We start from the raw sequence: 144,179 nt of genomic DNA, 5'->3' as shown, positions 1-144,179 counted from the left end.
CCTATCCTTTAATTATATTTGAAGTTTTTTTAAAATGTGCTCTTGTACATTGTCTTTAGGCTGCAGTGTACATGCTAAGCTCTTCAATAGTTCCCTGCTGTTATTTAATCAATTTTACATATTCTCTTATCTGATTCTGCAATCTTTTTGTTTGTCTCAGGATGCTGAATATTGAACTGGGCTTGTCACTAATCTATAAAATGTTGTTCCCTCCAGCTGCTTCAAATAACTTTTATGCATGAACTCTGTGTTCTCTTTTATTCCATGTGCTTGTTTGTTTGGGGTTATTTCCCAAAAGCATTGGTCACTTACATGACTTCATAAAAAACGTAAAGGTAACTGCCAATGGTAATTCCCCCCTTTCATATTTTTTAATTTCATCATGGAATATTTATAGGAATGTTGATATTATAACCCAAATAGTAAAACTTGGGGGGTTATTTACTAAACCTCAGTTTTTTCTGTTCAAGGTTTTCTGGGAAAAAAACCCGACTTTTCAGAGGTTAAAAAAAACTTTTTTTTTGAGATTTATTATAACGAAGCTGCTTAAAGTCTGAATCCGAAAATCCGCCATCTCAAACCTGCCGAGGTCATGTAGAGGTCAGTGGCAGATGTCCCTTTTAAAATTTGAAGATATCGTGATCTGTGCTGGATATTGTCCGATAATCCGAAACATTTCTGGGTTTTCAGGAGATGACCCAATCAAATTGATTGATTCGGGCATCATATATAAAAAATTTGTGCAATTCGAGTTTTCCCTTGATTTTATCAAGTCTTTTCCCAATCCAACTTTTTGAGTTATTTTATTGATAAATAAGATAAACTCATCAATGGGAGTTTGGTCGAGATTGGTTTAATAAAAGGATGAGTTAAATTTGAGTTTTAGTAAATAACCCCCTTGATGTCTGATATACATGGCCCTAGGGGATTGCAGTGTGCTTTCTGCTCTCTAGGAGGCAAATTTACTAACCTCCGAAAATTCGCCAGCGACAGCTTCGCTCACATTGCAACACTTCCCCAGGTATAGATACGCCAGGGCATCGCTAATTCACTAAAATCCAAAGTTGCGTCCGGGCGCCGAATGCTGGTGAAGTTGCACTAGCATTACTGTGCCACACGAATCGAAGTTGCGCTAGCGTTGCCTAATTTGCATACGTCGGGAAGTTAAAGTTCAATGGGCGTATATGTAGCAGCAAATACATTACATTACACAAGCCCGGGAACCTAATAAAATAAAATAAAGTTGTTACCGTATATTGCCCTACACATGAGCCCAGTGTATAGTTTATGTGCCATATGTGAAATGTAGGGGGGAAGCCGGGTACTCCAGAAAAAATTTACGATCTTTTGCAGCTTATCACCCTGAAAAAAGGAAAAGACGCCAAGTTTTCAAGTATTTTTTTAGGTACTCCTATCTACTCTGTTTCACTTTGCCTGGTCTGAGGTGGTGAAGGCAAGTCTGGTGCAAGAGGTAACGTTCAGTAAAATCTGCATCTTTGTGAATTTGCGTAGTTACATCCATTCGCCAGAGCAAATTCGCCTAGTGAAGTACCCCTAGAGTCTATCTCCTTCGCTACCGAAGTTACGCCAGCGACCGTTAGTAAACCGGCGAAGTTCCGAAATGACGTCACGGTGGCGAATTTTCTTTTTTAACCACGAATATTCAGCACATATTAAGATAAAAATTGCTGAAAAAACATGAGAGACATGCACTCACTATATAAAATGGTGAAAGCGAAGGTGTCTTCTGCTCATACATGTGCAATAAGCTAGTAAATATTTTTGTTTTGTTGTTTATTTACTACCATGTGCTACTGCCAATTACATATATTAAAACCTAAATCAGCAAAGGTTATGACACATGTATAAAGATGTAATTTGTGTAAACATATTGCTTGCAGATTGTGGCAAACAAGTTGATTTTTGATGCAATTATATTCACAGTAAATTATCTCAGATACTGTATGATGCGGCAGAGGAAATGCGTCTTGCCAACAGGAAAGCACATGAATGTGTCGTTGGTAAAAATAGCATAGGCTAAGAATATATGGGTCACAGATTGTTAATTCACTGGATGGTTTAAAAATAGCAATAAAGGCCTTAAAACCAGGCTTAATTGAATATGGTGTTTAAATTCAATATGGAATTTTTTGTTTCTCTGCATCAGTTCTTCTGATGCAGTCTATACATAATGTACCCAGTAGTTTAAACCCATCAGAAATGAAATATCAAATACAATTCAGTAACTTATTTTTGGCAACTAAAAATGTATTGTTTTTAACATCTACTGTCCCTTTCCTGTTCCACCTTCTCAGTAAAACCAATTTTTAAATTAAATCAAAAAACATTCACAAAAATATTTACAAAAGGTAAATTAAAAACAACCCATAATCCACCAACTACCATGTAATTAAATGTAACTGGTCCTTAAAGAGTCTGCCGAAATATTTAAGCATTTAAATATGTAAGTTGAACTGCTTTCTCTAAGATCAACAACATGTTACTCTTCTGGAAAAGTGATAATTGAAAGGTAGCTAATCCTGTCTAACGCCAATGATTTTCTCACGTAATGTCTTGTCATGAGTATTTAGCTCCATTTTCCCCTTGACCTCCAAGCTAAATAATCACCTGTCAGTCTTAATGTTGGTACAGTTGCAAATAATCTCCTAAACCATTCTTCATTGTTATTTTTCACTCTCATTTAGCAAATTCAATCAACAAAAAAATGACACATTTCCTTTAAATATTGTACAGCTCTTCTCACCCCAAACAACCCAATGATGTCTTCTCACTAAATTTTAATCCAGAGCAGAATTTCTAAACAGCAGACATATGTTAATTTTTCTCTCTATACAAATTATCTTGGAATTTTAGCCAACCAAATTTAAAAAAAAATAAGAATCAGATTGTGTTTATTAGTTTATAGGATTTTATAGTTTAATTGCTAAATTGTATTGTCCTTAAAATATCCCTGCAGTTGGTGAATGTAGAGAACAGATTTTACATTGTTATTTAATAGTTTTATGTTCAGCTCTTTAACTGGTATTTAGGTCACAGATTTCTCTCGAGGCTCTGCAAAACTATTGTAAGTGTGTTTATATTATATTATTGACATTCTTCCAGTGTATTAACTTTTAACCTTATTTCTTTATTTGTGAAATAAATTTCCAGTAATCCGTATACTGCAGCTTGGTGGTTCTCAATAGCAAAGTCTGCATCTAAGTGCATTAGTCTTAAGACCGACCACAGAGGCCCCTGAAAAGTAAAAAACTGAATAAATAAAGTACTAATAAATAAGCGTTAAAAACCCGAGTGGCTTAGATCAGAGTTTGTAGCAGCCAATATTGAGATAAATTCGGACCTTGATAAATAACCCCCTAAAAGTTACTTACATGTCAGGTTGATAGATAGATTCCTTAACCTAACTGTTTTGCCAACCTGACTGTCCCTTCTCAGACTGTCAGTTTCTAAAGCCAATGGACTACTGCTGCACAAATATGACAGCCCCCTCATAGAGGAACATGGGGGTAAGAAAGGTAATGTAAAAGCATCTGGCAAATACTTTTGTGGCAAAATTATAAATCGTATGCAAAGACAATATTATGATATTTTTCTGGTGTCAGTATCTCTTGAAAACATCTCTGTCTGCATTTCATGGCTAGTTTTGTAGTGAACACATGTGACGTGGAGACAGATGAGCCTCTGTGCAAACATTTTGCCTACCATCCAGTAGAAAACAATAGAGGGCTCATTTATTATTCACTGAAATGTTAGGTTCTTTGCACAAAAACTCTAATCAGAGTTTAAAAATGTAAAAAAAAAAAAATCATCATCTAGAAGCTGGCAAATTCATGTAAAAGTCAATAGGAGGTGACTTAAAGGAGAAGAAAAGGTGTTTTTAATTGGGGGTGCCAAAAGTTAGGCACCCCCCAGTGATCGTATCTACAGTACTTACCTGACACCCCAGGCCAGTGCTCCTGTAAGTAGGAAACTGCACTAGGACGGGTTTATTCCATCGAGCACCATGGAGCGATCGCCTTCCTGCTTCTTCGTTCTTCAAATTTCCCAGACGCATGTGCAGAAAAAGAAATAGACTGCTTTTTATTAATGTGCGACTTTCCGCTCTACTGTGCATGCTCAGCCGTGAGAAGAAAGAAGGAGCCAGAGGACAATTGCTCCGTGGTGTTCGCTGAAATAAACCCGGGCTGGTGCAGTTTTCTGCTGACAGGAGCACTGGCCTGGGGTGTCAGGTAAGTAAATACAATCACTTGGTGCCTAATTTTGGCACCCCCAAGTTGAAAATGCCTTTCCTTCTCCTTTAAGCAAACTTAAGTGGTTTTTTTTTTTTTTAAATTCCCATTGTGGTTTGCATTCTCTGCTGCTCGCTATCTTGCACATCTAAATGACATGCCTCCAGCCCCTCTTGTAAACAGCTGCCAAACACAGGCAGTGCTATATTCAAGGGGGATAGCAGCAGGTTTCTGCACTATTAAACAGTGCACAGTGGTCTACAACAAATCTAATCAAGGAAGGGAGTTTGCAAATTGCAGGCATTTGAGCCTATTTTTTGGAAATCAGACACTGCCTTTAAAAGAGTAAACTACCTCTAATCAGTGTCTAACTGGGATGCCAGGGGCCCACCAGGAAACTATTACTACAGAAGTCTATGGGCCCACTTTCCAAACTATTATTCTTCCTTTCCTTAACCTCTTTATTCTCCTAGTCTTTTATATATACTTACTGTATTCTTCTTGTATCTACTTATAGTCTTCTTATATCTACTTCCTTTATTCTTCCATTATTAAGCATTTTCCACATAAAGAAATAGGTAATGACCATGAAATAGGCTAAATGGTTAAAAGCAAGAGATCCACTGACACCTGGGCCCACCGGGAGTTTTCCTGGTATTCCGGTGGGCCAGTCGGACACTTGCTCTAATATGATCTAATATGAAATTTTATCCATTTGCATTCTGCCCTTCTTATTTTATTTCCAAACTGTCATTGCAGAATTTGTTTGCCACTTTGTATCTCACCTTATATCTTGTCTCCATATGGTTTCCATTATTCTATTCTCTGGCATTTTTTCCCCCACCACTTCTTTTATATGCTTCTCTGCTCATTTGTATTTCTCTCCTTTACTGCTGTATTGCTTTTTGTTTTGTTTAACATTCTTGAGTGCAAGGTTTCCCTTCTCTGTAAAATAATGTGGCTTTGTCAATGTTTCTATTTTATCAAACTGTGAAGGATCACTTTTCAGAGTAGTGAAGACTTCTCTAAAAAGGTCAGTTTTTTGACTCCCTCTCAAGTCCACTACATCATGTCAAATTGCTCCTCAGTTACTTTATTTTTAGACTTTTTAACTGGTATGCTCCTTCCAAGCCATGTATTTTAAAGGGGCATATATATACATTATATACCAGGCTGCTTGGGAATTGAATAACCTTTCTGCTCATGCAATAAAGCTTTTTTCAAGGCTAAAGAAATTGGAGTACATAATCAGTGGGAAAGGAGTATTTCTACAGTTCATTATAATCATATAGAAATGAAATTGACAAGTAGGATTATGGGGAGTGTGTTCATCTATTGAAATGGTCAATGGATTTAATTTATGACTTGAATGTAGGTATGAGGGAGGAATTATGAATGAGTGTCCTGTCAGGGTTGCTACATGAAAACATAATCATGATGGAACGAAGTGACAGGAAGGATGTGGGTGGTAGTTGAGTGTGCCTGGCATTAAGTACTTTGATCATATTTATTGATTTTTTTTTAAATAGAGATTTACATTAAACAGAAATGAGAATCCTTCATAAAATGCATTAACAACATGCAGATAAATGAAACTCATTTTGTATTTAACAAATGCATTTGCTAACATCTTAATTGTTTTCTCTTTTTTTTCTCCTAACATGCTCTTATTTAAAATATTCAATTTCAATTATTTTATTGAGCATTCTTCAATATACAATTATCATTAAAATTGGTTTCCTGTCCTTCCGTGCATGAAAATCTAATCTTTGATTACATATTATACATTTAATTATATATTATTATTTTATCTTGGAACATTAAAAAGGATTGCTGCAATTAGTGACCGAATCCATTTTATCAAGAGATAATTTACTTCTGCTGGAAACGGCAGGGTAAATATTCAAAGTGCTTTATGTACACTAACTTATTTGCAAATGAGTAGACACAAATGTTCTGTTTTAGAATCCTGAGACCAATCATGGATCATTTGACACGTAAGCTAGCACAGACTTAATACCACATCATGGTTTAAAAAAAGAAATGGAACTATTGAAAAATGGCACTGTAGGCATCATTGTTTGGTTTCTTAACTTTTCACTGGATGTTCTACGTTGACTTTGATTTTTATATCCAGTAAGAAAGTTCATGTTGATGTACATGTCCTGTCAAGGTCCTGTATAAGTCAATGGGAGAGTTACCTATCCCTATTTGAAGTTATCATGGTCTGTGTTGGGTATAGCCTGAAAATCTGACCTTTTTGTGGTTTTCAGACAAAGACTCGAAAAAAAATCAAGTGATTCAGAAAATAGCCAGAAAAATGTGTACAATTTGGGTTTTCGCTTGATTTTATTTAGTTTTTTCACGTTCTGATTAAATTGAGTTTTTTATTAATAAATAATCTAAAATCGGGCATGGAAGTTTGGTCGAACTTTTTTTATTAAAATTATGAGATAAATTCGGAGTTTAGTAAATAACCCCCTTAGTGTGTTCGTATTTCTGCTCTGCTTCAAGCTGCTTTCCTTCGTTCCTGATTGAATCTTTGTTTTGCTTTGTCTAGTTGTTTGGTGAAGCTTCAATCTAAAAACTATTGAGTAAGTTCTCCACTTGCTTGTAAATAGTTGGGACCACAGTTTTGAGTTTACATTGGCGTAGTATGGTGGCAATTTTTTGCTCATAACAGAAAAACCCTATTTTATGTACTGTATGCAGAATATACTACAGGCATGGGACTTATTTTCCAGAATGCGCAAGACCTGGGGCTTTCTGTAAATTGGATCTCTTTTCGTTAAGTCTGTGAAGCATTAAATAAACCCAGTATGATTGTTTTACCTTCATTAAGCTTTGATTGTATCTTAGTTGGTATCAAGAACAATGTACTGTTTTATTATTACAGAGAAAAAGGAACTAATTTTTTAAAAAAATGTGAAATATTTTAAAAAATTTAAATATTATAATGGAGACTATGGGAGATGGCCTTCCCATAATTCAGAGCTTGTTGGATAAAGAGCTTTCAGATAATGAATCCCTTAACTGTACTAATGAAACATGGAGTCACTGAAAGTACTTTTTTTTAACCCCCTCATTTTTTATGTTTATAGTGAATCTGGCCAGATCAGTTGAATTTCCATTATACATTTATTTATTTATTATTATTATTATTTTGTACTTTTAGAAAGAGAAACAGTGCTATTAGACCAATGTTCTACACATATATAAAGAATACAAACGATTTGAAATATTTTGTAAAAAAAAATAGTTTTTAAAACTTCACCGTTCGCTAATTAAGTGTTAATTATACAAATCTCGTAAATAATATGAGAGACGATACATTTAGACAATGGCTAATTGTTTTGATCTTTTGTATCCTCTTAGGAAGAACCACAGAAATCAATACAGCCTTACCTGCTAGCAGGCACTTCCTAATCTCATGAATGCTAAATGCACAAATCTTATATCAAAGTGACAAAGTGAAAAGGCTGTGGTGTTGAATACTGCTGAGTGGACTTACTGATAGGCTCAGCTGTGGTACTAGGGTTTCACTTTTTAAAGAGACATAGTGGAGAAGGTTGGTTGCAGGTTGAAACCTGAAAGGGAGTGATCAAGAGTTATTAACTTGACAGTTAGGTGTAGCTGTGTGATACTTAGCAATTTCTTCTAAAGGGATTAAATAATGGAGGATCTGGTGAGGGGTGGGGGTTGAAACAAAAATACAGTAATTTATTTTAGACTTAGACAATCTCTAGAAATACTGTACTTTTTGTTTGTGTCAACATACCCGAAATTCCCCACCCTCTTCGCCACATTATTCATAATTAATATGATATATACTGAAGACTGCGTTGGGTCTTTATAAAACCATAAGACAAGTACTGTAGCTGAACTAATTAGCAATCGGCCATGCAGCATGTGAATTTTATCAATGTCTAGTTTTTTTTTTTTAAGAAATGATAAACCTTTTCCTTTTAAAACCCCACATGCTTATTAATTCATAAACTGATGAATGGGAAAGTAGCAGGAGAGGATATCTCCTGCTTGATCTATCTTGCAGATTAAAATGCTGAGCCATAGTGCTTGATAAGTTTATTATTAGGGTTAAGATCTGAATTATGAAACTGATGTAACATTTCTTTATGTGCCTTTGGATATCCTTTTTTTATTTCGCTAATCATGGCAACTCAGTACCACTAATTGTGTTCAAGATAGATGGCTTTCCAAGAAAACAAAGATGGGGAGCCCATTTGACAAGTTGGATAGATATTTTTTATGGTTAAAGTACATGATTTAAGCTATAGACAAATCAAAAGTAATGTCTAAAGTAATAAGCTAAAAGCAGGTTTTTAAACTGACACAAATGCAGCCACTAGAAGCTTATTAACAGCTGCTACAGGGGCATAACTGAATGAATTCAATGCTTGTAAACCATCAACTTAACAGACAAGAGTCTATTTCAAGCCTTCAGACTATCAATATAAATATAGGCATACAAATGATATCCACCTACTTGCAGAAAATGAAATGCATCCTTGTCAGTTGTCATTAGAAAGGTAGCAGAATTATGAATGACATTTGGAATCGAATGTGAATTCTCCCAACAGATCCTCGAGCAAAGTATAAAGTCTTTTATTTTTCAAACTTTTCAGTACATACATCTGTATTAAAAAAGGCTCCAACAGTAAAACACTGAATTCGTTAGAAGCAAGACAAAAAAAAAAGCACATCTGTGTTTAATGTTCAGACGTCACCATCAGTTTTGATAAAGTTTGGATGTTCAGTTCTTGGCATTCATAACCAAATGCTTCTATTCTGTCTCCCCGAAAATAATCTTCCGGTGCTTGAAGCTGTGAGACAGTAGCTCTGAAAGGAAATTTTGTTTTTATCTTACAATATACAATTCTTGTCTCTGCAATTTCCTTCCAGTAGTCTTACAGCTCTACAGTACTTGATTTTTTTTTTTTACGCATTAAAATTTTAAATGTATTAGGATGCTTTATTTTTAGCAAGTTCCATCTACAACCATAGTAAAACATTTGTTATCTGTGTTAGACTATGTATATATATACATATATATATGTATATATATATATATATATGAAATATCCTTGGTAGTCCGCAATCCACTGGAATCAGCAAGGCACCTAGGTGCCACTCATATATCATTTTGTTGCCGTTCTAATATATCAACTAAAATTGAGACTTTGTTAGAAATGCTTCCTGATGTTATCTGTTTCTATAGTCCATTAACTATTTAAGTTGCAATGTGTTTTTAAATCTATTCTTATGTTTTCCTTTTTTGCAGTTTTTAATTTGCACTAAATGGTTAACATCGCACATGCTGGTGATTGCTTTTCCTTTTCTTTGTACACATGACTCTAATCGGGGTTTGCGATTGGGTGAGTGGGTAAATGTTACATTGTAAAACATTCAGTGTCTTGATAATGGTCCTAGAGGTGGACCGAAACGTTGACCAGTTTTAATGTAATTTAATAAATTTTTGATTTTTAATTAAAATCTCAGTGTGCACTCATGCTTCCAGGAATAGTTATATATATATATATATATATATATATATATATATATATATATATATATATATAATATCAAAACACTAAAGGCTTTAAAGTATATATATAAGTATAATAAATGCTATTGCATATGTACCCAAGACAGGGGTTATTTTGTTACAAAGTTATGATCATAAAATTGATAAGCCACCATACCACGTCAAGGTAAACCCCGAATGGCGGTCCCTAACTTGTTTTATATTTTATGTGCATTTTAGCATTACCTGTAATCAATGTCCGTTGGGCGTTTGTTTTGGGAATATCTCTCCTTTAAAAGCCTGATTGCTGGCTGGGGAGGATTTAGCCCTTAGTGAAAAAACAGCGTTCAACGGACATTGATTACAGGTAATGCTAAAATGCACATAAAATATAAAACAAGTTAGGGACCGCCATTCGGGGTTTACCTTGACGTGGTATGGTGGCTTATCAATTTTATGATCATAACTTTGTAACAAAATAACCCCTGTTTTGGGTACATATGCAATAGCATTTATTATACTTATATATACTTTAAAGCCTTTAGAGTGCTCCCACAACCCCCCTGTTTTGATATTATATATATATATATATATATATATATATATATATACTGTATATATATATATATATTTATTACAATTATGGATATTTGTGAAGTTTACAGAAACATGTGACACTGATTCTAATTTTTTTATACTGATCTATACAGGAAAATGTAAATGTTCATGTGCCTGTAGTTGATTATGAAGCATCAAATATATAACCATGTTCACATTTCAAATAAATGGCCACTGGCATTGTTAGCTGTAAATACAGTATCATTTAGTGAATGGTGTTTATTCTCTTTGCAGACAGCCAAGGATAGTTGTTTTACAGATAAACCAAAATACATTTTTTTTTAAAAAAAGTCCTCAACAGGTATAATGAATTGATAATAAGCACCCCCTATATTTTATGTCAGGCTAAGAAAGATGAAGCTTAATTATGGGCTGGGGAAGGATAGGATTTTGAAACAGCAGTCATAGAAGGAATTGCATCTTTTATCCAGTGCAAGGTCTTAAGCTGCATTCTTGAAGACAGAGTGACATCTAAAGGGATTCTGGAACAGCATCCAACAAAATGACAAAGTCAAGGACATGTCACGTTTCTAAAAAACTGATGAGTTTCAGGTTTGTTGTGCTTGACTGTCTCAAATAACCATGAAAAGAGGATCAAATTCCAATTTTAATGATATGCCTCTGGGTGCCCTCAGGACAAATGGTATTTTTATCTGATATTCTGCAGATCCAGTGCGAGGGAAAAGGAGAAATCAACTTTGAATAGTTTCCTTGCGCTGTTGTCAAAAGTAATCCGGAGAACATATCTATATCATAACACAGTGTCATGCAAGCCAAGTCTAAAACATTAACAGATTAATACAGCAGTCCTGTTGCAGAATGGGGTTTCACTTATCGATTCTCTAATTAGATCTGCATTCCCTGGTTGAAGTGCAGTGTGCCGTTTCTCCTCTTTGTTACATATTCTTTTCCATGATTTGTGATGCTCAAGCTTTGATCGTTTTAAGAATCAATACAAGCCATTACATCTTGGTTGTGGTGAAAAATAATATCAAGCATAATAATCAGAGCCTTTTTTTTTAATATGTTCAGTTCTTCATATCGCAGTTTCTAGTTTCAGGGACCTGGAGCTAGTGCCGAGCAAAATCACTTGCGCTAAAAAGTCAAACTTCAGAATTAATCTTAATGATTCTGCTCACACTAGGCATGAATGTGCTTTCTCATTAACCTCATACAGATGTTACAAATGAACTAATTACTTTCTCTGTACCACACACCTACTGCGGCATTATTTCTTTTGTATATGCATTCCCACTTAGTAGTTATTATCCTATGGTAGTTCAAAAAGAATCTTATTTTCCAAGGGGGCAAAATTATCATTAAATCTCACATGTTAACAACTAATTTAGCTATTTTTATATTACACTCCTTAGGAAAGGGAATTAAAAGACCATGTGATATACATTTATGTGTATGCATATAGCTTCTGCAATTATTATGCCTTTCCTCACTTAAAATATTCTGTTGCAATACAGATGATTAGTATCACTTTGTGTTGCAAAGGGAACTCCTGTTTTTAATTTTTATGGTGCATTTTTATTCTCAATCCCCGTCTGGTTATAAAATTCTTGTAAACATCTCAGTCTGAAAACTGGGGAATTACTTTCTATTGTATTTAATACACAAGGCATCTAACTGCAAGCTCTACAGGACAGACAGATCTTAAGCCACATTAGCGCTATTTAGGGAAATAATTATTGTATTATAATTCACTCTGATCATGCCATCAAGCCTTCCCGTATCAGCATGCTGCATGCTATTGAGAAGTTCTTAAAGTTAGCTCTTTAACGTATATATATATTTCTGCTGCACAAAAAAAAGTGGTAAAATAGACTTTATGGCATAGTTTTTTTTTGTTGTGGGCTACTATTAGCTTCTCCATATAATGTTTTTGTCTTAGAGTAAAGTATATAAAAATGAGTGCTCTGCCAGTTTACAGAATAAAAAGCTTGCCCCTTTTTTTTTTTATTTTATTGTAAAAAACAGTGAATTTGGAAAAATATATGCTCTTTAAAAAAAAAAATCAGGAAAAATCCAAAAGCAATTGACTGCAGAAAAAGACAAGCCAGTTCAGTAAATCTGCATTTGTTTTGCTTGAGTGCAATCATCAGATAATCAAAAAATGCCCCTTAATTACATACACTGCACACATGAAAACATTGCCGCACTTAACTATGAGCATAGGAAAAATTCACACAGAGAATTGGGCTTATGATTTCAGGCAGTTATTTCAGGCAGGGAAATCATGTGGGGATTGTATTGGTGCACTGATGTTGTCCTTTCCCCATGGATCTACATAGGCACCAATTATGATCATCTGTACAGATCTGCTTGTTTAGTGACCTTGGCAAAAGAGTGGACATTAAAATGTATGACCAGCTTTTATCAACAGTCTGTGTTATAAATCTCATCCCTTAACTGCAGTGCATGGGGTGGAAAAAAATATTCTTCCTCAAACAGACCTGCTTAAACTCTTCTAAATGGTTTGTTAATCCTGAACTTGAGTGTTACACAAGCAGAATTTTATACAGTACCTCCAATTTGGAGTGCCCCAGTATGGAGATGAAAAATTGCTTTGCACTTTATGTGACTGGGTATCTATAATTTTTCTGGGTGGAGCTGTTTTTCATTTCCTGGCAGTTCCATAGTTGGCATGGAGTGTAAGGGATCTTTTAGTCTTTAGAAAAGGAGGTCATCATGTACTTTGTTTCATAGGAGAAGCCATTGTGAAGACAAGTAATAACTCCCTTTAGGAGTTAGATTTAGAATCAGAGTAGTTAATAGATCAGCCAGAGACTCCAATGAGGAGATTTAGTACACCAAGGTGCCATCCACTAGAATAGGGAATCAATATAGTATTGGGTACTAGTTCATCTATACATACAATAAGTACTAAGCCTGAGTAACATCATCGAGTGGATGATATTGTCTGAAGTGATTGTGAACTGATTGATTATTGTATCAATTAGAGTAAAGAGATAAGTAATAACTTAGAGGGTTATTTACTAAACTCGGAATGCAAAAATCACAAAAAATTCATGATTTATTTTTTATAAAATCTGACTTTTAAAAAATCACGAATTTTTCGGAATTTATTAAAGCCAGAAGATGGAAAAGTCTGAATCAGAAAATCCGGCATCTCAGACCTGTCTAGGTGGCATATAAGTCAATGGAAGAAGTCCCAACGATTTTTTAAAGTGCGCTGGGTTTTGTGCAATACCCTGAAGTTTTCAGGGTTCAGGCAAAAAAAAATCCGAAAAAAACGGGAAAATCTGATGAAAAATCTGAAAAAAACATTTAAAATTTAATAATAAATAAGTGTAAAAACCTGAGCAGATTTGATCAGTTTGTAGCAAAAAATATTGAGATAAATTCGACCTTTGATAAATAACCCCCTTAATGCACCTGGATCTACCTGGTTACTTCAGGAAAAAAAACTGAAAAAATTGCTCTCTCCAAATGGGTTTCATGGCACTTTAACATGCAAGTGGAAACACAGGTATCCCAAGTGATATATTAAGCTATCCCAGCTAGCATTCTCTAGAGTCATTTGTTCAGCTGGATTCCAACTGATTGATGGCTCTTTCTGCATGTGTATGTTGTACACCAATGTAGATCAATATTAATCCAAGCAATCTAAAAATACAAGTGCACTGAGCTGTATATAATGTTGTGATCAGCTTCAAGCAGCTGTAGGCCAGGGAGTTCAGATTAAATTTAGGTGCATTAAAATTATTCAGCATTAGCTGTATTTAGCTGAAGTTAAGTACACACAGTATGCTTCCATGCTGTTCTGATCACTAACTCTAGAGCCTCTATCTCTCACTATTACAGTGCCCACTAAAAGGCACAGGGAACAAAATAAAAAGTTAACAACACATTTTACTCATTTAAAGTAGTTTAGCTCTAGACAGAAAACTATGGTTGTATGGGTGCTCACAAGAGGCAAGTTCGTTAACACCTCGAGTGTCACATATAGTATAATCTAATCATGAGGTGGGGGGAAAGGAGATCAAAGAACACCATGGCACTGATAAGGTATTCTATTCTCAGAACAGTATATAATATTAATAGCATCATAGAATAGAAAATCTTCTGTTTGCCTTTCTCCTGTGTGATTTCCAATGAAAATATCTTCCTTGGAAAAACGAATTTAATGCAGTGAACAATATAGTCTACTGTTATATAGGACAGCATTTGTCCAAAGTAGTTAAATATTTTCACCCTATTGGAATAAGCCATTTTGCATTGCCGTAGAAACCCAGAAAAACTGTAAAAATCCTTTAGTTTTATTTTTCTCTTTCCATGACTCCAGTCATGCAGTACAGTGGGAGTAAAAGAACATTTCTGATTTAGGGTAGAAATGAAAGAAATGAAAAGCGGCTGTTTTGTACAGTATAGAGAGGTAAAGAACCATTGTTACAGGAACAGACAGCAGAAATTGCTCGATCTCAGAGCCATGATAATGACAATGTCTGACACTGAGTAAGCCAGGGTCATTTATTACACTAACAGAATACAGAAATTGCATTCTGCCTCTTTATAGCAAGTGAAAATGTTTCTTTTCTCTGATAAGAACGTTAAAATCCAACTTGTGCTTTACAATGTAAAGTGCTCTGTGCAAAGGATGGTCAAATGAATCATATGATGGCTCAACCTATAGTACACACATTAGATTGAGCCCAGCTGTAATGATTTCAGGGTCTACTGGAAAAATTATTTTCTATCAGTTGTTTTATTCTTATATCTTGTATGTTTTATAATAATCCAGTCAATCCATGTTTTGTATATCCAAGCTGAGTGGGTTGTTAATCTCTTGTTATGCTTTGCAAAGTTGATTCAGTCTGGTAATGCCATTTAGTAATACTAATACATACATAATATTTAGGCCACTTTTGCTGTAAATTCTAATTGCTTCATATTAGCATGCCATAGCTAGATCCAATTTACAACCTATTGACACGTCAAGCAACACAGTTCCATCTAAGGTACTAGTAAAATAGTTATACTAGCTTTCTACTAAAACACATATTCTGCTGGGTGCCATGATAATGAAACCTTTCCTGTAGCAATCCACTAATGAATAGGAGATGTGTGAGTCTTTGAAGCTTTTCAGGGTATAACAAAAGTTTTAAGAACAGCAGGTCCCTTTATAAGTTAACCTTATAGGTTAGACATTATGCATACTGCAGGATTGACAGCCCAGACCTTTAAAATCACATAATTAGCACTTTATCTGACTGTCCAGATCAACCCTTTAACCAAGGACAATTACACAAATGTAGGGCAACTATGAGATGAATACAACCCCACAAACTTTGATTTTAATTAGGGGCCAGTTAAGAGCCCGTCTATAGATGCATGTTACAGACTGCCTCAGTTACTACGCAGTAATGTGATAAGTGTTTACATAAACACCTAATTAGCCTTGCTACACGTGGATAGGTCTTTTCACCTTGTCTCTTTTATACTAACCATGTATGAAATTCATTGCAGCATAACTAATTTATCAGATCAGTTGCTAGATGGCTGCCTAGAAACTAGTGCTGTACAAAGCTTGGATCTTTGCTGATTAGTAACTATCCCTGCAGCATTTTGAGACAGCATCCACAGGAACTACTGATCAACATAAAAGCAGCTAGCAAAGATCTACATAGTAGTGAAAATATGTTTAAAGCTATCAATGTCCCTTGTATATAATTATCAATGATCTTTTACAAGTGTTTATTTGTTGGATCTTTATATGGTTTGGAGGGGGAGACCCAGGAAGCAGCTTGTATGTAAAGGGTGAGATTGGAAGGGATGTATTTGTCCTTGTCTTTCTTTTCTCTCCATTTTTCTTTATCTTTATCTATTACTTTATAAATGGTAGGTGCAGAAAATAAATCCTGTTGGTACCAGAGCAATTCATGTGATTATTCATTGCTGCTTATATTCTGACTCTGCCTACAAACCTAGAGAGAGAGATATAGAAAAGTGTTCTTGATGAATGGTATAGAGTAGGCAGAGATATGGAAACATACAGTTTCCTGCCAACATAATATGCCCAGGATCTATTTCCCCATTTTATCAGTATAATATGCAGAAGGTCATGTTTAGTATCCAACTAGTATAATGTTCTGAGGGTCACTTCCACTTTTTATTTTACAAAACCCCTCACCAATGGATTCCATGTAAAAAATGTCATAAGTATCAACTTTACAAGATATACATGTTCAGTACTTGCTCTGCTTTGAGTGTTTAAAGAGGGCAGAGATAGAAAAATCATGTTTACAGTCTAGCGTGCACTAATGTAGAACAGAGGAAAGGAAACCAAAGCTGTAAATTATGAGAAGAACAAAATCTGGACCAGCAAATAATATTGTTGTTTGACATTAATACTCCCAATTAAAGAAGTTAAAAGTGTTTAAAATATAAAATGTTGTCATGGTATGCAAATACCCTTAACATCAGATTGGGTGGCAGTTATCTGGAAACCATAATATTAAGTGGTTGTATGAGAAAAAAGCGTGTTACCTCTACAAAATGTGTGGGGGGGGCTAAGAAATAAACAGAAAGTATATTTGATGGAGCACACCACTTTCAGTTAGTCTACTACAGAAACAAGAGTGTTAGCCATGTGCTTCTAATGCAGTTTATTTGTAGCTCGTACTGGAAAATATATCTTCATAACTTTGGCATTAAAATAAATGGAATAAAAGATAACATTATTTATAGGTATACACCCCAATTCAAAACACTAATGAAATCCAGAGAAATACAAAAAGTAACACATGACTACTAGTGATGTGCGGGCCGACCCGATACCCGTGGGTTTACCCGTGGGTCGGGCGGGTTCGGGTCGGCCTCACACTGCTCCTCGCGGGTGGCGGGCATCCGACTTCCGGGTTCCGGTTTTATAGTCTTGTGTCTGCTTGCCCCGCCACATTGTGACGTTATTGGCGAGCCAGTCGGCACTGGACTATAAAAGGACCCCGGAAGCGCGGGTGCAGCAGGGCGGGTTAGGGTCGGGTGCGAGTCAGGAAAACCCTGACCCGCATATCACTAACGACTACCACAGCATTGTCCTTTGGCTGTAGTTATTGACAAATGCTTAGGGGACTACTTAGTATAGTATTGTCTCAGAACAAATTTTATACAGTTTTAGGCTCAGAGAGTAGAAGTCTATGCATGATTTATTTTTAGATATAAAAAAGGGAGCTAAGAGCTCAACTGAAATCTACATTTGTTTCTTGTTTGTTTCTGTCTCTAAAGTAGCTGGTATTTTGGTTTTATCTTTCAATAGTTTCTATAAAACAATCAAATTAGAAAACCCCCATACAAATCTAAAGTATTAGACTTTTTGGTTCTGATTCCTACCTTTTGAATACCTCTCAGTGAAAAAAGCTCACCCACTGTTTAGCAGAAACAAGCTGTTTTAGGCGAAATTGCATGCATTGGACGTAACATTGCTGTATAGATCTGAACCTAATTCTTTAAGGTTTTTTGACGTATTGTTCTATTATTTAAGCAAAAACTTGTCTTTTACCTTGAAGTTTTACGTTTGCAGCTAACATTTTAAATAAATCATTAGCAATATGACTTCATTGACACTGGAGGCATTTAAATCAAGCGCAGAAGTGACAGTAAAATTAAATGATAAGTAAGGTGCATAGGTCCTTTTCATAAGTTAATTGAATCTGTGTGTATATCAAAGGTTAGAGAGGATCTGGTTCACGAATCTGCTGCAGGTGATGATTTTGAAAAGAAATGTATGCTCTGCATTATTATACTTTTCCCTTTTTAGTAGTGCAGAAATGTTATACAGCTTATTGTTCTCTCAACTGCAATACTTGATAATATAGTGGAAAACACTTAACTTTTTTGAGGCATGAACAAAACATGCTCTCAGGCACCTCACAAGTAAGATAATTATTGAGAATATTTTTATTATTTGACACAAAAGTGGATGATGCATGCAACCCATTTATGTTATGTCCAAAATACTATTAAGTGAGTTTCCATTCAATTAGGGCTGACAGTCTACCTTGAATATACTAAAAATTTCATTATATCCATTCAGTAAGTGTACATTGTTCCGAGTTTAAATAATGCCACATTTTACTGAAATAATCTGTGAATAACAATGATATACTATGGCCCAGTTGTATATGTATTAATCGGTGGGCCCATAAAGTATGACCCACATAAATAAGGCAATAAGCCATTATCCTTCAGCAGTTAAAGGCGATATATTCCATAATACATGGGTTTATACATTGAATATACAGAATTACATAATACACAATAGCACAATAACCAATTACACAATAGCCAATAACCAAGGTGAAGAAGGCCCAGTCCAAAAGAGTTTACAGTCTAATAGAATATCACAATCTAAAGAGATAAATTTAAATATATGGGTGATAGATCATAGAGCCAGGGGCGCGCCGCCAATGAGGCGAGCTGAGACGCTCGCCTCAGGCGGCAACGCCGGAGAGGTTTCCAGGGGCGGCAAAAAGCCGCTCCTGGTACCTTTAAGAGCCGAATTTCAGTTTTTTAAACCGGAAATTCGGCTTTACTAATGCGAGAGAGCACAATTGCGCTCTCTCGCATTAGTGTTCCTGCCTCCCCTCCCGACAGGTAAGTCGGCGAGGGGGGGCGGCATTGCAGGAGCCGCCTCAGGCGGCCCTTATGCAAGAATCGGCACTGCATAGAGCCACATAAAAACTAACCAAGATTTTAAAAAGTTTATAAAATTAAAACCAATATAAATTCTCCTGGACTTTTTCTGTTATAGAGAATTGCTGGTTTAAGTTGTAAAAATCTTTCATAGAAAGATTTGAGTCTCAATTTTTTTAAAACTATACAGTGGAGTGCTAAGGTAATATGTTTAGCATATATGTATGATTGAAGAAAAACATATTTGCCAAAAATATTTGAGAAATAGGAAGATGGAGAGGATAAGAATACTCTTATGGAATCTATTATCTGAAAACCCATTATTCAGAAATCTTTAAAACAAAGCAATGCCATTTTCAAATATACCCTGTTGAAACCATACATTCATTATTTTTGACTGATTTGTTCTATCTTTACCCGGCATGTGCTAACTTGCACATTTTTGTTTTTTTTAGTCTAAAATGGTTCGATGTATTATGGAAAGACATCTTATTCATTAAAACCCAGGCCGCAAGCATTCCAGATCCAATACCTGTAATAGATATAGTTTGGGTAATTAAAAATGGATGAGCAGAAAAAAAGTGTTCTGTCTAGTATTTCCTTGGACTTTCTTAATAGTTTAATAATTTAGAGTTTATTAATCTATAAAATAAGAAGGCTGAAGGTCACTGAAAATTGGGAAAGGGAAACATGAGGTGCACAGAAGAGGGAAAGTTGGTGGGTTGAAAAGACACAAGCAGATCCTGGCTAAAGAAATGATGACATGTAACATGTAACACACTAAAAACTCACAATATGTTATTATAATGGTTTTATATTCACTCACTCTACAAAATGGTTTAAAATTTCATCTTAAGATTTTCATTTTACTGTACCACATTTTCCTAACAGATAATAACAGAAAATAATAGATATGCTTCACCTGGAAAATCTGAGATTTTTAACATTGCATGATATGTTGTCAATCAAATCCAATTCCCTGTAATGTAATCCTATTATCAGCAGTTTTTTCTCATGTTCCCAAAGGTTTAATATTGCAAAGAATAATTAAAAACTAAGCAATCAGCTGCACTAGAAAAAAAACACTTTTGAAAATTGTCATTTTAAGGGGTCTCAACAGTAACCTTATTTAACCTAAGTTCAGAGATTCAGAATCCAATAAGGTAACAACAAGGTACAACCAATAGTACACTCCCAGAAAGGAGTCCTCTGAATCTTTTGATGGGAATAATGTGCTGCTGACTGTTATAAACATTGTTTATAGTTCAAACATTACTACTGATCACATACAATTATTGAAATTGCAACTGCATGATTCGTTTTGTTAATATTGTATTGTTAAACAAAATATAAAGTTAATTATATTAAATCATTGGTTTTCTAAATGTCTTTTGTAAAGCTTCTTTATAAATACTTTCAAGAACAACACTGGCTGGTGTTGCAGTATGAACATAACTGCTATGAAAAATGTTCTATTTGAAATTTATTGCCAAAATAATCAGTATATGATTGGTTGCTAAGGGTTACTAGAACAATAACAAATGTTGCTTCTGTTGTAAAACGTAATAAGTGTTACAAAGTCTATACTAGATCTAGTTATCCATGTAAACCAATCAGATTTTTGCTTTGTGAAAATAGATCTGGTGCAAGCTTTGCAACTTTGCATGACATTTAAAGCTGATTCAAAGCACTGGAAGGCAGATTAAATATAATTACCTTTTATGGACACTGGCACATATTAATGCAAATTAAGAAATGCAAATTAAGAAATGAAAAAGGGAATCCTATGCCCGACTATCTCATTAGCAGAACCAGCAGCCCTATTCCATGAAAAACAATAAAAGATTCAATGGAAATCATTGAGGAACGATAGATTTTAAATCTACAATTAGCAAGGAGCTACCTAAGCGGTAAAAGTTTGTTACATGTGTGGAATGAAAATCTATGTTATTATGCAAACAATGTGACAAAAGCAAAAATTGTCATGCAACCAATTTAAAATGCTGTAAACAGCTGGCATGAATTTTCAAAAGACTAAATCACTAAACCTGTAATTAGCTGCTTGGCTCTGTTCATTTACTATTGTTCCAACTCATGTCTTACCCACAAAATATAAATCATTGTATGAAATTTATATCAACACATTCATTTATGTGAAATTCAAAGGAAATCATTTATCAGGCTTAGTAAAGTCTTGCAAAATCAAATGAGATGCAGATTTAGCATAACTTCAGGGCTATCTGTAAATATGGCAACATCTAATTGCAGGGCAACATTTGCAGATGGTAATATATTGGGAGAAAACAACATTTATTCTACTTTGAATCAGAACTATGTATAATCCAGAATAAAGCTGAAAGAAAATATGTTTTGAGTTAATATGCTTCTTAATAAATGTTTTATTTTGTCTGCAAACACATCCAAAATGAAATTCTTCTGGAAGTCAATGAAAAATAGTAAAAGGTACTGAAAATATTTTTTCATAGATTGCACTGCTTCAGACCTGAAATGATTGTGTGCTGAAAGCTTAATTTCTTAAACCAAATAACTATTAGTCCAATGGAATATCTTTATCAGTACAGGTATGTGATCCATTATCTGGAAACCCATTATCCAGAAAGTTCCGAATTATGGAAAGGTTGTCTCTCATAGACTCCAATTTAACCAAATAATTGAAATTTTTAAAAATGATTACTTTTTTTATGTAATAATAAAACAGTACTTTGTACTTAATCCAAACAAAGATATAATTAATCCTTATTGGAAGCAAGACCAGCCTATTTGGGTTTATTTAATGTTAACATGATTTTCTAGTAGATATAAGATATGAAGATCCAAATTATGGAAAGATCTGCTATCCAGAAAACCCCAGGTCCCAAGCATTCTGGATAACAGGTCCCATATCTGTATTTGTTTAATCTCAGCCAATTTCCCTGGACTGGATATTCCAAGAAGTATCTTTATGTCTATGTGTGTGTGTGTAGGCCAATAGATAGCTATAAATGGGAATTGGTGATGGGAACTTAGTATGGGATATCAGGAATAAACTGTAGTGTGAGTGAACTTTGTTGTATTGATTATGTCTCTCGTGATTCCAAAAAGACTGTATGCAAATTCTGAAAGTAAAGTGATTGCACTCATAATATGGGAATAATTATAGATAGGCTGTAAAAAAAAATATGGTCAGCAGTATCCATTCACACAATGCAAATGTATTGTCAGGAGTGTTAAGTGGCATTTCAATATCTGAAAGATATGTCTGAGCTTGGTAAATGCCAGGAGAATATGTTGAAGGAGGAGTGACAATCTGGAACTATTTTTCATTTTTGGGCTACAGAATAAAATCGTATTCTTCTGTGCTTTTTACTCTTGCTTAACCTCAGTGATGCTCTTGTGGGTGAATGGAAGGAAATTCCACCAACATTCCAGAACAGTTGTCGTTATAGCAACAAAAGGAAGACCAACTTTAATGTAATACTCTTGGATTGGGAATGATAAGTTAAACAGGGATGTGGTTGTGAACTTTTAACCATATAGTGTGTATTTATATATAATTTTATCAGCAGATGTAATTTCTCCTACTCACAATCTATTTCCCTTTTAATACAGAACAGCATGTTCATGTCTCTTACTACACAGAATGCTAGTTATAGTTACATGTAGAGTATTTAAGATTGTTTTATTCTTTAATGGTATGAATGCCATGCATATTAAGTCCTGAAAAGCAAATATTTTATTTGTGCTGAATCCCATCTGCAACTAAGACACTTAAGTCACCAGTTGCTCTACATGTAGTTGTGAGGCACCTCAGAAGTCCAGAAAGCCTTTCTATCTGTCAGAGCATTTGTTCCCCGGGGCTGTGCACATGTTCAAACAATTCCTTACATCGGGATGCGTGCACAATTTGACACACATGCATGCATCGATACTGTCATCTTTGGTGCTAATTTTTATTTATTTTATTTATTGCCCAAGCTGTTTTCTACAGTTCCTTCCTAAACACTTGTTCCTGTTCCTATCTTTTTGTAATACATATTTTGACAGTAATAGGTAGGATTAAATAGGTAATGCTCTTTGAAAGAATAGAATTTTTTAACATTCTAAAAGTTAACTTAAATGTAAACAACCTCTTTAATATATTGGAAAAATATTGCAAAATAAAAGAAAAGGTCCAAAATAATGTTCTATAAAAAAGGTTATTCAATTTATACCAGTATTTATCGAAGGATATTGATCTCAAAAATAATAATTTTTATGTTAAAGTAGGCATGTTGTAAATGTAAATAAATCTTACTTAGAAGTAGAGTTTACAACCCTCAATTTTTCTTTAAATGCATATTATATTCTGGCCAGGGAACCTATGTGTGTACACTTTTTGTTTATGCATATGTTTTGGCTTGTCATATTGTTCCTTGTCAGAGCTTCTAGTTAAACCCCATTCATACAGTGAAGTCAGTGGCTGCCTTACTCCATGTTGATAATCAGCATGTGGGAAGCTTTGAAATTTTTCAATAAAAAGATACTGCAAGAAAACCAATCAACTGAATATATATTCCACTAGATTGCTTACATTCATTGGCATGGCTTGTGATGGTTCTGGGGTTGTCAGTTCCAGAGAATCAGGTAGTTGTTAATTTCTTCCCAGTAAAGAGAAGTTGGGCCCTATCATCTCTCTCGTTCTGACCTCTGCCTGAGAGGAGAGCAGGTGCTCTGTGGAAACCTGTCAAATAGACCAAGATTGAGAGCTGGAAGGTAAAGTTCTTACTGTGAGTAAAGAAACAAAAGTCTGTGTTGTTTACATGTGTGCACACACATCCTGAATCTTTAAGAGAACCTTGAATGGAAAAGGGAGCCTCTGTATTAGGTAGCAGTTATATAAGTAGAATGCTATTTTTTGCATGTTTTTGTATGTGCTGTCTTCTGTCCCATTGTACCCTGTGATTAGAGTTGTGTGTTGCATGATAAATAAAACATGTATCATGAACTGGCTTCTAATTGCTTTTTCTAAGGTTTATACTTAATAAATATTATTGCAAAAATGAATATACGTCATTAAAACTCAAGGTTACTAAAACAATGGCATCTACCATGTTGGTATTTGAAAAGTCTGCCAAATCCAGCTTCTTGTCAAAGAGGCAGTATACTACCGCTGTATACCACCTATGTTAAACAGGAGTTCAATAAATAAAGCCTGCACTTTGCATAGTTTATAAATATGTAACGCTAATCTGGGTTATCCACGCCACAGATAGTTAATGTCCGGCTAAGGTAGGAGCATGGGTTACATTTGAACTCTCTCTGCAGGATCCGGGCCTTTGCTAAGTGGAAGCTATCCCTTTATTGGGTGCCAGGAGGTTCTTATGATGCAAACAAAGAGCTGTTTATTAGTCATAGACAATGTCCCCAGGTTTACTCACATCCAGTGGTTAGAGGAAAAAGGCACAGGCACATCACATGCAGCTTTACACATGTTGACACTCCCTTAGGACAGACTTGGCAGGCATTCCACTTCATATATATATATATATATATATATATATATATATATATATATATATATATATATATATATATATATATATATATATATATATATATATATATATATATATATATATATATATATATATGGTTTCAGTTATATCTTGAGCCAAAAAGGAGCTACTCCATGTTTGGTCTTGTGAGGTAGATAATTAGATTACCAGTAGATAATTACCTTATAATACACAAAAGCTCTGAATATCTTGTAAATTATATCCTTATAATACACAAAAGCCATGAATATCTTGTAAATTATATCCTTATAAACGGTGAGTAGTGATGTCATCAGTTATAAACGGTGAGTAGTGATGTAATTTCTGTCACATGACTCACTAAAATTTGTGTATTATAATTAATAAAGTACCCCCAGTTGTAAAATATGAGGATATTATAAGTTACCTCGGAGTTCCATGACCTGTATAAAAACACTCGGCCTTCGGCCTCGTGTTTTTATATGGTGATGAAACTCCTCGGTAACTTATAATATCCTTATATTTTACAAGAGGGGGTACTTTATTCACTATATAATACACAAAAGCCATGAATATCTTGTAAATTATATCCTTATAAACGGTGAGTTCTGATGTCATCAGTTATAAACGGTGAGTTCTGATGTCATTTCAGTCACGTGACTCACTGAAACTTGTGTATTATAATAAATAAAGTACCCCCAGGCCTTCGGCCTCGTGTTTTTATATGGTCATGAAACTCCTCGGTAACTTGTAATATCCTTATATTTTACAAGAGGGGGTACTTTATTCACTATATAAACAGTGAGTTCTGATGTCATCAGTTATAAACGGTGAGTTCTGATATCATTTCTGTCACATGTCTCACTGAAATTTGTGTATTATAATAAATAAAGTATGTTCTAAAATATGAGGATATTAGAAGTTACCTCGGAGTTTGGCCTCATGTTTTTATATGGTCATGAAACTCCCCGGTAACTTATAATATCCTTATATTTTACAAGAGGGGGTACTTTATTCACTATATAATGAAGTCACTTCATTCTCATGTTTATTTAAAAAAAACACAGGTTCAGGGCTCTGGCTCTATAGGCTCTATAAGAGCCCTGATTTAGCTAGGAAGGGACAGGAAGGAAGTAAAGGGCATCAAGGGTATAGGTCAGGATAGGTGGAGAGGAGAAATAGTGAAGTAGGTCATAACAGGATGTGAGGTAGGGAGACTGAATATGAATAAGTGTAGGACAGAATGAACTAATCCTTCCCTTTTTTCGACCTATTATAGAAGTAGCAGCATCCTGCCTACCTGCCCTGGAAATAGGATTTCTAAGGGTGAGTTTAGACTGCTTTCCTCTAGTCACAGCTTGCAGAGGAATGCTTGCTAAGGCCCCAAGTTTTTAACACATGTGGCACTGGTTTGTGTGTGGTTTGGTGTTCATAGTTGACTGCTAACACTTCCCTACCCAATGCTACTGTGGAAAGTGGCCAGCATAGAAGGCAGCCATACGGTAATGTTTGACAAGCATTCCATGAGTCGAATCATGTTAATGTTGTTGTTATATTTGTATAATTGTGTCTTTGTCTGTTGATGTAGAATGATCAAATATAGTTTTTTTGCCTTTAATTTCTCCCCAATAGTAGATGAAAACTGCAAAGGAGATGTTACTAAACAGAGAATTGGTTATCTGTTTAAAGGATATTGCTGTCTGGCCCTGGAAGCTATAGTGTTCTGGAAGGAACAGGCAATCCATTCCACTGGTTCAGTTCACATGTTGGAGCTCACTTTCCCCAGGAAGGCTGTCCTGTTGAAAAGTATTTAATCATAGTTAGGTGTTAAGAAGGTCTCTCAGAGCAGGGCACAGAAGAGAAACCTGTCTGTGTTAGGAACTCCCAGAGGGGATGGGGGTGCTGCCTGTCACTGCAAGGAGCAGAGGGAGACGTGACCAGGTGACTGAGATTGAGTCTAAAGTGATTGAAGTGCTGCCAGAAGGTGAGACAAGCCAGAGGCTGGTGAGCTGATATCCCAGGAGAGTCATCAGGGCTTAGTGAGAAGCCCAGAATATTCTAGAGTGTGGAAGACACCCTGTATGGTGAGAACAAAAATACAGGATCAGTTATATATTTCAGTTGGGATCAAGAAAAGGGTACTCTTTTATTATTACAGAGAAAAAGGAAAACGTATTTTAAATATTAGAATATTTGATTAAAATGGAGTCCATGGAGTCCGTAATTCAGATCTTCCTGGATAACAGGTTTCTGGATAATGGATTCCATACCTGTATACATGCAGCAGTATGTGCTGCTCTTCTTACAGTAGTAGACATCACCAGTTTATTTTATAAGTTCCTGAAAAATTTGGTTTTTCTTTAATAAATGTTTAAGGGGCACATTTACTTAGCTCGAGTGAAGGATTAGAATAAAAAATACTTTGAATTTCAAGGTTTTTTTGGCTACTTCGACCATCGAATTGGCTACTTCGACCTTCGACTACAACTTCGACTTCGAATCGAACAATTCAAACTAAAAATCGTTTGACTATTCGACCATTCGATAGTCGAAGTACTGTCTCTTTAAAAAAAAATTTGACCACCTACTTTGCCACCTAAAACCTACCGAGCACCAATGTTAGCCTATGGGGACCTTGCCCATAACTTCCTAGCAATTTCCGATCGAAGGAAATCGTTCGATCGATGGATTAAAATTATTCGAATCGTTTGCGGTAAATCCTTCGACTTCGATATTCGAAGTCGAAGGATTTAACTTTGATTAATTAACCCTCCATATTCTACCCTTAGTAAATGTGTCCCTAAATGTATGTTCATTTATTATATTTTGTATTAAAAACTGATATATGGTTAATTGCCATAATTGGTGCAGACCGCTCATATGCCATTTTTGCACTGTAATTGCAAAACGGCTATTCAAACTGTATCAAGGAACCAAAACCTTCTAAAATTCTTGTTTCTGTTTATCTACACTGAGAATGTCATCTGCCATACCTGGTGAGATTCCAAAGTGCCCTGAAGAAATGCACAAATGAAAACTTGTCAGGTAACATCAGGTTCCAAAATATACATCTGGAAGTTTGTATGCAGTTACCTATTAACTAGCATGTGTGAGTAGTTAACATTTTCTTGGGTTACACAAAACTGACAGGCTGAATATAAAGGTTGATCTTGATTGCAAATAATGATCACTTTGTGTAAGCAAGTATACAGTAGATCCTTTCAAAGTAAGTGTTATGTCCATGTTTCAAAATCATTTCTGCATTGAAATGCACTAACTAGACACACAGCATAGTTGTTGATAATAGTTTGGTGCAAAAGGTCTCAGGTGTTGTAAATTAAAAGTTTCCTTTTAATCACATTCATGAAATGGAAACACGCGTCACATGCAACAATTTTTAATATACTATAACAAAATAGCCAAGGCTAGAAAGTCCATCTAGGTGACCTTTATATGGATCATAGTTATATGTATCCAGAGGAAAAAAGGACCTACTAAATGTAAACATTAAGAAAAGGAAAAATACCTTTCTGACCCAAACATGCCAATTGAGTTTCTACCTGTATCAATATTAGACTTGTGCTTAATAATTATTGCAATACATACAACATACATCCACTATTCTCTGCTTTGCTCTTTATAACTAATTACCACCAGTTATTTACCCATCATTATTAAAAATGCACTTGTCTTCCCATCTTTTTATTTTTTCAATTTCACTTTTTTTCTTTCCTGGCTTTATTACCCCTCCATGTTCCCATTATTAGGCCCTAAGTGTGTGTCATTTTAGTTCTATGAATCTAATAAAGTAGTGTAGCTTTCATGCAATCAAAAGCAGCCACAAAGGTAAAGTGACAATGCTTCACTAACTGATTTAAAACATATATTTAAATTAATACAGTTTTATCCAGTTAACAAATTATAATTTTCTAAACCTGGAGTTTAAGCCTAGTTGCCCCAAATCTAGATCTCTCAGCAAGCTTAGTCAGATAGGTTGAGGCACATGTAGTTCACAGCAAATAAAAAGCTGTAGGTTTGACATTCTCAAAGGAAAACATAGCAAACAGTTTTGGAGAGAGTTACCTAATATGCAGGCGCACGTACACTCATCCCCTCCGTTTAATTGTTTATAGACAGATGATAAGTGTATAAAATCTGGTACTCCTAGAAGAATTATGTAGTTACAACAACCATAAACAGTTTAACTCATTAGGGTTATTCATCTGCTTTTTACGGAACAAATCTGTTGCAAGTCCAGAAGTGTAAACTTGGCAATATAATAACACCAGAGGAAGCATGGGTATTGAAAAAAGGCTCAATAAAAAACAGCATGTTTTCCAATCTGGTCTTTTAAAAATATCCATTATAGAAGAGCTTTAGGGATTAAGGGGATTAGATTCTATGACACATCTGTCCGTTTGCCACTGAGCTTGCTAAAATTTCCATCCTTCTTTGATTTATGTAGGGAAACCAAGTTGCATTACTGATGCACACAGAATGCACATTGAAAATAACTGATGTTTTGTATATCATATGACAGTTTTCTAGGTCATCTATACTTTTTTTTGTGTTTTTAAAATGTGTGCACATGGGTGTAATTCCATTGTTCTATCTTCCAAAGTCAAAGTCACAATGGCTGAGACCACTGCAATTTACACTTCTGCAGCAGACGGTTCAGGCTTTCTTAGCAATCACAAAACTATACAAAATATCTGGTGTTTTTCTATATATGCCTCTGCTACATCACTGTTCTAATGATTTTGATAAACTCAATAAAAGCAAATTTCCTAAAGCATTTCCTACATCAAGTACTTAATCATAGGTATGTGGACCTGTTATTACAGAGGAGGTGTAGTTAGAAAAATACTTATTTGATCATTATTACAGATGAGTAGAAAAGCTGCAGTGTTTATATTTTTGGGATGTACAGTATTATTCATTACTGTACTGGATGCTGGGTCAAGAAGCAATGCTGATCTTATCATGGCTACAGAAATAACCTGTGCTGATGCAGTGTTTAGCCATCAACAGGTATGGTATCCCTTTTCCAGAAAGATGGTATCCAGAGAGCTCTGAATTACAGAAAGGCCATGTCCCATAGAGTCCATTTTAAGCAATTAATTCTAATTTTTCAAAATGTTTCCTTTTTCTGTGGAATAACAAAACAGTGCATTGTAATTAAAGGTCATTTAGCTGCATGAACCATATCAGTGATAACATTATTTAATTTTTTAATTTTTTTGGGGCTGATTTAACAGTTATACTTTAAAATCACAAAGGCTATATTAAGAAATAACCTACTGAAACTCTGCTTGCCCTCCTCTTCAGAAAAGGCGACAGGGTTATCCATCGTGCGGCGCTCGATTTCTCCTCCCTGCCTTCCTTATAGGAGATAGCCAGGGAGGAGAAATCGAGCATGGCACGATGGTTTGTCGCCATGTCTAGGAAAACAGACGATCTCTCTTGTCTGTATTTTGCTTAATTAAAAATGTTTCCTGCAATTTCACCAACACTCACTAATAAAGACATATAAATATATATATGACCTGTATGTACTGCCCATATTTAAACTGACGTAAGTGTAAGCATGTATGTTTCAGTAGGAAGAGAATAACGTTAACAAAAATTCGCTTAGAAATGTCTACGCTGACAAATTTAACTTCACATTTTGATAGATCCGTGGATTTGCTGGAAATTAATCGGACAAAATTGCACGAAGGTGAAGCCGTCTGAGGCGAAAATTCGCCCTTTAGTATTGCCCCATAGACTCCGTTTCATTCAAATAATCCAGATATTTACAAATTATTCCCTTTTCTCTGTAATAATAAAAAAGTATCTTGTAGTTGATCCTAACTAATATATAATTAATCCTTATTGGGTTTGATTAATGTTTACATAATTTTCTAGTAGATCTAGTAGATCCAAATTACAAAATGATCCCTTATCCAGAAAACCCGAGAATTCTGGCTAACAGGTACCATACCTGTACCTTTAATTCACTGCCTAACTCTACTGTGCTCTTCCACAGAGTAGCTTGTACCTTCCAATGTCATAGGTACAAGTGTTACTAATGTACTGTATATTTCGTTGTGATACATAGGGATGTAGCGAACGTCGGAAAAAAAAGTTCGCGAACATATTCGCGAACTTGCGCAAAAACGCGAGCGGTTCGCGAACGGTTCGCGAACCCCATAGACTTCAATGGGAAGGCGAACTTTAACATCTAGAAAAGACATTTCTGGCCAGAAAAATGATTTTAAAGTTGTTTAAAGGGTGCAACGACCTGGACAGTGGCATGCCAGAGGGGGATCAAGGGCAAAAATGTATCTGAAAAATCTGCCTGTGTGTGCTTGGAAGAGATAGTGTAGGGGGAGAGCTGTTAGTGATTTCAGGGACAGATGATAGTAAGTTTGCTGGCTAGTAATCTGCTTGATACTGCTCTGTATTGGAGGGACAGAAGTCTGCAGGGATTTGAGGGACATTTTAGCTTAGGTAGCTTTGCTGGCTAGTAATCTACTGTTCTCTTTAAACAACTGCCATACGTTGACCTTGTAGGCATTGTTTGCCCAGTTTTTTTGGACGCAGCCACTGAAGCACAGTTGCCAGAAAAAATATGCCATATAAATGCTGAAAATAGTCATTTTTCGCCATACGTTGACCTTGTAGACATTGTTTGCCCAGTTTTTTTGGTTGCAGCCACTGAAGCACAGTTGCCAGAAAAAATATGCCACATAAATGCTGAAAATAGTCATTTTTTGCCAAAAAAAGTGACTCCGGTGTTTTTTCTGGAGACGGTAATATTATGGATATTTAGACAGAATGGGAACAAGGTCACACAGCTCGATGGCGGGTTGAAGAAAACAGTGTGCAAATAATGCCTACAAGGCCAACGTATACACTACTACAGCGGTGGATACGGATTACGTAAAATATATGAATGCTGCTTGAAAAAAGTGACTCCGGTGTTTTTTCTGGAGACGGTAATATTATGGATATTTAGACAGAATGGGAACAAGGTCACACAGCTCGATGGCGGGTTGAAGAAAACAGTGTGCAAATAATGCCTACAAGGCCAACGTATACACTACTACAGCGGTGGATACGGATTACGTAAAATATATTATGGCTGCTTGAAAAAAGTGACTCCGGTGTTTTTTCTGGAGACGGTAATATTATGGATATTTAGACAGAATGTGAACAAGGTCACACAGCTCGATGGCGGGTTGAAGAAAACAGTGTGCAAATAATGCCTACAGGGCAAATAATGCCTAAAAGGTCAACTTATACACTACTACAGCGGTAGTAAAATAAAAAAAAGTAAAATAAAAAAAAAATGAATATTAAAAAAAAAAATTAAAGTTGGTGCTGCTGAACTACTAGGAGCAGCAGATTAGCACACCAGTCCCACTCCCCAACACTGCTAGACTAATAGCACTGGGCTCTTATAGTAGTAGTAGTAGTAGTAGTAGTAAAACAACAAAAAAATAAATAAAAGCAGTCCTTACAAGGACTACTGTTATTGCAGCAGTCAGCAGATGAGATCAGAAGCAGGACAGCTGCCCACTGCAGCTACATACAGAGCACTGCAGTAGAAGGTAGATTACTAGCCAGCAAAGCTACCTAAGCTTAAATGTCCCTCAAACCCCTGCAGACTTCTGTCCCTCCAATAACAGAGCAGTATCAAAAACGATTACTAGCCAGCAAACTTTCAACTGTCCCTGAAATCACTAACAGGCAGCAGCTCTCTCCCTACACTATCTCTTCAGCACACACAGGCAGAGTGAAAAAACGCTGCAGGGCTTCGGTTTTTATAGGGAAGGGGAGTGGTCCAGGGGAGAGCTTCCTGATTGGCTGCCATGTACCTGCTGGTCTGGGGTGAGAGGGCAAAAAAAAGCGCCAACAATGGCGAACCCAAAATGGCGAACGTCGCGCGACGTTCGCGAACTTCCGGCGAGCGCGAACACCCGATGTTCGCGCGAACAAGTTCGCCGGCGAACAGTTCGCGACATCTCTAGTGATACATTGTCCCAAGTTGTAATAAATTACTATCAGAGACCTTTTTTGGCACTTTGCAAACTGTGTTCTGTTTTGTAAATGACCCCTAAAACTAAACAATTTGAAAGACACATATATATGTTTAAGCAGCTGAAATAAGGCTACAAGTTGTGTCCATTTATTAACATTAATATTAAAGTACAGGCATTTAGACAGACTCTTTCAAGCTATCATGCATTTGTCACTTTAGATATACTGTATCTTTGGCATAGTAGCAGTAAAAATTCAGTCTACATTAGAATAAGCAGTGTGTACCTAGATTAGTACACAAGGCAATAACTAATATTCCTTATTTGTTTTAAACTTTGGATAACTGTAAAAGAACAAACAAGAACAAACAAACTGTTGAATAAAAGCTTCAATCATTGTAGCAGCCATATGCAGAATAAAGTAGCACAGAAAACTGTAAGTTATAGCTCATGCAGAACAGTTAAAAAGTGTGTTCTATAAAAAAACAACATAAAGGATACCTTTCAATCTAATACAGCTACCAGCAGTAATTCAAAGATGAAGCCGCATGCTGTACAGATTCAAAAGAGAAAAAAGCAGAATAGTACTTACAGAATGGAAGTGCAGAAGGGGACGTATGGCCATTGTTGGTTGTGGTATTGTGCAGGGATGGTATTGAAAGTTTTTTTTTAAAGAAAGAAATGTGTACATGTAAAAAAGTATTATGGATTTTCAAACTTGTTCTCAGCACCTAACCTCAGCAGTATATGCAATATGTGGACAAACAACCCCTGTTCTGTAAATTGTAAGGCATTTTTTAGTAGCTCAAGGCACAAAAAAATGTCTCATTGTCCTTGTATTGATAATGGGTTGAGAGCAGACGACTCTTGTATTTGTCTGTATTCATTTTGTGGTCACAGTCTCATTGCACCCCCCCTCCCACTTAATGTTTTAAAAATTATTGGTGAGCACAACTTTCTTGTGTTTTTTATATTTGATTAACCACACAGCAGGACAACAGATGGGTCACAAACAATGAATTAATCTGTAAAATCTATAAAATAAATAATGCAATCTAAACACTGCAACACCACTTGCAGTAGTATGTAGTACTGCCACATCCATGAGAATTTCTTCTCCCAGCACTACAAAATAAAAAAATAAAAAACGCATATACTGTAGCTGCCAGTGCTTTGGATCCCAGAGTCAGACAACTTCCTTGTCCCTTTCTTCAGATAAAGGGAAACTAATCTCTGAAGAGCCACCTCAAATAATTTTAATTAACTATTCACACATTACATCCTTTGCATTAACCAGCTTAGTTGGCAGGAAGCTTTATTAGTCAAAACTAAAGGAAATAATTCCAAAGAATCATTTAGACTTATATGGTCTCCTTACTTTGATTTTTGTGACTCCAATACCAGAAGTCAAATATCTAAGTTTAATTGTAAAATGTTCGTAGGGGGGGGGTTATCTGACATTCGCAAGACAATGGGCTTTTTCTTTCTTCTTTTTCTTTTAAGAATGTCTATGCATCCACTGGCTTAGTTAGTGATAGTTCTTGTTAGTTTCTATTTTATTTTACATATTACTTCATTGTAAGTTATACATTCTGTATAATATGTCATTGTATTAATCTTCTTATAATACACAAAAGCCATGAATATCTTGTAAATGATATCCTTATAAACGGTGAGTTCTGATGTAATTTCAGTCACATGACTTACTGAAACTTGTGTATTATAATAAATAAAGTACCCCCAGTTGTAAAATATGAGGATATTAGAAGTAACCTCGGAGTTCCATGATCTGTATAAAAACACTCGGCCTACTTTATTCACTATATTCTGCATACTATTTGTTATCATATTGATTTTTATGGTTTATTGTGAAAACCAAATAAAATATTTCAAAAACACATTATATCCACGTCATGGCTTAGTATTTGATATGAATACTTTATATACTTTTTAGAAGCGTTGTCGTGACTTTTACACACTAGGTTAATTGAGCAGAAAAAATGGGATCCAAAGGACCCTTTCATTCATTTCTGTTTGCCAGTTGCCACCAAATTTTAGCAGTGACAATTGCTGAAGGTAATATTCACAATGTAAGGCTTTGAGACCTGTCATATACTTAGAAGAATGGCCCCAGGTCTCTGTCGTCCATAAGTGAGCACATAGACCTGCCTTTGCCTCATAAATTCGAGCACCTTGTGTTAGGGGAAAACCATTTTATGTCTGCCATTAATGCTTTCTGTTACACATCAGCCACTTGGGACTGCATGAATCTCACACAATACAATATTCTACTTTTGTTCTATCATTCTATTCTTACACGACACAAGGGTAATCCTCCCTGTCTTCCAGGATGATTAATTGAATTAATAAACTGTAGAATATACAGTATATACTGTAAAAGAATAGGCACGAGAACCCTATTAAATGGGGACATTTATAGAAAGCTGTATAGTTGCTCTTTAAGAGAATATCTGAAGATACTGCTTTCCCAGGACATCATTCACTACTTCAGCTGTTGCTTACTACAGTAAATTATGGTAATGTTCTAAGAGTATGTTTAGGAAAAATCCATCTAGAAGGGCTGTACTGATTACAATTTAATTAATAAATACATGTTGCAGTGCTGCTTGCATTTAAGATGTGCCTCTGAACTTTCAAGTGATCTGGTAACCCTAGCAAAAAGCAAATCTTATGTATTACTCAGCATTGAACTGAGGCATCAGTGGACCCCATTCCAACATCTGCACCCCCCATGCATGCATGTGCCGCGTTGCCTAACTTTTGCCTCCTTCCTCCTCCTACTTAACTTTTATGGGGCAGCTCAAGAGGGCAAGCGGGCAGGGGCCCCTAAGCCATCCTGAGTCGGCTCCTGTGATGCCGTCCCCCCTCACCACCACTGTTATCTTAGCTTACATGAGAGAGGGTCAGGGAGGCCGCATCGGTAGCACAGAGAGAGCAATTGCCACCCCTGGGGAAATGGCAACTTTCGGGGCGATGTCTCATGGCAGGTACGCCCTCCAAAAGGACCTGGGTTGGCAGGGCCCATGAGGGCTTGGATCTCCTCGGTTTCCTCCTGATGTCCTGCAGGCCAAGTCCGACCCTGGTAATAATTTAAAAAAGATCATGCATGTAAAAAGGTACATTGAGATGTCCTCTTTAGGGCACATCAGAAAAAAAATCCTTATTGTAAATGATTTTCAACCAAAGGCACAATTCATACAGGGCCCTCATTAAAACAAAAATGAGCCTATACACTTAAAATATCTTATATGTGCAAAACACTGATATGTAAATGTTTTGATTTTATCCCCTTTTTAAACACCAATTATTTTATAGAAAAACATCAGTATAATGTTAGTAAAAAATTATAAAGAACCCCTGTTAAACTTGAGAAACAGTATATGAAACAAAATGTAAGAGTTTGTTCATGACATGCAAGTCATATTCAGTTGCTTAAATAACTACACAGCCGTATTCTGTTAGAAAATGTATTTATCAGATGAGCATCCCACAAGGAACCTTGTCTTCAGAAAAATGCTTCTACTATGATATAACAATTTTGATGATATTCCAACAAATAATATAAACTTGAACTTTTGATTATTATTTTTTTCCATTGGATACATTTAATCCATTGGGTACATGAAACTGAGAAGGACTCCAAAGAACTGTGTTTCACAAATAGAAGATACATCAAAGAAAATGACGTGAAAAAGACCAGGCATATCTCCCTATCCAGTCCACCTCTAGATATTAACCACAGCCAGAAAGCAATAAACCTGACACAGACACAGCAATGCCTGCCTAGATTTCGATTGAAGCAGAAAATACTTCACTCATGGACAAATCTCCTCAGGAGACTAGGATCCTGCAAGTGGTCAGTTAATCCTAGCTATTAGACCACTGCTGTTGATTGACTAGGTGTGTGGTTAAAAGAAAAGAGAAAAACAGGAACAGCAGGTGTAGCAACTGTAGATATCATCAGGTCAGGATTATGGATGTACAATAATACTCAAACATCATTTAAAGCGATGTTGAACTGAAGATTCTACCCAGCAGTGCACAGTACAGGTATTTTACCACTAACTTCAAATTGCTCTGCCACTGAAATACAGTATGAATTTTAGCCGTAAGGTAAAAATATAACTGAAATCCCATATCTAACTCTCACTTTAAGCTTTGTGTCAAAAGAAAAAAAAAAACGTTTCCTGCATGTTTCAAATAGAAAGAACTTTAATTACTTGTTAAAAATGCTTTATTTTTCAATAGGAAAATAAGATTTCAGAACTTGGAATAAAATCTGTGCGATAAATGGAATGTCTCCGAGACACTTTCAAATATTTCTTTTGTCTACAAAGGCACAAAGACTCCCCTTATCTCTTTTTTTAAAGGGGTATTTTTACCATTATATAAAAAATGTATGAATTTTCTGACCTTTTCCCATTTCTGTTCCACAACAGCAATTATGAAACATAATGTGCAAAGCATTGGTTAAAATATAATAGGAATAACATAAAGACCTTTTTACATTTGAATGTAATTACTACTCATATATATATATACTTAACCAAAGACAAGATTAGGTGTTTCAATCTTTTTTCATCTCCTGTAAAAAGTTTAACTCCTGTAGCCAACAGAACCAAGATACATTTCTGATAAAGTGATACCAACATATGATACAGGCTCTGGATGTTTATAGGAAATTAAGGATTACGTTCATGTGACTACTGTACTATAAGGATAAGAAATAAAGAACTGCTAATGGGATTCAATGTAAAATACAATCCACTATGTTAAGTCTATTCTTTATGGCTCATAGATATTATGTTTCTTTATTTTGACATTTTCTCCTATGTGGGGGTGGCACTGAGACAATATATGGCAGTGATCCCCAACCAGTGGCTTGAGATGTTACTAACCAACCCCTTAGATCAGGGCTGTCCAACTGGAGGCCAATGAACCCCTTTGTGTGGCCCCCCACATGAAAGTCTGCTCGATGTGTCTGCTTACCATGTGTAAACTTTAAAAGGTATCAGCATTGTTTAAACCTCAAATTCATACTGTAAACCCCTGTATTGTTCACACATATAATCCCCCCTGCATTGTTCACACCTGTAACACCTCTATTGTTCAAACCCATAAAGACCTGTACTGTTCACACCTGAGACCCTGACTAAAACTGCCTCCATTGTTCACTTGTTCATACTGCTGGATTGGCACCAGCACTGTGTCACTGTATGTAGTACATATTAGAGTGGTCCTGATAGGTTTCCCTGTCTCCTGCTCTGTTCCTGTGTGTGCCATACTCTGCCTGTCTGTGCCATACTCTGCCTGTGTGTGCCCTTCTCTGCCTGTGGATCATGAGCCTGGTATTTGTTCTGGGGATTTGTTAGCACTTGAAAATTGTTGTTAGGGGCCCTAAGGTGTTTAATACTTTGATGGGGAAGTGCTGTGTTATCAACATGGGAGTATGAGGCATATGAATTTAAGGGTATGTCTTAATATGACTTAACTTTTTTCACATATGAGGGATAAGTGATTTGGTTTTTTGGTGTGCTACCACCATTAATGTGGACATGGTCTTGTGGTAACATGGGTGTAGTTTAAAATGGGTGTGGTTTAAAAACAGGGAGTGGCTAACACTGGCTTCCATTAACAGCCCTCCACCATGTAGGTCAAAATAGTTTTGGCCCTCTGTACCACAGATGTTGGAAAGCACTGCCTTAGATGTTGCTCCCAGTGGCCTCAAAGCAGATACTTATTTTTGAATTCCTTAAAGGCAACTTTTGGTTGCATAAAAACCAGGCCAAAAAGAGCCTAATGTAGGCTACCAGGTGCTACCAATAGCAAATCACAGCACATCAAATCTGGCACTCCTGGGGATTTTCTTCATGATTGGTTGCTCTCCAACTCAGTGAAGTCAGTTGAAGAGTAATTTAACTGTAAAATGAAGTCAAATCCAAAATGCCACAAAATAAGTTACGGTTTACAACTTCTCCTTAATAAATACACAAACCAAGCTTTCACTACTTTCCAAGCTGTGCGGTCTTCTTTAATTGTGGATCCCATGATGAGCCCTTAGCTAAGAAGAAATAATAAGATAAGGATCATATCAGGTAACCCTGCTATGATACGAGTATCTTGGACACTCTGCTTCTATCCTCATTAAAATGTTTTATCTTGCATTTTTACAAAATGTATGAAATTGAGAAAAAGAGTACACAGAATAATTTGCAATTTAGGAATTATAAGGCAATATTGATAAAATGTAAGCGCCTGGTGGAACAGTTTTGCCTCCTGCTGAAAATAAACCAATACATTGACAAAAACAACATGAAACAGTGTGCTAGTCAAATCAATGCAGCAATTAGAAATCCCCCCACGTCAATATATTATTTGAAATAATTCCAATCAAATAATGCCAGTCAGCATGCTGGAATTAACATTTGTAGGATTCTCAAAGATAATGCACCCTGGATATTTACACGTATGCAAATTGTATAACAAACTGCCGCCTAATGCTCTCTTAGGGGCTGTATAAATAGACGCCTCTGAAGCAAGACTTGTACAAGGTACAGATTACAACAAGGTCACATGCGGAGAAGTAATAGCCTAGAAAATAGGGTCTCTTTACTACCCCTAAATCATACATCACAAAGTTTCATCTGAAAATATATTATTTTTCAGAAAGTTGAAACTGTAGGCATGTAAGCAATCATATTGCAGACAAATCTGGTATGTATTTGTACTGTGTTGCATTGCATACTGAAAGTGGCAATTAAAGGAAAACTTTATCCCCAAAATGAACACTTAAGCAACAGATAATTTATATCATAGTAAGTGGCATATTAAAGAATCTTACCAAACTGGAATATATGTTAGTAAATCTTGCCCTTATACATCTCTTACCTTTAGTCACCATTTTGTGATGGTCTGTGTGCTGCCTCAGAGATCACCTGACCAGACATAATACAGCTCTAACTGTAACAGGAAGCAAAGTGTGGAAGCAAAAGACAAACTTTGTCCTTTAATTGGCTCATGTGACCTAACATGTATGGTTTTTTGGATTGTTTGTGTGCACTGTGAATCGTAGGATCTCAGGGGGAGGCCCTTAGTTCGTAAAATAGCAATTTTTTGTTTAGGATTACTCAATGGCACATAGTACTAAAAAGTATATTATTAAGAAAATGGTTTTCTTACATGAAGCAGGGTTATTATATTTAGGGACAAAAGATGCCATTAAAGATTTCTAAGGGAATATTGTCTGGAATATATTTTGTGCTAGAGCTTCACTGAAACTGGGGGCACAGCTTGTATTTTGTATCCATGGCATAAACCAATACAGACCAGAAATAAGTTTAAAACAAATATCTCTGTTATCATAAGCATAGCAGTTTATCTTTTTCTGGCTGCAGTGACTAGTGCTAGAAGCTGATAACTAACAATAAACCACTAAGTGATATCAAAGTCCAGTAGTGTTTAGAATTCTATGGAACAGAGAGGATCACATAAAATAAGATAGCGGAGGAGTCAAGATCTCTATTGGATGTCCTTACTGATGTGGATAAGCCTTGAATATGCAGAAGTGCAAGGCAGACAAATGTACACTGTGCTGTAAATGGAAAATAGTTTTTGCAGGGTTAGATTAAAAAATGAACGTTGTCTGTGTGTGAGAACTTTAATATTGTTTTTATGGATAGAACTATGTAGCACAATGACATGCAACACAAAAAAATGTATTAGCAGCTACAGAATGTGACTCAAGCAGTGCTGTCTTATTCTGCTGCTGATAAATGGGTTAACTAATCTTTCATACTTTAACATGTACACACATTAATTTAATTTGTGTGTGGGATCTCTTATTCGGAAACCTGATATCCAGCATGGTTTTCAACTAGGAAAAGACCAGGTCCCATAGAGAACATTTTAAGCAAATAATTAAACATTTTTTAAATGATTTCCTTCTTCTCTGTAGTAAAAAAACAGTACCTCCTTGTACTTGATCCTAATTAAGCTGCATCAGAGAATACAGTAGGACTGTGATGTAAACTGTTTAAACTCTGTATTTATTTTGAAATGTATTTATACACTAAATGTGTAATTAAAATTGATGCTGTTATGTTAAAATTGACTACACTGAAAAATATAGTTTCCCTAGCAAATAGTGATAGTATTGTTTTATCAATTATTGGATATCATTGATAGTGTTATCAATGTTATGTTATTGATACCACTAAAAGTGAATTGTTTAAAAACATTTATTACATAAACTCTACTTTTTTTAACTAAATCATGTATAAAGTCACAAACGTTGCATATTATATGTGAACAAAATTTTTCTGAAATGGTTAAAAACAACAGCAGATTTTTATTATCATGTTCTACCAGTGTTTATTATGTACTGCAGCACAATGGGTTGAATGGATAGAGGTTCTTTGAAAGTGACTAGGGTAATATCTACAAATATTTTCCATGTCTAAGTGGGTTTCCTTTGGACATTTCAGTTTCTTACCACAATCCTAATACATACAGGCAGCTATATATATATATATATATATATATATATATATATATATATATATATATATATATATATATATTGTGGTATGGTGACAAAAAGGTCCCCAGTTTCCTGGGGAAAAGTGATTGATGGTATGTATGTTGGGCCACGGATTCTCAGATATTGTTACTGAGGTGAGACCAGTAGTGCTCTTAGCAGAGAAAACAATATGTCTCTCTGCAAGGTTTTTGTAATTGATGATCCGGGACTGGTCTTACTGGGAACCCGCAAGAGTAGGGTGGGGCGGATTCCCAAATCCGTAGGCCAGGTTTTCAAGAGGCCCTAGGCCTATTTAGTACACCTGATGCTAAGCAGCAGTGCTGAATGTGTGTGAGACAAACTGCTGGTATTGCTCAGCTTCAGGAGAGAAAGCAAAGCATTTATTTTGTGTTAGCCAGGAGGCTGGATATTTCTGTTAAACTGCTGTTTTTTGGTTACCTTCCCCCTGAGAGGGGAAACTTCTGCAGCCGCTGGAAAATAAACGCGGGCAGGAAGCCCTTAAACCGTTCCTGGTGTGTGAAGTCGCCTCTTTTGCAGCCTACCAGCGAGTGAACCCCCACAATTGGTGTTTCGGATGCGGGCAGCGATTGCCACACGCGGAAGTTGCCAAACCACAGTAAGTCTCCTGTGGGTATTGTGCGGACTGTATAGCTTATAAGTGGGATTTAAAGAGACAGTGCACTTAAAAGTTGTGAAATGGAGGATGTCCTCAAGGCTTTGCTGCAGTGCACTGCAACTTTACAGAAGGCCCACCAGGAGAGCCAGTTGCTACAGCAGCAGTGTAACGCCACCCAGCAGGAGGCAAATCGTCTGTTGGAGGCCCAGATCACTGCACTGGCGCAGGCTGCAGAGAAAGATCGGCAGCTGCAAATTGAGGTGGTAAAACAACTGACAGCCAGGGTATCTGGGGATGCTGCCCTAGTCCCTCGAGTGCCACGCTCCATCCCAGGCAGCCACCTCCTGCGGAGAATGACTGGGCAGGATGATGTGGAGGCCTTCCTCTGTACCTTTGAGAGGACGGCGGAGCAGCAAGCCTGGTCGAGGGAGCAATGGGCGATGATTGTTGCACCACTACTAGTGGGGGATTCCCAGAAAGCTTTTTATGACCTGTCCTCCGAGGACGCAAGGGACTATGACAAGCTGAAGTCTGAAATCCTGCGGAGACTGGGAGTAACCACCTCTGTGAGGGCACAGCGGGTCCACAGTTGGGAATTTAAGGTTAAGGGATCACCCCGCTCCCAGATGTATGATCTCATTAACCTTGTGAAACGCTGGCTGCAGGCGGACCTTCTTTCCGCGCCTCAGATTGAGGAAAGGGTCACAATGGACCGATACCTGAGAGCGCTTCCACCTGAATTACGCCGGTGGGTAAGTCAAGCTGACCCAAATACAGCAGACCAGTTGGTGGAACTGGTGGAGCGATACCTTGCCGCTGAGGACTTCACTACGCGGGTGGTGCCCACATCGAAGAGGACTCCTGCAGTGGACCGATCCAAGAAGTCGGCTACAGTGGAAAAGCTCAGCCCAGAGGACCCCGGTAACCCAGGTCTAGACCCGACAAGAGGAAGACCCCGTGGAGACAGCCCCCGCCAGACCCGAGGAGCTCCCCAGTGCTGGAGGTGCAGAGAGTGGGGACATATTGCCGCCAACTGCCCAGCTGATCCAGAACCCATGGAGTGTGGAACGGAGGGGAAATTGTCTCTGTTCGCTCGTCCAGGTCTCGTTGCGGATCCTGATGTACCAACTTGTGTCGTCCAGATTGGTAAGCGCACTGTGAATGCACTATTAGACACAGGTAGCTTAGTCACACTGGTAAACACACAGCTCCTGAAGGACTGTCCTTTAACGCAGCGTCAAGTAGGAGTGGTGTGTGTACATGGGGATTGTAAGAAATACCCCACAGCCTTAGTGACTTTTGTGACCCCCGCAGGGACTGTGTGCCATGAAGTGGCAGTGTCTCCCATACTCTTGCACAGTGTAATTTTGGGCAGAGACTTTCCCTTATTTCGTGAACTGTGCCAGGAGCAAGCTCCAGAGACTGAGAAAAGTTTTGAGCATGGTGAGGTGAGAGTGAGACCCCACCCTATTGAACTGGATACTTCTATAGAAACTGTTAAGGACAATAGAGTATCTGGGGGAGAGAAAACAGAACCACCCATGTCAGGTGTTATTGTAAGTGGTACCGAGGATGGGTTGGAAGATAGTGAGTTGTTTCCCTTAGCTGTATTAGCTGGTGAATCTGAGGTAACTGCGGAGACCATTGAGGAACCTAGCATGCCTGAGCTAGAGGTCTCCCGGGATAACTTCGGAACTGCCCAGCTAAGGGACCCAACACTCACTAAAGCTTGGGAAAATGTCAAGGTTAAAAATGGGAACCCCGAAAATCCTGGGGTAGATTGTGTATTTCCCCACCTTGCTGTACAAAATGACTTGCTTTACCATGTGGATAAGGTTCGAGGAGAGATTGTGGAACAGCTAGTGGTCCCACAGCCATATAGGAGAACAGTTCTCAATCTGGCCCATTCTCATCCACTAGGTGGCCACCTAGCGTATGAGAAAACCAAAGACAGAATGCTACAGAGGCTCTTTTGGCCGGGGGTACATGCAGATGTAAAGAACTATTGTGAATCATGCCCCGAGTGTCAGAAATCGGCCCCAATGCCCCATTTTCGCAGCCCATTAGTTCCCTTACCCGTAATCGAAATCCCATTTGATCGTATTGCCATGGACTTGGTAGGGCCACTAATAAAATCTGCTAGGGGGCATCAGTATATTTTGGTAGTCATGGACTACGCCACTCGGTATCCAGAGGCTGTCCCCTTAAGGAACACCTCTTCAAAGACCATAGCTCGAGAGCTGTTCCACATGTTCACCTGCACAGGAATTCCAAAAGAGATCCTTACAGATCAGGGTACTCCCTTCATGTCTAGGGTGATGAAGGAATTGTGCAGGTTTCTCCAAATAAAACAGTTATGCACATCTGTGTATCATCCCCAAACTGACGGGTTGGTGGAAAGGTTCAACAAGACCCTTAAGGGGATGTTAAAAAAAGTGGTGGATAAAGATGGGAGGAACTGGGATTGTTTACTTCCATATCTCATGTTTGCCATTAGAGAAGTCCCACAGGCCTCTACAGGGTTTTCACCCTTTGAGTTGTTGTATGGCCGCCACCCACGAGGGCTGTTGGACGTGGCAAAGGAGACATGGGAGTCTGAAGCCACCCCACACAAAAGTGTCATAGAGCATGTTGCAGACATGCAGGACCGTCTTGCCAAAGTAATGCCCCTTGTGAGAGAACATATGCTTCAGGCCCAGCAAGCTCAAAGCCGCATATATAATAGATCGGCTCGTGTCCGAACTTTCCATCCTGGGGACAGGGTGTTAGTCCTGGTTCCTACGGTGGAAAGTAAGTTCCTGGCCAAATGGCAAGGCCCCTACGAGATTATAGAACGCGTAGGGGACGTTAATTATAAGGTGTCCCAACCAAACAAGCGGAAAAAAGAGCAGCTCTACCATGTTAACTTAATTAAGCCCTGGAAGGATAGGGAATCGCTGTCCGCCTGTCCTGCAGTTGTAGAGGTAAAGATCCCACAGGTGCCTGAGGTAAAAGTGGCTGAGACCCTCACTAGCAGTCAGAAGCAGGAGATGAAAGAGTTTCTGATCCGGAATAGACAAATATTCTCAGACCAGCCTGGGCTTACTGATATTATTAAACATGACATTATAACTGGACCTGGGGTTAAAGTCAATGTTAAACCTTACAGGATACCCGAGGCACGACGCCAGGCAGTGACAGAGGAGATTAGAAGGATGTTGGAGCTGGATGTAATTGAGGAGTCCCATAGTGAATGGTCCAGCCCCATTGTCCTTGTCCCAAAACCGGATGGTAGCATCCGATTTTGCAATGACTTCAGAAAGTTAAATGAGGTCAGCAAGTTTGATGCATATCCAATGCCCCGGGTCGACGAACTGATAGAAAGGCTAGGGCAGGCCCGCTACATTACCACCCTAGATCTTACCAAGGGGTATTGGCAGGTACCCCTCACTGAAGGGGCCAAAGAGAAGACTGCGTTTTCCACTCCTATGGGGCAGTGGCAATATAAACGCTTACCGTTTGGCTTACATGGGGCCCCAGCAACGTTCCAGAGAATGATGGACCGCATTCTCAAACCACATCAAGGATATGCTTCAGCTTACCTGGACGATGTGGTTATCTTTAGCCCAGACTGGGAAAGTCATTTGCCCCGGGTACAAGCGGTCCTTGACTCTATCTGGAAGGCGGGTCTAACAGCAAATCCCAAAAAGTGTGCAATGGGGTTAGAAGAGGCCCGTTATTTGGGGTATGTGATTGGAAGAGGGGTAGTCAAGCCACAGGTGTCCAAAATTGAGGGAATTCAGGAGTGGCCCCGGCCCAAATCCAAGAAGCAAGTGAGGGCCTTTCTTGGGATAGTGGGATATTACAGGAGGTTTGTCCCCAATTTTGCCACCCTAGCAGCCCCGCTTACTGACCTCACAAAAGGGAGTAAAGCTGGAACAGTTACATGGACCCCAGAGGCAGAGGAAGCTTTTCTAAACTTGAAGGCATCCCTGTGCAGATACCCTGTGCTGATAGCTCCTGACTTCAAGAAAGAGTTTCTTGTACAGACTGATGCTTCTGAAGTTGGGTTAGGGGCTGTTCTGTCACAAGTAGTGAATGGGGAAGAACACCCAGTAGCATACCTAAGCAGGAAGCTAACCCCCGCTGAACGCAGGTATGCCATTGTAGAGAGAGAGTGCCTGGCCATCAAGTGGGCACTGGAGAGCTTGAGATACTATCTGTTAGGGAGGCAGTTCAAACTTGTCACTGACCATGCCCCACTTAAATGGATGGCCCAAAATAGGGAAAAGAACGCCAGGGTCACCAGATGGTTCTTGTCCCTTCAAAATTTCAAGTTCTCAGTAGAACATAGACCTGGAAAGATGCAAGGGAATGCAGATGCTCTCTCCAGGGTACATGCATTGGTGGCATACTGTGCTTAGCCCTACGGGCTTGAGCAGAGGGGGGGGATATGTGGTATGGTGACAAAAAGGTCCCCAGTTTCCTGGGGAAAAGTGATTGATGGTATGTATGTTGGGCCACGGATTCTCAGATATTGTTACTGAGGTGAGACCAGTAGTGCTCTTAGCAGAGAAAACAATATGTCTCTCTGCAAGGTTTTTGTAATTGATGATCCGGGACTGGTCTTACTGGGAACCCGCAAGAGTAGGGTGGGGCGGATTCCCAAATCCGTAGGCCAGGTTTTCAAGAGGCCCTAGGCCTATTTAGTACACCTGATGCTGAGCAGCAGTGCTGAATGTGTGTGAGACAAACTGCTGGTATTGCTCAGCTTCAGGAGAGAAAGCAAAGCATTTATTTTGTGTTAGCCAGGAGGCTGGATATTTCTGTTAAACTGCTGTTTTTTGGTTACCTTCCCCCTGAGAGGGGAAACTTCTGCAGCCGCTGGAAAATAAACGCGGGCAGGAAGCCCTTAAACCGTTCCTGGTGTGTGAAGTCGCCTCTTTTGCAGCCTACCAGCGAGTGAACCCCCACAATATATATATATATTAGGGATGCACTGAATCCACTATTTTCGCTTCGGCCGAACACCCGAATCCTTTGTGAAGGATTCGGCCGATTACCGAACCGAATGCGAACCCTAATTTGCATATGCTAATTAGGGCTGGGAAGGGGAAAACATTTTAAACTTCCTTGCTTTGTGACAGAAAGTCACGTGATTTCCCTCCCCACCCCTAATTTGCATATGCAAATTAGGATTTGGATTTGGTTTGGCCAGGTAGAAGGATTTGGACGAATCCGAATCCTGCTGAAAAAGGCCAAATCCTGGCTGAACCGAATCCTGGATTCGGTGCATCCCTAATATATATATATGTATATATATATGTATATATATATATATATATATATATGTATATGTATATGTATATATATATATATATATATATATATATATGTATATGTATATGTATATGTATATGTATATATATATATATATATATATATATATATATATATATATATATATATATATATATATATATATATTGTAAAAGAATAAGTGCAATGACACTAACCCATAATATCTCATACAATAGGGATTTCTTCAGGAAACTCATTAATCAGACATAGTTCCAAATAATATGTTAGCATTTGTCCTGTCCTGTGACCATTGACTCTGCTTTTGTATAGCAGATCCCTAAACTTCTTTCCCTGGAACTGATTCAATGTGCCCATAGAAATACCATTAATAATAAGACAGAATGCTTATTTGCATACAAAATTGTAGAAATCCTGGGAAGGAAACTCAGGGAAAAGCTCACCCATTGGGCTTTAAAGCACAACCAGGGCAGTTTTAAATCAGATCTGCGAAATTTCCATGAAAATTGAAATATTACAAATGACACTGGGTTTCCTTTCTTCAATTTCTTCAGTTAAGTGTGTCCATAGATTTGACTTGCAGAATTCCGGTAGGCGCAGGAGCATGTGAAAAGATAAAATATTTGTTCAGATTTAAATCAAATGTAGCTTTGGTTTCCCTTTAAAAAGAACAGAATGTAATAATTTCATACAGAGCTGATTGCTATCTTTCACAGCGTCTGTGTGCTACGCATCCATCTTAATCTTGTTTTCGCCTGTTGCTACTTTTTATTAACCCCAGCAGATATGGTGCTTTAGCATTTAAACTTCTGAGGCTTCTGAAAGAAGGCAATTTTTAATATCCACAGATAGTTCAGTAAGAAGAATACTTCACCTCCAATCAGCCAAGTAATAAATCCTGGCAAGAACTCTCTTTCACTTGTACATGGAATCTGTGGGGAAATATACTGTAAGTGTTTAGCAATGTAGCATTCAAAGTGCCCTATTGCTTTCTGAAAGCCAAAATGATTCTTTAATAGTGCCACTCTTCTCATAGCTATGCTTTTCCAATACACTGTTCCACAACAGTTATATGTACTTAGAACAAACTTGTTTCACGAAAAGTTCTGAACTAATGAATTTCATTTAAATGGTTATGAGGATTGGGATTTAAAAAAAAAAAAAAAGAAAATCTTCCATCGTTTAATTCTCTGCATAACCATTAACCTCATAAATGACATAATAACCAAAAGCTGCTCTCAGTAAGACCCTGAGACAGGCCCTGTTTATGCTGATTCATTTGAAAAGAATTAAGGCTTGTTTTATTATAGGAAAATCCTACTAATTAAAATAGTTACAATTCAAAACTAAAATAATATTTCAGATGAATTCGCTGCTTCATCAACAAGAATTAGTTTAAAGGAAGACAAAAAAACTAAGCGGCTAACAGGCCAAAATCATATGAAGCAATCAAGGCTGCTGGAAATAATTATATTTTACTAGCAACACTTCATATGGCCTGATATGGCCTGATATTTATGTTAAATAAATAAATAAAGGAAATACATATATGCGATTACTAGAGCTTTGTTACCTGAAAAAGCAGTGGCAATATAGGTAATATCATAGCCCCTACTGTGATATACAGTATAAGTATATAAGAATACAATTTATACTCAGCACAGCCTGTGAGCAGATGAGTGGGAGCAAGCAAAATGGCCACATGCTCAGCCACAGTTTAACTAATATAAAATCCACAGTACTCCAAGGCATAAGATTACGACTGCAAGATCAAGTTCATATCAATAAAATGACCTCATGAGTGTGAGTGATTGAACAATATTCACAGGTACTGTACTTTGCTCCCGTTCATATTCTTATTTGCATAATGCAAATGCATCATTCAGTCTTCACTATTTATTCTTCTTTAAATTAACTTCTAGTATGATGTAGAGAGCAATATTCTGAGACAATTTGGTTTTCATTTTTTATTATTTGTGGGGTTTTTTCAGTGACTCTCCAGTTTGCAATTTCTACAATCCGGTTGCCTCATAGAGTATTTTTTTTAGATTGGGTCAGTGACCCCCCCTTCCCACCATTTGAAAGCAGAAAAGAGTCAGAAGAAGAAGGCAAATATTCAAAAACTATAAAAAATAAAAAATGAAGGCCAATTGAAAAGTTGCTTAGAATTAGCCAAACTATAACATAATAAAAGTTAACTTCAAGTTGAACCACCCCTTTAACAGGTGCCTGGAATGAAAAAAACTTGTGTCATTTTTTTGATTTACCAACCAAATTATAATTTGTACCCACAATGATAATTTACTCACAATATGTAGTACACACTATTTTGCTGTTGCCTGATTTTTATATAGTTATTTAAATATGTGTATTTATATCCTAAGTAATAATATTACTGTATATAATAGTATAACTGGTGAAAAGGTTTGCTCCAGGCCAGGAACTATATAGCAATTAGGTGTGACTTCAGATAGCATGTTAGTAAATACTAATTGCTGAATGGTAAATGTTGAAGCTGTTATTACTTTGCCACCCTTAGTACTATAAAAAACAGTGATTTGCTTACTTCTAGATGTATGTACAGTAAGGTTCCCACTAGGCACATTCATCATCACCTATACAGTATGTGATTATTAGCAGTAAATAAAGTACTAAGGAAAAAATTATAATTATAGATTCTATTATAATTATAGATTCATATCAGCATCACATGGTAGTCATGATTAATCGTGAATGCTTTATATTCTAAGTCTTAATGCATTCACTACCCATCTATTACCCAGAATTCCATTGGCACCCCAAAATCAACTTGATAGGACAGATGTCTACATTCCTCTCTAAGTATGTATGTAGCTTCATAAATGTGAGGATAGAATCCCTAAAAATGATGCAAGATTCAAGGTTATCTTTTAGAAAAAAAAAGACTGGAGAAATGCCTGCTGTTATGGGTGTAACCAAATGATCAAAGCAATTGGTTAGGGGAATTATATCTCTATCTTTCTCTATCGATCTATCTTTATTTTTTTATTTTTTAATGTTCATCAATACACAGAATTCACAGCTTCGGTGCCAAGTGCTATTGTAATTGTTTGCATCATTTTGAGTCCATCAGAGATTACAGACTAAAATGTTGAAAAATGGTTTAGAACTCAAGAGAGAGCAAGCAGAACAAATGTAGCTGGATTTTATTAACGTCAAATGCAAAAAGAAATATCCAGTATGAAGTTGGAAACGTTATATTGTAAGCTAGGGATGCATAAGGGCAGCCACCCTGATGTATACATACGTTTATTACCAGAATTGGCTAGCAGCGCAAGAGGGTCTCTTTCTGAAGCAAAGGAAATTAAACAATATCTTGGCTCTTGCTATTATATCCCCTTTATTTCCTGAAATGCACTCAGGGAAAACAAAAGAGTCACTCGTCATTTCCTGAAATGTACACCACCTTATTTTCAGTTAAGTGAAAAAGCTTTTTATTTAGTCTCTCCATCACTGACATAGTTAAACACAGAACTTCAGCAAACCGTAATGAGTAAAATATCAAATCCCAATCAGTCTTCACACGGTCCATCGTTATGACTAAAAGCCTGCTTGATAAATAGAATTTCTGCTTGCAAACAAAGTAACAGGTCATCATCTTTGATTCCTAGGGAAAAAAAATAATCTGGTGAATGTATTTTTCATGTAGCAGGATCCAAAATGTATTTAAGATTCCCAAAGTACTGCAACATCGCTCTGTACGACACATGACAGATGGAACAACTATTTATTATGTCTATTTGGCATGAACATATAGCTTTCTGAAGCTTTTGATTTGTTCCTTGGTGTTGACATGCCAGGGTGTGAGCAGATGAAAGCTGGCTTCAGTCACAGCACCAGGCCATCACCCTCACATCCATTTAAATATTTTTCTTAAATGAGAATTCTGCATGGCCAGCACATCTATATGTTGAACCCTTGTTAAAAAAAGATCTTTTTCTGTGGTTATTAATATACATTTATGTATGTTGTGTCTCAAATAATACAGGTTTGGACAGAATTCTGATGCCTAAGATGCAAACAAAGGGATGTGCTGGAAAAGTATGTGCAACCCATGTGTTTCTTATTGTTAGATGTATATAATTTGAGCTGCAGCTGAAATCCCTCAAGAGCCCACATTGCCAAAGTAAAATAATGTGTCATATAATGGGCAGTGTTATTAAAAAAAAAAATGCTTTCCTCAACACAGGAAAAGAAAATAATTTCCCACCTGAAGAGATGGGGATATTTTAAATGATAACAAAGATGTCAAGGATGATGTATGATGGTGGAAGTGATGATGTACAGGATCTGGTTACTGCATACTGCTCCACTCAGTTTAGCCTACACCCTAAGGGCATTGAAAAGGCATAGCTTGGCTCTGAGTCCCTTGCATGCTACCTGACATTTTAGCTCATCATGGTACCAAATGAGTTGTTGGTTAAAGTATGGGACCTGTTATCCAGAATGCTCTAGCCCATGGGTTTTCCGGATAATTTGCATGTAATTTTGATTTTCATACCTCAGGTCTACTAAAAAAACATGGAGCACCTAATTGTCACTATAAGAAATGGTTTCAAATCCTTTCCTCATGTTAGTTTAACAAAATTAACTTACACTATATAAATGATTTAAATTTTGTTCTTTCTTGAAATTTACAACCACAACATACAGGCAGGGAGGTTTTGTTATTAAGGCAAGTTGTTTATGACTCAAAATCTTGACCCAATGCCCATGAGGAGGGTGCGGAAGTGTGAGAAGTGCAGACATCTAGAGGGTGATTTATTCATTTTCTAATTCAAATTCTTGCCACAATTCGACTTTTTTGCACAAAAACTCAGAAATTCTAATTATATATTCGAAAACTCAAATATTTGGTATTTATTAAGCAAAAAAACCCTCAAATATAAAATATTGCCATCTAAAAGCTTGGAATTCACGTAGAAGTCAATGGGAGTTGTCCTAGGCAAAATTCAAGGCATTTTTTAGAATCAAAATTTTCGAGTTTCTTTGACATTTTTTGAACTAAAGAATTCTAGGAATTCAAGTTTTTTCCTCAATCATATTCAATTGATCTTTTTATATTCTGATGTTTTCATAAATAAGCAAAATTTGAGTTTTTTTTAATTGTGAGTTTATTCAAAGTAAAAACCTCACAAATTAAATTTTTGATAAATAAGCCCACTAGAAAGTGCTGAATGGTAAGTGAAAGTAATTGACTGCCACACCTAAGGCAGTTAAATTATGACTGACAGCTCCATTTTTAAGGATCTAACAGCTGTTCATGTGTGGGTGACAGGTCCCTTTAAATTATATCTTAGCTGGGATCAAGTACAATGCAATGTTTTTTTATTATAAAGAAAAAGGAAATCATTTTTAAACATGTTGAATTAGTTTATGGAAATAGAGTACATGGGAAATGACCTTTCCCTAATTTCTGGATAACAGATCTCATACCTTTATTAATATTAACAGAGTAAACGCTTACAGGACACCCTTTCTAAATTAGGCTTCAATCAAATGGTAAAAAGGTCTTCAGATTCTTAGTTTCAGTTCACGTGCCCTCAGTATCAGCCAGCGGCCAGCTGTTTCCATGGGGTACAGAGTGAAAGATGGGTCACAAAAAAGGTAATGCTGCACTTTCAACAATGTACTGCAAATCCACAATACTGTTTAACTTGATGTGAGAGTCTTCTATTAACTTAATGATTATCCAAATTAAGACATATCCTTTCATTTCACACTAATTTATGTAAAGTTTTTGCAAGCATAATTTTCACATACTTAGAAACATTAAAGTCTGAAAAGGTTTTAAAAAGTCACAGTTAAAAATATCAATTGGAAAACTGAAGTGTTCTGCTGCAATTACATCTATAAGTATAATGGAGAGAAGAAGGTGACACTTTGAAATATGGCATGCAGAACAATTATTTCCTGTCAATTTGCACTTGGAAGAGTACTCAGCCCTCTGTAAAAGGAACAGATGACAATGTTGATCATCTTTGATGCCTTAATATAACTTTCCACATTTAATCCAGTGTGGATAAATCAGACTCTTTCGCCAAACTACATTTTGGACCTCACAAATTTAGAGAACTGATTAAATCAGGGAAATCCCTTGGTGGTCTAAGTTCTACAGAATAGGATAGATTCACTTTCTGATATGACAGATTAGATTTGGGCATATAGTTAAAGAACATGTGTTCTGTTTGAGAGAGAATTTTGGTTTGCTGATTTCTGTGTAATAACATCATTTTAAAAGATATTTCATATAGTTGTATAAAAGTTGGGTTTATTTCTACTGACATTTGAAAGTACAATAGGATATTTTGGCAGAACCATTCAGTGTGTTTCAGTCAGCAGGACATCCTGAGAACAGCTGCCCATCTAAACATGTTTGACTCCCGGTGATCTTCATTTTCTTGTCTATATTATCATAGGAAGATATTCTTTACTCTTCTCACACCGGCCAAAGAAAATGCTTCAGAACTGAATGTACCTAAAGGACACACTCTTTGGTCGCTGTCATGTCCATGACGAAATAAAGGTTTTATTTATAAGTGCTGCCCTATTGCTGATTTTATCTTACTCTGCACAAAAATCTTTTAATGGACTGGACAGCATTAATAGCAACTTTTAGAAGCTGTCGGAAACATTTGATTTCAAGCTGGTGATTCTCTTTTAATTTTAAAGTAAACTCACTTGTGTTTGAGCTTCAGTTTCAGTGGACTGTTTGCCCCACACTGAGCATGGAGAAAAGAAAGGAAAGCACAGAATTGAATGAGATGAGACAGAAAATTGGAAGAAATTGGAAGAAATTATGGACTATTTTAAGGCTAAAGGTCCATCCTCAGAGACCTTTATGTTCCTGTGTCCACCATTAGCAATGTTATAAATAAGCACCCAAGAATGGTTGAAAGCAAACAATTCTGGACTGTTCGGAAGTGGCCAACATTGAGCATTATTATTTTAGCATTCAAATAAATATAAGTGAACACTTGTAGAGAGATCTGAAAACTGTAGTTGCAAAAGAGTAGTCCTAACTCTTAGAGCAATGCACAAACATGTTCATGGCTATAGAAAGTGCTCAATTTGTATTACCCCTTCCAAAGGGTGTGTATATTAAATGTTGTAACTGCAAGGACATATTGAGAATGGCCCAGTTCTGTACATTTTAATAGTGAGATAGGAAACCTGTTTTGTCACCTTTAAACATTGATGAGTTATTTGAAAAAGTGCAAAGGTGCCATAGCTGTATATTAAATATGCTGAAAGGAAAAACTGTCATGTCAAAATAGGGTATTTTTGTCTGAAAACATCTTTGTGATTTGTTTTTGACTTTTTTTCATGATAAAATATAAAATGCTGATTTTGTAAAATGATTCAGACAATGGGAATGCAATTGTTTAATCCTCAGATATCAGTAATGCACTAAATAAGATCATCTTAGGGATATAGGTTAGAAAATAAAAATGCTCTTGATAAAAGTAGAATTTGGTCTAAAATGAAATACTGTATATTGCTTTGTCAGTCGCCTTTCCAGTTTTATTAGACCTATTACATTCGAGACTTACAAATACATACGTGAAACCTAAAGCTATCTTGCAAAATACTGGATCATAGCAAAGTGCTGCACATTTCGCCAACAAAGGATTCTTGGAAGCAGTGATATAAAAAAAAAAGTGACAATTGACAGTGAGAATCTAATCCAGCAGCTTTTAGGCAACATCAGCAACAAATTAACTAGGACTCTGGCAAGCAAGAACAAACAGCAGCAGGACTCCAGGAGACAGCAAGACCAGACTGGAGCTAATAACATGAGGTCTCAAAGTGACCCTATGATCACAATGTACACACATGCTAAAGACACCAGAAGAGGTCAAAGAAACTGTTTGTAAAAGCAAGAAAGAACACAGAAAAGCTGAAATCAATACAGAAGGCACAGTGTGTATATATGTGACACTCAGAGGTAAACAAAAGCCTAAATAAGCTTAATTTTGTAATAACCCTTAGGCAGACACCTTATTACAAAAAGTAGCTACTGTATAGTACAGGTATGGGCTCCATTATACCAAAATCATAATCCCGAACGCTGGCGACTTTTCGCTAACGTTACTTTGGCAGTACGTGCATTTCATAGTGAAGATACGGTAGCGTTCTTTTGTGCCTAGAATTCACTAGTGATCTTGCGCTTAGGTGAATTTATTATAACTATTGGTGCATATGCTTGAAGTTACCACTTTTTATTACAAATGTCCAGGGAAGCTTACTAAAGACAAGAGAATCTATAGAATGCCCTACACATGAGCCCACTGTAAAATTAATGTTCCATATTTTAGGAAATGTCTAGAGAAAACCGGTTAACCAAAAAAAAGTTTGTTAGGACATTTGCAGGCAAAGGACATTTGCAGGCAATCTCGCTTAATAAAAGGAAAAGTCTCCAGCATTTTTTGAACTTTAATGTATTTTCGGCACACAGGATATGATGTAAGTGACACAAGACGGAGGAAGATCTAGATTCTTTTGTCCGGTCTGGGGTGGCAAATTCAAATCTGGCAAAAGAGGTAAGGTTCAGTAAAATCCGCACTGCACTGAATTTGCAGAGTAATGTCCATACGCCAGAGCAAAAATTTGCCTGGTGATAGAGTGTGAACAAACGCTAGCGACTGTCTCTTTCGCTAGCGAATTGAGGGCTGCGCCTGTTAGTGAATTGGCAATTGCGGATGTGATTTCTGGCGAAAAGTCGCTAGTATTAGCGACTTTGCCCTTTAGTAAATCTGCCCCATAGACTCCATTTTATCCAAATAATCCAAATCTTTCAAAATGATTTCCTTTTTCTCTGTACTAATAATAAAGTACCTTGTACTTGATCCAAACTAAGATATAATTAAGCCTTATTGGAATTAAAACCATCCTATTGGCTTTATTTAATGTTTAACTGGTTTTCTAGTAGACTTAAGGTATGAGGATACAAATTACGGAAATATTCATTATCTGTAAACACTCTGGTCCCGAACATTCTGGATAACAGGTCCAATACCTGTACCTGTTTGGATTGCATTGTACAGATAGCCAATCCCATTATTATATCATTCCATTTTTTTGTATTATATAATCAGTGGCAATAACAACTGAATAGATTTCTCGGTTTCACACAAATATTACGAGCATTAATGCACAATAACTATTTAAAAGAACCATTTGTTGTTGTCCCACCTATATATTATGCATAATACATACAACGCTTTCTTGGGCTATCCAGACCACAAGTAGTTAAGTGTCCAGCTAGTGATATGAGCATGGGTTACACAGGACTCACACTTCAGGATCAGGGGCTTCGCTAAGTGGAAGGTTCCTATAAAGGTGTAGTACAACTACAACTCTCAGGCAACTGTATAGCAAAAATAGGAATGATCGGACGCCAGGAGGTACTTATGGTGAAACAAAAAGGATAATTTATTAGTTTAAGACAATATACTCACTCACAAGTATACTCACTTAGGGGCAAATTTACTAAAGGGCGAAGTGGCTAACGCTAGTGAAAATTTCGTTACTTCGCAGATTTACTAACAGGCGCTGGCCAAAATTCGCTAGGAAAGTGGACCTACTCTAGCGCTACTTCGCACCCTTAGTTGGTAGCTCAGAAGTTGCGCTATGGCAAAGGGACGTAACTACGCTAATTCCCTAACTTGTGCATTTTACTGAACATTACCTCTTGCGCCAGACTTGCCTTCGCCACTTCAGACCAGGCAAAGTGCAATAGAGTAGATAGGGCTTACTTCAAAAAAGTTGACATTTTTTCTAAGTCCCAAAAAATGCTGGCGTCTTTTACTTTTTTAAGGGTGATAGGCTGAAAAAGATCATTAATTCTTTTGGGGGTACCCTCCTTCCCCCCTACATTTCCTAATGTATGGCACCTAAACTATACAGTGGGCACATGTATAGGGCAATATATCAACTCTATTTTATTTTATGAAGCTTTCCCAGCTTGTGTAGTGTAATGTATTTGCTGCTACATATACGTCCATTGTACTTTAACTTTAACCCAGGTTCAATTGGAACACCCAGTATGTAAGGACACCAGCAGCCAAAGAGGAAGATCCACTCCTTTCCCAGCATTATATTGAAATGTGGTAGGAAGTGGTCATTACACCTCTTGGCCAATAACACTGGTTATGCAAATATAACTAGATACAAGGGCTTTTGCCCATCAACTAGGTAAAAGGGTAGGGATTTAAAGCTATAGGAGCATAGAAAATCCTATAGGTCCCTACATACATTTCCCTGATTTTATGTTCTCCCAAAAAAGTGGGGATTCTGCTGCATTTTAAGTGCTAGCAGGAAAGATAACTCCAATCAGCTTTACTGGAACAAAAGAATCTTGTTAACATATAACATATAACAGGTATCGGACATGCTTTTCAGAATGCTCAAGACCTGTGGTTTTACCGACAAGGGATCTTTTCATAATTTAGATCTAAATACCTTAAGGGGTCCATTTACTTAGTTCGAGTGAAGGAATAGAGGAAAAATAGTTTGAATTTGAATGGTTTTTTGGCTACTTCGACCATCGATTCAAACTAAAAATCGTTCGACTATTCAACCATTCGATAGTCGAAGTACTGTCTCTTTAAAAAAATACTTTGACCCCCTAGTTTGCCACCTAAAACCTACCGAGGCCAATGTTAGCCTATGGGGAAGGACCCCATAGGCTTCCTAACAATTTTCTGATCGAAGGATTATCCTTCGATCGATGGATTAAAATCCTTCGAATCGTTCGATTCAAAGGATTTAATCGTTCGATCAAACGATTATTCCGTCAATCGTTTGATGGAAAGAATTCCGCTATTTCAATTCAGCAGTGAATATCGAGGGTTATATTCGACCCTAGGTAAATTTGCCCCTAAATCTACTAAATAATCATTCAACATTAAAAAAATCCAATGGGATCTTTTTGCCTCTATTAAGGATTCATTATGTCTCAGCTGGGACCAAGAACAAGGTACTGTTTTAATATTACAGAGAAAAAGAAAATCAATTTGTGAATTATTTCATTCAAATTGAGTCTTTGGGAGACAGTTTTCAAGTAATTTGGAGCTTTCTGGATAATGGGTTTTCAGATAACAGATCCTATAACTGTATACATATAGATCATCCCTATCTCTCTCACTCTCTTTATATATATAATATATATATATATATATATATATATATATATATATATATATATATATATATATATATATATATATATATATATATAATTTAGTTGAAAGACCCACACTCCACTTTGTGTTGTTGTATGCAAAAGCTCATTCAGACAAGCCACATTCACTTTGGAACAAAGTGCTTTGAATTGATGAGACAAAAATTTATTTATTTGGTAGTAACAAAAAATGCTTTGCATGGTGAAAGAAGAACACTGCATTCCAAGAAAAACACCTGCTACCTACTGTCAAATTTGGTGGAGGTTCCATCATGCTGTGGGGCTGTGTGGCTAGTTCAGGGATCCTTGGGGCCCTTGTTAAAGCCAAAGGTTGGATAAATTCAACCCAATATCAACAAATTCTTCAGGATAATGTTCAAGCATCAGTTACAAAGTTAAAGTTACGCAGGATATTCCAACAAGACAATGACCCTAAACACACTTCAAAATCCCTCAGGTGTCTCATTCATCTATTTGTGATGCATGGTCAAGTTGATGCAGATTCGCTGAAGATGGTCTCTTTATCACAAATACTTTCAGAAACAGCCCTTCATATGTTTCATCACATTTACTTGTATTTGAAAAGGGTGTTACTTCACAAATCAAAGCATAACGTGTCAATAATTTCAGTGAAAAGAAAAATCTGAATGTGTCAACAGGATTTCACTCCAACAGTCAGCTGATGCAAATCAATTTGAGAAAACTTGATGTGGTTAGGCTATTCTTATTAATACAGAGGAGAAATGGAAACCAAGGGGGAAAATCTTACGCCTTTTTTTTTTGCAGATTTTTAAGACTTTTTCATGACTATTATGTGTATCCAGCTAGTCAATATCTCTTTTCATAGCGGCATGAGCTTTTGTCTTGTCTGATTAGATCATGCTGATTAGAAGACCCCAGAGTGTTAAAATTCTCTTGCAAAGTAGTGATGTTCTTCTTGATGCCGATTGTTGTCTGTAATGTATAAAAGCCAATACACTGCTAAACATCCTCCCGAGCTGTTGCTTACGTCCATTTGCACGAGCAATTACAGTTCATTATATCAAATAACCTCCCACATTCCCACATTTGCAAACTGCACATTATGACTTGTTGTGAGATTGTAATTTATCAGTGGCAATCAATATTGAGCACTTTTTGCTTTCCTGCTGTTACTAGGCAAACCCACTTACAGATACCCAGACAGAGAGGCGACAGAGCTGAAATGAGTCAATTGTTGGAAGAAAAATAAAAAAAATAACATCAAAAGCCAGAATCTAGAAATGTAACTTCCCTCTACTGAAAGACAGTGAGACAATATAGACTGGCTGAAAGAAGTAATGTGCACTGTAAATTGTGCATAGAGTCTCGAAAGCACAGTTCAGCTACACTTCATGTCACTTGTAAGAAATACTGTGATTTGTTCACAGTTTCATAACTTTCTGTAAGGGAAAAAGAGTTCTCTTGGCAATTGCCTGTCACAGATGCAACTGACAGATTTTTTTTTTTCTGTGAATGTATGAATTCTTAAGACTCCCACAGAACCGTATATTTCTTTTTCACACATTACCAAACATTCAGAATAAATTGCCTATTTGATTGTTTCAGATATACGAAAGACCCTATTGCTCGACTGTGGCATAAGCCATTTACCCACAATAAAATGCATCGAAAGACACTAATCACAAAGTGCTTAACAGTGTAATGATTTCTATCTGGAAGACAGGAAAAGAGAGAGAGAAAGAGAGAGCTTCAGTCTCCAAGTAAAAAGAGGAGGAAACTTCAACTCAAATCAAATATACAGCTAACAATGTCAAAAATGCATAAAATGAACCGAAGTTGGAATAAAATTCAATTAGTGTTGTAAAATATGTTAAATTTCCCATACAAAGAGGATGATATAATTGGCTGTCACCAAGCATTGCTTGTGAATTCCTTTCACAAGTCATATAGTTGCTTTATTAGGTCACCTCTAGAACTCCTCTTCCACAAAGTATTTATTTTTTCAGCTAATTGGCTGCTATGTTTTGTAAAAGCAGGCCATGGTCAAATTCATTTGATATGGGGTATTCAACCATATTTCTTCCCTTTCTCTGCTCATCTTACAGTTTAATTTATACCTATACTCTATCACTTAGCATATAGACTATAGTATGATTCTGTATGCACATACCTATTTGTTTGTATTTTTCATACAATAATTTTTTAACCACCCATTTGGCCCTGATATACATATAATTAGCATTGAAACTTGCTGCTGAAAAGCTGTGATGGTGTTTCAGTTTGATTATGTATGTGCAACATACCTTAATTAGATTGACAGTTGGAAATTGACAGTTAGAAAAATATTCACCATTTAGTAATCCCATATAGATGTGTCATATATGTTTGAAGGTTCTGTCCTTGCGTTTTAAATGTCCTCTCCTTCAGATATCTGCTCCCTTCTTGAATTCTTTAACGATAATTCTCATGATATTATATTTTATTCTTTTTTATCTTGATACTTCTGAAGTCGATAGGAATCGTCACTTGGGGCCCTCTAAGATCCATTCATTCTGTCTGTTCCATTTTGTATGATTGAGAGAGATTGTCCAATTCCCATGCAGCTCTCATGTAGTGTAGGACAATGTTTACTTTGGACATATTCAGATAGGGTTATGAACTCCTACAAGGTGTGAGATAATTGGATGAATGTGGAATTAACAGAGACAATTTTCATTGCCTCATAACCAGAGATGTTCCTGACCCATAATATGACTGCTGTATTCTCCATTGGTATTGCATGGCTCTATTCTGCTCCATCTCTAATGGTAGTTCTACTCTTCCTTACATTGGATGAAATGTCCTTGTAGAATGGACGGCATGCTTTAATGTGAATGTAATTATACATACTAATTATAATAACTCTTTCAGAGAAATTTCCCTACTTTAAATGCTTCCTGGAAGTCATTGATATAATGGGAGAAATAATCAATAATCACAAATACATTTGGTGTGAGTTGGTGTATGTATAGATGCTGAGTTTCATTAGGAGGGGTTGTGATTGATGGCCTTTGTCCTTTTTGAAACCCAACTAAATGATGTACTGTATCTATGTAACTACATACATATACTATACTTCCTTACTCAAAGCTAAGCAACCCACTACTTTTCTTTTCTACCTTATTTCTTGGCACGTGCCTTAACATAAACAGAGACTAAATGACGCTCCGTATGCCTTCCTTTAAAGCTGTTCAGAGATAACATATGGGCAAGTAGGTTACATTATTAAGTGAAGTAAATCAACAAGAAATCGCCCACTAGCTCCTGCAGGTGATAGGTTTCTTTAAATAAAGTGATATATATGGATTATCAAAGCTTATCACCTATCTTTAAATCTCTGCATGGTGCCAAATGTTCTTAACCTTTTAATATTATGCTTTACACAGAAAATGTTATCTGTCAGATACAAATTTCTATCCGCCCTAAATAGTCTAAATGTAAAAAAACAAATAATGAAAGTGGTTTGTTGTCTCTTGTGAAGTGGTTTGTGATGAAGTCTACTTACATACTTTCTTGTGCTTATTTTTCTGTAAGGCAAAAGAGAAAGATGTTCTCCTTCAAGTTGTGTCACAGATAACTAAGTTTGCTTTACATTTCAGGTATGGATGGCTAAACTTAAAGGCTTTTTTTAGTTTATCTCATCTCTTCATAGAGCTCCTGGATTACATTTATCAATCCAGTAAAAAAAAAATGTTATTGCTTTTCTATTGCTTAGATCCCAGGTATTAAAGTGGCTTGTTTTTAAAGATGCACTTTCTTTAAGATTCCTTATATTCACTAGACTAAATAAATTTCAATTAGTATGCCCAGACCTTCTTCTGACAAATCTAAATAGCACTGTCACAAAGTACAGCTACAACACTATGATGCCTAATTACAAAACAGTTGAGGTATTTACTGAATGGGAGTACTATTATAATACCAAACAGAGATGTGACTCACTTTCATCCCATGAAGGGATCAAGGATTACACAATGCCTCTATTTCCTGATTCAAAGCCATCTTCTTCCTAGCTAGAATAAAGAATATACCTGTAGAGGCTGCTGGTGTATTAGTTGGTGATTTGTTCTTGTGAATGGAAACAAAGAAGTGTGTAAGTATGTCAGTTTGTGTTATTCACAGGTCCTGGTCATGGTAATTGCAGCACACAAACTAGAAAACATGGTGATATATTAGCCATGTTTGTTTGCAGCAGCATTTTGGTTAGAAACTTCACATAAGACAGTTTGTATGCATGAACTCCTAGTTACAACCCCCACATTTGACTGTTAGTTTCGATGAAAGTGGCATCGCTTAAAGGCAAAATTATTTAATTTACTATAACCTGTGACTGGTCAGCACCTCTATTCATGTATCTTTGGTTCTCTGACGCAATTTTCCATACAGTGGTTTTGCTGCACATGCACATACCTCTAAGGCCACAGGCTAAACATCTGAGGAGAATAAATGTTGTTGTTTGCTATTCCTGTTGATTCATCAAATATAAACACTTGTTTCTCATTTAAAGGAATTCTGTCACTGTTTACATTGCAAATACTTCACTCTACCGTGTAATTCCTGAACCAACAAATGTATTTATTTTTTAGCTGTAATATTGGTGTATAGGCAGCAATCTCAGGTGCCTGGTCATGTGCTTTCAGACTTCATTATGGAACAGCTTTCAGATAAGCTATTGTTTCTGCTACCCAGTGTAACTGGAGGAGTCATTGTGAGGTTTGGGTGTTGTACTATTGAGTACGATTCTGATATGTACTAGGTAGACTGTGTGTCACGAGCGCCCGGCGGCGCTTCTCTTTAATTCTGCCGCGGCATCCAAGATGGCGGCGCCCTTAGGTGCCACGTGGTCGTGGCACTGGCATCGTGATGTTGGCGCGTAAACGTGTGTCGTCATGCGCGAATATTCAAAATAAAAGTCATCCAGCGCAATAGTTCATTGCCCAATTATAGGTTCCTGTTCCTGGACTACCTGGGTGCTATTTTTATTGCCTAATCCAGGGATCCCCAACCTTTAGAACCCGTGAGCAACATTCAGAAGTAAAAGGAGTTGGGGAGCAACACTAGCATGAAAAATTTTCTTGGGGTGCCAAATAAATGCTGTGATTGGCCATTTAGTAGCCCCTATGTGGATTGTCAACCAACATTGAGGCTCTGTTTTGCAGTACACCTGGTTTTTATGCAACTAAAACTTGCCTCCAAGCCTGGAATTCAAAAATAAGCTCCTGCTTTGATGCCACTGGGAGCAACATCCAAGGGGTTGGAGAGCAACATGTTGCTCGCGAGCTACTGGTTGGGGATCACTGGCCTAATCTATTTATTCTGGACTTTGACCCCTGCTTTGACCTGGTTTTCAATCCTTTCTGCCTGCCTTGTGAATTTTGGCCCATTCTTGACTACGCATCCTGGTTTAACCCTTTTGTTACCGCAAACTTGGATTTTGACCCAGCTTCCTCCTAGGTCCTGACTACTCATGCTGGGAACCTTTAGGCCCCCTGACACTATGAGAGCATCTTAGCAATGCAGGTGTTAGGGAACCGGTATCTTGTTACCTTTTGATTGTTCTGTTGATATGTTGCATGGGGGGGATATCACTCCAACTTGTAGAGTGACAGAAGTTGTCAGTCACATGACTGAGGGCACTTGGGAAACTATCAACATGTCTAGTCTCATGGAAGAGTTCAAAATGAACTGATGTGTTTTGAAAAAAACATGTTTTCCCTTTGACAGAAACCCTTTAAGATTGTAACATCATATGGGCAGGAATCACCTTGATATCCACTATCCAGATCCCTGCCTTTTATACTGTAATGTTCTGCTTCTTCTTAAAATGTCTTCTCTTACTTTATATCACCACAGTTTCATTATATACTGTCCTTCTTCAGGTTTAATCTCACAAAGATTTTTCTCCACAGAGCAGAACTAGCCTCACTGTAATTGTCCTGCTGCCACTGTTCTGTAGCTTTTTATAATTGCTATCCATTAATGGGATGGGATGGAGTGACCCTGAAGTGGAGTTTTTATAATAAGCAATAGCAGAAATCTATATTATTTCCTGACCGAAGAGTAAATATATAACTGTTGAGCTGTCTTTGAACAGAGTCTTTGCCCCCTGTGTCTTAGCCTTTAAACATTCCCAGCTCATACACAGTTCTTTAATGACCTAAAGGTAACCTCTGCTTATGAATATATATAGGTATTTGTAGTTTCCTTCCCCACCAAATCCAAATTAAATCACATCAATTTAATAGCTGTAGTTTTTCGTGGTTTTATTAAAAAAATATTAGCTTCATCTTCATGGCTTGTGAATGGTCTTTATTGCTCATTATTGTGCCTTGAGATAGAAATAATGTGGCTGTTTTAAACATCACTTAAAGTTTGGCAGTGCATTGCTTTTATAGAGTGATTAGTATACTGCTATGATAAGATTGTTTTGATGGAAATTGTTTCATTAGGCAAGATATGTAATGTTCTCAAAGAGACTTTTTTTAATGCCTTGTGATAGCGCTTGAGTTGATTTTACATTCAATTATTATGCTGTAATTCTGAAAAATAAATGAAGTAACTTTTGCATCTTAATGCTAAGGTTTGGACCAAAGGGGATTATTATGAAACAAAGGCAGGCCTCTGACACCACCTTATGTATAGATGGAACAAATGAATCTAGACATTTCACTCAAATGGTCATACTCCTCTATTTAAACAGATCTCTAACTTGTATTTTTCAAAACGAAACCCTTACATTCAAGCTAGTGTTCCTGGAAAGTCCCCCCTCCTGACTTGTAACACATTACCTTCCATGGTGTCCTAATACAGCACATGTCCAGTATCCCTGATCACTTAAAGCAAAAGAATCAGTTGCACAAGATGGTGTCTGTGGACTCTCCGCTACTTTGTTCTTGTCAATGCGTTAGGTAATAAGTCATTACTGGGAGGGGCAAGTTGGTGTGGTTTGGGAGGGGGACTCCAGGAACACTAGCTTACATGTAAGGATTTCGTTTTACTTTAGTAACATGACATCTTGTGTTGTCCTGGGATAATGTCAAAACACAGTAAAACAAAGTAATGGGACAGTATTAAAGTAGCTGATGACCGGTAGCAAAGCAAATCTCTCTCTGGTTTCTGATTGGGCATGTTTTAATGTTGCAAAGGTGGTTGATTCAGCCAGGCATATTAATAGTATGGGATTGTACTGCTTCCCATTCCACCTTAAGCAACATAGTCACCACCCTCCCTACAGGGCCTATTTTGAGGAGAGGTGATGGGATGGTTGAGTCTGGAACCAATGGGAATGTTAAGATGAAAATTTTTAATGGTGGAAATTTTTGGAAAATTCCTGGAAAATTTTAATGGTAATGGCTTGCTGGCATGCATGGCACCTCAGGGATAAATAGTTCCAGGCCAGTACAGCAGATGACAGTGCTTGTTTGTTTTATTAGACAGTTATAGGGTTAATATGTTATTGGGTTAATGGTTGTGCAAGAGTTTATCATTTGTTATACAGTCGATGTTGTGCTTAGGGTTGCCACCTGTCCGGTTTTGACCCCGGCAGCCCGGATTTTGGAAGGTCTGTCTGGGTCAAAACTGTCTGCCTGGTTTTCCAAATTAGAAAAACCAGGCATAATTCTCTAAGATTAACACATTGAATATCCAATCACCATTTAAAAACCCCACCTAGCTACATCACTGCCCCACCCCTGCAACACCACTGCCCTGCCCCCTGTCCAATGATACAATAAAGAATTTGTGTTTACTACTTTAATAAACATTCTATAGCCTTTTCATTCCACAAGTTGTGTCCAGTGTGCTTATTGGGCTTGGTCAGAGTCTCTGTTATGCTCACTTACAATTGTAGCTTCAAATGAAAAACACCCGTTTATAAAATTAACATGTGCTGTTTAAATTCAATAATTCCCTTTACACACAACGTATATACTGCATACATGGTTGGGCATGAATTTAATATGGATACCCATTTCAGTGTGTTTTGTTATAAATAATATGGCTACAAATACAGTATACCATTGGTATATTCCTAGCAAATTGCCATGTCCCAGAATTAGCTCAGAAAAACCGTGCATAAGTCAGCTTCGATGAAAAATTTGTGAATTTCCCACCAATTTCTCAAAACGTTGATTTTGACATTAAAGTCAATGGGTGTCCAAATAGTGTTGACGGACCTCAATTTTGACGCAAGTGACTTTTTGGAAAAAATGTTTTGACGCCAAAAATTTTTTGCAGGAATTTTGCAGATTTATTCGCCAGCGGCAAAACACGGAAATTCGCAGCAAATTCGCTCCAGGCGAATTTATTCGCCCATCACTAATCAATATCAGTCAGACAAATTATATAAAGAAATTATTTAGCAATATTAAAACAGGTTAGTTTAAAAAAAATGCAGAAATTTTAAGACAGTAACTACACAGAATAAACACCTCTGAATTTCAGATGTCACCTCTCTGATGATTATTGGAAGAGTTTATATGCCGAGAATTTTTTAAATTGCATGTAGTGCCATAAATATGGTTATATAAATTGTACTTATATGTTGTTTTTTCACTGCTGCTGTGTTGCCCAGAATTAACCTATCTAGCTACTTTTAAAGTGGACCTGTCACCCAGACAAATTAAACATGAAATTAAACATGAAATCCAATTTCTATTATTTTATTAAAGCATTCATAGCTGTTGTAAGCTCATTTAAAAATCTCAGCTGTCAATCAAATATTGTCTGCCCCTCCTCTATGCCCTAGGCATAAAGGTGGGGCAGACAATTACTTTCACTTTCCATTCAGCACTTCCTGGATGTCACTGCTCTCCCCACATTGCCCCATTCTCTTCACTGTTTAATTGTGTAGCCAGGGCATAGAAATGGACATCGGGTCCCCAATTCTAGTGCACAAACAAGATTCTGAGATGATGCAAGACTTGGTTTAATAACAGTGTCCACAAAATGGCTCCTGTCTGCTTGCTATAATTATGAATTTACAAGATTCAAATAATTTTTACAGTGTTAATAAAGTTAATTTTGCTTGACTAATGTGATAAAATTTGATTTTGAATAATTTTTTTGGGTGATGGGTCCACTTTAAGAGCAAGCTACACCAGCATTCAGCTTGGCTCTACATGCTGGAAAGTTAGTCCAATACCCAACTATGTCATCACTGATGTCAGATGCTGAAAAGTGTACATACTTCATACAAGGTATTACATTGTAGGTAAATGTCTATGCAATGATGTACAGGCCCAAATTTGGCTGACACAGCATTTCACAAACAACTAACTAATGTTGCTCAGCAAAAATGTTTAGCTGCAGAACACAGCAGGGCACTTTAAGAAATTGTGTATGTATGACCAAACCGAGGTGGGGATGCACAATTACAGTACATTTGCAAAACTATTCAAATAAAAATTTGCCTGTCGCAATGTAATATTCTTAGTTAGGCTTTTATTGCATTGTGAATCTTAATTGCACATTACGAGTTTCATTAAAAAAACGGTTTGTGATTTTATTACATACACTGTGAACATTCACAAACTGGTCACAAACTTTGCAAGGAAGTCGTTGAGGTCTTTAATCAAAAATGTCGCAAACATGGTCGCTTATGGGCGCAAGCGTCTTTGCGAATGTTTTTTGAGATAACGAAGCATATTACTTTCCCCCCTAAGAATTCACAATATCCATTATTTCAGTGTTATGCATTGCAGACCTCTTATCCCTGTAGAGAGCCATTCCTGCGGAGGTTTACGGCAGTGCGACTTTGTTTAGCAAAACGACAAAACAGCTGTGTTTTAGAAACGCTTTTTGCTGCACTTGTCACTGGTGGTCTTCACGGTAGGATATAATTATTACAATCATACCAGATTAGATAGCAATTTTCCTTTTGTAATGCTGAATAGCCCTGCCCTTTCTTGCTTATTACACCAGATGCAAGCAAAGCACACACTGCCCAAACAATTAGAATAATAAGGTTTGTATGCAATCAGGAAAAAAAATCCTTAACATTCAAATCAGTTTGCATTGTGACTGAAATCTGTTAATTTCCAGATGGCTCCCCTAGATTTCCCATACTAAATGTATTTTTAGTAGAACTTGAGTTGTGTCTGTTCCATCAAGTGAAGTTAAAATGACTAACCCCGAGCAGTAAGATCATTTGAGAGAAAAACATAGAAATGTAACAGCACATTCAAGGCACCAGTGCAAATGCTTTAGGAAAATGCCTTAGCAGTGGTTTTTTCACTGTTAAGCGAAGGTGACATTCTAAGTAGTATGACAACGATTTCGTACATTTAGCAGAAAATAAGTACATGTGTTTTAAACATTAGCATTTTACATTATATTATTGAGTCTGCATGCGGTTCCAAGAGTTTATATATTTATTATACCATATCTGTTCCACATGGAAGCTCTCCTTTCTTTTCAGTACAGTTAATACTAGCACCAAGTATTTATCTGCTACAAATAACCTTTTAACAGTTGGTGCATGTATCCTTATTTTACATTATAAGCAAGGAAAAAAGTGCTTAGCTGCTACTGCTGTAAGTTATAAAATAGCTTAGTTTGTTTATTGTATTGAGTCAATGGATAATAATGTTTTTGTAGCTCAGTGTTCAGCTCAATCAATTATCAATGTTGTGGGCTAGTTATCCATTTTTTTCCTTTGTTTGGTGGCTAGATTATTAAACAATAACTATATGATAGCACAAAAATGTAGTTAAGTTTCTAAAGTTCCAAATGCTGTTGTTTTGTGACCTCTACATCTGTGAGTGTGCAAACTTAGGCTAGGACTACACAAACGATTCCGTTGCGATCAGACGCGCTGCGACAAAACGCATGCGACGAGTCGCATGTGACAAAACTAAGACAAGAGATAGAATTGTCACATGGTGTTGTAGCGTTGATCCGACACGACACGATTGTCGGATGCAGACTTGTCGGATGCAACGCCTACTCTGCTTTAAAAAGTGCCAAGAATGCAGAAATTCTTCACATATTCTTGATCCAATTATAAGAAATAGGAGGGACCTAACTTTGGTTGTTGACTAAGAAATGTATGCCTGTTTTCTGTTTAGACTATGAATAGTGAAAAAGGCTTAGTCTGCCACAAAATTGACATTTAAAGGGTAAATTATAAAACAACCGTTAACAGGGAAATTTAAAGAATAAGCAGACCTGGATCAATTCATGTGGCAGTTGTAAGCCTCTTTAACAAAGTTCATGGTCATACACTTACATTTAACCTTTTTTACTGTTAATGCTTTTTCAGTTTGGATTTTTTAAGACATTTAATGACATTCATGGTTTTAGAAAAAAGTGAGTTTAGTCGTGGCTTCAAAAAACCTCGAAAATGAGACTTTTGATAAATAGGCCTCCAAAGCCTCCTTTTTCAGAACAAGGGGTAAAAAAGTGCAACTTTTTGGGATTTACTATGCAACAAAACTGTGACAATATCACAGCTAAAACCTGTCAAAAATATGTAAAAGGCAATGGCAGGTGTCCTTTTTAAAACTGCAAGATCTTTTTTTGATGGTTTTAGAGGTTTTCAGGTATTTTTGATGCTGACTTTTGTGCGACAATACTATAAAGTCATGGTTTTTGTGACATTTCCTATTCCTGCTTTTTCGGTTCAGATTTTTTAATACATTTAATGACATTTGTGGTTTTAGACAAAGTGAGTTTAGTAGTGGTTTAAAAAACCTCTAAAACCACGAAAATGAGACTGTTGATAAATAGGCCTCCACATGTGTCATGTTGTCTCTAGTTTAGACTATGTAGAATCAACTATTCAATTTTGACATTTTAAAGAATTATTTGTTTGAATACCTGCCCTGATAATATACACTTCATGTAAGACAGTAGTGCCTATTGGACAATGAAACATCCCGTTTTTAAGACACAATCAGTATGAGCGTGTCCATAAAGGAGTAACTGATTTTGACATATTTAATGTGAAACATGGAAATTGTACAAGTGTCTTGGTTTCAACCCTGGTGCAGGAACAGAGGAATTTCCTAAGGAATATCCAATATATAAGGAAATATTACATTAGTAAAGCATTTTGTCAATCCTCATCTCGACTTCAAGAACTGCAGCTAGTTATTCAAGAAAATATGACATGTCATTTTATTTAAGTGAGATGAAGACATTCCTTATTGATTTTGTTCTGCTAACTTGTGATTATTCTCTGTCTAAGGTCTGCTTTAGCCATATCTCAGCAATAAAAGGGATCCTGTCCTGGGAGCAATTGATTTTGTAAAATACCCAGAATGCTGCATGGAATCTTGATGGAATTAGAGTGATATCACAGAACTATGGTACAATAGCACAATATTTTCAGTTCATTGATAGTGTACAAATGAATGTTATAATGTGATATTGTTAGATATTTTCTAAATCTGGCCATAGATGCGAAGAATCCTCGAATGATCGGACTTCCCCATCTCCCGACCTGCAACTAACTATTCCGATCACATAAAGTAGTAAAAAGAACAGATCAGCCGATGTTCTGCCCCTGACAGCAATCAAATGAAAGTTATGTCCGACAAAAGCTAGTGACAGTCTCCCACTGAAAATCGTCTGATCGGCAATACATGCAGAGAAATTATCGGCAGCCGACAGAAATCTTTTAACCTCCGCGGGACAAAAATCATACGAATCCAGGATTCGTACGACCAGACCTTTGCGTCTATGGCCAGCTTGATTCTAACATGTTTAACAATCCTTTAAACAGTAGTGTCTCTATTTCAGAGGCACCCATTATTAGATTCCCTGCTAATAAATAACTGCGGGAACTTTGATCAGATGTGTCACTTGCCAGTTGGTAACCTGGGAGTTTTTTGCTAACTACTTCTTCATTTTCTTTATTCTTATTATGCTTTTCTACGTCCATCATTGTATCTGTCAGTTTATCTGTAGGTTGTGCAGCAACATGTAGCAATGTTTTTTAATCATCAGGCTTCCCCTTGGTCTTACCTCTTGCTGTAAGCTCATCCTGACACTTCTAAGCAGCTGCATACATTTGAAAGACTCAATCAGAATGAAAGTGCGGTCCCTAAACATGAACATCATACTGAGCAGGTTTAAGATTGTTTAAAGTTGGTGATGCTGGCACAGATATATTTAAATCTTAAATGATGTCTAGGGAAAATGACTACTCTAAAAAATGTACACAGCACAATCGTTTCTGTTTTCTTTGTTTGCTCTGTGAGTGAAAAGGGAGATCAAAAACACAGCTGTATATATATTTCATCGGGAAAAAAGACACATCTGTATTGTAACTAGGATAAGAAAATGACAACATTCAGTGGTACTAAGTAAAGACAAAGATTGAAGATTGTTCCATAAGAAGTTTTATACCCTGATTCCCACAGGCCACTGTGCCATAATTTGGTGTTCTCCCAAAATACTTGGTACGGGATGTCCATCTCCCATAGAGTCCATTTTAAGCAAATAATTCTAATTATTAATTGTTTTCCCTTTTCTCTGTAATAATAAAACAGAACCTTGTACTTGATCCAAACTAAAATATAATGGTGGCAAGCAATCCTATTGTATAAATGATTTTTTACTACACTTAAGGTATGGTGATCCAAATTACAGAAAGATCCCTTGTCCTGAAAACCCCAGGTCCCAATTAATCTAGCTAATAGATCTTACACCTGTATGAGAATCCTATAATAACACATAATGTGCTGCAACCACATTGAGACACGAGATTAACCAATACCTCAAATTATTAGATATTCATTCTTTAATCTATAATCTGGTTAAAAACCCAGATTATGGTCTAAATATCATCTTTCATTATGAGTGATTCTTGTTTTCCCATGCTATCTCCTTATGCCAAACACCCAACTGTCATTTGGGGATCTATGTCTGTTAATATCAGCATTCTTGCTATGTGTCACATACCATTTTGGACCTGAAGGGAAAAAGAAGATTTAAAAAATAAATCTATTTTAAGTACTAGGCAGATGAAGCATATTCGTTGTTTTCCAGATAACGGATCTTTACATAATTTGAATCTTCATACTTTGTCTACTAAAAAATTATTTAAACATTAAATAAACCCAATAGGCTAGGCTTGCTTCCAATAAGTATTAATTATATAGTTTGGATAAAGTGCAAGGTATTGTTTTATTATAACAGAGAAAAAGGAAATCATTTTTAAAAATGTGGATTATTTTGATAAAATGGAGTCTATGGGAGACAGCCATTCCATAATTCAGATCTTACTGGATAACAGCTTTTCAGATAACGGATCCCATACCGGTATATGTAAATGATTAAATGGATGATGTTCCCTTATTCAGTTGTTCTCTTTATAGTAGTTTTACTGAAGCTGATATTAAACCGACTGGTTAATATATAATAACACCAAGATAAAGAATGAAATTCTTTGTTAGAGTTTGAGGATTACATTTAAAGCCGTCCTTGTTTCTGTTCTGAATTTCAATTTAATGTACCATTCAGATTTTAAGATAGAAAGTAAATGAAAGTTTCCAGCTGTTAAAAGAATAAGACATGAACTGATTTTGGACTGTAACAGCCATGAAAAATAATATTCATTTCTAACAGTTATCCCTGAGAAATAGCTTGCTTTCTTTCCACTGCTAGGCTGTGCCTTCTCCAGGATTAGCCCATCCATAGCTCTTCTACATGATCGATGATACTTTAAGCAATTATATTTGACTTGAACGAAAACATGGTACAAATTATTCATATGAATGCAATATATCCTCAACAGGATACTAAAAGGAAAGCAGCTTGCCCTAAAATGAACCTTCGATTTCATTTTATTAGTCTTTTCTAGGACAAATAAATCTCAGCATTCCCCTTCTATAGAAAGTATTTTAAAATAGCATCCAATGCATTATGTTACTATATTTATCTGAAATTGCAAAGTAACAGATTGAAAGGAACATGGAGTCTAAGAGGAATGCCAAAGACTTCAATTATTGTACGCTTTTCAAACTGTTTATCTTGCAGACCACTACTATTGATTTACACTTAGAAGTCATCTGCAGAAAGCAAAAGTATGTATTATTTTTACACTTACAATTACCAGAAGGAACTGTGGGGAGAAGATTGACAGAGCTGTGTCGTATTGATATATTCTAGCTTGAGTCTTAAAAACAATCACATGCCCCACCTGTCACATTTCTTCCATGAATCTAAAATTGTATGAATTAGTGTTTTCATTGATTTATAGAACTGAGCAAAGAGGTTGCATGGTTTGCATGTGATACATTTACAAACAATTGCTTTATATCTGATACATCTAATTTAACAACAGCATAATTATGGTCAGTCTGACAAATATTGTTAATTTCCAGTTTTAGGGCAAGTATGATTGTTGACCTTAGTCATGTGTTGTTCATATGTAATCCAACATTAGCTTTGATTTTCAAAGGATCTCATCATATAATACATTTCATAAAAACAACTGGGGGAAGAGCATTAATATACTAATGAACAGCAGGCTAATTACATACCAATTAGTTAATGAAAAATGTCAAGAACGATTAGAAAGTGAGGCTCGGGGTAATCAGTTACATAAGCAAGCAATTTAAGTAGATGTCTTACTTGAAACATATTTGATATATTCGTTTAGAATTAATTTGTGTTTATTTGATGGAGCAGGAATTATGCTTGACAACGCGACTGGAGTCCAACTATGATATTTGCCAGTTCATAACCATGATTTTTACTGGTGAATGTCTTATGACTGGATGCCGTCAATGATGTGGCTGCCAAATAAACGAAACATGTCATTGAAAAAGTGAAAAAATAGTAATTGAACATAAATGAAAATTTTCAAAATGTCTTGGTTGGGATATTATACTATATTTTAACCCTCTCCTTATAGTGAAAGGGCAACTATTATCAAAAACTCTTTTCCCCACAGAAGGTACAGGCTAATAGAGTCCCCGCTCCAATGCCCTTTGTTAGTGCTAAAGCACCCATACCTTGAGGGTGATTCCACTGTGGCTGGCCATGTTGTGTGACACACATGAACATAATGAATGTGGCTCCCAGCTCCCTCAATATGCGTGTGATGTAGGAGATGTGGATTCATTCATGATCTTATGTCAAAATATGTACATGATGAGCGAGCTGGGGCACTTGCTCATAATGCGCATGTTTGTGCCCCAACATAGTCACCCACACCAGGAGCGCTGTACTGGTGCAGATGGTTAGACAAAAAGCTATTGTTTCTTCAACCAGAGTGTGGGCAGAGTGCCCCATACCTCCGGTGGGGCAAACAAGTTTTGTTCCTTTAGACTCTCAGAAACACCAAAAAGGTGTTGGACTAGGTTGTTAAGATTCACAACATGATTCTAGCTGTGGGCTCTTTCAACTGTTGGGACAAACAACTTTTTGTCCAGTTTCAAAAATATACTCCAAAGAGTTCTATTCAAAGTTAAAAATCAATACTTTTATTAGGTACAAAATTTAAAAGAGTAGGCATACAGACCCCGCCTTACACATTTCATACCAACTGGTACTTACTCATAGGCACTGAGCACTCATTGAGTGCCTATGAGTAAGTACCAGTTGGTATGAAACGTGTAAGGCGGAACATCAATGGGTATGTATGCCTACTCTTTTAAATTTTGTACCTAATAAAAAAGTATTGGTTTTTAACTTTGAATAGAACTCTTTGGAGTTTATTTTTGAAACTGGATATTTGGGCCCTTGTGGACTGGGGGCTATATTCCAAAAGAGACTTTGGCCCTTGCGACTGGCTCTGTTGATTGCAGCTTTTTGAGCATTTTTACTATTAAACAACTTTTTGTTCCTTCAAAGGAACAGTAACACCAAAAAAAAAAAGTTTTTTTAAAAAATATTATGCACTATTGCACTACACAAGTAAAACTGGTGTGTTTACTTCAGAAAGACTACTATAGCTAATAATCCCGCCATTCCATCTGAAGAAGGAGAAAATGCACTGGTTACGTAGCTGATTATCTTATTACACTTATTTGTTTAAAGTTACTGTTACTTTAAGGGGAGTATAACAATCCACTATACAGTACTTTGGGTCACCTGCTTTTCCACAGGCAGAGCAGGGTACACACATCTAGAGTATGGCACACCCAAGAAGCATAGGGCAGGCAGAGTTTGGCACACCCAGGGAGCATAGGATGGGCAGAGTATGGCACACACAAGGAGCATAGAACAGGCAGAGTATGGCACACCCAAGGAGGTTGGGCAGGCAGAGTATGGCACACCCAAGGAGAATAGGGCAAGCATAGAATGGCACACCCAGGGATCATAGGACGGGCAGAGTACAGCACACACAAGGAGCATAGGACAGGCAGAGTATGGCACAACCAGGGAGCATGGGGCAGGCAGAATATGGCACACACAGGCAGACAAAGTAAGGCACATACAGGGAGCATAGAGCAGGTAAAGTATGGTGCACACAGGGGGCATAAGCAGAACAGAGCAGGAGACAGGGAAACCTATCAGGACACCTCTAAGATGTACTACATACAGTGACACAATGCCTCTTCAGCAGTTTGTATGAGTGTGAACAGGTGAACAGTTTGGGACTTTTCAGTCTTGGTCTCAGGTGTGAACAGTACAGGGCTTTAGGTGTGTGGCATAGAGGTGTCACAGTCCCGCAGGCCACCAGTTGGACAGCCCTGCATTAGGCCGTGACAACTATTCATGTGAAGTTTGATTTAACAAATGTAAAGCATGGAGTTGGTGAAATTGTTTCATATATTCCAATGACGGCACAAAAGGCAGATTTCTGGGAATTTTTGTTAGGAACACAAGAAATCATTTTAGCAAGGAGCAATTAGGGATAGAAAACAATTAGGTTTCATTTGAGGTTAGATTAGGCAATTCTTCAATGAAAGTTAAGTTGCTTTTGCGCCAGAATAATAATTATGACGGAGCAAGTGGCTGCAGTAATATTTTATATAAATAGCTAGCAGGTAGTTAGCAGGAGATGAGCTGAAACGGTCAAGCTCCCACTAGCACTGAATGCAGGCAGACTGTAGACTAGTGAAGACAAACACTTTTTGATACTGTAACAAAGTATCAGAGTACTGAAGAACTCTAGGTAAATACAACAGGTGCTTGGGAGATTCTGAAATGGCTTGGACAGACAAAACTCAGAAATAGCAACTTGCCAAAACAGTAACTAAAGCAGTCAGGAATCAGAGTCTAGAATAAAGTGACCAGATTTTCAGAGTGAAAACTAGGGACAAGGGAGAAGATGATGGAGCTTACTCTAGAACACCAATCCACCTCTCACTCTCTCTCTACCAGTAGTTCAGGCAGTGTGATCAGGTGACCAAGGGATATTTATAGCTTCCCCTCAAAGCTGATTGGTCACCACACTTGGCAGAATGAACTCCTCCATTGTTGGAGTAAACTATAAGGTTTGAATTCCCAACATTTTTACATTAGCACATAGGAGCTCCTCAGTAGTTCAAATATTGCCTGTCATTCACTGTATACATTTTTCTTTCTTTTCCTGATCTGCTGGTTGCTTGCAGCACATATATTTGCCATATGCCACTATTTAGCACATCATAAATATCAATGTATGTTAGATTTTAATTAATTCCAATTTCTACATTGCTGTTAAAAGATATATTTTCCAGAATATAATCATTATTAAAATATAAACACTGCAGCAATGCATAGTATTCCTAAAGTGAATTCCTTAGTTGGCCTATGTTAAAGGGACTGATCATACTTCTAAAATTAATCAGATTGTGGAAATCAAGCAAAAACCTGAATCGCTTGATTTTTTGGGGGGGGGTATTCTCGAATCGCTTGAATTTTTCGAGTTTTTGCCCGAAAACCCTCAAAAAAGTCAACATTTTGGGCTAAACCCAGAGCAGACCAGAAAAACTTCAAATTGAGACAGGTGCCTCTCCCATTGACTTATACAGGATCTCGACAGGTCTGATATGGTAGATTTTCGGATTCTGACTTTTTGTAGCATTGGGTTATAAAAAAGTTTTTTTCCACGAAAAATTAAAATTTTTGCACCAAAAAGCCCGACCATATAAATTTGAGGTTTAGTAAATAACCCCCTAAATCTAGACATTTGAAACAGACCTATATAAAAAAAAAAACATGCAATGCATCATGAGAAATGGAGTGCCAGGCTTCTTCTACATTATAGAGCTGGTAGACTAGAAAGGAACAAATACTGTTTTCAATTCCAGATACATTTACAAATACAGGTATGGGCCCTGTTATACAGAAGCCTTGGGACCTGAGGTTTTCTGGATAAGGGATCTTGTTCTCTTGTTGCTTTGTCAATAATAGAAATGGACTACATACAATTCTTAATACAGAACTGATGACTTGGGTTTTTATTCTATTCTATTTAAGAGTTTTCCTAAAATGTTTATCTCCCAACAAAGATATCGAATTAAATATCTTATTGTGAAAGAGTCGTGCCTGTAAACCACCCATGTGAATTATCCCCTCCAGCCCCCTCCAGCTGTTGCCCTGCTTATTCTCTTTTAACCCAGCAGGGAACCAGGTTATAATCCCAAGAAAGGAAAATCAAGCTGCCATGCAGATGCTGTCAAGCTTTTAAAAAAACTGCACTTGGAAAATCTTAGATTGCAGTCGAATTGATTTGTAGCAGCTTAATCCTTTCACAGACTGAGGTTCGAGCCAAGTTGATCTCATCAGATTTGCTGCTCTGATTGCCGCTATTACCACATGTCAAATCTCATTAACAGCCGATCCAGATAGGGTGATTTGAGAATTTGCCAGTATAAAACAAAGGGTGGGAGTCGGAGAGGCCAAGGGTGTTCAGAGAAATGACAGTGCAGCTCCGACTGGAAAATTGCAAAACTGATTTGAGTATTAATGTTTCTGTAATCAGATGTTTCTATATTCTGGTTGTTTAAATATGAGGAAGAACAAGCTGCTGAAAAGTTTCCAGATATGCTTATCAGTGTTATATTCCCTGGGGTCATAGTTGTATCAAGATTTTCACTGGAGATGAATGACATTTTTTCCACATGAAGTTTTCTAGCATGGTGGTTCAGTGCATAGCACTTCTGCCTTGCAGAGCTGGGGCTTGCCTTTTATTCCAGCTTGGTCACTAACTGCAATGCCTTTCAATGTATTCAGGAGTTTACTCAAGATTCCTCTCACACAGGCAGGTTAACTGGTTTCATTTTAAAGGGAATACACCTAAAACACCTTTGGTAAAAAATCTAATAATAATTAGCTTTCATTTTAATAATTTTAAATCCTTATTTTAATTGTTTTGTTAAAAAAAATATTAATTTGAAAGTTGGGCTATTTATTCCTTTATAAACAAGGCTTCCTATCTAACTTTAAACAAAGAAACCCCTCCATTAACTAAGCAGCAGCCTTTGAGCAGCTCATTGTTGGGGGCTCCTCGGTGGACTGATAATTAGTTGTATCAGCTCCTTTAAAGCTCTGTGGGACAGGAAGCAAAAGGAAGTACTAATAAACCATAGATGTTTGTTAATTAAAACAATAGACAAAAGTATGCTCAGCACAATCCATATTCATTGAGCTCATGTTAAAGAGAGGTGTATGCTGCCCCTTTAAACTTACCATAGCATGTTTATATATATATATATACTGTATATTGTATATATATTTGAAAACATGATTGAATGCAGCAGAGATGGAGGTATACAACACTCAGGGAGTTATTTACTAAATCACAAATTTATCTCATAATTAAATTTAATAAAGCTCAACCAAACTCCCATGCCCAATTTTACCTTATTTATTAATAAAATGACTCGAATAAATCAGATCGGGAAAAACCCTGATGAAATCATGTGAAAACTCAAATTGTATGATTTTGATCACAATTCGCTTGAATTTTTTTGGTTTTTGCCAGAAATTATTGGACTAAACCCAGCCCAAACCACAATAACTTCCATTTGGGTTAGGGGCAACTCCCATTGACTTATACATGACCTTGACAGGTCTGAGATGGCAGATTTTCAGATTCAGGCTTTTACAGCATCAGGGTATAATAAATCTCAAGGTTTTTTTCAAGGTTATTCGCGTTTGCCCCAAAAAGCCAGACCAGGTAAATTCGTGGTTTAGTAAATACCCCCCTTACTGTTCATGATAGAACTGTATATTTTTCTCAGACATCTGCTAAAGTGTCAACTGTTTCTTGTCACCCAGATGAATTGGGGACAATTATTTAATTTTCACAATTAAATGCAGAGCTCTTTTGTTGTCCCATACATTTCTGAAGCAGTAGCTGCAGGTTTTATGGACAATCTATCTTCTGCTTACATTCTTCCTATTTAAAGGTGGCATCAGTGGCGGTTATATTTTTTAATCATGTATTTTCATTTTTTCCCCTTTAGATTGTTCATCTGAGCAAGTGACAAGTTTCTTTACAATATCAAGATTCTTTAGTCATAGAAACTATCTGTTATTGCATTAGAATCCTGATAACTGCCAGTTCTTACATTCTACTGGAATCTTAGCAACTATTTATGAAGTCAAGGTTGATAAATACCACATAAAAAAGAAACATTCTCATTTTGTACAAGAGGTAATATTTTTTTTTAAGAAACCTCTTGAAAAAACATATAATACTGTTAAATTGTGTCTGTACATACGTCTTTGTTAATTCTGCTATACACATTTATATGAGAATAAATGAGGAATTAAGATAAGGATGAGGCCGAGGTTAGTGTTTTTTGTTGCTTGCATGCAGTAAAAGTTACTGTTAGACATTTTTTTGCAAATCATATATGCCAAAATTGGGTTGGTTTTAGGGTGGTGGCACACATGGCTACTGAGGGAGATTAGAAAGATTTGTTTTCTAAAGTTGCCCGAAGTTGCCTCACAAGGAAACTTTGGCCGACTTCGGAGAGCCGAAGCGCTCCGAGTGCCATCCCGTGGGTGATTTGCATTCCAGCCAAGGGGAAGGCATTTAGTGGAAATTAGTCTTCCGAAGAATTGTCGCCGTGCAACTAATATCCCCCTGTAGCCACATGTGCCACCACCCTTAAATTCCAGCATAAACTGGCATCTAACAAAAACAGAGACAGCACATATACATATCATTCCACTATATAATCAGGAACTGTAGAGAAAAAAAACTAGAGCTTAAAATAGACACTAGCACCTTATGTCCCACAGAAAGTTATAAAACCTCACACAAAAGCATCAAATACTCATCAGAGGCTCTTTATCAAAACTTCATTAATGGTCTCTTTTCAGTTCTTAGTTACTTTAGAAAATCATGTGAGCCCTTGGCTCACAGAATTTCATGAAATTAATCATGGAGCAAGGGTCAGGCTACGCTGAAGGGACACCAGAAAAAAATCCAATGGGCCCGCTAACCCAGGCCCACTCAACCACCTGAAATGTCCTCTCATTCAATCACCACCACAGTTAATGAAAATGAAAAGTGTTAAAAGGTATGTGGCACACGATGTGCGTGCAGAGATGGCCAGCCAAATGAGGAGGAGGGCTCTTGAGTTTGTAAGAAGTGCCCTTGAAGTTGCAGCCCTGATGGCCCCCGGTCCAACTCTGCATAGAGCTTCTCATGAAAAGCAAAGCATCAATGCCCCATGAGGTTGGTCTCATTTTACTATTGGTATGGCCCAAGTGCTGGAGCCCAACACCATACTGAAGTACAAGGTGCAATTTACAGGCCTCGCTTAGTTGTACAAAGGAATCCTTTACAACTGCCTTTTGATCCTGCAATACGTGTATGCCGTGCCAGTAGGGATTGTACATTGGGCAAATGGTAAGCCTTTGTGCTACATTTGGGAGGCAAAAAGCGTTCTAGTCAGGCAAAGGAAGGGTAAGGTTCAGTGTGGGCAAAAAAACCTGACAATACGTGCCAGTATTTGCACTTTGCATATACTATGCACCCTCTTGTGTTTTTGATAATTCTAAACATAAAGCTTCAAAACACTTGGAATAATTACAGTATGTCCCGGTATAACAGGACTGTCAATACAACTTAGGTAAGCTGTTTTCAGGAATCACTGCTCGTATAATATTAGTGTAGAACAGGCATGTCCAAAGTGCGGCCCAGGGGCCAATTGCAGCCTGTTTTCAAATTTACACCGGCCCTCAGCCTCCATCATAAAAATTAATAATAATGAGGCCCCCCAGCACAGTGCGATGTACGTACTGGCACGTAGAGACGCAATGTTTTCACATACTTCTTTAGGGCTGAAGGTGTCAATAGACGTACTGATGTGCCAGTACAGTAAACTAAAGAAGTATGGCGTCACTACATGCCGTTATGTATCTATTGCTAACACCTTCAGCACACAGGCAGCAGTATAGACCAAGCGGCAGTTCATTTCACTAATGTGCCCAAATATTACTGCTACAATTACTCGATTCCTGTAATTTAATGATAATGGTTTGAAGAATGTCGGGCTAAATTGTCGGCCCCCACACTTTTTCACCTCACCAAATCTGCCCCTCGTTGCAAAAAGTTTGGGCACCCCTGGTGTAGAACAATAGTGGCTATACGGTGTAGGCCCCAATGTGGTATGTCACTCAACCACATCAATATTGAGAGAAATCACTGCCAAATAACAGATGAATTCCATCCCTCTGTAGCCAACTGATATAAGAAACCCTGCTGAATCTAATCAGGTTTGGCAACAACAACTATAAGCCAACCATGGAATACAAGGTAATGAAATATCAAACTTTTTTTTACAAGTTGTGGGATATTTAACTTTTGGGCTTTTACAGGCCAACCTGTAGGAGTACAGTTAGTTCCTTCTTAATTACTGAGCCACAATGATTTACAGGAAGCAGTTTGGATATTCCAAGAATAAATGGCAATGGACCTCTTTGGTTTTGTTTCTTTCATGATTTTGAAAGACTTAACTCCCCTAAATACCCTTCCCCATCAGGCCCACACTGGCAATATGTAAACCTCGGGAATATGACATGTTTCACTAACATATACTAAAAAAATTATAAAGAGAAGAACATCATATTAAATATATACACCTTTATATTGTTGATGTTTGTTCTATTCACATACAGTATGACCAAATTATGTGTGGCACAATTTCTTTATTAAGGTATTTTCACTAGATGTAAAGAAAGTAGAATGAAAAATCATTCTCATGTCATATTTTAAGAAGAAATAGCAGAAATGCAATGTCTCACTGTACTTTTTTTTTATTTTTTCTTTATTGTCCATTTTGTTTAATTGCATTTTGTCTTCCTAACAAAAAAAGAAACCAAAGGGAAAGAAAAGAAATTAAATAATTATTTTGGAAGATGGCCCCTACAGAATACAATACTTAGTAAAATGAGAGATTTAATACAATGCAGGCATTGAAAAATAAGGCTCAATAAAAGACCAACGTGTTTTTCCATCTGGCTTTATGGAGCATTTACTATTAGAGGACTTTGGAGGCTTTAGGGATTAAACACTATGACACATCTGTCAGACCATTATGTAAAAAGGGTTTTCCCTCCTGTATATTCCTAGTAAAAAAAACCTACATTCAATTATTTAAATATAATTTGATTACACAGCTTTGTTACACTAAAATGTCTCTGCAGAAGCATTTCTCCTGAAATAGGATAATCCTACAGTAACTGTATATTACAAAGACTGGAGAGGAAAAGACACATTTTAGCAACATCCAAATGAGAAAATTGCTTTGTCAGTTTCTGGGCAACAAAACAGTTGGGAGGGTTTAACAAAGGGAGAACAAAACTGTTGTCCTGAGCCGTTCTGAACTCCAAACTCCAGCACCCCTGAAGAGCAGAGCACTCCTGGGGAATAATGGGTTTTGTAGTTCTCCAAAGGGTCAGGAATTTTACATCCCAAGTCAATGTAGAACTTTCAAAGTATTGTATATATCACCAGAAAGAGGTTTATTTTGCTGCACACTGCAAGGCTGTCGGCCAGATAAAACAATATACAATATGGCCATTCTTATGGAGGAAAAGGAGAAAGGTCTCTATTATTTAGAAGCTTCTTATAATTGTGATATAGCTTGGGCATATCAAAAACAATAATACCAATGTCATAATAAATAATCAGGACATGCAGTGGATTTTTCTGTCAGCAGCTCGGCAAGCACACAAATGATCCCACACTCCTAAGAAACAGACAGATGCAGAAGAAGAGCTGGCAGAGGAAGCCAAATAAAGCACCAGGGAGAATTTACAGTTTTATAGCATGAGGCTAAAATGAAGAGCAACTATTTTTAAGGGGTTCCACATTCCAGAGCAATAACGTATTATGAGTAATATCAAGCAGACAAATCCATGCAATAACATCCTCCGTCCTTTCCCTAAAACCTTTTGTTACGAAAGGGGGAGGGTGGGGGTATGATATGCCAGAAAATCTACACTTAAATTATAAGAGACGGGTGCAGCTACAAATGATATATAAGCATTTCTGCTCTCCATTGTGCATCTAAACATACAAGTACATGTCAGTCATTTTCCTGGCTTTTAGCCTGAGAAAGAATTCGACTTTACAATGAGTTTTACAAGCGAGCTAAGTGTGCTGGCACAGAGTGCACTGAGCTGGAATAAAAAGCAAATGATTTAATGCAGGGAAAGGCAACCTTCCATACTTCACCTGAACTACAATTCCCAACAGAGATTATTATTTTCACTTAACATTCGCCAAACATTTTCCGTAGCACTGTTCAAGGCTGTGCTTTTTAATTCTAGAAGAGCTGCTGCAACAATGATACCTAGGCAGGAACAGAGGGGGAAATCTGAGGCAGTTCATGCAGCAGCCTGTCACTACATATATGAAATGTATATTATTTCTAAGCACCAAATGAGGCATTTGCCTGGGTGGATAAAACAATGGCTTCCAGACTTTTTTTTGGTTTGAGCTTTCCTTTTCACAGATTACAAACCAACATTCAGGGTCATTAATACATTCGGAGCAGCATTAGTGTACTTCTCCCACCCCCCAAAGGTGCAGAAACATAGGTGAAGAGATATGGATATTCTGTAAGACAAGGAACAATCCCAAAGTTAGCTTTTTCCCTCAGTTACCCACAGCTGATTAGTCATTGAACTAAAATGATTGATAATGGCATTTACTGATCAATGGTTATTGGAATCATCTAAGACCTCCTTACTTATTTTTTCTTAAAAATAAAAGGGGGGAGGACTAAAACACGGTAATACATTTTTAATTACATATTTAACCAATGTCATATATAAACACACTTGTGTAGATCTATACACATGTAGAGGACTGGTAAATTAGTCTCCCAGTATTATTTAGCAGGTAGTCCACTAGTGTTATAGATGCATTTGGTGTCTTATCAATGCCCAGTAGATGGCGCTGTGCTAAAGTATAAAGTCCTGGGCAGCCATGTGCTCATGGTCCATTTTGTGTAAGCTCTGGCCTCAGTAGGCAGGCAGGGCAAATGTGGAACCTATATATACCTTAGGTGTACCTCCTCACTGCTGTACTTGTTCAAAGGTGCTGTGAGTATATGCCTATCCACTGTTGCTGTATGATCCTGCTTGCTCTATATATACACTCCGGTGTGGATTATCCTGTTCAATAAATATATTCTCTAGTTAAGTTATAAGAACCACTGGTGCCCAATTATTGTACCCTGCACAAAGTTACAGTTATTCTACACTCCTCCACACCGTTTGCGAGGGCTTACCCCTGAATAATTAAGTTCTCATCCAGAGCACAGTATAGGGGTGAAGCCTATATAGAGAATGGTGCACTCAAATTACAAAATACTCCCGCATTACTATAGCGATACATATGCATGTATATAAACTATTTATACTAATACCTATACTAAACTAATTGTAGATCTTGAGATCACTTTAACCTTGAATATTATTCTTGCTCACTATTAGCACACGACTGTCATGGAAATGCAGTTACTCAAGACCACTTGAGGTGAAACACAAAGTTTAACTGACACAAAATCTGTGGATTCTGAACTCACAGAACTCTGAATAAAGGAAAAAAGACTTGTAAAAAGGGAGTTACTGGTGGGAGAGCATAGAGATATTGCTCCACAGCACAGGACTGCTCTTATAGTTATACAGGTGGCTCTGCCCTCAAGGCCAGGGTAGGAGTGACCAAGGCTAGCTTCAGAATAGAATCCATCCAATTCAGGGATCTCCTGGGGGAATCCGATTACACAGAATTGTATTCTCTCTCACTATTGACCCTAACTCTAAATTTGACCATAATCGGGATGACCTCCTACATACTGTGTCCCGCAGGCCACTTGGACAGAATGCATACACACTGTATAGTCACCTTTCTATTGTTCTCATCATCCGAACAATTAAAAAGATATACAATTTTATAAATGTCTATTGGGGATAAAGTGATTCTTCAAGGAATAATAAACTCTAAAGTATATTTCGTTATTTTGTTTAATTATAAGATCAGAGATGTCATTATAAAAATAATCAGGCATCTTGCCTGTGTTATTTCCTCTCTCAGGAGAAAATCAATTATGGCAGCTCTAGGCTAGAAAAATACAGCACCATTATATTAGAAAAACATAAATACTCAAATTAAATCCAAAGCCACAAACAGATTAAAAAAAAAGCAAAAAAAAATAAAATCTGTTATAAGGCTTTCCTTATATATAAAATACTGTAAATGATAACAGCATTCTACTTATCAAGTTTAAGGCAGGGTAAAGGAAAACAATGCGAGGAACGGAGCTCCAGCCTGTAATTTAGGAAGGTTACTTGCTGCTGTCATTGCAACATGTGCCTATGTTGCCCTCTCTTGATAAAGAAGCGGTAATGAACATTTATCTCTAAGTTTGACATGTTCTCCTGCTTCTGTTTAAATGTTCTGAGCAGGAACACACACAGCGTTAATCACAACAGGCCTACTGGGACTTTAACCTCTTCATCTCTTCCTTGCCAGAAGGGACTTGCAACAAATGTCTGGCGATGGTAATCAGACACCAGTACACAGCTAGCCAATTTTTCCCTTTCTCATATAAGGCCAAGCGTTTGTTTTCCTTACAATTTAACAGCACAAGCCATATATTCTCTTTGCTCACACACACACACTAACTGCTTCTTAGATATAAGGGAAAATGCTTTTCTATGGAGATATGAGGGCTTTGTTCTGGGTAACACAGTAAATACGAAGAAGTTACATTAGGAATCACATATTATGCAGAAATGCAGTTTATAAAGTCCCCTTTATCTGACAACCTTTCTCCCATTCCCCCTGGCTCCTGGCCTTACATTTACCCAAGAAATGAACAGCCATTATCCAATACCTATTTATCACTTTCTTATCAGCTATTACTGTACATTAATTAAGTATTATTCATTCAGGTATGCTAGCCACTATCAGATTAAGCCCAACACAAAAGGCATACAATTACAGAGATATCAAAATGCCACTGAAGTTCCAGGCTGCGAGAGTTTACAGTCTAGAGGTCTAGGCAACTACCGAAGATAAGCTTTTGGGAGTAATTGCTCGCTCAGTCAGGTCATAGCCAATAATGAGGCTGAACATGCAGTGAAAATGGAACATTGATTTAAAATGAAAATACAGCTTTACGAAATCTATGCTGTGGGGATGAATTCATTTGTAAAGAGTCTTAGAAACTGTGGTAATGTGTCAGAAATACCATGTTTAGTTTTGCTTGTTTGTTATTAAATAACACTGAAAGTCAGATAAAATCCGGCCGTCTCAGCAGCAATCTATCTGGATGAAGCAGAAGCCATGCTGGGAATATATGTCTTCTTTTGTGATGCAATTTAAATAAAAGCATTGGTGCGGTCATCCATAAATGCAGTTCTGGGTGATACACCCCATCAGGTAATATTCCCGAGAGAACAGCTTCACACGATTCCTGCCTCACTTGGGCATTTTTTGCGTATGGATGTGTGCAGAATGAAAAATTTCACTGTGTCAAGATCATGGAAATCACAGAACCTTCAACACTGTTGTAGAACTATAGAGAGTAACTTTCTTTAGTAACCCCATTTGCTGGAAACTTTGGTTTTGCAACAACTGGAGTGCCAAGTTGTGGCAGCATAATAAGTCTATTCGACTCCAGTTTCATTTCATTTTATCATTCCCCTTTGTAGGTGAAGAAATGGTAAAATCACTAAATGTTAGGCATCCCCATTAATTATAATCATTTACCTGCTCAGTGAGTATATATTTACTTCTTTGTTAATGCAATTACAAGTAATAACAATGACAAGTGATGTTACATGGTATGTTTTTCATTACTGTTCTCTTCGTGTTGACATTAACAATAGAGGAGACTATGTGTTGACAGTATTTTTCACTGTACACTTCCCTTCAGTCTCACCACTCATCAGTCCCTCATGAAATACTACAGATAAGGAAGTGCTCACGAGCCTTTACCTGTGATCATTCTCACATGAAAGTATTTTGTTCTCTATGCCTTAATAAAAAAAATCACATTATTGCAAAAGGCGAACTACAGTGAAAATGAAAATTTATTATAAGCTTCCTCATACTAAAGTAAGAAAATTTCTAAATACAATCAATTGAAAATTCTGCATTGTTTCTGAAATAATCAAGTTTATATTCACTATTCCTCTCTCAGCATCTGTTTCTCTTCGTTCTGTCTTTATGCAGCAGTTGGGTGTCAGATAAATGATCCAATATATCTTATAGGGGGGGCTCCCTTTCCTAGCAGAAGTATTAGAGCTCACTCAAATAACTGTTTCCAGTACAAACAAAATCTAACAAAATAACCGCCTTTTGCACAAATTCTGCATGTAGAGAGACAGGATTTCTGATGATTTTAATAGAATTAAAGAATGTTTAATTGATTGTATTTAGAAAATTTCTTAATTCAGTATGTTGAAGCTAATATAAAATTTTCATTTTCGTGATAGCTCCCCTTTAAAGAGAGCATACATGGGCAGATTTAAGATGCTGACCATTCAGTTGCCAGCTTATCCAACCATTTATGGGGCTCTCTGATAAACCTGTCTGACCAGTATTGATTGGCAGATTTAAAAATTTTGTCAAGGCAAGGAAAATATCAGTCCTCACCAATGTTCCCTCTAACACCTTTTCGGCTATGTGCATGAAAAAAAATATATATATTGTGCACACATTTTAAACTTGTGTGTGCATTTTTTATAGACTGTGTGCCCAGGTCAAAATAAATGCAACATTTTATGTTTTCACACAAAATTCTTTGTACAAACCAAATTTGTGTGCAGCTTGTATTCCTGTTGCTGTTATCAGATCATTTGGCCCCTCAAAGATGGGGATAACTTACCTGACTATACATGTAAAAGATCTGCTTGTCTGCCTAGGTTGCCAAACAAGCGTTTCTTTTACTTTTATAAGCACCTTGAGATTTGGCCTTTATAAAGAAATATATGGATGCACATGCCTATAATAAACTGACTGCAGCTCTTGGATAATATACTTGTCCAAAGTCATCCAAGGCACTCTTAATAGTGTTCTCTGGGTATAGTCTCTGCATTTAATTGTGTATAGTGTATGGGTGCCAGCCAGGCCCGGACTGGCAATCTGTGGGTTCTGGCAAATGCCAGAGGGGCTGCTATAAGGTGCCATAGAAAGTCAGTATTTAGTGGGCTGGTGGGGGCTGTTTGGGCCTCTGTGTCAGTTGATTGGGCCTCTGTGTACCTGAAATACCAGGGCCTATTTTAATTCTCAGTCCGGACCTGGTGCCAGCTATTGAATGTAATTTAAATAGTCTCAACTCGCTTTCACCAAGTCCAGATACACAATTAGCTTGTTTTCAGGTTCTACAGCAATCAAGGACTGCCCTCCCAGCAAGAGGACAGAGAGGCAGGTTAAAAAGCAGATGCCTGCCTCATCCTCAGGAACAAACACATGAAGTAAATGCTGTGCATGCGCAGAAGGGGCAAACATGCATCATGCCACCATGCCAGGGGACAAGAATATCTGATGAAGGGGCAGTGAGGGGATGAGGGGTAGGCAGAAGAAGAGGGAAGTGCCTATTGCCACCATTGCACACTCAGCACATGTGTCTTCTGCTTTCCCCCGAGTTATGGCCCTGTTAAAAAGTGACACTTGACAGGACTGTTTTCTGGTCCTGTCTTTGCACACAGACTTACAGTATTAAATAGGACCTGTCACCCTAAGAAATAATTCCAAATTTATTATCATGTTAGCTGAGCAAAATAAACTTTACTTGCACTATATGTATTATTTAAATTTTGTTTCCTCCAGCCTTAGAACTACACGATCACAGATAGCAGGCAGGAGCCATTTTGTGGACACTGTAATTAAGATAAATGTTGCATCACCCCAAAATCTTGTGTATGCACCAGAATGCGGAACATAATGCACATGCACAGTACCCTACATAATTATAAAGCCTGAGGAGGGAATGGGCAATGTAAGAAGTGCAGTGATATGTAGGAAGTGCTGTATTGAAAGTGAAAGTAATTGACCGCATCGAGGTGCATAGAGGCGGGGCATATAATATTTGATTGACAGCTCGAATATTTAAATACCTTTATAACAGTTATGAATGTTTTAATGAAAATTAAATTGTGTTTCATGTTTAATTTGCAAAGGACTTTCATTATGCAGCTTTTTATGTGTAGGTGACAGGTCCACTTTAAGACATTGAAGAGAACTGAAGTCTTGGTTGGAGGGGAGCTGACTGCTGCTATAATGTTTCAGTGTTACATGCAGTTAGGCCCAGCAGTGAATGTAGCAAGGGACAGATGTAGCAGTTACAGTAATATTTTTGTAAATGAAACAATGGAAATTTGTCTCCATTAGGCACTGCGCAATTTTATTTTTAGGTTCACACCATTTAGGAAACATTTTAGCAACCACTATGGAAAAGGAATTAAGACAGATGTCCACTCCAAGCCTTGTGATTTTCAGACTTAATTTGTGACACATATACAAAACAAATTGTGGACAGAAATTTAGAACAGGAAATATAATTTTGGTACATTTAGCCTAGACAAAAGTAACACCGGCTGATAAAATTTTCTCTGGTAAGCAAAAGTCTCATTTACAACTGCAACCAATCAAAAATGAATGCAAATTGTTCCGTGCATTACAACATTTAATTAATCTTGTGACTCCTTTCATTTGCCAGAAATGAAACAATCCGCACTTTGATCTGATTTGTCAAAACACGCACCTGTATCACATGCTGTAATCGTAATGACTGGAGGAAATTGAGTCTGCTGCTCTCATTGACACAACCCATTGTGGAAACCCTGGAATTAGCACCATGTAATACCCCTACATGCCATTATAAAGCTACAGGGGAAAATTACATCAATCCTAAAGTAACAATGTAATATTTCAGACCCTTTCAGATTTCTGTTATCAATAATCATCCACTGTACAAACCTTATTGGTTTAACTTAGACATTCAAAGCTCCTTATCTGATACATATGCCTTTTGTTTTTATTTTTTCATTGTAATAATTTTTAAAAAATAACTAAACCTTCAACCCTGTGTTTTTACCTGCACAGGACACCATTACATTGTGGCTCTTTAAATGCATAGTTGTACAGAAGGGTCAATGACCATCATGTTTGGCCACATCACATCTGGTGTCTGTCTCCCTGATTGCAATCACACTAGGAAATATATCATGGGAGCACTATCCATCAATAACAGAGACAGTAGATGGTGTGCAGGGTCCAATATAATAGTCATATGTGAAAAGGCAAAAAAAAATCTGACCCATTAAACTGCATCCATCTCTCAAATCCGATAGCTCAGCTGTAATGGTTAAAACAAAACTTTTAATACTGTACATAGGTTAAAATAGTCCAGAAGAAACATTTAAAATGATGTAGTATGATGAAGTAACGGAGGAGTGGAAGAACTTTCTAGGTAGGGTGTTGGAATTTGACTTAAATAAGTGGCAAAATACTTATCTAGGAAACCGAGAGGGGTGATATGTGGGTGAAGGGATTGGTGATTGATGGTGAATGTAGGGATAGGATTCTACGGATGGATGGCTCCTTAGATGCAGCAGTGCACACCGGTTAGGCAGATTGGATACCCATTCTTATCCTAGTTCACATTTGCTAAATTGCTAATTCCTATGCACAAAACTGGGAGGGGTGCTATGTGGGTGAAGGGTTTGGTGATTATTGTGGATTGAAGGGGTAGACACAATCGGCATGATCTTAGCTGCCGAACTGTGCCTGGTATGCAGTTGTGCACACTGGTCAGGCAGACTAGATACCAGCTTTAACCCAAGCTTATTCAGTATATGCTTAGTTGCTAATTCCTATCCTCGAAACCGGGAGGGGTGCTATGTGGGTGAAGGGGTTGGTGATCTCTGTGGACTGAACGAATTTGTCCCGATTCACTTCGGAACTGGCAGAAAAAACGTTGATTTTGACGCCAGCGACATTTCAAAGTTGACGTCTAAATTGGTGCCGGCATCTAAAAAACGTTAAAGTTGAAACCGCCGCGAATTTTCGCCTGGCAATTTAATTCACCCATCACTAAGTAATGGCGGTGAGTTGCAGGATTGAGACTTGTATGCAGTGACACATACCGGTTAGGCAGGTCAGAGACCTGCTCTCATGACAGTTGATAAAGGCCACCAACCTTCTACCCCCTGTTCCTTTCCCTCATTTTAAATGACTCTTTCTGGACTATTTTAACCCATGTATTAAAAGTTATGTTTTAACCATTACAACTGTGCTATTGGATTTGTGAGATGGGAAGGTGCAGCTTTATGGGTCAGCTTTTTTCTCCTTTTCAAATGTGACAATCACACTAGGATACACTGAAATCCAGGACCAGATCAGCTTCTATTAAGTATGCTTCTGTTTGGTAAGACCCTTCTTCACAATCTGCAATTATGCAGCAGGTATGAGGGACCCTGGATTTTCACATACTGGCAGTGATGTTGAGGGGGTAAAGGGCCCTGTGTGGGGGACTCTCAATAAATAAACTGTAGCTCCCCTAAAATGTTCCTGATATGCAAATACTGGTGAAAACTAATATCTTTCTTGCTTTATTTACTACAAGGTCATGCAAACTAAGCACATATGGAATGAAGGGAATTAAAGTTTAACAACTATAAAAAAAATGCCCACCCCTAAATCAATACAGTTGTAAAATATTTGCATTCTTGTACTAAATGATAGATATGGCCATTGTAAACAAACCCACAGAGTTTCTCTCCATATTTCATGTCATGATATAACCATGATTTCTCAGATCCTCTCATATCACCTTTTGTAATAAAACTTAAATATGAGCTGGAATCTCCTACATTGCACTCCCGACATTAAAATGCACCAGTAAAATTGATGGAGGCTTCCTAAAGTAATGTAAGTCACAATCTCTGGAGTTTAATGTTATCCCTCTTCCATCAGCAGAGACCATAGCATAAAAACAAGGTATTCAATCATAAACTGCAGCTTTCGAAACAACACAAAATTACAGTTTTAAGGATGAGTGGCATGTGATGTTTTCCAAAGCTATCTTACCCAGAAGCTATGATTTTAAATTAGAGCAAATATCTTGTCTTGAATGTTTTATGCTTAGTTGGAATGTTCAAGGTCAGATTGGCCGATGTGTAAGATAATGTTACCAATCTTTCTTGCTCTTTGCTGAGATTTAGAGAATACTCAACATTATTTAATACCAACTCATTATTCATTCCTTTATTTCCACTATTATATATGTTTTTTTAAATTATTGAACACAAGTAGTAAAAAACTATGGAAAGAGGTAACGGTGTGTTCTTTAGTGTGTTTTTAATATAGGAGATCTATGTGCTAGAAGGCCAGGGGCATAACTTTAAGCCTTTTAGAAAAATATCCATATTTCAGACTGAGTATCATTATGAGAAAATTGTGTGAACCAAAATGAAATCCATAGAATACATATTCTAATCTCTGAGACACTTATTTTATTCCTAATTTATCTATTATACATAGGGTTATGTACTATTGCACAGTTAACAGCCCTGTGAAATATGTATAGTGTTTTTTACAATAGAAGGATAAGACTAATAAAACTATACATGTATATCCAGAAAAAAATGCATCATTTAGGGGGTTATTTACTAAACCCCGATTTTTCTGGTCTGGCTTTTTTTTTTTTGAGAAAAAAACTAAACTCTAATTTTTCGAAATTTATTTGACCCCGATGCTGCAAAAAGCCTGAAGCCGAAAATCCGCCATCTCAAACCTGCCAAGGTCTTTCATGTATACAGTAAGTCATATCCCAATACATCCCAATTTGAAGATATTTTGGTTTGCGCTGGGTTTAACCAGATAATTTGATAAATTCAGGGTTTTTGAGCAAAAAAAAAACTAGTGATTCAGGAAAAAAGATTTTATCGGGTTTTTTCCAGATTCATTTGAGTTATTTTATTAATAAATAAGGCAAAATCGCAGTTTGGTCAACCTTTTTTTTATTTGAATTATGAGATAAATTCGGATTTTAGTAAATAACCCCCTTAAAGTATTCCTATAATGATGTTTGCTATTTTAAAATATGAGGGAAATGTAATAAATCTCAATTCTGATTACAGACTGAATGGTAATATACTGTAAACATCAACATAAGCAAGGCATCTCCAAACTGCAGTATCAGATCACATGAAAGTAGTTAAGCAATGCCGGAATGCCATGAGGAAACCAAATCAAATACAAGACTGTATAGGATACGAAGTAAGAAGGATGGCATAAATGGACAGCACAGAAGAAGGAGGAAATTGAATGTAAAAAGAAGTCAGATGTCAGAAAAAATAAATAATGGGAATAGGGAAATAAAAAGGGGAACATAAAAGTAAAGTGAGAAGAAGGAAACTCAAGTTAAGGAGAATAGAAAGGCAGATGAGAAGAGATAAACAATGAAGAGATTTAAAAGAAGAGTAGAGCTAAGGAGAGGGAAAAATAGAGAGTAAACTAGGAAAGAAGTAAAGGGGAAGGAAAAATGCATTGAGGTAATAAGGAAAGGAAAAAAAACAGATACGAGAAAATGGAGGCAGCCATAGGCAAAATTAAAGAACAAATTTGAAAAAATAAATAACTAACTGTCAGTACAACATTATTGCAATGAAAACGATTTTTCTTTAACTTTTTTCACTTTTTGTCTATTGATTTAATCACCAAAAATCTATGGTTTTTGTTTGTTCTTAAACTTGAGCTACAGAAAACAAGAAAATGTGGGTTACTCCATATATAGTTCTTGCAGTCCCACACATTTTGGTTCAGTCTTTTCATGAATTTTCACCATTAATTAAAGTTGCTCCTTGCTTGGTGCCACCTCCAATTTTGTGCATCTGTGTCAATAGACACAGTACACTTATACCTAAAGAACCATGCAGACTTTTCAGAGCAATTTTGTCCAATTTGCTTCTGAATGCACCCTAAAAAGTGAACTTATTTTAACACATCAACCCCCTCCTGGATGCAATAACACTGGATTTATAAGGGGAATACAATGCATTGTAGGTAAAAAAAATGGCAGTAGTGTAAAAAACTTGCACTTTGCACACTGCATTAAATAACTGACTGCTAATCTGTCTGTAAATTTCTCACCCACTTAGATTGTAAGCCCTATGGGTCAACTCTTAGCACTTAATCTTGAATGTAACTGTATTTTGTATTCACCTGTATAATTCTTGTATTTTAGTATTATAATGTATTGTTCTCATCTGTATTATTCTATATTATTCTATTGTAAAGGGCTGTGTGTACAAGTAGTGCCATAGAAATACAAATATAAATACATACATACATAAAGACAATAGGCAACAAGTATGTTCGGCACAAGCCCTATTCATTGCTCCCATTGCACCCATGCTGAATAAGAAGGTACACTGCTGTTTAAGAAAAAAAAGGAGCGATAAGTAGACAGTGAAAAGTGAAAGTTAATTTGATGGATGTTTTACTATTCTCAGGTTTCCAGATGGGTGCTTTTCATACCTGTCCAGCATCCATGGTGCAACTACTCTTCATTACAATATCCTACAGGAAAAAATGTGTAATGTATAGACATAAAAATATGCACTTGACTTTGCATCAGACTTGACTGGCCATTGCATCTTTCTTTGAAAGTTTGATTCGATCGGGGTTATTTATTAAAGGTCAAGTTGTGTTTTTCATGAAAAATTCAAGTTTTTAGAGGGTAGTTTCCATAAAAACTCACATTTTTGAGACTTATTATGCCCCAAAGCTTCAAAAAGCTTGAATCCAGCTAAAACCTGTCAAGGTCACCTTGAACCATTTGAAAATGTTTTTAGCCTTCATGATTTTCTGGGGGGTTTTTTCCAGTTCAAGGTTTTTTTCACCGATAACTCCATCTATTCGAGTATTCCAGTTCCACCCCCAATTGCATTAATTCGAGTTTTTTTTTAATTCAAGTTTTTTCATAAATAAGCAAGAATCCAAGTTGTTCATTGATTCGAGGTAGAAAAAAACCTCACAAACTCTGCCTTTGTTTTATAACCCCTAGGTGTTGTGATATTTTGAAAATATATTTCAAGCAAGGCTTCCGAAAAGACTTCAAGATTCTTTTCAGTTGCAGCTTAACCATGTACTACAATTCCAACACCATTTAAACCCTTCACTCACCTACAGCCCCTTCAGTCTGATTCCAACGTGAGATGTTACAGAGACAGATACTGTCCTTTAATTGTTCTTTTATTGCATTAATCACATGGGACATGGTTTGGGTTGAAAGTACATGTGAAGTATAAGACGATGTACAAAGGTAAAGACAAGCTCACCTATAAAAAGGAAGTACTGCCTATGAATAGATTAAAATAGCTAACCAAATATGAAAACTTAAAAAAAAAATAACTTACAGGACTTTCAATGCATTTCAGATAATCACATATTATCGTTTCTGAAGTGGAGTGATTTCTAGACATATTTTTCTGTCTATTTTAGTCTTCTGAATTTAAATATCTAGATTAACAGCTGCTATGCAAGCTTCTCAATCACATTCACACTCCCAGCCAAAGATAAAAGAACACTCAATTTATAATATTTAGTGTAAAAGAAAATGTGTCCAATTATCTTCCAATGCATCTGGAAAGAAGGCACACTACTTTGTAGGAACTATTAAGTAAATTGTTTTCAGTCAACTGTAGGTAATACAGCAGCATATTTTGCATCTGGAGTAAACAGAAATATGTAAATAGAAACTAGCGGCAGATAAGAAACAGGTGTCGCAGCTATTCAGCTCTTTATATTCCTCAGCTCAGATCTCAGACTGTGTTTAGTCTTTGGCATCTTATGTGCACAGGCTAAACTAATATCTTTTAAAGTATGTTTATCTAATTTGGTTAATTTCATTTCACAGTGTTCCTTCTTATCCTTTGCTTCCAATCAGCTTGGTGGTGGTTCCTGTCTGTGCCAGAGAAGCAGCATTTCATTGCAGTCGATTATTATTTCTTTAACTAAGCCTTAGTAGCAAGGGACCCATGTATATAATTTGTCACCTATTACTCCGTTAGTACTTATAAGGGCCATCAGTTCTTCTCTGTCTGACATCATAAGCTTCTGAGCTGGAAGCTGAATTTGCAAGTCAAGCAGAAGGTATTTGTATGGCTTTATAATGCCTTCCAGGACAGACGCACACCGTTATTTCTATTATTTTTAGATTTTGTCCTGAAAATGTCTCTGTTTGTTAACTAATAGATTTACTTTTATCCATTTATATATATTTTCATATATATTTTTTTTGTTAATGGAACTTCAGTAAACCCATGGGGAGCTTACAAGCTGACATCGGCTTAAAAAATCACCATTCTTCGCATTTTCTGGCCAAAGCGCCAATACACCAGTAAAATTTCATACCCATAGAACAGAATATGATCTGCACTGTAGCAGATACACTTGGCTTAAATACGCTTTTTTTTCCAGTATGGCAGCGAAATTCTCTGGGTGTCAAATTTACATGATGTTGTAATGACTTAATTAAGTACGCACCTGCATGTTCTTTGTAGATGGGGATTCAGGGAAACATAAACTTTTTGCACTGTGAAGACAAAACCGCCTGGCTGAAAAGAGCATGAAAAATTGTAGAGTGATTTTGAGGGAGTATTTAAGTTTATATTAAGTTTTTTTTAAAAATGCAACATAAAAATTACATATGTGCCCTTGCTCTTAGAAAGCAGAAAAAAGCTTATTGTCTTCAATAATGTGGAAATGTCATTTGGGAAAACAACCCTTCTGCCATTTGCTTTAGGGTTATAACACACGGGATTAAAATCCCTGGAACGATTCGAATGATTTTAATCCATCGATCAAAGGATTATCCTTCGACCAAAAAAAGATAGCCAAGCCTATGGGGACTTTCCCCATAGGCTAACATTGACTTCGGTAGCTTTTAGATGGCGAACTAGGAGGTTGAAGTTTTTTCTTAAAGAGACAGTACTTCGACTATCGAATGGTCGAATATTCGAACGATTTTTAGTTCGAATAGTTTGATTCGAAGTCGAAGTCGTAGTCGAAGGTCGAAGTAGCCCATTCGATGGTCGAAGTAGCCAAAAAAACACGTTCGAAGTATTTTTTCTTCTATTCCCTCACTCGAACTTAGTGAATGGGCCCCTAAATGTTAGATATATTTTAAATGTAAATCAGGGAGTCAAATGGAAGCATGCATGATGTTCAAATTTTTTGCAAGGGTTTCACTCAAAAACTCGATCAATTCGAACGATTCAAGTTTTTTTCCCTGAAACCTCAATCTATTTGAGTTTTCAGGTTGTTAACCCCGAACTCGCTGATACGAGTTGTTTCCATTCGAGTTTTTTCTTAAATTAGAAACCATTTGAGTTGTAAGTTCATTCAAGGTCTACAAAACTCTCAAATTCGACCTTTGATAAATAACCCCATAAATGTGAACATTATGCTATTACAGAAGGGTTTTTGATATGTGAAAATTCATATTTGTTATTTCATTCTCACATGTCCACAGGATTCTTATTTGTAACATTTCATTACAAGTGTACTAAATAAAACGGCCTGTTTACAAAGTGCTGACAGCTATTTACGATCCCTAGTGATTTTAGAAGGGATGCATAACATTGTTTACACAGAAATTCCATGTGTTTTCCAGGACTTGCAATAAATTGTTTCAGTCATCTTAAATGCACAACAATGAGCCAGATCAGAGTAAAGTGATGCCATTTCTTTCACAAGATTTCTTTTCTCGTATGGTTTGCAAGGTCAGCTTGCTATAAATTTGTACATTTGGTTTATAAGTTCGATTGTACAGATGAAATGCCATTTCCTATATAACTGTCCACCTTCTCAGAATGCTAGTATAATTAATTGGAATTAATATTTTGTGGCATGTAGCTAATTTTGAACATGGTGGACAAGTGTGCATTCTACTATGAAGAGAATATATGAAATATTGTGGGCAATAGGGAGGTGCCTTCAATAGTATGCACCTTAGATCATGAAAATTCTACACACTGAATATTAAAAATGTTATTTCATCAGAATTGTTATGCAATATGCAGAATTTTCATGTGATAGAAAGAAATGCCGTTATGTTTAGTAGAATGCTCACCCCCTTTTGTTACAAAATGCACAAGTTTTGCCTAGTTGCAGTAACCCATAGCAGTCAAAAAGATGTCTGTTTATGAAGAAGTGATGATGAAATGTAACCTGCTGATAAATTGCTGTAGATGACAAACTTTGTGGCAAATATTGTAATTTTTATTACATAACCCCACTTTCAGGACTTTATAGTTAATTTTCTTTTAGAAAATGTTGTTATGTTTTGTTATGTTAGAAGTCTAAGATTTTCTACATAAGGGTCTTTTTTAAAAAATGTGAGAAATATTAATAAAAGGGTTGGCTCTGGAAGAATGAACCAATAACTTGTGTGATACAATAAACTTCTTAGTTCTGGTTTAAACCAGCCTAAGAAGCCTAAGCCCATGGCCAAAGTGTTTGGACTTCAAGTTGGTTGGACTTCAAGCTGACCATTCAAATTGGCTCAAATTGGTTGGACTTCAAGTTGACCATTCAACAGAAGTATGTGGGAGGTTTGGCCCCATTGTCGTGACTTTCCAGGAATTCCAGTGGATCTTTGTGTGGCAGGATAGATAGTTAGGAATGAGAAATTGAGCCCGACAAGACAAGTCATGATTGGTCAATACCATCTCACTTACATGTATAACTAGTTCTAGTTTATTAGTATAAGCTTGAGTATAACCTACATGCCAAACAGGCCACAACGTCATAAAGACCAGACAGATAACAGTCATGGAGGCACTAGAAAACACACTGCGTATGCTCCAGGGTGATCTGTGTAAGTAAAAAAAATGTGAAAGAATAGCTGACTTCCTGCTCTTCATCTAATAGAAGATATCACCTTTTCTTAAATAGGTATTGATATTTCTTTGTGTGTGTTAACAAGCTGAAATGTTTACAATATATTTTTTTATATTTTATATACATTTATCTTGTTCAAAATGACTCTGTTTTAATTGTACTCAGTTTCCTACTTAACTGTATTTCATACCAGAGAAGACCATTAGTGCAGATATCATAAATAATTTGCTGTATAATTATGAGCTTTATATTGCAGATTATGCATTGTCATTGCTGGATAGCACAGACGACATGGTTGAATTAGTCATTGTCATGGTACTTCAGGGTTAGATAAGAAGCATTTAAATATGTCGTACTACAACATTAATAAATCCATTCATTCTTGTCAGAGTACATAAAACGTCTGCAAATCCAAAGCAAACGGGAAACCTGAATGAGAGCACCGAGTTCTATAATCTAAGCACCCTCCCAAAGGGAAAGTCCATAATACTGTAAGATTGGTTCCCAAATAAATGTAAAAGGCACAAGGGAATTTACACTGCCAGCTATTTAAGCTATGAGAACTGGCATTTATCATAGACTGAGCAGATTGGAATCAATACTAAAATCTGGTGCATTACTGCTAACCTCTTCAACCATGAGCTTTAATAATCCACAGCATTGTTTTTGATGTTTTATACTCAGAGACAATACATCCCATTTATAAGAAGGATTTAGTCACTGACAGGTGATGCATTCATACTCTTATCTCATTGGCTGGTCCAGGCATTCCTCCCATGAGGCATAGAACAGCGACAATAATGCAGCCAATTCTTCTCAATATGAATTACATCTATATTTTTAATGTTATTTCAATAGGTTCTGGGGCACATAATATGATTATTTTACTACCAGACTTATCCTTGAAAGAGTTGTGGCTTGTAGAAAGAACTTGGTAATATTTACCTTTCATTATGATTTGATTCAGAATTTTAGCTGTATTTTATCTGAATCATGTTATTTGGCCATATCCAAAAATTTGTTGACAGGTAGCTTGTCTCTGGTGAACTTCCACTCTTATTAAATTGCATCTGACAGCACATTTTACAGAATATATTACAAGAATTTGAAGGTATATTGAAGGTGGTGAGTCCTGTTGAATAACTAGAAAATATCTATAGGAATGCACCAAGGATTTACAATAAGTTTATTTTTACCAAGTGTAAGTATCCCCCCATAATGCTCAATACACACCAGAAAATATTAACTTAAAAAAGAGGCTTTCAGGAACAAAAAAAATAAAAAAATGTAAGATTTATAAGGGAACATCTTCCAAAGGCACCAAAACTCTTACTCTCTCTCTCGGAGAGCAGGGCATACACAGGCAGAGCAGGGCACACACAGGCAGAGTAAGGCACACACAGGCAGAGCATGGCACACACAGGCAGAGCATGGCACAAACAAGCAGAGTAGGGCATACACAGGCAGAGCAGGGCACACACAGGCAGAGTAAGGCACACACAGGCAGAGCATGGCACACACAGGCAGAGCATGGCACAAACAAGCAGAGTAGGGCACACACAGGCAGAGCAGAGCACACACAGGCAGAGCAGGGCACACAGAGACAGAGCAAGGCACACACAGGCAGGGCAGTGCACACACAGGGAGCATATGGAAGACAGAACAGAGCAAGAGACAGGGAAACATATCAGGACCACTCTAATATGCAGTGGCGGAACTACCGGGGGAGCAGGGCCCACCGGCAGCTTGCGTGCCACTGTAATCCATCCTGAAAATCACGTACAGAGGAGGGTGGGGGCCCGGCTGCGCCTCACGCACCAGGGCCCGCCCCCCTCTAGTTACATTACTGCTAATATGTACCACATACAGTGACATAGTGCTGGTGCACATTAGCATTTTGTATAAAGTGTGAACAGGTGAACAATATGGGCAGTTTCAGTCTGGGTCTCAGGTGTGAACAGTACAGGGCTTTAGGATATAAACAATAGAGGTGTCACAATTGTGAACAATATAGGGGGATCACAGGTGTGAATAATGCAGGAGTCTGAATCTGAGGTTTAAACAATGCAGGGGCCAGTTAATCTCTGTAGTGATACCATTTAAAGATTACACATGGTAAGCAAACACAGCAGGTAGGTGTGGGGCCACATAAAGGGGGTTCACAGGCCACATGGCTGCCAGTTGGACTCAGGCTCAGGTATAAGCACACAGTAATCACTCTTGATCAAAAAAACTTTTGGAGCCAGTGGTTCTTTAAAGCAGCAGAACAATTTATTGAACTAATGGCACACTTCTCAATAGTCAGTCACATATTCAAGGTGTATGCTCAGGGAACAAGTAGTGGCGGCAGGTCATTTACTCATGGATTCTGTCTGATCCTTTGTTAGTCAGCTTTTTGAATTGAGTCGCCTTGCCTGCTTTAGGTGCACAATCCCCATTGAAGGTGAATCTCACAGCTGGTCTCACACTCCAAGGATCTCTCTATCCCTGAGCCTAACTACTTGAGTCCCTAACCTGTCGGTTTATAACCTGTCGGTTTATTCTGGAACTTTCCTGTGTTCCAGGCTCTATGCAGCACCACTGTACTTTCTCTAGCAAATATGCAGTCCAAAGATACTGAGCACATGTGGGACCTTTTAAGAACCTCTGGGGAACTTCTCTCCCTCTCCTCTGGGGAAAAAGGACCCAGCCTAGATGGCCAACAAAATCCCTGAGGTATAGAAAAACCTTAACCTTTTATAAAAATCGAATAGTGACATCTATTGGCCAGTCACTGAACTGCCAGCAGAATCCTTTCACATAAGTAAAAAGGAAACAGCTTCCCTTCTAGAACTGAGGACTCAATCTAGCTGACTCTGTTATGCCCAGGGGACCAAAGTTTAGCAAAATGTTTGTTGTATTTGTTGTTAAACAAGTACCCTTTTTCCTCTTTTATAATACGATTTCTGCTTAAATTACTTCCAGAAAGCATTAACATAAGAATGAATGTCGGGTCTCAAGAGTGTAGCAGCTAGCCAGTGAGCCAGCCTTTTCCCCTGGGCAGGCAATCATACAGATAGTTGATTTTTTTATTCTCTATTTCTGACAAAAATAGAGAATTGTATGCTGTTTACCATTGTAATTCTCTTTGAGTTCTTGTGCCTCAAATTGTCAATTTCTAACAAGGCACAATAGAATAAGAAATATTGTTTTTTTAATTCTAAGCATTCCTTTCTCTGTTATGGAGACTGCTGGATTTAAGTGTTAATCATCCCTGTAGATCACTGAATGTCCCCTACATTGCCAAGACCTTTCTATCTTTTATCAACCTCCCGAGTACTGACCTGCACTGTCTATACAGTAGCCGACTTGTACCAGATCTGAGGATATGGAAATGTACTGGACTATAAATATTTCAACAGAAATGTAAATATGCTCTGCAGTGGCATGTCAGAAAATGTGTTTCCTCCTGAATTTCAAAAACGGTAGGCAACACATATCATTTTCTATGGCATATTTCTGTGCCATTCCATTTAATTATATTGTTTGTGAGATGTATAAAATATATTATTTACTATCTATGAAATGTATCCTGTTGTGCATATTAGGCCACATTGAAGCAGCTGGAATGTGTTTAGCAGGAAAAGTCTGACTATAAGGATTAAATAAGTGTTCTTAACAATATTCAGCATTTATTGTTATTAATCAGTATCAAATAAATTATTTTTGGATTGACTGTGTTCTGGAAGAAAGGCCAGAACCTGTTATTTTTCTAGGCTCTCTGACTCAAAGGTTTACAAATCCTATAATAAAATCCTATAATAAGAAGGTGGCATACTATATCTGACACTAGATTGTCACCTTGTCCATGGTTTTATCAACTCACTGATTAAAGCTTATATTTACATTATATTCTTTATATGTTTTCTTCAAATGTAAACTCAAGATATTTTAGTAGTATAACATAAAATCCAGCAGCACTCGGATAAGTGAATCAAATATTTATTCGTGCCACTAGCCAAGTGACGTTTCAGGCTATTCCAGCCCTTTATCAATGCATTTTAGTTTACAACAATGAGTTTTAAATAAAAATGTCCTAGATCTTTGCATGAAACCATAGATTGTATTGAACTTTTTTATTAAATTGTACAATTCAACTAACTGACAAGTAAAAAAAAAAGGAGTACACCTTAAAGTACACATTCCAGTATGCAGATATTACACGCAGGTAAGAAGAGCAGGAAGCCCTATTCCAATCCTACCTCCCAACATTAACTTGTTTTGTGTCCCCCTGACTTCTAAGGGAAGTTAATTAGTGGCATTACTTTGTTTATTATTTGTTTACATGCAGCTATGGCTGGGGGATAACCCTGTCCAAAGCCTGGCAATATATTTTTTGTATATAATATAGGGGCAGAAATCAATTTCTATAAATGGGAGGACATTTTTTAGTAGCTTAATGCACAAAATGTCTCAATGTCCTTAATATACTGTTAATGGGTTGAGTGCAGAGGACCTCTTGTCTTGTCTGTATGAATGTTGTGGTCACAGCCTCATTGCAAGGTTTTAAAATTTAGTGGTGAGCACGCTTTTCCTATTTTTGTTATTGTTTATTCAGCAACCAGCTCCATGTTGTAGCTTCCACCCTTTCCAACTACTGTTGAATGATCCCAGTAAAAGGGCAATCATTTGAGAGTTTTAACCTTGAATGCAAGTTGCAGGTACAACTTAGTCCCTGTGTAAAATGTATAATGAAGCAATAGAATTCTTAATGAATCAGATAAAAAGTTGAGTGTAGGCTGGCCAGACAGGGATGACTTTGACGTAGTTGGCCAGCTAAAATATATTGCAATATATGGACAAACAATCCTTGCTTTGTTTAAAGGGGGGTCATTTTTTAGTAGCTTTTAATGGGGCCAACCATGTGAACTTATTTCACCTCCTTACAAGCTTGATGCACAAAATGTCTTAATGACCAAATGAACAAATTGATAGTGCAGAGGACCTCATGTCTTTGCCTGTATGAATTTTGTGGTCACAGCCTCTTTGCATCTCTGCCTAAGGCTTTATAAATTCCCTTTTTTGCTACAGAGAAATATACATATCTCTTACTTCATAGTAATATGCTCATCCATGACACTACGGGGTTATTTATTAAACTCTGATTACCCAAAATCCGATTTTTTTTTCCGGATTTATTAAAGTCCGATGGTATTAAAACTCCAAATCCGAAACCCGGCATCTCAAAGCTCTCGGGTCCTGTATTAGTCAACGGGAAAGGTCCCAGTATTTGCGCTGCTGTCAATACCGATATCTGATGATTTCATGGATTTTGGGCCAAAAAGTCAGAAATTCGAATTTCAAATTCATGGGAGTTTTTGAAACCTTCCATAAACTCCTATGAACTTGAAATTCAACAAGCTAAAATTTATTTAAAAAAAATAGAAATTTATAAACTCGGGTGAATAGGATTGACCTGAAAACTAATATCGAATTCGATTTGAGTTTTAAAAACTTGATTTGATAAAAGAAAAAAACTTAAATGTTAGGAAAGCTGCAAACAACTCCAAATTGATCCCAGGATGTCTCCCATTGACTACAACAGCAATTCAGCAGGTTTTAGGTGGCACATAGTCGAATTTGAGTTCTTAAAGGGCCAGAGTATGATAAATCTCGAAAATCGAATTTGAATTTTTAAAAAAACTCGAATCGAATTTTAACAATTCCCTAGTTGAATTTGACAGTTTTGTCCATTATAAAAAATTGAAAATTCAAATTTGATTCAATTTCACACTTGATAAATCTGCCCCTAAGTAGACATACTGGGGGTAAGACAACCTGAGGAACCACCAGACCGTTAGCAATTTTATTGTGATCTCAGTCCAGTACCTTGCTATAATGCTACTGTTTGCTTTTTCTTTTTTTTTTAATTGCAGCCAGACATTGTGGCGACCATCTTTCCTACCCACACCTCATTTCCCCTCCCTGTGTGAACCAAAATGTGCACAAAGTCATCTATAGAAATGATACCTGATTGTTCCTATTGGTGGCCCAGATAGTTGAGGAGGGACACATGTCTTGGGGCCTCTAATGTGCACATATATGAGTCCTAATATACAGATTTTATTTCTAGTGAAGGAATTTGGTGATTTTTAAGCAAGTTGCCAATCATTTTTCACTGCAATGTGGATTACATACAAAGATAAATGCAGCCTTATGGTAAGGACATGTACGCATACTGGCCATTACATTAATCTGAATTACCGTATATACTCGAGTATAAGCCGTCCCGAGTATAAGCCGAGGTACCTAATTTTACCTCCAAAAACTGGGAAAGCTTATTGACTCAAGTATAAGCAGAGGGTGGGAAATGCAGCAGCTTCTGGTAAGTTTCAACCAAAAAATTTAGGGTTTCTGCTCCCATTGGAGGTGCCGGCGTCTCGTTTTTGGATGCCGGCGACCATTCTTGGACGCCGGCGAATATTCTTGAAGACTATTCTTGGACGCCGGCGACTATTCTTGGACGCGGGCGACTATTCTTAGGCGCCGACGACTATTCTTAGGCGCCGATGACTATTCTTAGGCGCCGACGACTATTCTTAGGCACCGGTGACTATTCTTAGGCGCCGACAACTATTCTTAGATGCTGGCGACCGTTTTTGCGCTTGACCCGAGTATAAGCCGAGGTAGAGTTTTTCAGCATATTTTGGGGGCTGAAAAACTCGGCTTATACTCGAGTATATACGGAATGTTTTTGAGTTTTCTTGTCCTATACAGAAGGCTAATAGTGGTTGCAGTGGTTGGCTAAGAAATATATCCAGTCTTTCAACCAAATCTAAAAAATGTAGAGATGCCTGCTGTAGAATACTCAAGATGTGTACTAGCAGTATTTGTGATGAAGAATAGTTAAGGGTAAATTTAAAAGGAAAAAAAATGATATTTAAAGCCAGGCCAATTTTTCTTTTGTGCAAAAACTGCTGCATGTTTATAAAGCATGACGTGCGAAACTATTTACACTTTTCACTGAAGGCAGACAGATTCAAGGTTACAGATGCCAGGCCTTTGATAGAAAACTTGATTAGGCCAAATAGATCTCACATAATGTTCCTATATTTTTATTCCTTTCATTTGTTTTCCCTTCCATTAGGGTGACCCCGTATGTAAAGCTCTTTCACTCTAACCAGATGTCATTTTCGTGTCTGTTATTCAAAGTTAACTGTCAGAGAAAATCATCAAAATCCTTACTGCAATGTATTTCTACTGTAGTATTGCTTGCATTTTAAGGTACAGCTTTCCCTTTTGATCCAAATGCCAAAATACAAAGATAATCTAAGATCTTGTTTGACCTTTTTAGTTATGCACAGCATATGTACGGCCTTATTCATTAAATGCACTGGCCTTGAGCCAGATCAATTGTCAACAAGGGCTATGATATGCTATAATATGCTAACAGACATTACTGATGCCAAGCTCTTTCTGGAATCATTATCATAAAAAGTATAAAATATATCACAAAATATAAGAGTTGTATTTACTGTAGGTCAACGGTTCAAATTACAGCTGATAAAATTGGTCTAAGCAGCTAAGAATAATTTAAGGTGAATCTAAACCCATAAGAGCACCTAAGATATTTGCAGAAAGGGCAAAGCAATAAAGAGGTATGACAGTTTCCATCTCAAACACACTAAAGTCTTAATAATTTAAAGGGACACTAATGCTAAAATACCAACAGCCTCTTAAATGAGAGATCATGTTGTCACATTTACAGACCTCTATGTATTCAAAGTGCCCAAATCTTGATAAGACTTCAGCCATTAGCATTTTTTCTGCAGACCCAGGGAAGCTCATTTTATTTTGTTAAGGTTGCAAGAACCTGATGGGATTAAAAAGTACAAAGAAAATTACTTTGCCTTACTTGTTCAAATACCACATTGATTTACATTAAAAGGATACTTTTTAAATTGCCATTTCTGCCAATATAGTCTAATTATTTTATTTTTTAAACTTTTCATTGGAAATTCCAAGGATCTGTTATTTATTAACATGTATTTATAGAGCGCCAACATATTGCGCAACGCTGACCGACAGACTTTTTAATTTTTTTTTAAAAAAACCCTAGTTTTGCCCCTGGTCAAAAGCACACAGCTCTTTAAAGCAAAAGGCTACAAAGCAGTGGATGGGGGGGGGGGCAGGCTGAAGAGTTACTACAAGTGAATTTGTGGCTGAATGCTTATTTGTTTTGGATACTCCTATTAACATTTTACTAAAGGTCCCCAATGGGACCTTTCTCATTGGGACCATTATAGGGTTTTTTGTTTTGTTTGTTTTTTTAATCCAATGCAAGATAGTGCTGGTCCTTACCAAATCTATATATAGAGAGAGAGAGAGATTTAAACCTTTATATGGTCGTGCCTTATACTATCCTTATATTTTACAGGAGGGGGAACATTATCCTCTATATCAGCAATCCCCAAACAGTGGCTCGTGAGAAACATGGTCATAAAAGCAGGTGCTTATTATCGAATTTCAGGCTTGGAGGCAAGTTTTAGTTGCATAAAAACCAGGTGTCCTGCTAAACGGAGCCTCCAGTAGGCTGCCAAATGGCCAATCACAGGCCTTATTTGGCACCCCCAAGAAAATTTTTCATGCTCCCCAACTTCTTTTACATCGGAATGCTGCTTATGGGTATAAAAGGTTGGGGACCCCTGCTCTACATTATATAAATATATTATTGTTTTCCAGATAATATATTATATTCCTATATTAATAAAGTGAACGACAAGCTAATACTACACTTTAATGTAGAAATAATTTTATTTAGAGTTATCTTATATACAGTAACTACAAATCTGCTCTAAGTTGACAGTTCATCGGTTGCCCCTAACTAATAAACCTAAGTTTATTCCTTTCAGCATTCAAGATTAGGTATACTTTATAACACGCCATGTTATATGCCGCAGTAGTTTTGTGTTTTGCCCAAAGTGCTTACCAAAGCTGTATCCCATTAGCTGAAAGGGGGCCAATTCCAGCCGGGGGCATGAAAGAGTTAATATGAAATTCCTATGATTTATGAAGCCATTTTCACCTTACCAGGGTTATTTATTCATTTACAGAAAGTGGGTTATTTATCTTGTTGTCGGTTCCCTAAAAGGAAAATGCTTTAATTGTGTTTTCACAGTAAATCGGAAGAAATGCTTTATACTTATGAGCAGAGCACTGTAGGGGGAATTTCACGGCCTGTTTCAAAACTTAGCCTACAAACTGTCAGATCTTTTAGATCAGCTTTCTGCTTAAGTACAAACATCCAATCTGCAATGTATATATATTCAAGGAACATGCAAAATGGCCTAGCTGGTGGCTGTAATTTAAAATAGATTAAATCTAATGCATTAAACTAATGATAGATGCACAGACGTTAAATATATTTCAGGCATATGTTTCCTGTGAAATAGAAGCCTGCCTAGTTCAAAAAGATTTTAATGTTGTTACTTAAACAGGTATACATCAATCTGATGCAGGGTTTTTCTTTTCTTTTTTCATTTTGGTTTAAAATGCTTTTATTAAAGTTTCCACCTGGGAACTTCATGTTCAGCAGGAAAAAAAAAAAACGTGGATGTTTCTGGAAACCGCACATAATCATATTCTTGTGTCGTTGTATTGAAATTGCTGTTTCTCACCAAACAGTAAAATATTTATAATAATTGCAAGTGTTACACAAATGAGCAAGAAATAGCAGCCTGTGATTGACACTTCAATAACTTTAATAAAGAGTGAATATTCTGTGTAATAAATAGTTTAGTGTTTCTTTAAATTATGCCAGTATTTCAGTTTCACATCATTGAGCCGACTTCTGTGATTTTTTTTATTCCCTTTTCTTTTCCATAACAATGTTTTTTTTCCCCCTTCAGAATGATCTCACAAATCAAGTTGCTTTGGGATTGCGAAATAAGAGCCATATGTTTTTCTTTAGAAGAAATGAATTCAATGACAAAATGCCCAGTTATTCATAGGACATGCAAGTAAAATTAATTTAATAGTCAGGAGGGTTCAAAATACAAAACAAGCCAAGAAAGAGTGTGTGGCCCATTATTTGCAAAGGTTTCACGGTGGCCAGAGGAGTTGGACGGAACATTGAAAGCATTGCAGCCACACTAAGAACTGGTTAAATCAGACCATAGTAAGGAGCTTCTTACCAAACAGTCATAAGAAATATCACTGTACCCAATCACTGAGTAATCTGGCTGAGGCTTCCCTTTTTCTTAGAAAAGTTACTGAGTTTGCAGGCAGTGTTGTTTGGAATGCATAGCCGTTTTCTTGCAAAAAATGCCAATCACTGCAAAGACTTGACAAGAAACAGAGCTTTGTAAGTCTCAGGGAGGACACAGGGCAACCTGAAGCTAAACTATGTCTTTTTCCAACTGATAACAGGCATGCTGTCAAGCATCAGGAAAGCCGCAAGTCACACTTTGAGTATCACAAATATCACCAGTAATTTTAGGAAAGCAGAATCACAATGAATGTTCCCACGACGACAGTTACAAAAGATTAAGGGTCCACTTGCACTTTAATGTAATCATGCTATTGGCAGTTACAAGACTAACAGGGTAGAAATACACATTTGATGAGACTTTATGTATCTTGTCGAAAACCGCCACTCTAAAATATTAATGTGTTTGGCATTTAAACTAAGATACAGTATTGAAATTCTGCAGCCCATCTGGATTCATGGACAAACACACACATGTAGGAATTCACTCTAGAAAAAAATCCAATTCTCATCATTTGGCTCAGGAATGTTTTAGCAATCTCATTGCCAAAACACAGGTCATTACACAATAGTTTTGTCATTAGCATACATTCATTTGTGCAAATTATTTTGTACTAGTCCCTTAATCAGTCCTGTAAAAGGAAAGCACAAATGAAACCCCTCCACAACCCTCCTTTTATAATAAGCTATCTTTCCCTTCATACAAATACTCATGCTACTACATAGGACACAACCAAATGGAAACTGACATGACCCTAGATGTCAGTAGAGTATAGGACAGGTTGCTCTCATTTACATTTATGTTTAATGTACTTTTTGCTGTTATCTAGCTCATCTAGATAATTGTTTGCATCATTTTACAGTTGTTGGGATCATTTGAGGTTGGGATCATTGAGGCATGCCAATTCTAATATGATCTCTAACTAAAATCGCACAGAAGCCAAGCAACACTATTGAAGATACATATGAGTATGGTTTCATTTATTATAAACAATCAAAGCACTATCATTTGAGAAATAAAGCTCACTTCTTGAGACTCTACACATTCTAGAGCAAGTTTGATATCCAAAAGTTCCCAATCAGCAACATCATAGTTCTGCTCAGATTTACTGAGTTTCTGAGAGAAAATGCCATGGGATGAGGCTCTTCTTTAAGACCGGTTCATTGAGAACAAATGGCACCAACTGGCAATATACAGGCATCAACCTCTAGGATGAGGAGAAGAGAGGGATCCAGATGGCAGACAATTGGACCTGAAAGTTTACTTTTTAAAGTTTCAAAGTAGCTTGGACTTAATCAGTCCACAGAATTTTTTAACTCATGTGAGTCAATACTGTAAGAAAAATATAATTTGAGAAAATAATGTGTTGGACGGAGAAAGCAGGACAACAGTACTATGCTGCAAAGTTCATTTTTTAATAGTGCAACCACTACATGTTTCTGGCAAGCATGCCCTTTATCAAGTGCAAATGCAACCTTATCCTGCAACCCCTGCTGATGCTGCATGCATAAAACCATGATAATTTGAGAAAAGTTCTTGATACATTTTCAGTAAAAGTTTGCAAAACCAATTAAATGCTTAACATATTGACATGGGAGTAGACCAGTAAAAAGGGATACTGTCATGGGAAAACACATCAGATAATAGTGCTTCTCCAGCAGACTTCTGCAGCAAGTGTGCTCTGATAAACTTCAGTCACTCTTAACTGCTGCACCGCAAATTTTATTGCTATCACCCCCTCAAACCCCCCCCCCCCCACTGGCCCATCAGCAGAACAATGGGATGGTAACCATATAACAGCTCCCTGGTAGATATAGGAACAGCACTTAATAGTAAAAATCCATGTCTCACTGTGACTCCTTCAGTTGCATTGAGTAGGAGAAACAACAGCTTGTCAGAAAGCAGTTCCATAGTGCAGCACTGGCTCTTTCTGAAAGCACATGACCAGGCAAAATAACCTGAGATGGCTGCCTACACACCAATATTACAGCTAAAAAAAATACACTTGTTGGTTTAGGAATGAAATTTTACATGGTAGAGTGAATTATTTGCAGTGTAATTTAGAAATAAAAACTACACCATAAAAATCATAACAGCATCCCTTTAAGATGGCAGAGTCCATTTGGATGCCAAGGGTAAAGATAATAAAGCCAAGGAAATCTGTAGAATCCTTTTTCAAGGCATTTACAGACATTTTTCAAGTTTTGCATAAGCATACAAAAACAAAGAAAACCTTTCTCATGTTCTTCGGGAGAACATATAAGAATATAATTTAAATATATATATCTAGAAAGTCTCTTAAAATGCCATTCACAAATTGCTAAAAAGTTGCTAAAAAGCATTGCAGAGGCTGAGGGCATAACTAAATATTCAAAGTGTCCATATCTAGTGCTAAAGGATGTTTTCCACTTGTTGCCTTCACATATGAAATTGTAAGCACCCCAGAGATCCAATTTAGAAAAAATCATAGCCTCTTTTGAGCATTGAAAAAAGTTCAGGAATAAGTGTATTTATTTTCGTCCAAGTACTGGTATAACTCTGGTTCCACCAAAGGATATGTAATCCAGGAAGAAGTTTAGGACAATCATATATCCAATGAGGAGGAAGGGTGCCAGCCCCCTTTTTATCAAAAACATCAGCAAAATCAGGATAAATGTGGGTTTATTGCAGGTCTGAAGACAAAAGTTGAACAGAAAGTCACTTCCTTTAAGGACAAGTTTTTCAGAGAGATGCACCCACAGTCAAAGTAACTCGAGAATTACAGAACCCAGAACCTTTGGTCAAGCTGAAATAAGCTCCTCCAGGGAGCTGGGAATGTGTGAGCAAGTTCATTTTTAAACTTCGGTGAGGCCTAGGCAGAACTGGTGCATAAAGGAGAACTAAAGCCCCTGCTATTAAAAATTGCTACCCCCTACCCCACATAGCACCCCTCCCTGCTCCCCCCCAGCCTAGGTGTTAACTCCTGCAATTGCCCCTAATTCTTTACTTAACTTTTCTTGCAGAGTCAGCGCAGCGGAGCTCACGGTCGCCATCTTTGACTCTTCAGTCTTCTTTGGGTAGTGAGTGGCGTATCTGCGACTGTGTAGTTGGAGCAGTCTTCCGGTTTGTGCCAACTGCGCATGCGCCAAAAGTGATGGAAACTGCAGAAGGGAAGGAAGAAGACCCAAAGAAGAAGGGAAGGAAGAAGACACGAGGAAGGCCGAAGAGCCAGAAAATAGTGCCGGTGAGCTCCTCTGCACTGAAAGAAGGTTTCAATGCTTTCAACACAGGACTGCTCATCCATAAGGTGCAAGTCCCACTACTGGGGTTTCTCTTGGATCAAAGAAATAACTACACACGCACATGTACAATCAAGTAAGCACAAGCATAAAAAGAAGCTTACAACCATTAATAAATGTAAGGAAAATCTTTGAGTCTATCAGGAAGATCACCTTTGAGTCTATCAGGAAGATGTATCTTAGGCTCAGTGTAGAGGGTGGTCCAGGTAGAGAATCAGAAGAAGAAAGAGGTAGATGCAACAGGAGGCCGAAGAATCCTTAGTTATGATGTATATGTAACCCCTTGCGGTTACCAAACCACTTGGGTAAAAGTCAAATATTGCTGTGCCAGGTGGGAGAGGGCTGAGAATTCCCCCAGCTTGATCCATGGTGGCATAATGGCCAGGAGGGATTAATTGTAGAGGGAGAGACCCAAAAGCACCTCACAAAGCCTGAAGTTCGTACAAGGAGCGAGAGAAGTGCAGAGTAGCTGCTGAGTCACAATACAAGCACACAGGAGAAGTCAAACAGATGTGGGTTGAGGCAGACAGCAAGGTTCTTTAACAAGGAAAGAGTACAAGGTCAGGAGTTGAGACAGGAAGCAGGTCAGTCAGGCAGATGTCATCAGATAAGCAATAAATCAGGAACAGGCTTCAAGGAGAGACCAAGATAATCAGTCAATGATCCACAGTCCACAAATGCTTTAAATTGCCCAGGAAGGAGGTACAAAGAGCACTTACTGTGTGTCAGAGTGTGAACTCTGACACACAGGAGCGTCGCCGGCAGGCGTGTCTTCTCCCTGGGGCGCCAAAATCAATATGGTGGCGCCCAGTGCTACCACGTGGGTAGCAAAATTTTAAATAAAGGGACACCCAGGACACTGGTTCAATGCCCGATTATAGGTCTTATTAACTGTGAGTACCTGGGTGTTATTATATTGCTTTTTCTCTGAACTTGACCTTGCCTGGACTTTGGCACTTTTTTAGTATGCTACCTGCCTTTTGATCTCTGCCTGGACTTTTGATTACGCCTTTCTCTTGAACCCTTGCCTGTACTTTGGACTTTGACCCCAAAGCTTCCTCCCTGGTCTGGACTACTCCCGCTGGGAGCCGTTAGGACCCTGAAATTATCATCGGGTCATGGACCCCACTGAGGAAGCTCAGCCTGATTTCGGCAGGGCCTTTCGTGGTCTGCATTCTTGCAAGGAGGCTTACGAGGCTCGGCAATCCCATTTCGGACAATAGTTGGAGGTGATCCTGGAAAGGTTTTCTGTTCAAGTCGCTGCAGTCGCGGCTCCACATTCTTCCACCATTGAACCATGTTTTCCGGCACATTCTCTCTACAGTGGAGATCCCCAAGCATGTTGTGGTTTTGTGAATCAGTGCCAGATCTAGTTTGTTCTGCAACCAACTCAATTTGAGTCCGAGCGAGCCAAGGTGCGATTTGTAATTACACGTCTGGCTGGGAAAGCCCTTGAATGGGCATCTCCGCACTGCGAGAAGGAGTCTCCTTTAATTGATGATGCCAAGACTTTCCTCCAGGAGTTCCAGACTGTGTTTGATGCTCCCGGTCGGGTTGTGACCGCTTCTTCACGGCTGTTTCAGATTCGCCAGGGGAGTTGCATCGTTGCTGAATATGCTATTGAATTCCGTACGCTTGCTGAAGAGACTAGTTAGAATAACAAAGCCTACCATGCTGCTTTCTACAATGTGCTCTCTATTCTCCTTAAAGATTCGTTTGGCCACTAAGACGATCGCCGGCTCTGCCTTCCTTAATTCCGGGGCTGCTGGAAACTTCATGGATGCTCTTTTTGCCAAGTATATGGATGTTCCTCTGTATCCATTATCTACTCCTCTACGGGTTACAGCAATAGACGACAGGACACTAACGCTCTGAGATAATTTCCATGATGACAGGGGAATTGCCTGTGCAGGTTGGGACTTTACATAAAGAGAAATTGTTGTTCCTGATTATTTCCTGCCCCTCTGTTCCTGTCGTCTTGGGACTACCTTGGCTTCGTCTGCAGAACCCCTATATTGATTGGTCTTCTGGGCAGATCTCTCGTTGGAGCCCATTCTGTCAAGAACATTGTCTTCCAGCTATTCCCTTCCAACGGGTGAGACCTGAAAGCCCTGCCATACTTTTACAAGGAATTCTCTGATGTCTTCTGTTAAAAGTCTGCAGAATTCCTCCCTCCTCATCGTCACTATGACTGCCCCGTCGATCTCCTTCCTGGGACCATGCTCCGTAGAGTTCGCACCTATCCTCTCTCTCCTGCGGAAACCTCTGCCTTGAAAGACTATATCCAGGAGAATCTCCAGCAGGGATTTATTCGTCCTTCTACCTTTCCGGCAGGAGCTGGCTTCTTCTTTGTGTAGAAGAAGGACGATGGTCATGCGTCCCTGCATTGATTATCGTCGACTCAATAAGATTACGGTTAAAAACCGTTACCCCTTGCTTATGATCAGTGAACTTTTTGACCAACTGAAAGGGGCTAAGATCTTTACTAAGTTATATCTACATGGGGCATTCGTGAAGTGGATGAATGGAAGACAGCACTACGAATACCTTGTGATGCCCTTTGGCCTCTGCAATGCCCCCACCGTATTCCAGGAGTTTGTGAAAGACATCTTCCAGGATCTCTGAGGGAGATCCGTGGTAGTATACCTTGATGACATCTTCATTTTCTCCAAGGACTTGGAAAGTCATCGCTCACAGGTAAAGGATGTACTCTCTCGTCTGAGAAGGAACTATCTCTTCGCCAAGCTTGAGAAATGTGTCTTCGAAGTGGCCAAGATCCCTTTCCTCGGCTATATCATCTCCCCAGAGGGTTTTGAGATGGATTCTGACAAAATTTCCACGATCCAGGAGTGGTCCCTTCCTTTGAGCACCAAGGCAATACAAAGATTTATCGGGTTTGCAAACTACTACCGACAGTTCATCAAGGGGTTCTCCCCCATCATTGCCCCCATCCTTGCCCTCATCCAAAAAGGAGGTAAACCTAACTCATGGCCTCCTTCAGCTATTGAAGCATGCAAATCCCTGAAAGATGCTTTCACCTCTGCCTCTGTCCTATAACATCCTGATTCTGTGCTACCCTTCTTCATTGAGGTACAGTAGAAGCATCCGAGGTTGGTGCCGGTGCTATCCTATCCCAAAGACATCCTGCTGATGGGAAATTACATCCATGTCCTTACTTTTCCAAAAAATTCTCTCCTGCAGAGCAGAATTACGTTGTTGGGAATCCTGAACTCTTGGCAGTAAAGCTCGCTCTCGAAGAGTGGCTTCACCTACTAGAAGGATCTTCGATCCAGGACACTTTCTATACTTACCATAAAAACTTACAATTCATACAATCTCTCAAGAGACTGAATCCCCATCAGGTAAGGTGGGCTCTCTTCTTTTCCCGCTTTAATTTCGTCTTGACTTATCGCCCTGGCTCCAAGAAAGCGGATGCACTATCCCGAAGTTTCACTGCAGTGGATCATCTCCCTGAAAGGCAAGAACCAATTATTCCTCCTGCCAAGATTATTGCTTCCCTTTTTCCTCAGTTTGCCGAGCAAATCCTGTCGGGTCAACCTTCCGCTCCTGCTGATACACCTATTGGGATGGTGTTTGTACCCTCTGAGCTTCGGCTGCCCATCCTACAACAGACCCATTGTTCTAAGCAGGCTGTACATCCTGGTCCTGAAAAGACTTTTGCGACGCCTAGTTTGGTGACCGACAATCTGCAAAGATGTCAAAGACTTTGTTGCTGCTTGTACTATTTGTGCCACTTCCAAGGCTAGCCATTCTCGCCCTAGTGGGTTATTACAACCTCTACCCATCCCCTCTCATCCATGGACTCATTTAGTGATGGACTTTATTGTAGAGCTTCCACTCTCAAGAGGGAACACTGTAATCTGGGTAGTTATTGACCGCTTCAGCAAAATGGCACACTTCATCCCTTTGCGAAAACTTCTCTCTGTGGTGGAATTGTCCCAGCTTTTCATCCAGTTTATTTTTCGATTGCATGGTTTCCCGGTAGAGATAGTCTCTTACAGTGGTTCTCAATTCACTGCCAAGTTCTTGTGTTCCTTATGTAAGGATCTGGGCATCGCTCTTAAGTTCTCTTCTGCGTACCATCCCCAATCTAATGGAGCAGCGGAATGAGTGAATCAAGCACTAGAACAATTCCTTAGGAATCATGTTTCCCTCTATCAAGATTATTGCTCTGATCTCCTCCCATGGGCGGAATTCGATCATAACAATGCATGTCACACGTCCACTGGCAGGTCTCGCTTTTTTGTCATTTACGGGCAACATCCTCAGGCCTTCCCTCAAGACTTCCTCTTGTCGGATGTTCCCGCCGCAGATGATCATGCAGCCCATATGTCTGCTATTTGGGCTGCGACCAAGGCAAATTTGGAGAAGAGCGCTCTGGTGCATAAGACTTTTGCTGATCACAGACGGAGTTCCCCTTCTCCGTACAAAGTTGGAGACAAGGTGTGGCTGTCAACTAGGAACCTTCATTTAAAGATTCCTTTTCCCAAGTTGGGCCCAAGGTTTGTCGGTCCTTTCTCCGTCTCAGAGACAGTTAATCCTGTGGCAATCTGACTATCTCTTTCCCCCTAGGATGAGAATTCCCAACGTTTTTTCATGTCTCCCTGATTAAACCAGCAATTTCTAATCATTTCTCGTCTGATCAGTCTCCTCCTTCATCAATCTCTGTGGACGGTCAACTTGAGTACGAGGTGGAAAAGATCCTGGACTCCAGATTCTCTAGGGGTTCTGTCCAGTTCCTTATTAAGTGTAAGGGCTTTGGCCCTGAAGAAAGGGAGAAACATTATGTTCATGCCCCTCGTTTGGTAAGGGAATTCTACAAGCAGTTTCCCCAGAGGCCAAGGCTTAGTGGTCTGGAGGCCCCCCGTGGGGGAGAGGGTACTGTCAGGATCCTCACCCGGAGCGCCGGCAGGCGCGTCTTCTCTCTGCGGTGCCAAAATCAAGATGGCGGCGCCCAGTGCTACCACGCATCAGAACGCCGACGTTATCATACGGCCCAGTGCCAAATTTGAAATAAAGGGAAGCCCAGGATGCGGGTTCAATGCCCGATGATAGGTCTTATTTACTGTCAGTACCTGGGTGTTATTATATTGCTTTTTCTCTGAACTTGACCTTGCCTGGACTTTGACACTGTTTTGTATGCTACCTGCCTTTTGATCTCTGCCTGGACGTTTGATTACGCCTTTCGCTTGAACCCTTGCCTGTACTTCGATTTTGGACTTTGACCCCGAAGCTTCCTCCCTGGTCCGGACTACTCTCGCTGGGCGCCGTTAGGCGCCTGACACGTGACACTCCTTACATATTACACTTTTTTTTAAAAAAAAAAAATTAAATTGTTCTATACACCTTCCTTCCCATGGAGCAACATACTCTGATGGCGGGTTCCACTTCACTAATCTATGACATTGAAAACAATAGCATGGCTAGAAATTTATAAAAAAAAAACAAAAAAAACAGTTGTAAACCTTGCATTCCAGAATGTAATATTCTTGAGTAGACAGTAATTACAATGCAGTTGCACTCTTATTACATATGCTGTTTGGATTATTCAAGTATTGGTTCTTCTTGCATATATTTTGCTGTGCATTGCTAGATTTTTACAATTTCTCTATTTTGTTTTTTTTTATAAAAGTTGAAGTATGAGAACTTTTTGTTATTTGTTTCAGCTCATTGCTCCACATGCTATTATGTATTAGCATGTACATAGATTGATGCAATGTGCATTCCGAATTCTGTTAATCTAATGCCTTCAGTACTGTTTTATGTTTATGTATAAAATAATATACATGGAGCATCATTCTTCCTTTCCCACAACAATGAATTGTAGCTTGGAAGCCAATAAAACTCTGTCAATCGTGTGAGTTGTTTTAGATTGACAGTTCGGCATAGATTTATAGTTTTTTGGTTGAATAAACACCACAAAACCTGTGTATTTCCTGAATAATTTATTCTTCTCTAGGAAATTGAAATCAACCAAACTAGAGTTAGCATGATTGTTTTACTCAAGCAATGGGATAAAATCATTCAGAAAATGGTTTGTGTTATCACATAAACCTTAACTCTCCAAAAGCCCATACTTACTTTGAGGTTCTTTTTTTATGATGCACTAAAGCAATATCAGACTGCAAATGCAAAATACTCTACTTGCCTGTTAAAGAAAAAATGATTTAAAAAATATCAAAATTCTTTTAGTTCCTGTCTCATGTTTGTATACCTATTTCTACTGTTCTGGGATTTATTTTTGTAGAAATTGATCTCAGGTGATACTGGCGGCACCTCCAAGAAAGATTCAGAATTGTATAAAAGCATAAGTGGTCTGGACTGGTTTTGAAAGAACATAGATAAAGGGGCACATTTACGAACAACTGAATTTAGTTTATTTCCATGAATCATGGTTTTCCTATTTTTTAAAATAACTCCAAAAATTAGAGCTGTATTAAGTATAAAAACCATGAAAACCACTTATACAAAAGTTCACCAGGTAAACGTTGTTGAGGTCCTATAGAAGTCAGTGGGAGCTGTGCTGATCCTATTGGACCGTTTTAAATCAAATTGGAATTTTTAGAAGTTTTTCGCATATTTTTTGCCTAGGAAATGTCTGCAAAATATACTACTATTTTTAGAGGTTTTCAAGGTAATTATATTTTTTAGCACATTGTTCGGGGTAATTTTCCATTCATACTTTTTTTTTCATTGCGATCTTTTTCATAGTTTTAGAGTTTGTGAGTTTAGTTGTGGTTTCAAAAACCTTTTCAAACCACTAAAATCTGACCTTTGATAAATAGGTCTCTTGTGTATATAAATGTAGCGCAGGGATGGGATCTGTTATCTGGAATACTTGGTACCTGAGGTTTTCCAGATAAGAGATCATGGTTTTTATTTGGATCACCAGACCTTAAGGGGGTAATGTAATAAAAGACACTAAGTTTGCCCAGGAGCAGTAACCCCTAGCAACCTATCAGCAGGTAGATCTCTAATTAAGCCAGAGGGACATGCCCCAGTTCCAAAGGCAATCACAATGCATAAGTTATATCTAAAAGATGTATATCCCAAGGCTTCTTTATAGTAAAAACAAGTCATTTATTAGTAATCACATTAAAAGGTTTTCGGTACCTACTGACCCCACATGGCCCACCTTACGCGTTTTGTACCCTATGGCACTTAGTCATAGGTGTTTAGGTATGATAGGACCAGCCTTATCTTTTCAGAACCACTAGATGTGCTGTCACTTTCATTGCCTACAGAGAATTGTCATGCTTAAATCTGCATAAAATGCAGCCCCTGTTTATATGTAAAGATAACTAAGAAATGGGCTCTGGGCACAATAAGCTATGTTGATTTAGAGGAAAGAAGGTACAGATAAAAGTGCCAGTTTAGTTACATACAACAGGAGGGCATGTAAGAGAATGGCCATGCCACACTTGCATAATGCCTATAGTAACATGCATCAGCTTTACAACGTGGCTTGTATTAGAATTTCACTTGCTCCTACCAGTGAGTACAAATTTATGTGTTGGGTACAATGGGATAAATATAGCACATTACTTGGTAGGTAACATGCCAATGATGATTTAATAAATTATATTGAAAAATAAAAACCTCATGTCAGATCTAGTCTTTTTCCTACATTTTTTGTCCTTCCTAACCCAATAATAAACTCTAGCCATGCTTTTTGCTTTTTTTTCATGTTTCTGTCATATTCACCAATACTAAACTTCACTTACATTTCACAGGCTTGGGAAATGATATTGACATTTGAGAGTCTTCAGGCTTCGCGGAATAAGATAGAATCTTTTCTTTCTAATATTAGTATCTACTCATCCTTTAGAATAGAATCTCAGCCTAATGTGGGCTGCCTGGACTTGATCTAAGATGTCTGATTTGATGTATCCATCATGACAGCTTTCATCCCACCATATCAGCTTAGTACTGAAGTATTAAACCCATTTGCACCTGTTTCCTGAGACAGTCTTTCTGAATGGCTTAGCTACCCATAGCTTCTCAAGTCCTACAAAGCTTTTTAAATGTGACATCATGGAGTGACAGCTTAGCTCCCTATATGTTTAAAAACTCATAAGACTTGAAACAAGATTGACTATCCTTTGGGGAACAAGTTATCAGATACGGAAATCTACGATGCGGCTTTTCAAAAGAAATCTAAAAGACTCAAAGCTGAACTGCTAGATATTACTTTTTATTCCTGAAGATAAATAGCCCTGGGCAATATCAGTACAGTAAAGCAGTAAAACAATATATATATTTTATGATTGCCTATCTTTAAATGATTTGCGTGACCTAAGTCAGTTTAGATTAACTGCACACCAATTCAATGTTTATTATATTCGCTGCCTATAAAACACTGAATAAATTGCTGATTGCTACATTAACCCAGGGCTGTGAAACCTGCAGTAATCTTGCTTTTGGGAACCACTAATCACAGCAAGGATCCTGGAAGTTGTAGTCACACTATTTTCATTATATGGAATTTATCTTTGACTAAATATTTATATCCTATTAACCTCCTCAAATGAAAATGACACGTTGTTTTTGTTGTATACACAGCATCTTCTTGTCTGGATATCTGAATCTAGTCATTTGTACTTGTATGTTAAAGAGATTATTTTTCTTTTTGAACTGTATCAGCTCGTCAGTTCTCTATGGGCAAGGACGGAGTTATTTAAAAAGTCTACTAAAGCTTAGAAGTATCTTGGACAGAATGCAAGAAGTGCATCAAAATCCTACACCCATCCAAAGAGAGATCTAAGTGCGCGCTTAAGATTCCTTCAGATGCAATGCAAAAAGGGAATTAGACCATTCCTAATGCTATTCATTAGCTGTGCCTCCTCATCCATAGGAGACTTTTTTCATGAACTCTGCACAGAATCTCTGATTACAACCACAGGATTTTAAAAGCATTCTGAATGTCAGCTGTGGTTATAATTGCAGGACCATAGAAAGAAGAAATACTCAGTTTGTCTAAGTGGTTGAGTGGCTGACTGTTCCATGAAACCCAGTATACGTTCTTATCCTCTTCTAAAGATCAGTAACACGGAAAAGGGGAGCTGGTACCTCTTTATCTTCTTCCCTGACTTTAGCCACAGAAAATAAACATTTCCATCTGTGATTAATGAAGCGACTATCCGACCTACTCTACCAAATTGATTTATTGTAACCCACAAGCACACTAATCATATTGTTCCTTAGGTGTGAATGAAACCTTACATACGCTGTACAGATTGTCTCCGTGAAATGAATTCCACAGTGTAGTTCCTAATGCAAGTAAAACGGCGGATAGGCATATAAAATAAAACTTTGGCAGTTCAGGGCTTGAGGAGGATTACAGCTTTCTAGATCTCCCCAGTCACCTGACAGGGTGGGATTGCTAGAAGGGCAATAGATCAAGATGTTTTAAAGCCAGTCCCTTATTTCATGTAAACCACAATCTCTTTGAAGCATCTGATAGCATTTGTCTTTCTGCATTGGGCTGCACAAAAAAAACAAGAAAGTCTCAGACACTCATCTATAAGACTAGTTTGAACCCCTGGCCTCATTATCCATCAACTCTACCCTTATCTGTTTATGTATAATACAGGACACATGGATCGAACAAAATCATCCGTTCACTGACTCATATGTTTCTACAGTAGCAAGAACAAACATAAAATATATGCCATTTTGGTAGCTCCTGAGGTCCAAATCATTATGCAGTTTTGTCTTCTGTCCCTTTAAGAATGTCCAGACTTTACATATTCGTATTTTAGTTTAGCAATGAATCAGGAGCCAAAAGACAGGGACACCACAACAAAACACAGATTTATTTCTCCAAGCCTTTCCCATCATAAACACACAGGAATACAGTTCATTGGCGTTTCAGTATCACACATTTAGCGTCCACACTCTGGAATGTTCAGGCTTCTCCATAAGCCCTTTTGACTTTCCTCTCCAGGGACACAAATTCCCCAGCTTCTGGTCTGGCTCACTTTCTGGCAGCACCACACCTCCCTCCAACACAAGATGGTGTCCACAGGGCCTCACACCCATCTCCAACACACTGGTGAAAAATACACAAAAACATGATCATCTCAAGCTAATTTCTTACGCTTGTTATTCAGTAAATGTAAACACAAACAGACTTGGTTAAAGGAAAATAAAATACCTCTTTTATTTCCAGTAACAGATCTGCACAACATACTTACAGTTAACTCAATGGTAACTCCAGATTTACACAATGACCACCTGCTGAAGGCAATGGTCTCCAAGTTAGTCCATCTCAATAGTCCCTAATTCCTAGGGGCAGATTTATCAAGGGTCGAATATAAAAATCTAATTTTTAAATTAGAATTTAGAGCTAATTTTAGGGGCAGATTTATTAAGGGTCGAATTGAAAAATCGAATTTAAAAATAAGATTTTCAAGCGAATACTCCAAAATTTGAATGATTCGAATACAGCCTATTCACCCGAAGTCAAAAATGTAGATTTTTTTAATAAATTTCAATTGGCCTTTTTTTATTCGAATTTCGAGTTGATGGGAGTTTAAAAAACTCCCATCACCTCAAAATTCGACCCTTGATTAATCTGCCCCTTAGTGTACTTTGACTAGGGAATAGTCCAAATCTGAAAATTCGAATATCGAAATTTATCATGTTCTGTCTCTTTAAACATTTGACTATTTGGCATCTAAAACCTGCCAAATTGCTGTTTTAGCCTACAGGTATGGGGGACCTCCTAGAATCTATTTGGAGTCATTTGGTGGACTTTGATAAATCAAAGTTTTTTTAAAAAATACTTTGAATCAAATTCGATCAAATAAAACCTGAATTTGAATCGAACAATCGAATGCAGCCTATTCACTCGAATTAAAAAAATTGGATTTTTTTCATACAATTCAGTTGGTCTTTTTTTATTCGAATTTCGAGTTGATGGGAGTTTAAAAAAACTTCCATCACCTCAAAATTCTACCCTTGATAAATCTGCCCCCTGATCTCACTACTTGTGATGCTATGAAGGCCTATCCCCCACTCCCTTTAAACGTCCCACTTAAGATTGCCCCACACTGATGATGTCATGGGACTGACAGGAAACTCAGTCCCCTTGTCATATCAGATCTGCAATCATAAAGGTTTCTTTTACTTAGTTAACACTGCTCTTTGATGTTTTTGAATGTTCACACTTGAAGGGACAGATTTATCAATGGTCAAGGTGAATTTTCGAATTTAAAAAAAAAAAAAAAAAATTCAAGCTATTTTTTGTGCACCTCAACTAGGAGATAGTCCAAATTGGATTTGAATTTGAGAAAATTAGAAAATGTACTGTCTCTTTAAATATTTATCATATATTTAAATGTTCGCCATCTAAAATCTGGCAAACTGCTGTTTTAGCCTATGGGGGACCTCCTAGAACCTATTTGGAGTCAATTGGCGGATATGAAAAATCAAAGTTTTTTTTGGGAAAAAACGTTGATTCAAATTCGATCTATTGCGCTGTTACTTCAATTCGTATGATTCGAATTTGGCCAAATACTGACCTATTCGATCGAAAGCGGACCTATTTCAGCCAAAAAAATCCTTCAACTTAATTTCGGATGGTCTTTTTGAATTCAAATGTTGAAGTTTTTCAAATTCGACCCTTGATAAATATGCCCCTTATAGGCAACGTTCTATATAATGATTCATTTTGAATAACAGACAAAACACAGTCGATCCTGATGATGTATAACTAAGAAACATCTGGGATACAAAAGGGTAAAGTGATTAAAAAATATCTACAGTGCAAATTACTCATAATAAAAATAGTTTTACAGATGTCCTTAACGAGTAGACAGTTTCTTAAACTTGCAACATTCAGTTCTGCTTTGGCTGTTTTTTTTACATTCTTTCACGGAAAATTAGCTGACAAAACTACAAATGTACAGAGGAAGTTCTGGGAGGTCATTCTGCAAAAAGCGGCTGGAATGGCTTTGAGAACATTAATGCAGCGTGAGCACTGACAATGATAAAAGATCGCTGGTTTCATATGTATGCTCAAACACTGTTTATTATTCATACATCAGAATAAAAAATGATGCCCCAACACATAACATACGCACAAGTATTTAAATACAACTTTCCAAATGTGTGGTTACCATACATTTGTATTATTGTGTTTAGAATGTAGAACAGAGAAGGAATTCACCTTTTTTTCTATTTTTAATAAGCTCGCTTGCAAACCAAGCATTTAGACAAACTATTAAGCACAATATTTATAGGCTACAGATTTCCATCTGAGTGCAACACCAGACCCACAAAAAAAAAAAAGCGAGCTAATCCAATTTTAATGTTTTCAGACAATGGGAGGATTTAATCAATACCATATTGTACAGTTCAGTAACTGTTCAGAATACCAACTCAACTGCTATCCACCAAGTCAGTAAATTAATGTCATGGCCCATTCATCATTTTAAAGTGCAAATGAACCATGTCAGCATTTTACAGGCTAATGACTGATTTAAACTATTCCTCGCAGGGAGACTTCGAAAAAGTGATGTGTTGACTCGGTCCGTGTTTAGCAAATGGAAAGTGAGTGTTTCAGGTATTCAGTACCAAGCACTTGTCTTAGCTCGTTTGTGGCTTGGACGACGCTTTTATGGGGTGATGGGCGCAATCATCTTTTTCCGTTAATGTTCCTGACCATATTTTATAAAGCACAACCACAGAAAATTGGGATAGAAAAACATTATAATTATAGAAGCCCAAAGAGGGTGTTACAGACCATTGGGATATGTAATTGCCACTTACATCATTCTGATCCAAAATGTGTAAACACTCTTAATGATAACAGCTTGCATGGCAATTTGTCCCTGTTTTGTTTCAATTTAAAAAACAAATTTTAAAATAATCTCTATTTGTATTCAATGGAAAGGGGCCATTATCATGGCATGCAGGGTGTGACCGTTATACAAAATGCTTGAACCAATGTGCCATACTTTTGGCATTTCTCATTGTGAGGAACACCCAATGGCACTCCTCTCCTCTTTGGCATAGCAGCCAAGATGGCTGCACCCATGAGCCACATGTGTTGCAGTGTAGTGATGTCATTGCTCTGGTGTGTGATGTCATTTTGCTGTGGTTTAGCTCTAAATTCAAAATAAAAGGACGTGAAGGACCTGGATTCAATGCCGAATATAGTGTTCCAATTCTTAATTAACTGATTCCTGGATCCTGGCCTTCTTGCTTTGACTCTGACTTTACTATTGGCTGCCTGCCCTGATCTTTTGCCTGGATCTGACTATGAACCTTCTTAACCCTTTGGATACCGCAAATTGGACTTTCTGTATGCAGCTTCCTAGTTTCTGACTCCAACCTTACAAGAGCCACTAGCCCTGACACTCATTTATTATTATTAGAAATGATAGGGCTTGATTTATGAACCTTTGAGAATCCAGGTTCATGCAATAGTTTGCAGAAACGGCAAGTGAGTTTGTGAAGTTGCATTTTCTGCAACTGATGGAGATTGCATAATTTACATGGGGCCTTACTAGTGCTTTGTAAAGAAGAAGAATTTATGAAAGTAAGTACAATGTGCAATTTTTTAAACAGTTTTCCATGTTTTTACCCAGAATGCAGCATTTCCCTCATAATTCCAGCGTAACTAAGTCCAAGATGGGGATCTGCATCCAATGCAATTGTGGCCAATGCATCAAAACATGCAATTACACAGTTGCGCTTTGGTAAATGGGATCACGCTAAAGCATTTTAAAGCAGGAATTACAGATTTTCCAGCACCCACTTGTCAAAAGGATGTTATTGTGTGATTCTATATGCTCAAGTATGCTGTTTCTATTGATGTAGCCTGCTGTGAGAACCCTGGAGCTATCACCCCCTTTGAGGCAGCCCTCGCTGATCTCAATCGCCATTGCTTGCTGAAATTATGTTTATTACAGGTTATAGGATCCATTATCTGGAAACTCAGTATCCAGAATGCTCCGAATTACTGGAATGTCATCTCTCATAGACTCTATTATAATCAAATAATTCACATTTTTAAAAATGTTTACCGTTTTCTCTGTAATAATAAAACAGTTATTTTTACTTGAGCTCAAATAAGATATAAATAATCCTTATCTGTGGCAAAACAATCCTATTGGGTTTAATTAATTCTTAAATTATTTTTAGTAGACATAAGGGTCTGGCCACAAGGGCAGATTCGGGGAGATTAGTTGCCAGGCGACAAATCTCCTCTTCTTCGCGGCGACTAATCTCCCTGAGCTGCCATTCCCTGCCTTCCGCTGGCTAAAATTATAATCGCCTGGGGGCAGGCACATGGAGCGCTTTGTTTTCCGAAGTTGCTGTAATTGCCTCACGAGTTGCCATGCAACTAATCTCCCCGAATCTGTCCGTGTGGCCAGACCCTAAAGGAGAACTAAACCCCCCTTTAGCCAAAAGTCCCCACTGGCCCCCCTCCTTGCCCCCCCTCACAGTCTTAACCGTGAATTGTGCTCCAACTGCGCATGCGCCAAAACAGCGTTCACATTATGAAGATTAGGTTGGATAAGTGTTGGAAGATGGCACCCATGAGCTCCACTGCACTAACTTTGCATGTTCGGTCAGTATTTCTAGAGGGGACGCAATGCAAGGGTAAGACTGTGCAGGGGGGGAGGGAGGCCAGCAGAGGGGGGGGGGGCAGTGGGAAAATTTGGCTAAAGGGGGGTGTAATTTTCCTTTAAGGTATGGAGATCTAAATTACAGAAGGACCCCTTATCCAGAAAACTCCAGGTCACGAGCATTCTAGATCTATACCGCCGTATGCAAATTAGCCTGAGTGAAGACCTCTAAAGAAGTTGCACGTAATGCTAGCGAAAATTCACCAGCGTTCGGCTCCCTGGATGCAACTTTGCATTTTAGTAAATTAGCGTTGTCTGAGCGAATTTTCGCCTGGCGAAGTGTAGAGATGGGTGCGAAGCCGTCGCTGGCGAATTTTCGCGGGTTAGTAAATTTCCCCCTTTGAGTTTAGTTCTAAAAACATTGAAGGATTAGAGATGTCGCGAACTGTTCGCCGGCGAACTTGTTCGCGCGAACATCGGGTGTTCGCGCTCGCCGGAAGTTCGCGAACGTCGCGCGACGTTCGCCATTTTGGGTTCGCCATTGTTGGCGCTTTTTTTTGCCCTCTCACCCCAGACCAGCAGGTACATGGCAGCCAATCAGGAAGCTCTCCCCTGGACCACTCCCCTTCCCTATAAAAACCGAAGCCCTGCAGCGTTTTTTCACTCTGCCTGTGTGTGCTGAAGAGATAGTGTAGGAGAGAGCTGCTGCCTGTTAGTGATTTCAGGGACAGTTGAAAGTTTGCTGGCTAGTAATCGTTTTGATACTGCTCTGTTATTGGAGGGACAGAAGTCTGCAGGGGTTTGAGGGACATTTAAGCTTAGGTAGCTTTGCTGGCTAGTAATCTACCTTCTACTGCAGTGCTCTGTATGTAGCTGCAGTGGGCAGCTGTCCTGCTTCTGATCTCATCTGCTGACTGCTGCAATAACAGTAGTCCTTGTAAGGACTGCTTTTATTTATTTTTTTGTTGTTTTACTACTACTACTACTACTACTATAAGAGCCCAGTGCTATTAGTCTAGCAGTGTTGGGGAGTGGGACTGGTGTGCTAATCTGGCTGCTCCTAGTAGTTCAGCAGCACCAACTTTAATTTTTTTTTTTTAATATTCATTTTTTTTTATTTTACTTTTTTTATTTTACTACCGCTGTAGTAGTGTATAAGTTGACCTTTTAGGCATTATTTGCCCTGTAGGCATTATTTGCACACTGTTTTCTTCAACCCGCCATCTAGCTGTGTGACCTTGTTCACATTCTGTCTAAATATCCATAATATTACCGTCTCCAGAAAAAACACCGGAGTGACTTTTTTCAAGCAGCCATAATATATTTTACGTAATCCGTATCCACCGCTGTAGTAGTGTATACGTTGACCTTGTAGGCATTATTTGCACACTGTTTTCTTCAACCCGCCATCTAGCTGTGTGACCTTGTTCACATTCTGTCTAAATATCCATAATATTACCGTCTCCAGAAAAAACACCGGAGTGACTTTTTTCAAGCAGCCATAATATATTTTACGTAATCCGTATCCACCGCTGTAGTAGTGTATACGTTGACCTTGTAGGCATTATTTGCACACTGTTTTCTTCAACCCGCCATCTAGCTGTGTGACATTGTTCACATTCTGTCTAAATATCCATAATATTACCGTCTCTAGAAAAACCACTTGAGTTACTTTTTTTCAAGCAGCATTCATATATTTTACGTAATCCGTATCCACCGCTGTAGTAGTGTATACGTTGACCTTGTAGGCATTATTTGCACACTGTTTTCTTCAACCCGCCATCTAGCTGTGTGACCTTGTTCACATTCTGTCTAAATATCCATAATATTATCGTCTCTAGAAAAACCACTTGAGTTACTTTTTTTCAAGCAGCATTCATATATTTTACGTAATCCGTATCCACCGCTGTAGTAGTGTATACGTTGACCTTGTAGGCATTATTTGCACACTGTTTTCTTCAACCCGCCATCTAGCTGTGTGACCTTGTTCACATTCTGTCTAAATATCCATAATATTACCGTCTCCAGAAAAAACACCGGAGTGACTTTTTTCAAGCAGCCATAATATATTTTACGTAATCCGTATCCACCGCTGTAGTAGTGTATACGTTGACCTTGTAGGCATTATTTGCACACTGTTTTCTTCAACCCGCCATCTAGCTGTGTGACCTTGTTCACATTCTGTCTAAATATCCATAATATTATCGTCTCTAGAAAAACCACTTGAGTTACTTTTTTTCAAGCAGCATTCATATATTTTACGTAATCCGTATCCACCGCTGTAGTAGTGTATACGTTGACCTTGTAGGCATTATTTGCACACTGTTTCTTCAACCCGCCATCTAGCTGTGTGACCTTGTTCACATTCTGTCTAAATATCCATAATATTATCGTCTCTAGAAAAACCACTTGAGTTACTTTTTTTCAAGCAGCATTCATATATTTTACGTAATCCGTATCCACCGCTGTAGTAGTGTATACGTTGACCTTGTAGGCATTATTTGCACACTGTTTTCTTCAACCCGCCATCTAGCTGTGTGACCTTGTTCACATTCTGTCTAAATATCCATAATATTACCGTCTCCAGAAAAAACACCGGAGTGACTTTTTTCAAGCAGCCATAATATATTTTACGTAATCCGTATCCACCGCTGTAGTAGTGTATACGTTGACCTTGTAGGCATTATTTGCACACTGTTTTCTTCAACCCGCCATCTAGCTGTGTGTATTATCGTTTCCAGAAAAACCAACTGAGTTTTTGTTGTTGTTGTTGTTTTTTTAAAAATAATGCCAGGCAAAGGCAGGCCGCCACGCAGAGGCCGTGCTAGGGGCCGTGCTGCTATGCAATCCTGTGGCCCTAGCAAATTGCCCAGTTTTAAAAAGCCAATGACCCTGAACTCCCAAAATGCTGAAGAGGTAGTTGACTGGCTTACACAGCACACCCCATCCTCTACCGTTTCTAACTTTACCACAACATCCTCCTCATCCTCCACTGCTATGGCCACCCCACGTAACACTTCCTCCACCACCGGTGCCCCTTCTTCACTGGGGTCAGAGGAGTTATTTTCCCATGAGTTTCTTGAACTGAGTAATGCGCAACCATTATTGCCAGAAGAAGATGAAGGAGATGAGGACCTTACACCAGATTTAATTCTGGCAGAGAACACGATAGAGATGGACATAATGAGTGATGAGGAGGAGGTCCCCGCTGCTGCTTCCTTCTGTGATGTGTCAGAAGAAATTGATGCATCTGAGGAGAATGATGATGAGGAGATTGATGTTTTGTGGGTGCCTAGTAGAAGAGAGCAAGAGGAGGGTAGTTCAGATGGAGAGACGGAGAGTCAGAGAGGCAGTAGGAGAATAAGACTTAGAAGAAGCAGGGAGGACAGCCCGCAGGGATCAGTAGGGCAACAACATGTATCGGCACCTGTGTTCAGCCGGCCAACGCACCCGCCATTGCCGCCAATACCGCCAACTCCACCAACTTCTACTGTTACCGCCAGATCGCACACTTCCAAAAAGTCAGCAGTGTGGGATTTTTTTAATGTGTGTGCCTCTGACAAAAGCATTGTAATTTGCAATGAGTGCAGTCAGAAACTGAGCCTTGGTAAGCCCAACAGCCACATAGGTACAACTTCTATGCGAAGGCACATGAGCGGCAAGCACAAAGCACTTTGGGAGCAACACCTCAAAGGCAACAGGCAAACTAAAAGCCACACTCCTTCTAGTCCAGCATCTTACTGCTCTACCTCTGCTCTCCTTGACCCGTCTGAACCACCCTCCACTCCGCCTTCCACCTTGACCACCTGTTCCCATTCCCAGTCATCTGCCACCAGCCAAGTTTCTGTGAAGGCCATGTTTGAGCGTAAGAAGCCAATGTCTGACTGTCACCCCCTTGCCCGGCGTCTGACAGCTGGCTTGTCTGCACTCTTAGCCCGCCAGCTTTTACCATACCAGCTGGTGGACTCTGAGGCCTTCCGCAAATTTGTAGCAATTGGGACACCGCAGTGGAAGGTACCCAGCCGCAATTTTTTTTCTAAAAAGGGAATACCACACCTGTACCAACATGTGCAGAGCCAAGTTACCGCATCTCTGTCACTTAGTGTTGGGCCAAAGGTCCATATGACTACTGACGCATGGTCCTCCAAGCATGGTCAGGGCAGGTATGTCACCTACACTGCCCACTGGGTGAACTTGGTAATGGCTGGGAAGCAGGGAATGGGTAGCTCAACAACAACAGTGGAGTTGGTGTCACCGCCACGGATTGCACGCGGTTCTGCCACCACCTCTACTCCTCCATCGCTCTCTACCTCGTCTTCTTCTTCTTCTTACTCTGCTGCTGGGTCCTCCTTCTCCTCCTCCACACCTGTGCACCCCCAGCTCCCCCTAGGCTATTCGACGTGCCAGGTACGCCGTTGTCACGCTGTCTTGGGGATGACGTGCCTGGAAAGCAAAAACCATACCGGATCTGTACTCCTGTCATCTCTGCAGTCACAGGCCGATCGGTGGCTGACCCCACACCAACTGCAGATCGGAAAAGTGGTGTGTGACAATGGAAGCAATCTGTTGGCAGCGTTGAGACTAGGCAATATAACACATGTGCCCTGCATGGCACATGTGTTAAATTTAATAGTCCAACGTTTTGTCTCCAAGTACCCAGGATTCCAGGACGTTCTCACCCAGTCCAGAAAGGTGTCGGCCCATTTCAGACGTTCCTACACAGCCATGGCACGCCTTGCTGACATTCAGCAGCGCTACAACATGCCAGTCAGGCGTTTGATTTCTGACAGCCAGACTCGCTGGAATTCAACGCTCCTTATGTTGGAACGTCTGCTGCAACAACAAAGGGCCGTCAACGAGTACCTTTTTGAACTGGGTGGTAGGACTGGATCTGCACAGCTGGGGATTTTTTTCCCCCGTTACTGGGTGCTTATGCGCGATGCCTGCAGGCTCATGCGACCTTTTGAAGAGGTGACAAATATGGTCAGTCGCACCGAAGGCACCATCAGCGACCTAATACCCTTCGCTTTCTTCCTGGAGCGTGCCGTGCGACGAGTGACAGATGAGGCTGTAGACCAGCGTGACGAGGAGCTGGAAGCGCACGATTTCTGGTCGGAATCACCAGAACGAACCCAGGCACCTGCTGCAACGCAGGGAGAGGTGCCAGAAGTGGAGTCAGAGGAGGAAGGTGGCTTTGTGGAGGAGGAGGAGGAGGACCAACAGGAGCAGGCTTCCCAGGGGGCTAGTGGTGACCTTTTGGGGACCCCTGGTCTTGTACGTGGCTGGGGGGAGGAGACCGTGGATGATGCAGTCCTTGATAATGAGGAAGCGGAGATGGATAGCTCTGCATCCAACCTTGTGAGAATGGGGTCTTTCATGCTGTCATGCCTGTTGAAGGACCCCCGTATCAAGAGGCTTAAGGAGAAGGACCTGTACTGGGTCGCAACGCTACTAGACCCTCGGTACAAGCATAAAGTGTCAGAAATGTTACCAACATACCACAAGTCCGAAAAGATGCGGCATTTACAAACCAGCCTGCAAAACATGTTGTACAATGCTTTTAAGGGTGATGTCACTTCAGGAACTCATCAACATTCCAGGGGCAGAGGTGCCAGTAATCCTGCCACGAGCACACCTGCAAGGACAAAGCCCTTTGGCCAGTCTGTAACGTCAGACATGCAAATGTTTTTCTGTCCAAGGCAGCGCCACAACCCTTCTGGATCCACCCTCAAAGAACGCCTCGACCGGCAGGTAGCGGACTACCTGGCATTAACTGCAGATATCGACACTCTGAGGAGCGATGAACCCCTGGACTACTGGGTGCGCAGGCTTGATCTGTGGCCAGAGCTGTCACAATTTGCCATGAACCTCTTGTCTTGCCCAGCCTCAAGTGTGCTCTCAGAAAGGACCTTCAGTGCAGCAGGAGGGATTGTAACTGAGAAGAGAACTCGCCTAGGTCACAAAAGTGTCGATTACCTGACCTTTATTAAAATGAATGAGGGGTGGATCTCGGAGGGTTACTGCACGCCGGAAGACTTGTTCTGACTTCTATGCAGCTGTCCTTCTCTTCAAGCCTCATGACTCCACACACAGCTGTCCTTTAGCGTCCTCCTCCTCCCTCCGCCACCGTTACAAACTAGGGTGCAAACCCTACTGGTTTAATTTTTTCTGGCCTCTGTGCTTCAGTGGCTGCAACCAAAAAAACTGGGCAAACAATGTCTACAAGGTCAACGTATGGCAAAAAATGACTATTTTCAGCATTTATATGGCATATTTTTTCTGGCAACTGTGCTTCAGTGGCTGCGTCCAAAAAAATGCATATTTTCTGCATTTATATGGCATAATTTTTCTGGCAACTGTGCTTCAGTGGCTGCGACCAAAAAAATGCATATTTTCTGCATTTATATGGCATAATTTTTCTGGCCTCTGTGCTTCAGTGGCTGCAACCAAAAAAATTTATATTTTCAGCATTTATATGGCATAATTTTTCTGGCCTCTGTGCTTCAGTGGCTGCAACCAAAAAAATTTATATTTTCAGCATTTATATGGCATAATTTTTCTGGCAACTGTGCTTCAGTGGCTGCGACCAAAAAAATTACTATTTTCAGCATTTATATGGCATATTTTTTCTGGCCTCTGTGCTTCAGTGGCTGCGGCCAAAAAAACTGGGCAAACAATGCCTACAAGGTCAACGACGTTGACCTTGTAGGCATTGTTTGCCCAGTTTTTTTGGCCGCAGCCACTGAAGCACAGAGGCCAGAAAAAATATGCCATATAAATGCTGAAAATAGTCATTTTTTGCCATACGTTGACTCAACGTATATGGCAAAAAATGACTATTTTCAGCATTTATATGGCATATTTTTTCTGGCAACTGTGCTTCAGTGGCTGCGACCAAAAAATGCATATTTTCTGCATTTATATGGCATAATTTTTCTGGCCTCTGTGCTTCAGTGGCTGCAACCAAAAAAATTTATATTTTCAGCATTTATATGGCATAATTTTTCTGTCAACTGTGCTTCAGTGGCTGCGACCAAAAAAAATGCATATTTTCTGCATTTATATGGCATAATTTTTCTGGCCTCTGTGCTTCAGTGGCTGCAACCAAAAAAATTTATATTTCAGCATTTATATGGCATAATTTTTCTGTCAACTGTGCTTCAGTGGCTGCGACCAAAAAAATGCATATTTTCTGCATTTATATGGCATAATTTTTCTGGCCTCTGTGCTTCAGTGGCTGCAACCAAAAAAATTTATATTTTCAGCATTTATATGGCATAATTTTTCTGGCAACTGTGCTTCAGTGGCTGCGTCGAAAAAAACTGGGCAAACAATGTCTACAAGGTCAACGTATGGCGAAAAATTACTATTTTCAGCATTTATATGGCATATTTTTTCTGGCAACTGTGCTTCAGTGGCTGCGTCCAAAAAAACTGGGCAAACAATGCCTACAAGGTCAACGTATGGCAGTTGTTTAAAGAGAACAGTAGATTACTAGCCAGCAAAGCTACCTAAGCTAAAATGTCCCTCAAATCCCTGCAGACTTCTGTCCCTCCAATACAGAGCAGTATCAAGCAGATTACTAGCCAGCAAGCTTACTATCATCTGTCCCTGAAATCACTAACAGCTCTCCCCCTACACTATCTCTTCCAAGCACACACAGGCAGATTTTTCAGATACATTTTTGCCCTTGATCCCCCTCTGGCATGCCACTGTCCAGGTCGTTGCACCCTTTAAACAACTTTAAAATCATTTTTCTGGCCAGAAATGTCTTTTCTAGATGTTAAAGTTCGCCTTCCCATTGAAGTCTATGGGGTTCGCGAACCGTTCGCGAACCGCTCGCATTTTTGCGCAAGTTCGCGAATATGTTCGCGAACTTTTTTTCCGACGTTCGCTACATCCCTATGAAGGATGACTCTCTCCGGAGAGATTCACGAATGGCATTCCAAATGAGTATGTTCTAGCTTCATTTTCAATGAAATGTACCAAATTCTTAGTGTTTACTGGTTCGTACTTCCAATATCTCACTTTGTCAAACCTGCCCAGCAGGAAAGTTGGTAAATACTTTGAAATACCTGGGAGAAATGAAAATTCACTCTACCTGTTGAAAAACTTCAATTTGTCTCTCCCCATCTGCACTGATTAGTTTTTTTCTGTGAATATCAAATATACATTGACTGTGTTCTGATTGTGACAACCAAAGTTACAACAAATGTTATTAAACTGGAGTTTATTTTGCAGAATGAAATTACCCTTTCTCCAGACTACTTCATTTTGTAAAGCAATAACGCTGCAGTATGTGGCGAAATGCGCAGCAACTTGATTTATAATTATGTAACATCCAGAATCTAAGATGTATTGGTATCTGTTTAATTCCATAAAGATCATTTCTATTTTTATTGTCTTCAGGATGATTATTTTATCACCATATAGTAATGCCTAAAAAAGTTATTCTCATGGTGTGTAAGAGCCAGGCTAAATACCATAGTTATTAAGAAAGCATTTTTATGAAAGCTATTGAAGATGGTGTGCATTGTACTCAGATAATATAAAAAAAAAGTAAATAACCATAAGCATCACAGACTCAAGTTCTGACAGAGCAAACTTTGTTTTAACAACCCACGGCTGATGTGAAACAACACATGGGTCTGCATTGATTTTAATGAAAATAGGGTGGATAATGAGCTGTTTAAGTGAAGTGGCATGATGGGACATGTTGAGCTATACAATGTCTACATCAAGTTGAATTTCCCTGAAAAAAACAAACATCCCCCAGTATATACCAAGGTAAATTGTCTGTTAAAATAGAGGAATTCATAATTACATGCAAATGTGTTAATGAAAGACTAACTTTGGATAACTAGTCAGTTCTATATACCATTCCGTGGCGGAACTACCGGGGGAGCAGGGGGTGCGATTGGACCAGGATCCGTGTACGGAGGGGGAGGGGCCCAGCTGCACGTCCCACACCAGTGCCCGCCCACCGCTAATTACGTTACTGATACCATTTAGTCTTTTTGCAACAGGATCATTCCTTCAGCCCCTCAAACAGAAAGCAAGCAAGGCCTATGTGAAGGTAGTATAGTCCGTAGAAAGAAAGGGAGGGGATAGGTAAGATGACAGTTATACCAAGTGCCCCACATTCGAAGGTACAGTGCAGGGTATCTGTAAAGAAAAGCAAGCACAAGTCCCTGTTACAGATTGCATACAAACAACATGGGACACTAACCAGAGGTTACATCCAGCATATTAACTACACTGTCATTTGCTGGAGAGAATGGTAAATGAGGTAGAATGTTTTATCAGGGTCCCCAAGACAGGGATGGATGGTCATGGAATCCTGCTTAGGTGCAACTATCTTTTTAGACAAAGACGTATGTATGATACTTGCGCATGCTGGTATTAAAGCTATAAACAGACTACATTGTGAGAAGAACCTTAAATCTGTACTTTCAAATACAATACATTTGATATAAGGCTTTGTATAAGAGCTTCATGTTTGGAAAGGCAAAGGCTTCTTACTGTCCAGATACAATTGACAATAATGTGTGGGGACATAGCAGGGACATTAGATAGAAAGCTCCATTGGACCAGGGATCAGTGTGAATGATATATAATCTCTGGGAAGCATTGAGAATTTTTTTTAAAGGATAATGAAATGATAATAATCATATTGAAAAAAACTAATATAAACTTTCCCAGTAACCGCTCAACACCTGTGCTTTTAGGACTCATATTAGTGTGGTGGTATAAGGAATCATAGTCAGGAAGAACAACATTATTGCCATTCATATATTATATGATCACTAGGGATGTAGCGAACGTCGGAAAAAAAGTTCGCGAACATATTCGCGAACTTGCGCAAAAACGCGAGCGGTTCGCGAACGGTTCGCGAACCCCATAGACTTCAATGGGAAGGCGAACTTTAACATCTAGAAAAGACATTTCTGGCCAGAAAAATGATTTTAAAGTTGTTTAAAGGGTGCAACGACCTGGACAGTGGCATGCCAGAGGGGGATCAAGGGCAAAAATGTATCTGAAAAATCTGCCTGTGTGTGCTTGGAAGAGATAGTGTAGGGGGAGAGCTGTTAGTGATTTCAGGGACAGATGATAGTAAGTTTGCTGGCTAGTAATCTGCTTGATACTGCTCTGTATTGGAGGGACAGAAGTCTGCAGGGATTTGAGGGACATTTTAGCTTAGGTAGCTTTGCTGGCTAGTAATCTACTGTTCTCTTTAAACAACTGCCATACGTTGACCTTGTAGACATTGTTTGCCCAGTTTTTTTGGTTGCAGCCACTGAAGCACAGTTGCCAGAAAAAATATGCCATATAAATGCTGAAAATAGTCATTTTTTGCCATACGTTGACCTTGTAGGCATTGTTTGCCCAGTTTTTTTGGTCGCAGCCACTGAAGCACAGTTGCCAGAAAAAATATGCCATATAAATGCTGAAAATAGTCATTTTTTGCCATATACGTTGAGTCAACGTATGGCAAAAAATGACTATTTTCAGCATTTATATGGCATATTTTTTCTGGCCTCTGTGCTTCAGTGGCTGCGGCCAAAAAAACTGGGCAAACAATGCCTACAAGGTCAACGTCGTTGACCTTGTAGGCATTGTTTGCCCAGTTTTTTTGGCCGCAGCCACTGAAGCACAGAGGCCAGAAAAAATATGCCATATAAATGCTGAAAATAGTAATTTTTTTGGTCGCAGCCACTGAAGCACAGTTGCCAGAAAAATTATGCCATATAAATGCTGAAAATATAAATTTTTTTGGTTGCAGCCACTGAAGCACAGAGGCCAGAAAAATTATGCCATATAAATGCTGAAAATATAAATTTTTTGGTTGCAGCCACTGAAGCACAGAGGCCAGAAAAATTATGCCATATAAATGCTGAAAATATGCATTTTTTTGGTCGCAGCCACTGAAGCACAGAGGCCAGAAAAATTATGCCATATAAATGCTGAAAATATAAATTTTTTTGGTTGCAGCCACTGAAGCACAGAGGCCAGAAAAATTATGCCATATAAATGCTGAAAATATGCATTTTTTTGGTTGCAGCCACTGAAGCACAGAGGCCAGAAAAATTATGCCATATAAATGCAGAAAATATGCATTTTTTTGGACGCAGCCACTGAAGCACAGTTGCCAGAAAAAATATGCCATATAAATGCTGAAAATAGTCATTTTTTGCCATACGTTGACCTTGTAGACATTGTTTGCCCAGTTTTTTTGGTTGCAGCCACTGAAGCACAGAGGCCAGAAAAAATTAAACCAGTAGGGTTTGCACCCTAGTTTGTAACGGTGGCGGAGGGAGGAGGAGGACGCTAAAGGACAGCTGTGTGTGGAGTCATGAGGCTTGAAGAGAAGGACAGCTGCATAGAAGTCAGAACAAGTCTTCCGGCGTGCAGTAACCCTCCGAGATCCACCCCTCATTCATTTTAATAAAGGTCAGGTAATCGACACTTTTGTGACCTAGGCGAGTTCTCTTCTCAGTTACAATCCCTCCTGCTGCACTGAAGGTCCTTTCTGAGAGCACACTTGAGGCTGGGCAAGACAAGAGGTTCATGGCAAATTGTGACAGCTCTGGCCACAGATCAAGCCTGCGCACCCAGTAGTCCAGGGGTTCATCGCTCCTCAGAGTGTCGATATCTGCAGTTAATGCCAGGTAGTCCGCTACCTGCCGGTCGAGGCGTTCTTTGAGGGTGGATCCAGAAGGGTTGTGGCGCTGCCTTGGACAGAAAAACATTTGCATGTCTGACGTTACAGACTGGCCAAAGGGCTTTGTCCTTGCAGGTGTGCTCGTGGCAGGATTACTGGCACCTCTGCCCCTGGAATGTTGATGAGTTCCTGAAGTGACATCACCCTTAAAAGCATTGTACAACATGTTTTGCAGGCTGGTTTGTAAATGCCGCATCTTTTCGGACTTGTGGTATGTTGGTAACATTTCTGACACTTTATGCTTGTACCGAGGGTCTAGTAGCGTTGCGACCCAGTACAGGTCCTTCTCCTTAAGCCTCTTGATACGGGGGTCCTTCAACAGGCATGACAGCATGAAAGACCCCATTCTCACAAGGTTGGATGCAGAGCTATCCATCTCCGCTTCCTCATTATCAAGGACTGCATCATCCACGGTCTCCTCCCCCCAGCCACGTACAAGACCAGGGGTCCCCAAAAGGTCACCACTAGCCCCCTGGGAAGCCTGCTCCTGTTGGTCCTCCTCCTCCTCCTCCACAAAGCCACCTTCCTCCTCTGACTCCACTTCTGGCACCTCTCCCTGCGTTGCAGCAGGTGCCTGGGTTCGTTCTGGTGATTCCGACCAGAAATCGTGCGCTTCCAGCTCCTCGTCACGCTGGTCTACAGCCTCATCTGTCACTCGTCGCACGGCACGCTCCAGGAAGAAAGCGAAGGGTATTAGGTCGCTGATGGTGCCTTCGGTGCGACTGACCATATTTGTCACCTCTTCAAAAGGTCGCATGAGCCTGCAGGCATCGCGCATAAGCACCCAGTAACGGGGGAAAAAAATCCCCAGCTGTGCAGATCCAGTCCTACCACCCAGTTCAAAAAGGTACTCGTTGACGGCCCTTTGTTGTTGCAGCAGACGTTCCAACATAAGGAGCGTTGAATTCCAGCGAGTCTGGCTGTCAGAAATCAAACGCCTGACTGGCATGTTGTAGCGCTGCTGAATGTCAGCAAGGCGTGCCATGGCTGTGTAGGAACGTCTGAAATGGGCCGACACCTTTCTGGACTGGGTGAGAACGTCCTGGAATCCTGGGTACTTGGAGACAAAACGTTGGACTATTAAATTTAACACATGTGCCATGCAGGGCACATGTGTTAAATTGCCTAGTCTCAACGCTGCCAACAGATTGCTTCCATTGTCACACACCACTTTTCCGATCTGCAGTTGGTGTGGGGTCAGCCACCGATCGGCCTGTGACTGCAGAGATGACAGGAGTACAGATCCGGTATGGTTTTTGCTTTCCAGGCACGTCATCCCCAAGACAGCGTGACAACGGCGTACCTGGCATGTCGAATAGCCTAGGGGGAGCTGGGGGTGCACAGGTGTGGAGGAGGAGAAGGAGGACCCAGCAGCAGAGTAAGAAGAAGAAGAAGACGAGGTAGAGAGCGATGGAGGAGTAGAGGTGGTGGCAGAACCGCGTGCAATCCGTGGCGGTGACACCAACTCCACTGTTGTTGTTGAGCTACCCATTCCCTGCTTCCCAGCCATTACCAAGTTCACCCAGTGGGCAGTGTAGGTGACATACCTGCCCTGACCATGCTTGGAGGACCATGCGTCAGTAGTCATATGGACCTTTGGCCCAACACTAAGTGACAGAGATGCGGTAACTTGGCTCTGCACATGTTGGTACAGGTGTGGTATTCCCTTTTTAGCAAAAAAATTGCGGCTGGGTACCTTCCACTGCGGTGTCCCAATTGCTACAAATTTGCGGAAGGCCTCAGAGTCCACCAGCTGGTATGGTAAAAGCTGGCGGGCTAAGAGTGCAGACAAGCCAGCTGTCAGACGCCGGGCAAGGGGGTGACAGTCAGACATTGGCTTCTTACGCTCAAACATGGCCTTCACAGAAACTTGGCTGGTGGCAGATGACTGGGAATGGGAACAGGTGGTCAAGGTGGAAGGCGGAGTGGAGGGTGGTTCAGACGGGTCAAGGAGAGCAGAGGTAGAGCAGTAAGATGCTGGACCAGAAGGAGTGTGGCTTTTAGTTTGCCTGTTGCCTTTGAGGTGTTGCTCCAAAGTGCTTTGTGCTTGCCGCTCATGTGCCTTCGCATAGAAGTTGTACCTATGTGGCTGTTGGGCTTACCAAGGCTCAGTTTCTGACTGCACTCATTGCAAATTACAATGCTTTTGTCAGAGGCACACACATTAAAAAAATCCCACACTGCTGACTTTTTGGAAGTGTGCGATCTGGCGGTAACAGTAGAAGTTGGCGGCATTGGCGGCAATGGCGGGTGCGTTGGCCGGCTGAACACAGGTGCTGATACATGTTGTTGCCCTACTGATCCCTGCGGGCTGTCCTCCCTGCTTCTTCTAAGTCTTATTCTCCTACTGCCTCTCTGACTCTCCGTCTCTCCATCTGAACTACCCTCCTCTTGCTCTCTTCTACTAGGCACCCACAAAACATCAATCTCCTCATCATCATTCTCCTCAGATGCATCAATTTCTTCTGACACATCACAGAAGGAAGCAGCAGCGGGGACCTCCTCCTCATCACTCATTATGTCCATCTCTATCGTGTTCTCTGCCAGAATTAAATCTGGTGTAAGGTCCTCATCTCCTTCATCTTCTTCTGGCAATAATGGTTGCGCATTACTCAGTTCAAGAAACTCATGGGAAAATAACTCCTCTGACCCCAGTGAAGAAGGGGCACCGGTGGTGGAGGAAGTGTTACGTGGGGTGGCCATAGCAGTGGAGGATGAGGAGGATGTTGTGGTAAAGTTAGAAACGGTAGAGGATGGGGTGTGCTGTGTAAGCCAGTCAACTACCTCTTCAGCATTTTGGGAGTTCAGGGTCATTGGCTTTTTAAAACTGGGCAATTTGCTAGGGCCACAGGATTGCATAGCAGCACGGCCCCTAGCACGGCCTCTGCGTGGCGGCCTGCCTTTGCCTGGCATTATTTTTAAAAAAACAACAACAACAACAAAAACTCAGTTGGTTTTTCTGGAAACGATAATACACACAGCTAGATGGCGGGTTGAAGAAAACACTGTGCAAATAATGCCTACAAGGTCAACGTATACACTACTACAGCGGTGGATACGGATTACGTAAAATATATGAATGCTGCTTGAAAAAAAGTAACTCAAGTGGTTTTTCTAGAGACGATAATATTATCAATATTTAGACAAAATGTGAACAAGCTCACACAGCTAGATGGCGGGTTGAAGAAAACAGTGTGCAAATAATGCCTACAAGGTCAACGTATACACTACTACAGCGGTGGATACGGATTACGTAAAATATATTATGGCTGCTTGAAAAAAGTCACTCCGGTGTTTTTTCTGGAGACGGTAATATTATGGATATTTAGACAGAATGTGAACAAGGTCACACAGCTAGATGGCGGGTTGAAGAAAACACTGTGCAAATAATGCCTACAAGGTCAACGTATACACTACTACAGCGGTGGATACGGATTACGTAAAATATATGAATGCTGCTTGAAAAAAAGTAACTCAAGTGGTTTTTCTAGAGACGATAATATTATCAATATTTAGACAAAATGTGAACAAGCTCACACAGCTAGATGGCGGGTTGAAGAAAACAGTGTGCAAATAATGCCTACAAGGTCAACGTATACACTACTACAGCGGTGGATACGGATTACGTAAATATATTATGGCTGCTTGAAAAAAGTCACTCCGGTGTTTTTTCTGGAGACGGTAATATTATGGATATTTAGACAGAATGTGAACAAGGTCACACAGCTAGATGGCGGGTTGAAGAAAACACTGTGCAAATAATGCCTACAAGGTCAACGTATACACTACTACAGCGGTGGATACGGATTACGTAAAATATATGAATGCTGCTTGAAAAAAAGTAACTCAAGTGGTTTTTCTAGAGACGATAATATTATCAATATTTAGACAAAATGTGAACAAGCTCACACAGCTAGATGGCGGGTTGAAGAAAACAGTGTGCAAATAATGCCTACAAGGTCAACGTATACACTACTACAGCGGTGGATACGGATTACGTAAAATATATTATGGCTGCTTGAAAAAAGTCACTCCGGTGTTTTTTCTGGAGACGGTAATATTATGGATATTTAGACAGAATGTGAACAAGGTCACACAGCTAGATGGCGGGTTGAAGAAAACACTGTGCAAATAATGCCTACAAGGTCAACGTATACACTACTACAGCGGTGGATACGGATTACGTAAAATATATGAATGCTGCTTGAAAAAAAGTAACTCAAGTGGTTTTTCTAGAGACGATAATATTATCAATATTTAGACAAAATGTGAACAAGCTCACACAGCTAGATGGCGGGTTGAAGAAAACAGTGTGCAAATAATGCCTACAAGGTCAACGTATACACTACTACAGCGGTGGATACGGATTACGTAAAATATATTATGGCTGCTTGAAAAAAGTCACTCCGGTGTTTTTTCTGGAGACGGTAATATTATGGATATTTAGACAGAATGTGAACAAGGTCACACAGCTAGATGGCGGGTTGAAGAAAACACTGTGCAAATAATGCCTACAGGGCAAATAATGCCTAAAAGGTCAACTTATACACTACTACAGCGGTAGTAAAATAAAAAAAAGTAAAATAAAAAAAAAATGAATATTAAAAAAAAAAAATTAAAGTTGGTGCTGCTGAACTACTAGGAGCAGCAGATTAGCACACCAGTCCCACTCCCCAACACTGCTAGACTAATAGCACTGGGCTCTTATAGTAGTAGTAGTAGTAGTAGTAAAACAA

This window comes from Xenopus laevis, chromosome 4L, assembly GCF_017654675.1.
Source record: "Xenopus laevis strain J_2021 chromosome 4L, Xenopus_laevis_v10.1, whole genome shotgun sequence".
Taxonomy (NCBI): Eukaryota; Metazoa; Chordata; class Amphibia; order Anura; family Pipidae; genus Xenopus; species Xenopus laevis.
Note: the sequence above shows the minus strand (reverse complement) of the source record.